The 144179-nt window shown below is 41.3% G+C and overlaps 6 protein-coding genes across 7 annotated transcripts in view; 1 reads left to right on the top strand and 5 right to left on the bottom strand.

The window, feature by feature from the left end:
* The window catches only part of ror1 (receptor tyrosine kinase-like orphan receptor 1), a 140231-nt gene extending 94978 nt beyond the window's left edge, over positions 1-45253 (bottom strand). The window contains exon 1 of the mRNA XM_080431689.1: positions 44809-45253. Coding sequence (XP_080287815.1) covers positions 44809-44920 — 112 coding nt within the window. The 5' untranslated portion in view covers positions 44921-45253. The remainder of the gene's footprint in view (positions 1-44808) is intronic.
* A 10287-nt stretch (positions 45254-55540) lies between these two features.
* On the bottom strand, positions 55541-66865 carry pgm1 (phosphoglucomutase 1). The gene is made up of 11 exons (XM_080431696.1): positions 66481-66865; positions 64192-64354; positions 63382-63525; positions 62829-62954; positions 61832-62022; positions 61198-61352; positions 60967-61082; positions 59997-60132; positions 58766-58949; positions 58127-58261; positions 55541-56095 (listed from the first exon to the last, which is right to left on the bottom strand). Exons 1-11 carry the CDS (start codon positions 66724-66726, stop codon positions 56006-56008), a joined length of 1686 nt encoding a protein of 561 aa, XP_080287822.1. The 5' UTR covers positions 66727-66865; the 3' UTR covers positions 55541-56005.
* Positions 66866-69913: 3048 nt separating this feature from the next.
* efcab7 (EF-hand calcium binding domain 7) lies at positions 69914-89222 on the bottom strand. The gene is made up of 14 exons (XM_080431695.1): positions 89127-89222; positions 87338-87504; positions 86344-86555; positions 85725-85811; positions 85220-85439; positions 81420-81541; positions 78645-78786; positions 77714-77823; positions 77267-77430; positions 76605-76738; positions 74547-74695; positions 73235-73444; positions 71439-71546; positions 69914-70353 (listed from the first exon to the last, which is right to left on the bottom strand). The coding sequence occupies exons 2-14, from the start codon at positions 87501-87503 to the stop codon at positions 70276-70278; spliced, it is 1902 nt and encodes a 633-aa protein (XP_080287821.1). The 5' UTR covers position 87504; positions 89127-89222; the 3' UTR covers positions 69914-70275.
* A 718-nt stretch (positions 89223-89940) lies between these two features.
* itgb3bp (integrin subunit beta 3 binding protein) lies at positions 89941-98690 on the top strand. 2 transcript variants are annotated; one of them, XM_080431704.1, is made up of 8 exons: positions 89941-89995; positions 90896-90938; positions 91608-91677; positions 92500-92551; positions 93580-93658; positions 93997-94090; positions 94341-94400; positions 98371-98690. In XM_080431704.1, the coding sequence occupies exons 1-8, from the start codon at positions 89979-89981 to the stop codon at positions 98421-98423; spliced, it is 468 nt and encodes a 155-aa protein (XP_080287830.1). In that variant the 5' UTR covers positions 89941-89978; the 3' UTR covers positions 98424-98690. The 2 variants fall into 2 exon arrangements, with proteins under 2 accessions (XP_080287830.1, XP_080287829.1); XM_080431703.1 differs by having other exon boundaries at positions 93982-94090.
* Positions 98691-101143: 2453 nt separating this feature from the next.
* Positions 101144-124235, bottom strand: alg6 (ALG6 alpha-1,3-glucosyltransferase). Its single transcript, XM_080431697.1, has 14 exons — positions 124054-124235; positions 122783-122867; positions 122103-122192; positions 121027-121115; positions 120588-120670; positions 120237-120301; positions 118629-118814; positions 117426-117561; positions 113465-113550; positions 108886-108970; positions 107733-107803; positions 106334-106402; positions 104436-104628; positions 101144-102601 (listed from the first exon to the last, which is right to left on the bottom strand). The coding sequence occupies exons 1-14, from the start codon at positions 124133-124135 to the stop codon at positions 102404-102406; spliced, it is 1518 nt and encodes a 505-aa protein (XP_080287823.1). The 5' UTR covers positions 124136-124235; the 3' UTR covers positions 101144-102403.
* An 8939-nt stretch (positions 124236-133174) lies between these two features.
* On the bottom strand, positions 133175-135517 carry foxd3 (forkhead box D3). The gene has a single exon (XM_080431702.1). The coding sequence runs from the start codon at positions 135065-135067 to the stop codon at positions 133850-133852; it is 1218 nt and encodes a 405-aa protein (XP_080287828.1). The 5' UTR covers positions 135068-135517; the 3' UTR covers positions 133175-133849.
* Positions 135518-144179: the final 8662 nt, after the last annotated feature.

The following is a 144179-nucleotide window of genomic DNA, read 5'->3' as shown; positions in this document are numbered from 1 at the left end:
TAACTTAAACGTTCCCTGTTCACATTCACTCACTCTGCCCTGCATTTCACTCATATGATGAACCGTGGTCAAAACTGACTCTGCTATTGCTCTCTCACTCTCAAATGTCATCATTAAACAATTACAAGCCATAATGAGTGCACTGAGTCATCCTAAACATTAACACCCATACCGATGGATCCCAGCCCAGGAAACAGAGCTGGTTTGGAATACTTACATATGTATCATAGATGTAATTCCATCTACTGGTTCCATTCAAATGGAGGTCATTATGAGCTTGTGGGATTGTGACAGCGCTGCAAGTTATTAGCACGCCTACATGCGTGCTTATGAGTTAACATTTGAGGAATTGAGGTCCCACCACGGTGCAACTGAGCATGCAAATCTGAGAATGTGCAGACACACACACTCGCAAACACGCATAGGTCAGTTCATCTCCTCCGTCTACCCACATACGTACACACACTCAATCCACAAGCAGTGCTTGTAGTCCGCTTGACATTTTGTGTGTGTAATGTGTATGCATGTGTGCATGTGTGTGGGGATCGGGGCTTAAATTTCATATAGGGGGATCGTTGTATGCCACCCGCTTTTCACCACCATCAAATCTTACACGCTAACTAGACTCTCTTAACAGCTCAACCAGCTGGCAAGAGGGCTGGGTTACACCTGCCCCACCACCCCACCCCTACACAGCCTGTCACACTGCCAGAATTAGCGTTGTTAATGGCAGTTGTCATCCACTCAATCAACAGAGAGCAAGAGTGAGAGCGAGAGAGAGAGAGATAGAGAGGAGTCAGATAGGGACACAGAGTGATGGCAGAATGAGGTGTGATTAGAAGTGTCTACGCTCATAATGATGTAAGTAAACTATTCCTTGTAATGAAGGCACACCTTTGGTACTTTGATCAGCCCTCACGTGTAAGTGGATAGTTGTAACTAGGGACCTTGTAGATTCTCTGACCCTGGGTCTGACTAATGGCTATTGTGACAGGGAATCAGCGCAAAATACAACATCTGTTAGAATTATACAAATCCCACTTGATTTTAAAAAACAATTCAATAACTTGTCTCAAGTGATTTATGTCAGGAAATTGTAATACCCTGCCCCCATGGAAAACCAGCTTGTAAATTAAAAACGCTAATTGTCGTTGGGCCACAGTGTTTTTGGAGCTGGAACCTAAAGGAAGTGTAGTGGTGTAGGATGTAACAGTCCAGTGCAGAGAGGAGGACAGAAAGCATGAATGAACACTTTGTGGACTGCAGGGTCAGTAATGACATGCAAATAGACGGGCCCAGGCCACAAAATGAGAACACAAATATCCTCCCCGTTCGCCCTCCTCCGCTTTAGCTGTCAGTCAAAGCAAGCTCGTTCTGTTCATTAAAACTGTCATTGGAAGTGTCAGCGTGCAGGCAAAGTGCAACCTGCTGTTGATCTACAATGACTCATACAAGGCAAATAGTGAGGTGTCTACTTCCTTAAGTATTTTCTCTGTCTTTATTAAGATAATAGAAGAGACAGAACTACATAGTAGGGGGGAAACAGAGGTGGTTTTGGTGGATTTTAATCCTAGGCCAGTATAAACATACATGGTTCCGGAGACAGGTTCTTAAACACTACAAAACCTCTGGGCTTCACCAATATTGACATGATCCTGGCTGATCCTCGCAGCAAGGCCGATGCCATACCGTTTTTAAAACAAAAAAACATCTCAAAGCCCATGTTTCGACTTTCTCTCGGAGGACTACCGTCTGCCCCATAAGAAAACAAATGTCTCCAGAAAGGAAAGGAAACTGATCAGTTTCCCGTAAAAAAAATAAACAATGTTTACTACACTGAAAATATAGACAGTGGTCGCGAAAGTCTTTATGGGGCTGCTGTTGGACAACAAACGAGTTGTGTAACCTTCCCAGCCTGCTGCACGAGTGACAACCCCCTGTCAACGCTGGCCACCGCAAACGCCATGAAAAGACCCAGACAACCAATCCTGCGCTCCCACAAACATCCCGTGTTCAGTGTTGGAACATCTGTTGCGTTGTGTGTGTTGGGCAGAGTAACTCCCAAGACAAAGAGATGTGGAAACCATTAAGGACCGCCGACATTGTTTTATTTCCAAAAACACACCAAATTGATCACGTCTCTGGTGTATGATCTCGTATAATCCAATGAGATGAAATTTGTTCCAGAAACCAGCGCCACATGCCTTTGACGTTGCTTATCAAAGAAATTAAAGAGGGGGGGGGGTATACTCTCTCTCTCTCTCTCTGAGGGGTAAGGACTGGTGGATGGATGGACTGTAAGGGCCACTGAGAGGCTCCTGTGGCCGTTTAAGAGCTTAAGACAGATGGATTGAGAGAAAGAGACGAGAGAGAGGGGGAGAGGGACATGACCATATCTCCGCATTCTGAGCATATCCCTTTGATCATTAACGAAATACAATGCATCTGTCCTCAGTTTGCTTTGTCAAGTCAATCATGTTTCCTAGGCTTGCATTTGTGTATGTCTGATTGTGTCTGATTGTGTGTGTGTGTGTGTGTGTGTGTGTGTGTGTGTGTGTGTGTGTGTGTGTGTGTGTGTGTGTGTGTGTGTGTGTGTGTGTGTGTGTGTGTGTGTGTGTGTGTGTGTGTGTGTGTGTGTGTGTGTGTGTGTGTGTGTGTGTGTGTGTGTGTGAGAGAGCCAGGTGCTACTGGCAGCTCTCTGGAGAGAGCAGAGTGGAAAGGAGGAAATGCCGCACTGATTGGGACTCTAGCAGGCTCAGCAGCTCTGGACAGCTTTACTCTGGGGCAGTCACACACAAACACATACACACACACACACACACACACACACTTTCTCCGTCTTCCATAAACTCAAGTCTTTCTCTTGCATACATGTGAACTTTCTGGTCTACAGTGAACATATCACATGATACAGTAGACTCCTCTCTCACACGTGCAAGGATGCTCACCCACACACCAATCATCTCAATGACTTTTGTCAATTTTCAACATATTTATGGAAATGTATCTTTTGAACCTTCACTGATCGTATGGAGACAATATTTAGGAATCGGGTGGCTTTTACTTTGAACCTAAACTCAGCAACACTCAAATATTTCTCTGTTTCTCTTCAACTTTATTAGGTCTTATTTTTGAGCAGCCGGGGGGGAAGGTAATATTTCTAATCCTATGAGAGAGTAGTCGTTACCATTTCCTATCCTTTAATACTATGCCTGTGAAAGGAATCTTTATGGCAAACGACAGAGGATAAGCAGTTAGATCTAAATCTGGCTAATGCCTTTGAGTCCACGCCAGGTTCTCACCATGCTAAAGACATAGCTTATATCCTTTAAATACAAGGGGAGTTCAACTTTTCAGCCACCGACCAAAATGAGAAAGTCAGTCTCTCGTCCCAGGACCAGACACATGAGCACACTCTTGTGCTACTTCTGTGAAGCTGAGGTCTGCAACCAGGTGGGCCTCTGGAAAAATGTTGATGCCAATCCATAGTTTCAGAAGTGACATTTAAATACAATTGCCGTCTTTTTGCCGAGATTTTACATGGTCCATGCCGGGGTTAGGTTAGTAGAATATCTACTGTCTATATAAGGTATATACTGTACATACTGTGTATACATATATTGTACATTCACTATATATACACGCATGTATGCACACTGTACATAGCGTGTGTGTGTGTGTGTGTGTGTGTGTGTGTGTGTGTGTGTGGCCATATGTACGTGGCCATATGTATTCAGTCTATGCCAGGGACTCACCATGCTTCAAATTAAATATGACGTTTTAAAAGAATGGCAGGGAAACAAAGACGGGTGAAATCGCTCAGTTTGGGGGCGATTTGATACTGTAGTTACTCGGAAACAATAATATCTTTTGGATACACAGCAAAATCGCTACTCTGTTTATGTTGGCTTGCGCTTTATAAATCATCTCATTTTCTGTTCCATAATCATCTGGAAATGAACATAACCCTTTTTTCTTTCCCATTTTTCACTTTTAATTCCCAATACCCACCACACTGACATATGTAGGATTCTAGAACGAGGCTAGTCTCTGGATCTTAGTTTTTGGTTCATAGACCATATCTAAAACTTCTGCCATGGTACACACACAATACACTGACAGACACATAGGGGTGGACAATTAATCGAAAATATATCAAAACCAAAATTTAGAACCAATACCGACTTAATCATGCTCATGTAGATTAATTGAATAATCGAGAAGCAAGCTTTTTTTCTGATGTATCAACGAATTGACATGAAAAAGTAGATTAGAGTAAATAGATTTTTTAAATAATCGACTAATTTGAGGAGTCTGGGGGCGCCCGCTGGCCTAGCGGTCCAGGCGCATACCACTTACGCTGGTAATCCAGCTTGGCGGTATGTCATGGGTTCGACTCCCGCTCCCGACGACTTTTGCCGTGTGTCACCCCCCCATCTCTCTCCCCGTTTCCTGTCAGCCAACTTTCCTATAAATAAAGGCAGAAAAAGCCCCCAAAAATCTGATTAACCACTTAAGCCCTGTATCATAAATCATTGTGGCGTGGGATCAGGAATCACAATGCTATGCGTTTTGAGCTTGTGGAGCTGCTATTTTCTTTTATCGTAGTCGAGGTAAATGTTTGAAATAATAAATAATATCATACGTGATATTAATTTGAAGTCATATCGCCCAGCCCTAACACACAAACCCCTGACCCTGGTAGTTGTTCTTTCCCATCTCGCCCCGACATAACTGAGTTGTTCTCTGCGGTATTTTGCTGTGGACTCACAACTATGTTCTGTTGTGGAGTTCTGTGCTTCCCATGTGCCGGGGGCTCTCTAGGCTCTGGTCTGATGCATAATTAGTACTGGATAGGTATATGAAGTCCGAGTTATACATAGTTGCAGAACTGAAAATAACAGATCTGCAAGCTCACAAGCTTCTTGATCGGCTATTTTCAGTGCACGACACCCACATTGCGACAAAGTATAACTCAAGACTTCAGGGCCGGATCGGGCAGCCCATTGCACGTCCTGCTCTCCTCTCATTAACAACACATCCATCAGCCGGCCCGCTGACGGCTGGGCACAGCCACCCTGTCATTTAGTCTCCGGCAGCACACTAAAACACACTCTCACTCTCTTACTTTCATCACCAAATCCACATGCCATTAACAGTGACGCTGGATCCTGAACCGGCTGGGAAAATGTATTGTTACTTGTGTAAAAAAGTTGAAGTTTTAAATTAGGGTATAATTTGTTTTTGTAGTCGACTGTAAAAAGGATTCATGTTGAATTGATGTATATGAGGCATCTACGACACACTCACACTCTCATTAGCGTAGCCTCACACCACTAATTACAACGCTGGGGGCAAACCTGGGAGAAAAAACAGCTTGTTAAAAACAACAGTTTGTGAGTCAAGTAAAAAGTACTACTTTTTAATTTAAGGGGGGTAAAATAGGGGTTTTTGAAGTCGCTGGTGAATGTGGTCACGTGTGGTTTATGTACGTGAGGCTGCTTTCCTCTCGGAAGGTCCTCTGCAGGGCAGGACAGAGAGCTTTCCATGTGCTCATGGCGTTGTGGTTTCAAATCAGGCTCATGACCTATATCATATGGCATCCCCTCTTCACCCTGCAGACCTCCTGTTACTCTCCACTGGATACCATATAATGAAATGCCTTCAAAACAATCTCTCTTCATTGTACTCATTGTATAATGTCCTGCAAAACGCCCCATCATCATTGCTTGATGCTGAATATCATGTGAATGTTGTATATTGGAGCATGTTTGTGTGTGTGTCTTCTGCCGTCTGTAGGACTAGTCTAGAGTGACATAAAGCAGAATGGTGCGATGGTAAATTAATAGTGCAGTAGTTTTCTACAACGATGGCCAATAAGGGAGTAAAGAATGACCTGCCTGTGTTGGAGACCTCTGTATTCTCTCTGACAAGGACAGGACTGGGAATAGGGGACAACACGCACGCACACACACACGCACGCACGCACACACACTCACACACACGCACACACACAGTACACACGGATACAATGCACCTGGTCTCTTTCTCCCCACAGTCTCAGTGACACTCTGCAGGTTTCAGACTCCGGGGTCCAACAAAAACAGCACTGAGAGAAAGCCCTGTATGTGTGTGTAGTGCGTGTGTATGTGTGTGTATGTGTGTCTGTCCAGCTACTGCGCTGTGTAAGTTCTCCACAGCAATGTCAATAAACTGTGAGACGATGCAAAATCAAACAGAGAAAGCTTATGCCTAGTTTATACGTTGGTTGCGCATCGTGTCGCGCGTTGAAAATAGCCAATCTACAAGCTCACAACGGGCCGTGCTGCGACGAGTCGACAGCTTGTAGATCGGCTATTTTTGGTGTGCGACACCGGCTCGCAACCAAGTATAAATCAGTCTTCAGATTGGATCTACAGTCTGGCTTTTCTAGCAGCCTCAGAGAACCGTCTGAGGCCTCTGAATACTTCATCACCTCCTGAGTTACAGCAACCACCGTCGCTACCAAACACTTAAGACCCTTTCAACCAGTGTCCTAAATGAGAACATGAGACCCTGGACTCATTTAAACACAGGTGTGTGTGTGTGTGTGTGTGTGTGTGTGTGTGTGTGTGTGTGTGTGTGTGTGTGTGTGTGTGTGTGTGTGTGTTGGGGGCGGGGGGGTGTGTCCACTCCTGTGTCACATTTTAAGAAACCAGGCTAAACGAATTGTTTTACATAACCTAGCTAATCACTTAATATGTTTTTAATTGCCATTTGAAATGTTTTGCACATGACAAGGATACACAGCTGATTGACAGCTGTTGATGTAGTGCGTGCGCAAACACACACACACACACACACACACACACACACACACACACACACTGCACTGAGATTCCTGAGCGTTAATTTAACTCAGAGTGTGTAGAAATGGAACCACATGGGCCTTTACACTCTGGAGAGTTAAAATAACACTCAAGATTCCGCAGTGTGCACACAGACAGCTCTCTCCCCCCTTGAGGCCACATGCTTGACTGAAAAGCTCTTTGAAAATCACACACGAGAAGCTCCTCCAATTAAACACAGAAACGGCATTCAACTGCGGTGGCCAAGCGCTAGTGTCCAAAATCCTCACTTTCCATCCCTGGATGCACGCCCGCTTCTAACCCGATCCCCTACCTCTGTCTCTCTGTAGCAACCACACACACACATACCCTCTCTTTTCCTTTTGCCCCGATGGTTTCTGTTGGCCAAGGATGCCTGTATTTGATTAGGGCCTCGATGTCAATAACGGCTGTTTTTGGAAAACACCCTCAAAAGTGCACTGACGCAAGCGATCGATCGAGAGAGAGAGACACAAAGAGAGGGATGGAGGGAGGAGAAGAAGAACAAACATAAAAAGTTATTATGACTTGTGTCCCTGAGAAGACAGGAGGAGGCCAGAGCATGTGGCAGCGTTCATGTGCAGCCCACATGTTCCTGCAAAGTTTGTGTTTGGTTCCTTAGCAGGCTGACGCCTGATTTATACTTGGTTGCGCGGCGGTGGCTCGCACCGAAAATAGCCGATCTACAAGCTCACGACACATCGCGGTGTGCCATGTTGTGAGCTTGTAGATCTGCTTTTGTCTGCGCAAGACACGATGCGCAACCAAGTATAAATCAGACTCGAGTGAGACAGCCTCACTTGCTCGGCCCAAAACTGACTACTCCAAGTGTGACGCTCCCAGTCATGGGAATGAGGAAAGTGAGTGAAAGAGGGTTCCAGATGAAAAAGAAGAAAAGAAAGAGAGTTTGAGGCCCACCAAAATAAAATCCTGGGTCCAAGGGTGGACAGGATAAATATACTTTCCACATCCGCGTAGCAGTGAGAGTCTGCTAGGGTCATATGACGTGTATTTTGTCACCAGCTCCCGTCAGCGCAGACATCTGCGTGCCTCCCACATTTTGTGACCGTGGCTCGTACGCTATGTGCATAGAAGTATGCTGACTGCGCATGCGCTGGAAAAGAAAATGGACTCTCTGAGGAGAGTTCTGTCGCTACCCACAGCATATGTCACAATAAAGGACTTGTTGACGTGATGTTTGTTGGCAGGTTTGTTTAGTTTGGTATACAAGCAGAACAGAATGCACATAAATGCACATAAATAATTGACGCAAGGCTGGAAAACTATGACAGAGTAGACCTTTTCTCACAATGGTCTCTTCCTCTCAGTCTGGCACGTCCTTTAGTTGTCTCGAAGAAGGTCAATAGATTGTGCCGTGTATTGAGTGCAGCCATGTTGCTCTTAAAAGTGTGTGCGGCTGCAAATTGTAGAATAATCAGAACCACGTCGTGTTCAATGTAAGGCTTCTTGTGGTTACGCATACGCGGCAAGTATGATTTGGCTTTAAAGTAGGGGGGGAAAAGTAGGGGAGAGGTCTCTCCTCATCTCCCTCTCTCACTCTATCTGGTGTGTGTTTGCCGATGTTGTTGTTATCATTGCATCATATTTCTGCTGGAAAACACACAGGGCAATACTATAGGCCTTGCGGTTGATCTGGCACATTTCTTGATACTGGAAATTTCTTTGTGGCATACGGTGTGTGTGTGTGTGTGTGTGTGTGTGTGTGTGTGTGTGTGTGTGTGTGTGTGTGTGTGTGTGTGTGTGTGTGTGTGTGTGTGTGTGTGTGTGTGTGTGTGTGTGTGTGTGTGTGTGTGTGTGAGAGAGAGACGGGTTTGGAACTATGAACTTGCACTGCCATTTTTTTTGTCTTCCTAAGGGCTGCCAGTTCATGACAAAGCAGAATACTAGACTAAAACCTGAACCGTTATTATGCCTCACATCTTAACCTTTGTTCAAAAGATATGCAATGAACACATAACGAGGTCAGAAGTTAACGAGAAGACCAAACAGGTTATTTAGGTCATTTATATATCAGATGTAGTGTAGCCGCCGGTATGTGTTCCATATCAGACATTCATATGTCTGGGATATTGAATATCATGAGCTATTTGGTTTCTTCTAGAGCATGACCAGGCAAATCAGTGGTGCCTGCTGCTTTGTCATACGAAAGACTTTGAACACTTTATTAACAGGTTTGGGAGGGATGTTGGGTAACAACGCTGCTGCTGATTGGCTGACACCAAGTCAGGAATGTTTGAGTAGTGTGCGTGCAGATGTGGCACTGTACACATTTGGTATGCTACAAGACAGTGAAGATGCTTGCATTGCATATTTTGCACACAGACAAACTTGCATGAATACAGACATGCAGATTTAGACAGGTGTGCTTGCAGGTTCGTTCACACAGGGGGCATGATTTATCAAGCTTTAAATGCATACTATGCTGATCAAGTGACTTAATGACACATCAGCTCAGCACAAATTGGCATTGATATACATATTGCGTCACATTACAATATCATTGGGTCTATTGCCAACAGTAGTAGTAAGCTAGTCAACCCAAAGGTCAGACAGTGTGGGACATAGTAGTATGTGTTTATGGCTTAGTGGGATTGGAGGTGCGAGCATATCGGACATTGTATATTGACCTCATGTATGTGTGAACAGACATGCTGCATGTGTCTCGATACGTAGGAACCCAATTCTCTTATCTGTATATGTATGCATGTGTAAATTCACGCCGCAATGGAAGCGTGCATGTGTACATTCACACCGCAATGGAAGCATGCGTGTGTATATTCACGCCACAAAGAAAATCCTTTGTATGGTCCCATATGAGTGGCTAAGATAGACAAGAATGAGTGTTTATCAAAAGGCTATGGGTGGTCCATTTCTATTCATTCCCTCTGAAAAACAAAAAGAATGTATATCGGTGTTATCTTTCATCCCTGCGGGGGTGCACTGGGTACACCCATCATACCATTCATTTTCTGAGAGTATTCTGATATAAAGCTACTACACATTATTTGCTCAGTGTTGGCAGAGAAACAACAACATAAAGGCAGCACTAGGCAAGTCTTTAACCTCTGCTTAGAGTTCAGCACGCACCATGACAGCCGTTCACCCTCAAACCAAACATCTGCAAACACACAGAGCTCTTATCCAAACCCTCAACCTCCCAATACTCTGCTGGGTCCCTTTGATTTTTTTGGTTCCAACTACTAACAATAAAGTACCCTGACTACAGAGCTAAACAGGGGCCTGGTTTGCATCTGTCCACATCTCAGGACCATGATTAATTGGCAGCTCTGATGCACTGTAAATACAGCTATGACAACCACAATTTTTCCATGATGCATTTCTTCCTAAAAACGCTGCGTTATCTAAGTACATCGGCGTTGCCCCAGTTACCACTGCTGCCCTCCATCAGAAAGATTTCTCCGAAAATGAATGCATCGATCCATTGTCTCTGAATGTATCAATGTGGGCACTGGGCAGGGCCGTGAGAGACTGAAAGGACCCAGGGGTCCGTCTGAGCGTAAGACACCAGAATCTTCAGTCTAGCTCTACTTGGCTACAGATCACCTTTAATCTCCCAGATATGAATAAACAAAGCAGTAAAAAATGCTTTGTAGCCCACTAATGAGCCAGCGACAGCTTGGCTTTATGGAAACCCTCAGCTAACCTGGCCCGGGTTCATAGGCTAATGATGACCTCACCACAAATGCTTTCTTTAATTCCAAGTGATGGCCAAGTCTTCCCAGAGACTAATAAAAGTATTACGTCGGATTTCTACTTTGTTGAACACTGGTGTCGTGCACCAAAAAACAGATCTACAAACTCACAATGCTTTGCATCGCGACACGCTGTGAGCTTGTAGATCGGCTATTTTCGGTGTGCAACACCATGCTCAACAGAGTACAAATCAGGCTTTATTGTGGAGCAATGGACTATGGGACACCAGGGACTGTGGTGTGTGTTAATATGCTCACAGTGCCATGGGTTTGATTCTTTTAGTGGGCAACACCGTGACCCCAGACTTATATTTCATCTTTCTCATCCCACTGCATGAAATCCAAGAAAGTAGAAATGAAAAACCATGTTTGTATAAAAAGTGATAAAATGTAATACAAAAGTATTATAAAAAATTAAATTAAAGCGGCAGTGAGGCTGGTGTCTTAAATCACTCTGTGCTGGTTAGATTGTGTTGAAAAACGATGTGCTGATGGCTTATTAATAGTGAATTAACATTAGGTCATTTTTCAACACGTCTCACGTTGAATACATATCACAACTAGAATTACTTTCTAAACATTTTTTCAAGAGTGTTGGAAGCAGGGGGCAGGCAAAGGCTCCATTTCAGTGTTTAGCGTGAAAGATGGGAAGCTGGGCTCTTTGCACACACACACACACACACACACACACACACACACACACACACACACACACACACACACACACACACACACACACACACACACACACACACACACACACACACACACACACACACACACACACACACACACACACACACACACACACACACACACACACACACACACACACACACACACACACACAGGGGTATGGGTTGGTGTGAAAACACCCAGTGTCTCCCTCAATAACATACCAAATCCATCAAGGTCTCCACAGCCTGAAGCATAGAGCTGCCATCACTGGAAACAGAGCTAGTTTTAAGGACCAGTCTGAGCAGTCCATGACTCTGTGGACTATGACCAGGAGCAGTCTATGACTCTGTGGACTATGACCAGGAGCAGTCCATGACTGTGGACTATGACCAGGAGCAGTCAATGACTCTGTGGACTATATCCAGGAGCAGTCCATGACTCTGTGGACTATGACCAGGAGCAGTCCATGACTCTGTGGACTATATCCAGGAGCAGTCCATGACTCTGTGGACTATGACCAGGAGCAGTCAATGACTCTGTGGACTATGATCAGGAGCAGTCAATGACTCTGTGGACTATGACCAGGAGCAGTCCATGACTCTGTGGACTATGACCAGGAGCAGTCCATGACTCTGTGGACTATGACCAGGAGCAGTCAATGACTGTGGACTATGACCAGGAGCAGTCAATGACTGTGTGGACTATGACCAGGAGCAGTCAATGACTGTGGACTATGACCAGGAGCAGTCAATGACTCTGTGGACTATGACCAGGGCGCAGTACATGACTCTGTGGACCAAAAATGTAAATACAAATACAAAATCTAACATCAACCACACAACAGTGATGTGCAAATTGTGTCATCAGGCTGTTAACCCATTTTGGCGGGAACCCCTATTTGTAACTATACCTTTCAAGACAGGAACCCCTTTTGGGGTTCCTGTTGCTATGTACAGTATATAGCAACATAATTTATTTTGTCATTTTTGGGCGGTGAAACCGCCCCTATAAGTGAGATTTGGAAAAATGTACATTTTCCTGCGCTGTGATCTGGGCCCAGGAAATTTGTACAATTATCCTGCGCTGTGATTGGCCAATCACAGTCTATTCAGGACTGTGATTGGCCAGTGTCACATGACACATGTGCATAGACCTATATAATAAACCATAACTTGAAAAAAACCAAAAAATTGTTTTTTTCAAGTTATGGTTTCGTCCATCATAAAGAGTGTTTCAATAAATGTATTTATCTTTTGTACATGATTGGTTGACTCCATTCAGTATTGTGAATAGCTAGCAAGACACCGCCCACTTCACACAGGGTGTGATTTTTTAATACATATTTGAAGTCAGGATTTAGAAGGTGTTTTAGAATCGGCCTCAGGTCTAAATGGGTACCAAAGCTGGATACAGCACCAATTTATTTCATCAACTGAAAATAGGCTAAACTCTCATACATGAGTGCAAAGACTCCTAAGGTACCACTGACAGCATCATTCGCTGCCGTCAGTGCTCCCATTAAGAGCTCCAATGTTTTTAATACCTTTTTCAGGTGCATAATTTGTTTAGGTTTGACAAAGTTAAATGCATTTCTGTCATTCTTGTAAGTACGAGAAGCTCAGAAATGAGTCGACAAAGTATGATCAGCATGAATTTGGGGCTATATCACCCACCCATATTTAGCGGTGCATTCTGGTGTCAAGCTAAAAAATTACTCAAGTTTTTCAGGACAAAGACACTATGCAGCAATGAGGAGGCTAGCTAGCCACAAAACCGCCACAGGCTAGATGAAAAGCAGACCAGTAACACAATAGGACAGACAGACAGACAGACAGTTAGCTGTCCATGAATGATCTCTCTGTCAATAATTTAGTTCGGTTATTTCCCAACCCATTACACAATCTTGACCCACAATTCCCTAAAATGTCATATAACATAAGGTTTGACATAGGTTGGCTCAGAGAATCAAAATAGCCTTAAATACACGCATACATTATATACACAGGCTATATATTTAGGCTATAGGCCTAAATAGGCCCATTCTTGCATTTAGCAACACATACTATGCTTCAGGCAAAGAGTACGCTGCTGTGGTTTTAAATATACGAGCTGTGCAATTGCCAACTCACTCTCTCCCAGTATTTATCTAACCCACAAATTAATTAAAAGAATATTGCTTTCCTTTCATTAAAAAACAAAGGAGCCTATACAAAGTCAATCACTTCCTGGGTTGTGGTTACGCTCGGCAGGCTCAGGGCCCAGGGGCCTGGACACAGCTGTGTGCTACACTGAGATCGTCAACCAGAGAGGGACAGGCAAAATAAGATGAGAGAAGAGATAGAAGAAGACAAATGGATAGACACCCATGTACAGACAGATAAAGCCAAACAAAGCTGAGACGAAGTCAAGCCCATGGGTCCATAGCTTGTGGTTTAGCCTGCTGAGCCACTGGGATTGTCTGTACTGGAATAAAACCTCAATGAGAATGAAAAAGACAAGGAAATCCACCATGTTCCCTATTAGTTTTAATAACCCCAATCTCCAAAGTAGCTACAGTGCAGCCTATACATCGTTGCTGTTGAGGCGGAAACCGTGTATGTTCAGAACCGTTACTTTTTACAGGAAAAGGAAAAATGAACCTGTGTTCAAATGGAACGAATATAGTTCTTATTTAGTAACAAGCCCTTGTTAATCATTGGTTAAATGCAGTATCTATAAAATCCAAAGACACAGAACAACTTTCAACCTGGCATGGCATGCCTATTTTGGGCATTGGCAAAGGTCTTCAAAAATGCTGAAAGCTTGTAGATCGTCTATTTTAGCTATTTTTGTGCAACACTTCATACAACAAAGTATAACAGGGCATTCATTTGAGCCTAAAACTGGTTTCTTCCCGACAGCAATGATATGAACATCTGTACCTCTGTAGTTTTCAGAGATTTCAATACGTAGTCAAATTTGAACAGGTGCAACAAGGATTTGGCATAAGTGAACTTGAAAATCTGTTCAATTACATTTTTAGACTTAAAGTTCACCCAAAAAGATCTGCCTCAAGCATTTGACACATATTTCGCACTAGCAGAAGTGTGGTCTCCACTGTGTTGCTAGAGAAGAACGTATGGTGGTGTACTGTTAAGTGGTAAGAGATTAAATCTGCAGATAAGACCAGCATATTTGTGGGTATTATAGGGTCGGTGGACCCCAGGGTTTCAATACAGGATTCACCCACCGGCTGTGACTATGAGAAAAATGTGTAATATTATGGCTCAGTCAGTTGTTTTTACTCCACCAGGTATGCAATTCTGATTGAATTTCAGAGTTTGAGATATGGAATTTTAAGGCGTTTTGCCCCTACCAAATATTAAATGCTATGTTGTTTGGTAAATCCATCTCAATAGCAGTCTGAAGTTGGGGTGAACAAGGCTCTGCTGTACCCTGTACAAATCTGTGCAAGTTCAGTCCCTCCATCACTATTATTATTCATACAGCTCTGATGCTCAGTGCTCAGTCACATTTCTCCCTCTCTCTCTCTCATACACACTCACGCACGCACACACGCACAAAATCAGCCAGAATAGAGGCTGGTGAAAGACTGGTTGACACACACACACACACACATACATGCGTTAGCGCGTGCGCACACACATGCACGTACAGGCCTTGCATGTGCGTGTCTGTCAGCACACCAAAAGGCTCCTTTGTCCTTTGATAACCCTTGGCCAGCCTCCTCTACAGGAGGGTGTCTCTCTAACAAGCCTTGCCTATGGCGGGAGCCCCGAGCCAGGCCACAGAGCAGAACAATAACCCCTCTCCTGGAACCGTCCCTGGAGGGGAGGGGGTTCACACAAGGCACTCTAATGAAATCCCATCATCCAACCCCTAATTCTCCCCATCCCCTTTCCTAATATTACATTTCTCCCCATTGTGATCCTTGAAACTTCAAGGAATGCCTTGGTTTTCAACAGCAAAGTCTCCAAGGTTGGAAAAAGAAAAGAAACAACAACCAAAAAGCACATGTTCTCTTTCAGTGTCTGTGTCTGGCGTTCCCGGCCTCCTGGGCACAGATCATGAAAACAGAAATTAAACAAACAATAATATGTTGCTGCAAAGCTTTTCTAATGCATTGCAGTCACTTTTAAGTTGCTGATTGTTTTTCCCAAAAACACATACTGAACTGAAGTGAGATTGCGAGGAACTACATTGTTTTCCCACATATTTTGCCCAAGATCAGTAGAAGGATTTTCACAATTAGTCTTAAATGGAACACATTTGTTCCATTAAAAACATCCCTTTTTCTTCTATAAGGACAATTAACTCTTTCTATCGCCATTAATAACAAAGATATGAGAACGTGAGACTGAACAACTTTTTGTTCGATATCACCTAATCTTCCCTGAGTCCACCAGAGGGGGAGCACAGAGCAGGGTTTGAAGTTTCTCCTCCTGCCCTGTTTGTTTGCCTCTGGCCTGAGAGATGGGGAAGACAGACAGAAACAAACAGTTTATAATATTCAAGCTAACTGGTGTTATGTGTGGGATGACTGAGAAGTGTCTGCACCATAAAAATGTTGTCCCGTTGTTTTTCATCCACGATGGTCATCTGTCTGAACCCAAGTCACCACAACAAATACACAGCTGTCCCTGAGTCAGTTGTCCACTTTGTCTTCTTTATTGCGTCTATCCCCTCAAGCTTCTCAACAGACAGTCAAAAGTGCAAGTGATGGGGAAGATATATGGGGCCAACAACAAAAACAATGAAAATGAATCCAAAAAACTGTCTCTCACCTATGTAATTATCCATGCTGGCTTTATTGTCAGAACATACTTGAACAATGACACTGGGAAAATAACTTAACTCGCAGTCACAGAACATTTGCCTCTTATTCTTCCATGTCTTCGAGTTGATTTAAAGTTCAATCTGATGTTTTTATTCATATTTTTCAATTTTCACCCCTTTTTAAAAAAATAACATGTTTGACTTGTTCAATTCACTTCACATCCATCTGTGTCTTTGAGTGAAAAGAGAGTCCAACATCTCTCGCTGCACAGCGTTACAGGTCCATTTGGTTATGTTTGTTCACTCTCAGAGTTAAATTAACACTCCCAATTTTACCGTGTAGTGACAAATGCCTATGTGTTTAATGTCTTAATGTCAACACTTTAAAGGGTCGTCAGTGTGGTGAAAAATGAGTCGGGCACATAGTGAAGGGAGGTGATTTCCCCCGAGCCGGTTCTAATTGCTTCAAGCTTGGTCCAGACGGGACCAAACCAGGAGGCCTGGTGCAGGAAGTCAGACAGGAAATGGTTCAGATTCAGCCAGTATGGCAACATGGTACAGCCTTTCATAGAACTGGAATGGTTAGAAAGGCCTCTCACAGAACTGGAATGGTTAGAAAGACCTCTTACAGTACAGGAATGGTTAGAAAGGCCTCTCATAGACCTGGAATGGATAGAAAGGCCTAGCTCATAGAACTGGGATGGTTAGAAAAGTCAGCTCCAGGTGTGCCATGGTATCATTTTGAAAGATGGCAATTTTTTGTCATAATCTGTACTGATACTTTGACGCCAAGAATCAATTTTTTTTTATTAATAATTATTCGTTCTCTTATTCGTTCCTTTTCTATTATATTATACAACTTCTAATGGAAACACAGGAGAAACATCTTTCAAAATACCAGTGAATTGCAGAATCGCAACATATTGAAGAACTGATCTTATCAAATCGTGACCCAAGAACCATGATAAATTTGAATCATTACGTCCCTGGTGATTCCCACCCTTAGTATCATTGTCTGCTGTAAAGAACTTCAGATGTCAATAACAGAATGTTGCTACATTTTCATCATGGACAGCGCATCTCCACCACTGTTCAATAATGACTTTTTATGGAGTCATTATGTGCCTACTAAAAATGTAAATGTCCAATGGATCTATGTCAATCCAATCTATGTCAGTCCACATTCCCATAGTCCCTGATGGTCTGCTTCCTATCTGGGGGGTCAATCTAATGCCACAGCCCTCTGCTGCACTCATGCAAAGAGGCTTTGAAGATCTGCTTTGAATCACAGACTGCCCTCTTTCAAACAGGGGTTCAAAACAGAATGCACAGACTATGCATTTATTTAAATGAAAATAAACATAGTATACAGTACATGTGCATTCGCTCTTTTTCACATGTTTCACATAAGTATATGCTCTTCCAATGAGTATTGAAGTTACAGGTGCCTCAGAGGACAAGCAGGTTGTGAACTTGTGACATTCTCACCAGTTGTCAAAGTTTGTGTAGGCCATCTTAATTGTCCATTATCCAAGTCATCAAATCTAATCTGGTAATCTTCATCCTTCCAGCCAAGCTATGCATAATAGCGTTAATTCATAGTTGGTTTTCATTATTGGAGGAGACAATACCATTACTTGTTCCTCCACCAACACCAGAAAGTCTCTGAGACTAAAAAGGACAACTGATTGCTGTCCCCTCCCTAGAAGGAAAGGCTTGGGAAATGCTGATCTAAAGGAGTTCATGATTCACAAACTACACATTACATCCCAATGCCTCATTAACTGAACGGAGCAGCCAGACCACCAGTGTAAAAGATGAATGTCCTAAAGCAACATAGAGGGAAAGGGAACGAGAAGATCATTTTTCTCAAGCAAGCCTCTCCATTTCAGTCCCACGTCCAAACACCCTTCCTTTCTGTACCATCCTTTCTTCTCATTGCTCTCTCCATCTGTCTTTATCTTTCTCCCCACACTCTCACACACACACACACACACACATCTCCTTTCTTCCATCTAGGATTAGCTCAGCAGGACGCCAGCATTCCTTCTCTGCTGGTCCTTTGTCTTGACATTCCCACTCCTCCCAGTGAACTCCACTGCCCGGTGTCCGAGCCAGAAGACTTCACTTTTCCCATCCATCTGCCATACGTTTCAAATTCACCAGCAGACACTTTTCTGCCAGATTCAACTGTTTTCTTAACTATAATTGATTATTTAAACACAAAAAGAAATGGTGATTAAAAAAAAAAAAGAAAAAAGAAATAACATGCAGTGTAGGTCTGTTCCAGGGGGATGGGAAAGTTACATTAAATAAATCGTTTTTTTCTCCGCCAGACCAGACGGCGAGATTATGTTTTCGCCCATGTCTTTATGTTTGTCTGTGTGTCTGTGAACAGGATTTCTTTTTTTTAAGCAACTCCCCATATAAGCCCCACCCATTTCTGCCTGACAAGATTCTCCACCATTTTGCGTTTTCTTCAAAAGACCCTTTTTGCTAAGTACTCCAACAGATTTTGTCACGAACTGATCTGATCTGTCCGAAATTATAATCACACACTGAAGGGCAGAGTTTTGCACTTCTTTCCCTGTAACTTTACCTGGTATGGTTCGGTAGGTGGGTGAGAAAGCTGATACTTCATAAGGCTTTAAAAGCATCTGGAGTTGGGATAGGACACAGTGCTTATAAACTGTTGCCGTCACATGATACCGTAACTGCAGTTTTGGTGCAGATTTTCTTTTCATATTTGACTTGGACTGAAGGTTACATAGTTCATAATGTGCTGGATTCCATCATCCAAGTGACACAAGGATTCTCTCAAAACAAATGGCATGTCATAAATGGTGGCTCAGTTGGGGAAACATTTGACAGTTTGTCACTTCTTAATTTTATTTTTTTAGCCATGTGGTTATCTTATTAGAGCGTGGTATATTTTATCAACAAGAACCTATAACTGTAAAGCCTGATGTATTTGCATTGCGATGAGTTGTGAGCTTGTAAATTGGTTATTTTCGGTGCGTGACACAGCACGCAACCAAGTATAAATCAAGCACAACAGTGGTGGAACAATACCATAAAGGTTTGAGTACAGACACTGTGCCCTCCATCCCCACTCAATCTCTGTCCCTAGCAGTCACCATAGATAGACATACACCAAGAATAATCTTTTAAAAAGTTCCACTGTGGTGAGTAAGTGCCCTGTAAGTCAATGTGTCTTCCACAGGAAGCAACGTGAGGTCAGCAGTATCAAGCTACAGGAAGATGCTAACAGGCAAAAGGCTCATATGAATACATCATTGGACGAGTGTGTCGTATGAAAACACAGCACACAGCTGACACACAACTGAAAATGTGTTTTTGTCATGATACGACACAGCCGTTTGACAAAGTATAAATTAGCCTTAACTGGGTTATTACGGTGTTCTGCGCTGCGGTGGTGTGGGGGGTTAGCATAGCGGTGGCTGTCTGGGATTTACTGCAGCAAAGGGGATAAGGAAACCCCAGGTAAAAAAAGAAAGAAAAGAAAGCCCTCGCTGCTCCCAGGGAAGGGGTTATATTCTAACCATTTGACAGCTGTCAAAAATGATATACTACAGCCTGGACACGTTCGTACACGGCACAGCTCACAGACACACAAACACATCAACACCAAGGCATGGAGAACAGACCAGGTGGAGGCCAAGTGTGTGTCTCTAGAGAGAGGGAGGGAGGGAGGTAAGGGAAGAAGGGAAGGAATGGGTGTCATAGATACTGGGTTTCAGCCTTATATTCTAAGAGGCTCAAGTCTTTAAACTCACTAATAAAACTCACTACAGAGACGTTCAGATAACTGGCTGCCGAATGCTGGAGGAGGAAGAAGACAGAGGCCTCTGAGGTGGTAATGTTCATTGGCAGCACAATTGATGGGTTTGGAAGTTTGACACACAGCAGTGGAATCGGTACAGCTGGCGTTAATGGACTAAAAAGGTGGATACAAAAAGGGACAACCCACCACAAGAACACTGGCTTTTATTGCATTATATTTCACCATCTGCATGCCATAGCCAGTCTACGTGGTTCTCCAAATAAAAGGGGAAGAGGGTGTAATATTTGTTGGCCGGTTAGATATGGCTGTCATTAGTCAAACCTGCACATTGTCAGTGGGATATTGCAAACACACCCACATCAGGAACATTACATGGATACTTACAATACTTGGGAATCTTGGTACTGACCCCAAATTTAATTTGTGCCAGAGTGGAACTCGGCTAAAACCCTGCACTCTGTAGTTATCAGTCAAGTGCGCCAGTTTACCACAAACAGGGAGGAAACAAAACACACTGACGATGCACACAATGGAAATTTTGTTTTATTTTTTCCAAATTCACCATGACATTACACGTACATGTGTGCTATAGTATACTGTATATGTGTGTGTGTGTGTGTGTGTGTGTGTGTGTGTGTGTGTGTGTGTGTGTGTGTGTGTGTGTGTGTGTGTGTGTGTGTGTGTGTGTGTGTGTGTGTGTATTAACCAGAGAGACTTATTCATACAGCGTCAAAGTCCCAAAAGGTCCCCCGTGTGTGCACCCTGCTCTCAACTCGCTAGCTTAGTTTACACAAGAAGGTCATTTTAATCAGGCGAATACCAGGCCGCCTAATCTGTGGGTCTTTGCCTGAGCATAAACAGAGGATATCCCTGGGCTCAGCTGGGATCACATACCTGGAGTCATGGAAAAGTCATTTCTGAAGCTGACCGTAACAATCCAATAACCTCCTGCCCCCTTGCTCCCACTCGGCCTCTCTCCAACTCTCCCAGTCCCACACACTTTCACTCTCTATCTTTCCCAGTCTCACACCCTTTCACTCTCTAACCGCTCTCCACCGCACCACACCACGCTCAAACCCTAGTGGAAAAGCCATCAACGCCCCCCGCACTGTTTACTGTACATATTTTTATTTTCGATTTCTACCCGTTTATATAATGTGTTTTGCATAGTAGTGTATATTTGTCTGTCATTAAATGTTTCGATGAATTGAGTGCAAAGGTCCCCAATGGAAACAAGCCATAGTGCTTTCTTGGGTTTAAAATCCTCTTAACAGACCTCGTATTAAACTGTACTTCCCTGTGCTTGTCTTTGCAAACTGTTAATAAAGTATTCAATCAATCAATCAAACTCTCCCAGTCTTTTACTTTCTCTCTATTCTGTAGTCTATTTTCCCTCTGTGCTCTCTTCCTCCCAGAGTCTCCCTCCCTGTCTGTCTCTTGTGCCATCTCTTATTCCGTTTTTTGGCTTGCTTCCATCATCCACCCACTAGCATCCGTGTCATTTCAATCTTCATAATATTGCAATGAATTACTCCAGGTATAATTGATTCATCCAACTTACACTGCTTATTTGTTTTGACGTTTGTGAACATTTCTTCTGAGATTCTACTTAAAGCAATTATGTCATATAGTGCAAGTCAATGAGCATCATCACGAGTACTTTGTGCCTCTTGATTTCATGACAGTGAGACACACACTCAGCAACTTTTCACTAGACTATGAGTCATAGTGCACCAAGTCAAAACAATTCAACGGTAACATAGATGGACAGAGTCAAGCTATTGTGACACACATATCAGGGGTTACAATGCAACTTAGATCAAAGACCAGTGAGTTAGTCTGACTTACTCATGCTTGGAGAGGGTACACAGTAAAAGCCTCAGAATTAATTTAACTCAGAGTGTAACAATGGATCTATAATGTTGTGTTTCAGCTTGTTGTGTACATGAAGGCCTCGTCAACCCCCCACCCCCTTGTTTCTAGTGCTGCCTGCCCTGGCATGTTGCCCATCTTCCTATGGCTGATATGGTATTGATAAAGTCCCAGTCTTTATCATGCGCACACACACCAGTACAGGAAGAAGTGCAGCCATGGTGTGGCGACCTTGTTATCGCTGTGTCTGATTTGAGTTTAAGTAGACAGTTTGTCGTGTGTGTGTGTGTGTGTGTGTGTGTGTGTGTGTGTGTGTGTGTGTGTGTGTGTGTGTGTGTGTGTGTGTGTGTGTGTGTGTGTGTGTGTGTGTGTGTGTGTGTGTGTGTGTGTGTGTGTGTACATTAAATGTCTCTACTATCACAAAATGACAATAAAGGAGCTTCACATTTGAAAAATTATGCCTTCCGGCACTGAAGCCTAAAAATGTCTCCTTATGTCTTTCAGCATTTTATACTAAATGTTTAACTAAAACCTTCCAGATTCCCATTCCTACTATAGAACTTTTAGGATTTCTACTATAGAACTTTTAGGATAACATATGACGATGTCTGTGGGCCAGACTGAAACCCATAGGGTACAATAAATTATAAACGACCCACCAAAAACACCCCTCATATACAACAAAATGACAAACCAGGCCCAAACCAAAACCCACTCCCAACTGACTGTGCTTCTTGTTTAAGTGGAGGACCGCTTCATCCCTTTAAGTCCTTTTATCTGTGCCAGTGGAGTGGTTACCAGTGCTGGTTACTATTCTAGGTCTGCCTCTTATCTACGGGTGTCTATCACTGCCGCTCTGTTCTGGAGTGGAGTGGCTTTACTGGGCCACTGGAGACTCAAGAGACAGCAGCAGGGTGTTGAGTGGCTGTGCTCATACAGTGGTCACGTGCTTGTGTGTGTGTGTGTGTGAATATACATGTGAGAAAAAGAGAGTGTGCAAGTGAGAAAGAGTATCCAAGTATGGGAGCATAAGTGAGACAAGTTATGTTCATCTATGGATTGGCTGAACACATTGATTGCACTGAAAGTAACAACAAGAATTCATGAGGTTAACTGCTTCAATACAACTGGAGTTGCCGTTGTAACGGCAGAGAGAGAGAGAGGTAAAAGAGAGAGGGGGGAGAAGAGAGAAGAACAAAGATTCTGAGTCAGTCAAAAAAACTCTATACGCTATTGTAAAATAATGAGTGCAATCATAACTTGGGAGGTGAGTGTGGTATGCAGTGACTGTGTGTGATGATGAGTTAGTGATGATTCAGACTTTACCACACAGACAGAGAGAGACATGTTTTCTCTCCAGATGTTTTACTAAAGAAACCTCTAGAGCCTGACTCTGAGGTTGGTCAAGGACACACTAGAGCCCAGCCACTCCAGGGGATCTAAATGGAGCATTCCTCAAAGAAGTATACATCATCCATGCTGTCACAGCAAACAACACACAGATACACACAAAAACAGCACTGCATGTCAAGAGTGCAAGATACCAACACGTCAGTCACAGGAGTTTGCCAGGTAAATAAATAAATAAACACCCACACCCACACACACAGTAAATCAGCCCTAAGAAAGAGGGATCACATGAAAATGTGTTGAAGAAGCATTCCTCTCTAGCCTGATTCATGCTTCGTCGTACAAGGGAGTTTCGGGCCAAAATTAGCAGATCTATAAACTCACAATGTGTCGCAGAAGAGACATGATGTGAGCTTATAGATCTGCTATTTTCGGTCCGCAATGTCGTCATACAATGGAGCATAAATTAGGCATAATTAGGCATAAGTTGTTCTGCAGTGGGCTAGCTGTGGTTCAGAGACTGACTGGTCCAATGCCTACAATACTGTTAAAATAATTAATAAAAATAAAAAGTGGCAGTTAAATTCACATAGCATTTGATGTCAGCCAGAGCTTCTTCACAAGGTCTAGCCCACTTTTTCTTAATGTATTATATTTGAACAAAGTTATAGGATTCATTGAAGTTATTTCCCCTCACCACCAGTGAAAACCCACTCAGCTCCCCTTTCTCTGCACTAAGAATTGAGTAAATGAGGAACTCTAGAGCCTTATTAGAGAACGTTGCAAATTTCTCTTCCATCCAAATCGAAATTAATTTGACATCTGGGACAGGAAGAGAGGGACAGTGGGGGGGGTTTGACTGTCCATCTGTTATAAACAACACGACTTTAAACCACAGACCTAGGTGGTCCTGCAGCAATGAGGAAAACACGCAGAGAGAGACGACCTGGAATGTAAGAAATGGGCAGGGAGGGGTTAGAATGGCCACATCAGAGTAAATTAAATACATGGCAGAAAGACTGACAGGTATTGACGATGTTGTGATGTGAGCATCTCTGCGGCCAGCGTAAGGTGGGGGTGGAAGGTTAGTCAATGAACACCTGCCTCCACTTAACCCCTCTCCCGCTCTTTCTGCTTGAGCTGCCTCTTTCAGCCTCCTCTCCCCCCCTATTCATGCACACAGTGTCCCCACAGGCTCACTGGCTCACAGGCCCAGGGCTCCTTCATTTCCCAAACACTGGAGGCCTCACAGTCTTGAGGGGGGGGCCCCGCACAAACCCAGCCGCCCGTCGAGCCAAGCAGTCGGCGGTTTTGGGGCAGCCGGCGAGCTGCCACGCCGATATGCAAGCGGCCAGCCACCCAGTCAGTCAAGTTGCAGCTATTTAACCGAACGGTCTGTTCGGGAAGCTGGCCAGACCGACAAACCAGCCACCAAGTCAGTCAGTCAGTGGAGACAAGCCGTCAAATACCTGATGAAGGATGCATCTACAAACAAACACTTATAACACTCTTATGCCTGAGCAAATTCACATTAAATATGTATGCCATCTCTCTCGCACACACACACACACACACACACACACACACACACACACACACACACACACACACACACACACACACACACACACACACACACACACACACACACACACACACACACACACACACACACACACACACACACACACACACACACACACACACACACACACACACACACACACACACACACACACACACACACACACACACACACACACACACACACACACCAGGCCAACTGGTGGTTATGCCAATCAAAGGCCTGTGTTAGGTCAGGAGTTATTCACTTGACATTTAAGAGGACATGGGGTTCCTCTATTCAGACCCACCACAGGCATCAACCCCCCCCCCCCCGCCCCCCCTTCTCTCCACGCCTCATAAAAGGCTGGCCCCTCGCCCCCAACGCTACCCCTCACTCTCTCACTTGTTTGCTCATTCTCCTCTTCTTTTTACACTCAACCCATTTACTCATATGCTTTTCCTCTTGCCCTTTCTCTCTTTCTCTCCCTCTACTCTCAGAATCCACCCCCCAGTCCCCCCCTCCCTGCTTCATCTCCTGATATCGCCCCCGAGGCCTGCGTCTAAACTTATCACTTTACACTCATCCACAGTACATCAACACGCACGTATTTCATAATGTGACACTTTCAAATTATTACTGGTAAGTCTCACCAGCACTCCCTCCTCTGGCTGGCTGCTACTCCTCTTTTCATCTGCCCCTCTTCCTTAGCACAGGCCTCTCCTACATTTCTTCCATCCATTTGGTCATGTCAGCTAACAAGTACGCCCATATCATTGTGGAACACATCCCGCCATCCCTATTCACTCACTGTCATTTATTGAACATAGGAGCCCGACAAATGCCAGATTTGTGGGTCTTTTTTTTATTAAAAAAATGAAAATGAAAATGTTCTCCTATAATGACATGACTAAAACAGAGAAGCCAGGTTGAAAATCTGGACACGTTAAATGCATATTTTGCAGATACCAATGTTATCAAAAAGTCAAATAATAAAGTGATCCGGTCCGGCTAGAGTGAATGTGCATAAGCCTGTGTGTGAATACACATTCAAAAACAACATATGTTTGTGGAACAGTAATTGTACAATAGCATTTTTGTTTAATATGGAATGCCAAGAAGATTCAGAAACAAAAGCCAAAATCCTTTCTCCTCCAGCATAAAACGCTGTTAAATGCAAAGTGCTTTGCCACTTTCTAATATATTTACTTTCCCCTCTCTTTCTTTATCTCCGTTTTCCAAAAAGAATGTCGTTTTATAAGTTAGTAGGAGCCAGGGAACTGCATGTGTCAGTTTGTGTCAAAGCACGGGTGCCAAATTCAACAAAGTTGAACAAGATCACACAAATCACTTGTATTTGTGTTGCAAAGCTCTTTCACCTCAAGGAAACAATAAAATCAGTCAAGCAAGCAAACCGTAATGAAGTATTGTTTGTCATTGAGCAGCTCAATTTAGGCTGAAACACAGGCCAAGATGTGGCGCAAAAGACAAAAATTATGACCATTATCATAACTATGTCCACAGCATCAACTCCAGAAACCAATCACTGGAAGTCCTTTCCTTTCCTGTAACCAGACAACCGCAGTCCTCATTTGTTCGGTGCATAAATGCTGGCCGTAAATTCTGATGCTGTGGGGCTTTCTGCAGCAAATCATGTATTCGCATCATTACATGTCCAGTCTATGGCTGCATTACACAGTCGGCACAACAACAAACAATAAGCCATTCTCAAATCAGCCAGGACACAGAATCATGTTGATGTGGTTGCGTATGATCTAAATGCATTGTTAATCATTATGACAATTTTGTTCCATAAATTGTGTCATTGCCCAATGCCCTCATTTACTTAGCTCGTCCCAATTCCTGCTTGTCCATTACTTTAAAATAGTACTTGTTTATATGTTGGCATCCAGTCTTCTGTCTACTTGTAGAATACTTATGCACCGCCTGGCGCCAATGTTTATCTATAAATTAATTAAAACGATAGTCAAAACCTTGGATCCTCAGCTTGAAATGCATGCCATACTGTCCAAACTACTATGACTATTTACGTAGGTATCCAATTTAGAATGTAGGTATTCATCACAGGTAGCCATCGTTGAAGAGGATTTCTGTCACACTCTCACTCACAAGATGCCTGGAATTAGTACTGGTCCAGGAACAACATCAAAAGGTTTCCAGCTTCACTTGCAGTACTGGGAACAACTTTTAACCACCATGTTTCAGCACATGGCCTTCATCGGGTAACTGTTGTAATTTGCAGTGTTCAATCAACATCATACAAACACCAGAGAATCCCAAAACCACTTCACGTGATGAAGTTATTGTCCTGTACTAATAGCATAGTAAATAGAACACTGTTCTCTTGTTTACCCAGTAGCCAATTGGTGTGAAATGAAGCACTGAGTGGGGAAAGGCGGTAAGCCTCCCAAATCTCACCACTGAGCCCTGCTTTGATAGACACGCTGCCTAAAATAACTCCCCCAACTATGGTTCCTGTCGATGCCTGGCAAGCAAGTGAGAGGGTAGGTGGGAAGTAATAAGTAAAAGGCGAGTGGGGGGGGGATGGGAAAGGAAATGAAAATGATGTGGAGAAAAAATAAGTTACAGGATGAAAAAAAAGAAGTCATTAAGAGAAGGAGAGGTTAGGGGGGAAAAAATAATGATTTGAATAAAAAGTACAAAACAAAATACCACTGACGTGTATGAGGCAGAGAGCGGGAATTGGAGAGGTGTTGATGGTTGGCAATGGAGGATGGCAGAGTTAATATAGAACAGATAGCATAATATCACATGAGCTGTACGTGTGTATGTCTGGGTTATAGGCACAGACTTGTTCATTGCTTGTCTGAGACATCACCTTGGGGGTGGATATGGGAACACACACACACACACACACACACCTTTTTTATCACCCATGCATCACTCAAATTGACATTATTTAATATAATATTGAATCTCATGTGCTGGCAGTGCTGTCAGCCATTATCAAAAGTTGTGTAGAAGCCATATGCTTGCTAGAATAAGGCTGCCAAACTGATTTGAATAGGAATGCCATCTCTGTGCCTCTAAATTCTGCAGTCTAAAGTTAACCATTGTGCTGACACCTTCTTAAGAGGAGAGTGGAGGGAAATGGAGACACCAGATAAACATGTGCGATTGTGCATGCACGCATGAGAATATGAGCGGGCATGCATGTATGCACACACAGCTAATATGCACAAAAAAAAACATCTAGTTGGCACATTTTGCCTTGTCTGGATAGAACTTGGAGAATTTAAAACAACTTAATCCAGCCCCCCCCCCCTTCTCTCATTTTGTTTGGCTCATTCTCTTCCTCTCAGTCCATACACAGCCAAAAAGCCCTACAACTTATCAGGCTGACAAGTCAAGGTTATTGCCGTTCTCCATACAAAGCAAGCGTACATAAATACATACATGACGGCCGGCGTTTGATGTGTGGCCCGCAGAATGCCCTCGACATATCTGCTCTGTTTACTTTGCATTTCATGTCTTTCATCTTGTTGACTTTGCACTTTCTGTCTCCTTTTTTCTCTCCTTCTGGGCCTTTTCTTCTCTCTCTCCATCCACTCCTGCGTTTCCAGTTGTGCTGTATAGTTTATGATTTGCTGATAGGCCAGGCAGGCAGAGGTCTCAGAGGGCGGTGGAGACAAAAGCTGCTTTTCAGCTCTCTGGGCTGATATCTCCCTGCTCTGGTCCCTGCAGACAGCTGAAATATGCTGGCTGGGGGGCTGCAGGGAGGGGCTGCTTTTTGGCATCCCTCTTCCGAAAACCCACAAACCCTGAGGTGAAAATGACTTTACCGTGTGAGGAGGCTGCGGTTTCTCTCACTGCGCATGGAGCCCCATCCCGGTCAAACTGTCCTTTTCCTGTTGTCTTTATCGTCATCTGACAGCTAATGTTACGTTATACTCCGCCTGATTCTGTTATTCCTTTGGTTTCCGGTGAATATTATTGGAGGCGGGTTAACAAGTGGGCATCTGTGAATTTGTGCGTGCGCCCTTGGCATACCTATGAAGGCTGTGGATAGCACTGGAGGGGCGAGGAATGTTAACAGCAAAGTAGCCAACTTTAAAGACCCCACTCCAGTATTTTTTGTTGTTTTGCAGCTGTTGACGTTTTCCTATGCCAACATAGTGCTGTACATTGATTCTAGAGGCACCATAGACTGTTATTGATAAGAGCATTTTGAGTATGAAGTACAACATTTTGAGCTCCTCTTGAGACAGTACTAAAAGTTGTACAATGTACAATTATCCCGTTGCCCACTTTCAATCGACCCACTTGTCTGCCTGGATGCTTTAGTCGTTGCTAAGGCGTGACGTACGATTTCAACATACAAACCCATATGGTTGTTGTTCGATGACCCCCTCGAAAACGAGATTATGCATCTCAAGGGGCTTATCCTCTAACTGAAATTTCGAAATAAATGTTGTTTGTTGCGAACGTGGGGGGGGGGGATGCTTTGGTCTAAGATCATTTATTTGTGTCTGCACAGAATAAAGATATGGGTAAAAAAAAGGGAGAGAAAGAAGTAGAGGGGGATAGAGTACAGGCACGTAATGTTGTAGCGCTCGAGTTCAGGTGAATTTTTCTGAGGGCAGCTGGGAGTATTTTCCCCCCTCATTTAGCAGACCATGAAAAAACCACAGGCTGCCAGATGTGACAGAGCGCACGCACCCTGCTCACTCACTGTAAACACACACACACACACACACACACACACACACACACACACACACACACAACTACAGGTGTGTGTATATGTGGCACCCATTTACTTTATGCCTGCATCAGTCAGTGTGCGATCCTTATCGTGGGGAAAGTCCATCCTATTCAGATGGATGCCAGGTGAGGTAAACACCAAAGGCATCCAAGTGGCCTGTAGGTGCCCATGGATAAAGTTGGGTTAAGCACTTAAACCCTATATACTTTGTTGTACGTCAAATAGCAAAAACAGACAATCTACAAGCTCAATGTCTCACCCTACAACCCGTTATGAGCTTGTAGACTGGCTGAATGTTCTCCTATTATGACATGTGGAATAGGGACGCTAGGGTTCATACAATGGTGAGTTTGTTTGTGCTCTTTGCAAATAAGAAATTCCCATTGCATGAAAAAACATGAAATTAATTATGAAAATAATTAGAAACTGAACCCGTCAAGCATTTCCTTGAGATTCTTACACATATGGCTTGGTGTATGATATCCAAAGTTTGATAAATCGTCCAAATATTTGGGAATATTAAAATTAGGTGGTGTGGGAAGATTTAAAGAAGAAACACATAGCCCAAAGCAGGACTGTGGGGGGGGGGGGGGGGGACATGGCTGCCATTGAAACCTGTGAAAGTCTAATTGCGTACCTATGGCTTTGAGCCGAGCTACATTCCCCTTTGTTATTCCCTCTCAGCACTCTGTAAAACCGCTGGCTGCTAATTGCTTTCACATTACAGAACGGGTGAGGCAATTCTGGTGGCTTTCCAAGACCACCTTGGTGACACAGGGTGTATACATACACCACTACCACACACAACCGTGTTGCGTTAGAGAGTGTGACATGACTATGTAATTGGCTATACAGTTAGTAGCAAAACACAAAGTCTCTTCCAGTTTTAGCAATTATTTATGAAACTTAAAATGGCTCGAATAAATAAACCTGCTTATGATCCCTTGTATGACTTTTAAAAAAATAAACAGGGTCGACAATCTTAAAAACAAAAACAAAAGAAGTTTGTTGACTTGAAGGCTTTCATTTGAAAGCTTATTCTATACAGCTGGTTGTTGCAGTTTCACATCTCCGACAGGAAAGTGTGGGCTCACTTTATAAACATGTTTTACAAGCCTGTAGGTACACTTGTTAGAAGCAGCGAGTGATTTGTCCCAGATTCAACAAGAAGCATCCTCGGCATCTAAATTGTTTATGCACCCTATACATTTTCGGTCTCTCTCTCCCTCTCTCCCGCTCTCTCATATGGTCTCTAGCTAACGACATCCTCGTATAACTTCAACTTATCCTCTCATAAATTGTACCCTGGTTGTGTGAAAATGAATGCCATGTGCTTGTGCATTGCTCATAGCTTGCTATCTTGCGAGTCATCTTCCTCATGCCAGCATCATCACTCATCATTCTCAGCGTGTTGCCGTCCAATCCAGCAGGATGGAAAACTGACTGACTTAAACAGACCCAGATTCCCATGATCAGACAACAGTTTAATCCATCGCTACAGTTGCTTAGAAAGAACCATCCTTTCAGAGCTAGAAACCAGGGAACAAAGGCTCTGATCAAGATCATGTGATATCTTCGAGCAAGAGTTCCTGAAGTTTCTCTATTGACGTACCGTATGCAAGATGACGACTTTATGATCTCACGTTTGCTTGAGCAAAATGAGCATCATTTCACACTTCCTAACCAGAAGATTCAATGTTCTCCCCTGAGCGCCGAGCGCGCAACAAATAACAGTACGCAGTAAATTCCTCAGTGTTAGTTTTAACCATTTGTAACTACAAAAGTGTGTGCAAGGGTCCATTTGGTTACATTTATTTTCTACACCCTCAGAGTTAAACTAACACAGGATAGAGCACCGCTTGAATCGTTCATGACAGACACTTTTAGTAATAGGCCAGAGTAGCTGATTGCTTGGTAATATGTTGGTCATCATGGTGAGGCACATGCTGAGGGCTATGCGTACACCCTTAGACACACACTCCAAAAACAGACAAAAACAGACAATGGATAATGTGTATTTTCCCCTCAAGTCTGCTGTGAGCAGTAAGTGAGCATGCCAGTTGGCCAGCGCTAAATCAGGTTTAGCATTAGGGACTAAATGGGTTAACGAGGCCTGGGGTGAATCAGAAGGACAGAGGGGACAGCGGGTCACAGCTGTGTAACACTGGTACTGGTGGAGGATGTAGCAATAACACAGACAGAACAGAACACGCTCCGGGACACAGTGGTGGTAGTTGGGATACAAGCACCGACTTTTCATAACAAACAATCTGCTTTGGTGGAAAAAGAGAAACGGGGGGGGTTAAAAAAAAAAAAGAAAAGGGAAAGACAGGAATGAAAGAGCGAAAGAAAGAGCGAAAGAAAGAAATAAAAGTACGCTCAGACAAACTATCTCACAGGTCATTCTTGCCCTGAGCTGAGACAGGCCCAAACAGTTGAACATCACCAGCGGGGACAGCGTTGTGATGGTCCCCCCGTCTATCACTGTTTGGACTCCCAACTCAAAACAGCCATGAATCACAGCTACAGCACTCGAGCCCTGGCCCAAACGGTCGGCACCGACCCACTTCAAATCAGCGCTCCAACAGAGCATGTCAGAAATAATAAGCCACCATGGCCATAACAGGCAAAGGGGGCTTTTTCCTCGTTGTGGGAGGGCCCTCGAGCGTCATTAGTCTACTGTGACAGGCTGCCATGTTGTTACAAAACACCATTACACAACACATACGTGCGTATAAACAGTTGTTCATCTCACTGAAAACTTCAATAAATATTGTAATGTAGGGCAACTGTGAGCGTACTGTAAGGTCCCATCATGGTAACTGGAGAGTTACTCTGTTATAAGAAGGGAGAATAGAGTGGGGTTTGTCCTACATTTTTACATTAGATTATTAAATATATATAGTATTTTATATATTATATCTCGATTCGATTATCGATTAGTGCACAAATCAATTTTTTAAATACTAATCGGGGGGAAAAAAACACTTTTGTTTTGAGTTTTGAATGGCCTATTCAAAAACATTCTGAAGCGTTACAGTTTTCCAAAATAGTCAATTCAAAATAAAAAACTACAGTAGTTATGGTGTTATCCAAACTGAAGGGGAAACAGCTGCGTCTGTGACGTTACAGGAGTTTTGTTTTCCTCAAGTTGCTGCTGCTGGAAAATTTTGTGATGAGGGACAAAATATGCAGCATAAAGTTTGTACATATCATGTCTATGTCCGTGATGTTAAATAATCATGCAATGAGATGCGTTGATCGTCCCTATCGTATACAAATAAGTCTTTATGAATTTAGTGTCGTTACCCATGACAATAACAATCTGGTGGATAAAATGGCAACTGTGTACGATCAGTGTGCAACACGTATGGATTATGGTAGCGGTAAGGAGGAGAGAGTGTCGGTAGAAATGAAACACCTCCTTCTCCTTCTCGCATTTAAACAGCATCTCAATGCATACGCATGGTTCAGACAGCTCAAACTCCTTAACTAAAACATTGGACGGTTTATAGCAAAATTTGTGCAGCCAATCCATATATAGTCGCAGAGGATGCAGAATTTAAGCATTAAGTGAGCTGTGCCGTCTTCTCTCACACGTTTCATAACACAAACTATGTGACTATGTAATAGACAACACATTATTATTATCATTATTACTATAAACAGACATGACTAGTAATTATCAAGTAAACACACCATTTTTAATATATCCTGTCATTTTTTAAACAAACTCTGAACATGATGGTGGCAAAATAAATAAATAATACAATTCGATAATTTTTCCATTACTGCCGAAGAATTATCGATTTGTAAAAACCATAATCGGTCACATCCCTAATCGGCACATGCCTAATATATAATCCATCATCCACCTCGATAATCCGCTTCATGCTGAAATATGTCAAAGCAAGGAAGACAAAACTGCTCTGAATGCCATTTTATGGGGATTTGAAGCCAGATAATAACTTTAATATTACTCCACAGGGTTTTACTCTCAAGAGCAGTTGGATATCTTATTTCACCATCAAAGGCTTCATACTGTATGCAGTCATGAGTCTTTCAAATCCATGTCCCAAATGCTATCACTGCTAGATTAGACAGTAGTGGATACAGGGGTAAGTGTTATTTGGAGTTAATGAGCTCTTGTAGGCAGAGCTTAGGACTGCAGTGTGGCAGTCACACAGAGGTTAAGCAAACAGACAGTGGGAATGTGGGATCACTCTGCCCTAAGCTTCTAAAGCTTTGCCTTTTTAAAGAGCAGATCATTGACTTGTGATGGAATGAAGATGGTGAGGGGTGTCAAAGATAGTGGGGCTACACACTTCTCCAACACCTCCATCCCCCCTCATGTCTGTAGTGCAGTGGATCCCAAACACTGGTGTGCCATAAGTCCAGGTATTATTGCATTACATTAAAAATATTATGAATATTTTTTTTATTTGTACTATATCACTCATTTTCCAATACAGAGGCAAATTCTATATCCTAAAAAAAATAAAAAAAAATAACCACTTTCAACCTGGCATCCTGTCTCTATTTTTGGCATATCATTATAGGTGACCTTAAAGGGACCCGCATGCTACCAAATGAGGTGGTCACCCTATCACCCTTTAGCTGATAGAGAGAGCGCTCTCTATGATAGAGAGAGCTCTCTCTATCACCACCGCGGTGATAAGGTGATAAGGTGATAAGGTGACCACCAAAAATGGTAGCATGTGCCCCCCTTAAGTGTGCCTTGATATTTAGATTTGCCCATTAGTGTGCTTTGGGCACAAAACGTTTGAAGAACACTGCTGTAGCGTACCTCTCTGGTGCAGTTTTCTTTTGTCTTGTATGTGGTTTGGGTCTCTGTTTTGACTCTTGACTGGTTCCCCTTTCAAATCCTTCAATCCCACTGGTAGCTGCTTCCAAGAGAATGTTTGTTCATTACATGATGTAGACTAGAGTTACTCGACTGTCACCTTTTTATTTTCCAGCCAGGCCTATCCCTGCTCTTACTTCCGCAACCATGATTTGACCTTTCCATGTCTTTTTTAACTCAGTGCCTTTTCCCTCTCACCCTCTCCTCCTGTGTGTTTAGCTCCTGCTGAGCGGTCCGATGCCGTTTCATTTCCGGCTCTGCGGTAATCAATGCTCTTTAATGGGAAATGGGCACAGGGAGAGAGAGAGAGAGAGGGAGAGAGTAATAAGCCAGATTGAAGGGAGGAAAGATGGAGAAAGAGTGTATGAGGGAGAGCGAGAGAGGGCACCGCAGCACCAATAAGTAAACTTAAACTTGGGATCATTCCAAGACACAAAAATGCAACCTTATGTTAGCTTCGATAAACATTCAGGGAAATTAAATAACTCTGGATATGAAAAAAAGAAGAAGAGGGGGAAGCCGTTTAAATGGCTTAACACTCCAGAGAAATAGATTCAGCAGTGGACTGAGAGCGGCACTCTGCATCCCGCAGGATCATAAATGTATGAATTCCTGGTTGGGAAAGTCTCCGTCAACCGGATTCCTTTACGCCTGCCTGGGGTTAAGAACAGACTTCCCCTACATGAGAGAAACTGTTGCTGAGACAGAGAGGGAAAGGGACAGAGAAAAGAGAACAGAGAGATGAGAGTCAGATACAGAGGGAAGAGTAGTATTTCTATGCGAGGAGTTAAAACTTACAGTAGCACAAATACAGAATCCTATCCCATGGCTATTCCATACCCTTCCATTACCACGCCGGCACATTCCGTCACCAAACCCACACAGTCGGTCAGACATCAAACGAACACCACAGGACTCCCTCAAAGACGTCGCTGGCCTCTGGTTAACGCATCGGGACACTCAGTAGTAATATATACCTCCGTCTCCATTTCTGTCTCTCTCACTCACTCTCTACGTCCCTGTGTCTTGCTGTCTGTTTCTCTTTTTGTCCTCCTTTATTCCACTCTCTCACTCCCTTGTTAAAACCTAACCCTCATCTGAACTGTTCAATCGGGCTACAAAAAGAAAGGCAGTTAACTTTCTTAAAGTACTGTAGCTTGCGGTATGGCGAGCCCATCAGAGGGTTTGGAGGCTGTTTAAGGTGTGCTGTGGAATCGGAGGGGTGTAAAATGTCTTTTCCAAAACGGAGAGGTGGCGAATGTATGAATACATTCAAGTGTTTGCCAATAGTCTAGGTGTTGAAGGCATTATAATCCATGGTCTTACAATCCAAGCTCAAAACCTGGCCAGTGGACAGAACTTGGGAGCATTAGAACAGCATGTTCACGCTTACTAAAAGAGACCGACAATTTTTAACTACCTGGTCGGTCTCATTGTATTCCCAAGACACTTATCTATTCCTACATTTTTGTTTTCTTCCCTAGTTTAGAGCAAAGTAATGGCAGTGGTTTCCCTGGTGGGACATAGCTGGGCAGACGATTCATCAGTGGTGGCTTGCAGACTGCATGGCTTGGCTAACAATCAGTCAGAATTAGCTCCAGCGACAAACTTCAGCTCTGTATTCTTCTGTCAGCACAGAATTAGAATAGGACATTTCTATTAAAGTGATTGTCCTTAGCTAGAAAGTTAGTGTTCTTTTCCTGTTCATTCCTTAGTGATTATAGTGTTCTCTCTCTTCTTTGCAGAGTAAAGGTTATACTGAAAAAAGTAAAATTTTCAATGCATAAATTAGGCTTAATGCTAACGGTATGTACAGTAATAAGAGTGAGAAAAGCAAGAGGGTAATGTAGGCGCATGTAGAAGGATGCACAGAATGTATAGGGCTGGGTTACTGGATAAAGATCATTTCATTGTTCAGAACTAAGTGACAAGAGTATTGTTATTGTCACTTGACAACAGTCACACATGACAACAGTCACACCTGACAACAGTCACAGTCAAGTGACAACATAGTGTTGTTTGTTCAACCAGACATGTCAACGCATCAACAAATTCGTATTCTAAATGGCCTCCTTGCAGTAATAGTATGTCCACTTAAGGTGGTGCAACTAACATGGTTCTGTATAAGGCGTTAAGTAGGAAGTACAAGAAAACACACTGATAAGAAACTATGCAATCCCGTTAACTACTCCAGCGTGCCAGAGAAGTGACGACTGAGCCACCAACGCAAGGCAGCCCCCTTTTCAATCTTTTGTGTCTGAATGAAGTGGCTACGCAAACACTAGCCACTGGTTAATGGAGGGCCGGCTGTGGGAACGATCTGAGAAAGCCCCTGGTTAAACAAACAGGCAGAGTCTGGCTCGTGGCAGGAGAGCAGCTCAAAGAATGGATGCTTCAGTCTCTCTCTCTGCATGAGAACAATGGGCCCTGATTCCATAGAAATAGTGGGGGTTAGGGTCAATTCAGTCAATTTGACTTGAAAAGTAAAACTGCAATTCCGGGCGAATTTTCTACACTCGTTTCTATAAAGTAACAGATTAGACATGAGAGACTTGAATGGCTAAACACAGAAATTCAATGTGAACCAACTCCTGCCCTACAAAACAGAGGCCTGCACCCAGGGTAATGGGTAAAATGATGTAGGCCTGTATGCTTGTCACTGAGATATTGACTTGTAAAGGCATACCTATCAAATGTTTCAGCAAAACTTTGCGTACATTAGCATTTTGAATGCCATCAACGTGCCTAAGGTTACTTCAGTTCTACTTTATTTTTGTGGTAATTTTTGCCTGTAGCAAGTTGTTGCCACCAGTGATATCTGGGGCTTGGGTTCCTCCAACACAGGTATATGGTTTACACATTAATTGTAGAGAGTGGCAAGATGTTACAAGCCAGAGCAAATGGAACTGCTGTCATGACAGAGGCTCTCTTGTGTGCGTGTGCGTGTGTGTGTGTGTGTGTGTGTGTGTGTGTGTGTGTGTGTGTGTGTGTGTGTGTGTGTGTGTGTGTGTGTGTGTGTGTGTCTGATTTAGGTGTGCAGTCATACCCAGCTCAGAGTCCAATTACTTTGGACTCAGGCCAGGTGTGGACTGCTTAAATCAGCCATCACCTACCCCAGATTTCTCCTAACGTACAGGTAGTTATTGTGCCATTTCCCGATATCCCCACACACTTGTGTTATTTTATCACTGCTGACCCCTACTGGTTAGTCTTCTGACTGGTTTGTCCTAGGGATGGTACTGAAACCACTGTCTCCTCCGATACAGAATCGTCTGCTGTTTCTTTTCACCCGTCAGTGAGGAGCACCTGTGTGCAGAGGAACAGTTTTCCTCACAGAACACCCCTGCTGACAGGCACCCTGACCCTCCTGTAGCTGTTAGTACAGCGTCAAAGTTCACCCTCCCGGCTCAGCCTCTCTCCTGCGAACACGGCCAATTGTGTTCGCATGGAGGCTAGGCCAAGCCCAAGACACCGGAGCATTCGAAGTCAAATCCCTAGCCTCTGCGGTGGAGGGCAGGAACTCTGCCCTTCAACTTCTGAGGACAAGTATGACATTAGAGAAAAAGCAAAATGGCCCGCTGCCATGTCAATATGGTCAAGATGACAATGACATCAAAAAAGGCTTGAACTTTCACAATCCTGTTACTTCTCTCGTCGATCGTGTTTGGTGAACCAGGCCTGGACTTAAACTTATTTCGAAGTACTAATCTTCAAAAGACTTAATAATTCAGACTACTATAGGGGATTAACATACTATGACAACGGATTATAATTATCAAGCAATAAAGTGCCAAATATTCCTCCGTCTGTGTTAAACAACTACGGAAAGTTCATAAACTACTTATGTAAACCACTAATCAGTCCCATCCTAAGTTCAGTTTAGTAACACACATAGGCATACAGGCACACATACATTTGAGTTGGCAAACCTTTCAACATTTGTCCCTCAATTTGGCCTATGTCACGAGCGCACACACACCCACACCCGTGAGGAAACATTAGGTTAACTTAAACTGAACACAAATCATTGGATGGCTCATAAAATGCAATTTCCTGCAATCCAAACATCTCTGTTTTAACAATTGTTTAAGCAGTGGAAAGCCAGTATGCCAGGCACTCTCCATATATTGGGTAGACCTGTAAGAAGAAAGCGCTACTTACATTATTTAAGAATTGAGGGAAAACAGAGTGAGAGAGGTCAGAGAAAATGAAGGATTTGAAAGAGACCTGCCAAGTGTGTGCGAGTTTTTAAGAAGCAGGATATGGAAAACTAAATATGATGATTTGCTATTTTATAGCTGTCGAGTGATAAGTTTATACAAATATCTCTGTGTGGACAGGATAGGCAGGCACGCCACTTAGCTGGAGGGGGTGGGGGGGGGAGTGAGAGACACAGAGAGAGTGCAGGACAGAGGCAGATAAATATAGTGTATCAGGACATCAATACTTCGCCAATATTTCTCTATCATCATTGGGTATTGCCCATAACACTGATGCGCTTCCACATAATTTATATCTTTATTATTTAAAACAAAGTCAGCACCAGGGAAACCTCTCAGCAGGGTAACTCAAGCTACAATTTGCACAAGAGATGCAATTAAATGACATAACATATAAAAGAAAATTTAAGAATAGATAAATCTTCAATCAATCCTATTGAGGGGGGAGCATCAATACCAATGTTGGACGCAAACTAAATCTGTTGTAGTCTGACCGTAAGCAGAACAGGAGTTGATGGAGTGGCGTCTGCTCCCCTCTCAGTCATAACGCTGTTGAGTAAACACAGCCAGGCCAAGAGTCGCCTGCCAATCAAGTCACAAAAAAGCAGCCAAGTAGAGGAGCTCCTCAGCCAAAATGAACACTCGACAGGAAGGGAGAGACAGAGAGAGAGAGAATTTGTCTGTGAGGGTATGCGTGTGTATTCTGACCAAACAGTGATTCAAGATTTGAAAACTATGACCAAGTGACAAACTAATGGCAACAGAGAGAAAGAGAGACAAAATGCCTGCGCCTGGCAGTCGTTGCGTGCCAGCCAGATGAGAAGGCTGCCTAGGAGCTTGGATTTCCCAGGGCTTTGACGTCATGCTGATGGTGGCGGCAAGAGCTGCGACAGACAATAAGTAGTACTGTTTGACAGCTAACTGTATACTATCCCAAACATAGTGAGTTGGGAAGAGGAATCCACAAACACCGTCAATGTGATTACAATCTGTAACACGAGAGAACACAGCGTACTTGCATATTTCTTGGAATTGCAATTACAGACAGTTAAGGCATTTAGCAGAGCGACTTACAAGTGCGAGATCAGAGTAAGCAGAGTAAGCGTGAACCCTAGTCAACAAACAAGGAAAATAATGACACAAGTAGAGTGCAAAGAGAACAATGTAGTGCCTCAGAGAAACTAGGATACCAGGTAAACATCAAACCTAGCATCATCTGTCTAAACAACACGCAATCTAAAATATTCTCAACGTTTGTGGTCAAGAAAAAGAACTATTAAACAAAGTAACAAAAACATGCGAACAAGTGCATTCCTCTGCAGAATATCCTAAGTTAAAACTGTGAAAATGTCACACCTTTGTGTAAGGCATGAAGTGCGCTGGGGAATCCATTTTAAATTTTGGCCCTTCAGTTTTTCCTTCAATTGACATTCACAAGTTTTGTATCAGAAATACAGCAGAACAGGGAATGCCCAGCCAAAGGATGTAGATGCCCCATGCATCATTAATCATTTGAGAAGTCCCTAGTAAATGATTTCACCGCCGCTACCCTCAGTCTCCAGCTCTGGCTATGTGATGATAGTTTAGTACTTCATTGGGAAAATGTTCCGAGAAGTATGAACATGCGGTAGGAACTAGGAAAAATTATGAATGCATAAAAGACTACTTCTTTTAGACTGAAATCTGACCCTTGACGCATCTCGGTGGGGGAAAAAAATCCCTCTCCATTGACTGATAAGTTGCACACACTTTAAAAAAGAAATATATAAATATTAATCTTTTTGGCTGAGACGCCCATAAAGGTTGTGGTATTTATTAGCTGGGCAGGAGCTCGACATGCACAAAGGGCCAATTGTGGATGGAGAGAGATCTGCCCGTCTGCCTGCAATGGGGGTGTCTGAAGCTCTTAATGCAATGCAAACAGGGTTTCAAAAAGATTTACAGTGACACATACAGGGGAATTTAAAAGGCAATGCTTCATCCCGCCCACTGTTAAATGAAATGTAGCATGGTCTCTCCTTGCATCAAGCCAGGGAGAACGTTGGTAAGGGAGGACCGACAAATGTGGTAATTGGATGAAACTGCAATGAAAAGTGGTCACAATGAAATTAAATTAGGATATTTTTTACACAGCCATTTCCTCATCATGTGGCTTACTCTATTAGAGTCGTTAAAGTGTCACACTGTCATCATTGTCACACCGTTGCAAAATTGTGTCTTTACTGAGAAAATTGTTTCTCAATCCCATAGAGATTTTCCTCTGCCATGGTTTGACCTCTTGTTCAGACAGTAAATTGCAGGAAAAGGGTTTCCATGCTTGGCTTCAGTTTGTAGCGGTGGAGACTTTATCAAAAATCTTCAAACGAGGATCTGAGTGAAGTATATTTAGCCTTCAATGAATCACTGCCTCTCCAGGGAACCCTAACCACCAAAACAAGCATTCTCCAATCTCCATATAGGCACTGGGCAAGCAGAATAAAGACAACAGTCGCCTGCAAAGAGCACAACTTTCAACCTTTTGCCACCTATAAAAAGCACAGAGGTTCACACTGACACAATACTGTACATCCACAAAAGAACAAAACACTAAACTGTTGGGTAACGTTTGAAAATTATTCTCTCAACACTGGCCATATTATTATCAGTACATTCCAGCCCTCAAGTCAATGGAAAACAACTGGGCCATTTACAAGCATCAAACATCAATCTAGAGTTGCTAATACTCTCCACACCTTGCGTTCTCAACTAAATGAGGCTGTTATGCTTTTGGAAAATTCTGTTAGATATCAACTTGTATTATATTATTAAACTTGGAGGAGAAACAGGGAATTGCCTGTTTATCATCCGAGGTGATATATTTAAACATAACCCACTGGCTATAAATCAATTAAGAATTAGCACGCAACATCTTCAAATTAGTTTGCCCTCTGGCAACAATGAACCAAACTGAAGCTTGGCAAGTCTTGTGCTCAATAACAAATGGGAAGTAGGTAATTGCCAATGCATGACATGGTTTACACCAATGTTTTAAATCAGTGACATAAAACAGAGTTCAGAAAACCATGATTTATGGCTTTATGTGTTGATTAAATGAGGGTGCATGGCTTTCGTGCAAATTTCACACGTTCAAAATTGAATCAACCTGTCATAAAACGCAGCTAAAATCCCACACACTCACCCCAAAAAAAGATTATACAAAATAAAAAACATCCATCTGTTTCACACATACAGTTCCTGCCACATTCTTCAGCGTCTGCCAAAAAACGTTTAGGGATGCACACGACTTTGATGCCTTGAGTTAGCAAAGCACGCACTGCACAGAGTTGGAGTTCAGTTTGAAACAGAGCAGATCCGTGTATTTAATAGAGTTGTACCACACAAGCCAGACCTGAACAGTTCCCATTGCCTTTCACAGAATGATGATAAACTACCATGGCCTGTGGCCCACATTTAATGAGGAGAAGAAGTAGCAGATTTATATTTTTCTCACCCTAAATCTATTTTTAACCAAATTTATGATACCAAGACTAGGAGACATGACAGACTTTCTCGACCTCCACGTCAGGAGCACTCAATATCTGACTGTGTTAGAAAGACAGTTTTAAAGCACAAAGAAGGACAAGCTCTTACAGAACCAGCCTAGAGAGCTGAGGGTTTTTTTCCCCCCTCCAGAGGTAAAGTGCCTTTAGTGTCAACAGTGTCTTGATGAAATCTGCACAGAGGCAGCTCCACACAGCATGATTTATGGCCTGCCTGACTGTTATTAAAAGGGAAAATTCTCTCAAAAACAGAATCACATAGCTGGTGTCCTAGTGAAACCCCATATAAAAAAATCTATTTTAGAAGCAAATCTGACAACTAAGTATATTCGATAACACCATCAGTAGTTTTGTACTTGTCCCAGAGTTGACGAAAACGTCAAACAATTTTCAACAACAAACAGGATAACAATGTGTCCAATTACAGTAGAAAGAAAAGGATGACACCAAGGACTGGCCTTTCTATACATATGTTTCTTCAGAGGCCTGTGTCGCTGCCAGAACTGTTTTCCAGACTTGGGAGTGGTGTTGGTGGGTCTACTGTACTTTACTATACATTCCTACTCATTGGCCCCATACGCACCAATGCAAATCTAGCTTTTCTGTCTTTATTGATTGATTAGTGGGGAACTGCACACTTGCCAGGCAGTTCTTGAAAATAAATGTCAAGGAAAAGAGATCATATATCATCATATCAGGGCATATGCTGCTCCATTCACTAGTTAATAAACTGTGTGGACAGTACAGTAGTCACAAGATTCAAGAGGTTTTACTTGTCACATGCTCATACAAGTATACAGTGAAATGTTTGTCACAACGCCTCAGATTATTTTAATGACACAATTTGATCAGCTCCAGATTGTGTAGAGACACAAGAAGACGGGACTTTGGTTTCAAGCATAAGAAGATGGACTGAAAAAAGTTTAGGTTACACAGAGTAAACGTTCTAAGATTGTCAGTGACACACACCCAGCAAATCCCTTTAAACAAAGACTATTTCAAAATGAGGGAGGATGCACACTGTCGTTTCCACACATCATACTCCACATGAAATAGTTACAAGGAGTTGGCATCTCCCCCTTGATGTTCCATCATAAAACCCCATGTTTGAAGAACTTATAACTCATCCAGTCAAGTATCATGGATTAACATTCTTCTTGCCTCAGAGAGGGAGTGAGAGTGAAAGTGAGACAGGAGAGAGAGAGAAAGAGAGAGATGAAGAAAGTGGGGCCATGCCAGAAAGGCTCAGCTTGTACTAGATTCAGTCTGTACAGTATACACCTTCACTGTAAATAACAGCCAAAGCATTTAGGGAGGACCATGATAATCCAAACAGACCCTGACAAATCCTCCGGAAGATAATCCATCACTATCCATCTTGGAATGGAGGGAATCCTTGCCCCCCCCCCCCCCCTGGAAAGGGAGCAAGGATTTATTTCACAAATCAAGACATAAATTTTAAAAAAAGCTGATAAGCCTACATTCAGGCTTGGTGGACAATTTAAACGCTGAAATCAACTAATACACTAATGGGTGACGTGTGTCCTCTTTGGTGTGTCCTACCGCCCAAGTGAAGGGGTGAGAAAGATGTGACAATGACATCACAACATGACAGAACATCATGTAGACAAAAATATAAAATTAAAAGTTGCAATATCATAACTTTTGACGACAATGCGCACGCAAACATACTGAGACAATAAGTCAGCAACTTTCCCTACAATCAAGTCCTAGGCTACTGTATTTATTTTCCATAGTACTGTTGTGCTTATAAGTTTTTATGACCCATTGCGTTACTGTTAAACGGCGATTTGCTGACTTTAAAAATAATGATCCATGCCTCATCAGCTTATAACAGAAGTGAGGAAAGGAATGAATCAATTAAACTCAGTGATGGTTGCTTTAAACTAAATGTGCACAAACCCAACAGTGTGTCTCTTGACTTGTGCATTAAGCGTGCGTTAAGCCTTATGCATGCATTGGTCATCTTTACATTGAGTTGAATTGTTAAGTGGGTCAACACAATTGCCTTCCAGCCCAGGAGGGCTAGTTATCTGCCTCTACTAGTTAAGGCCTCTATTGTCTCTGAATGGAGTCAAGTCTGTGTGAATGGATTCTCTAAACCCTCACAGTGAGGAGGCTTCAGGAGGACAATGGCAAGAGAGCTTAGGAATAAAGATCATTTGCATGTGTCGGTGGTGGAGGGGAGGAGGGGGAATGTTGGAATATAGACCAGTGGTTCCCAAACTTTTTTTTAGCTCGAGACCCAAAAGAGAAATGTGACGTCTGCCCAGGACCCAAGCTAGTGAAGATAGCAGATATACAAGCTCAGATCGGCTATTTTCACTACTTTTTAAACATTTGTTTTCTAATTTATGGGATTTCTAAGAGATTTGTTTTTTGTTTTAATTTATTAAAATAACATTGAATTTATTTTTAATTCATGATTTGTTTTACATTTTTTGGGAGTTTTTTTTAAAAATATTTTTTAAATAATTAAATCAAGATGTGGTTACCAAAAAATAAAGGGGTATTCAACTCGCGACCCATAAAAATGTGTCCGCGACCCACATATGGGTCCCGACACACGGTTTAGACAACAGTGAAATAGAGCACTTTATTATGAAAGTCATAATAAGTGTGGACTTTTGGGGTATTAATCAGACGTTACATGTATGGGATTGATGCGTGTGAAACGCCAGAGGAGGGGCGCAACAATAAATAAACAAATACAGGAACAGAAGAACCACAACAGAAGAAATGTAAAAGCAGATTAAAATTGTGAATTCTTACCAGTTGCGTAGATGTCCAGCAGCACAACGTGGAGCAGCACCAGGGTCCAGAGGACGCTGCCCTCACATCTCTGAAGACAACTTGGATACATTGTTGCCCAAGTTGGATACATTCCTCCTGCTCTGTGCTTTTAACGCGAGTCCCTCTTTTTTTTTTACATCCAACTACCACCGTTAAGCACGTCTGCAAACAAATGCAATTCCGTGTGACCAAGAATAAAAATCAAGTGCAGGATCTGAGATGACCTCTTCTTTCTTCTCTGTTCTGCCACTTCAAATGAAATGGCAAGAAAGTCACGATAAACATGCAGAACAGAAGCAACAAGCCAGGAGGAGTCCTTTCACTCCACTCTCCGTCTCTCTGCTTGTTTCCCTCTCTCTCTCTCACTGACTGAATCCACGGATACTTTACTTTCCCCCTCTGTGAGGCTCTGTGAGCTCCACCACCACGCTTCCAAAATACTGTGTGCCGCTGTGAGCGGTGTTGCCAGGTTAGTGGGAGAAATAAGCAACCAGGTCTATGAAAACAAGCCCAAAAGAAGCGACTAGGCTACAAGCGCTTTAACCCTCTGTACATTGGCTATTTAAGCTCAAGAAAAATCTTGGGATAAGGTGAAAATGTAGGAATATTTTCAAATCCACAAAATCTTGATAGGCCTATATATATGTGTATAGGTCTCTTCGGCACAAACTATTTTCAGAAGGTTGAGTCAACATACAAATATATATACATTTTGGGGTCCTTTACATGAAAATATTTGAGCACCAGTAGTTTAAACAACATGAAGCTTAGGTTAGGTGAGCATTTTTACATGAACATAACATTATCATGATAAACGTTTATGCAACCACTATTATTATTTTAATTCTGCCAAATACCGGGACGATTTTGAAGTAAATGTTGAAAACCGGGACATATTTAGAGATATTTGTTGGGACTCGGAGTCGGGACACCCAGCTTGAAACCGGGGACAATCCCGGGCAAACTGGGACGTCTGTTCACCGTCTATACTTTAGAAACAAGCCCAAAATAACCAACTATACTTTAGAAACAAGCCAAAATAATCAACGACACTTTAGAAACAAGCCCCAAAAAATCGCAACTAACCAAATATACATAACTAACCAATATCTACAACTTAAGAAACTTTACAGAAAAACAAGCCCAAAGTCTCTCATGATAAGCAGACATGGCAACCCTGGGCTGTGAGCGACTCTCTCCACCGTTGGAGCCACCTGGCTCTGATTAGGACGCCATGTGTCGCCACCCCGTGTTGCTTATAGGAACTGTCACGGCTGGCGTCTCAGCTTACCGTGGAAAATCACCTCAGAAATGTAAATAACAACTGCAATTCATTTGCTTGTTATTATATAGATAGGAACATTCATTCTCAATTATTTCTCATTCGGTTGGTTGTGTCGACCTCCTCATATGCCCGACGTTTTCATTTGATTTTGGGAGGGAAAATACACTTCCTCAATTAATCAAAAGGTGAACTGAAGCCAGCTCTTAAATGTATACAGGCCCAGCCCATGGTTTGTCACAGTGGTGGGAAAAGTACTAAATTGTTTTACTTAAGTAAAAGTATCAATACTGCAATGTAGAAGTACTCTGTTACAAGTAAAAGTCAGGAATTACAAATTTACTTGAGTAAAAGTACAAAAGTATTGGTTTAAAGTACCAAAAGTAGAAAGTACTCATTATGCAGAATGTCCTATTTCAAGTTTTCAAATCTTTTGAAAATAGCAGATCTATAAGCTCACAACGCGTGAGCTTGTAGCTATTTTCAAATAGCCGAAATATATAAAGGGCTTAAGTGGTTAATGTATGTTTAGTAATACAAATCTAAATCTAAAAAATAACGAGTAACTAAAGTTTTTAAATAATTGTGGTGGAGTAAAAGTACAATATTTTCCTCAGAAATGCAGTGGAGTAGAAGTAAAAGTATTGAAAATTAGAAATGCTCCACTAAAGTATAAATACCTCAAAATTGTACTTAAGTACAGTACTTGAGTAAATGTACTTAGTTACTTTACACCACTGTCAAAATGTGGACTGAAGCCAGCTCTTAAATGTATACAGCCCCAGCCCATGGTTTGTCAAAGCAAAGACCAGAGGTGGAGCAAAAATGGTTGTTCTAATCTAGTGACTCCACAGCTTGCAAGGGTTGCAGGGTGTTATGTAGGCCAGGCCTGCCACTACTATAGACATACTGTACCCTTTCATCATGCTGCTCCCACTGGGACATGTAGCAGTAGCCTATATGACCCAAGCTTAGAAAAATAAGCCTGTGTCCTACCTGGACAGCACAATTTGGGTTCATTTGGGTTCTGAATAAACTACAGCCCAATTCCAATTATATGTAATGTAATATGTAATGCAACACTAAATGTAATAGGCTATGTAATAAATAAAGATAATTAAAAGCTTATTATAATTTACAATAACCTTTAAATGATCTTAATCGTATTTACGTATTTGTAAATATAGAGTGGACTGTTTGAAAAAGGCCTGGTAGTCAACACTCTATAGGCCTAGCAGAAAGTGAGGAGACTCAGTTTTTCCTTCAAATGAGATATGAGGTGGGGAAAGAGAGAGTATCGATTCATATAACAATCACACAGGCTTCTACATAAGAGGATATATTATATTTGAGAACATTTTAGATTCAGCTTTACGCAAGGCACAATGTGCATTCATATACCCCCACCCCACCCACCCACACACACACACACACACACACACACGCACGCACGCACGCACGCACGCACGCACGCACGCAAGCACGCACACACACACACACACACACACACACACACACACACACACACACCCCTCTTGCATCTTCCACTCCATATCTCCACACCTTGTTTCATTTTACTGCACACTGTTCTGGCTTTTGACACATAGTTTGTCTCTGTATGCGTGTCAGCACACAGCACTATGAAGGCCAATAGAGAGAGAGGAGAGAGAGTAAATCGCAAGTAGAATCAGTGTTAATTTATACATTTGTAACTCTGAGGCAATGTTGATTTCGTCGACTAAAACTATGACTAAATATACTGACAATTTCGTCAAAAAATTCAAACTAGACTAAAATGTTTAGGAGGGACTAGTGGAGAAGAGAACCAGTAGAACTAAACAAGTTATCATTGGTGCGTGTGGGTGTCACAGACCGAAAATAGTTGATTTACAAGCTCACAACGAGTGTGTGAGCTTGTAGGTCGGCTATTTTCGGCATGCAGCTAAGTGAAAATCATTTCGATGCCATCACGACTAAATCAACTGTAGATTTAGACGATTAAAATCTTATGATATTTAGTCAACTAAAACTAGACTAAAAGTAAAACATTTCAGGTGACTAAAATATGACAGAATTTTATTCAAAAGACTAAAATGAAATCAAAATCTGCTGTCAAAATCAACACTGCTCTGAGGGTGGGTCTAATTTGGTTACATTTGTACACTAAAGACTTAAATCAACACTGAGGATTTCACCGTGTGTTGGAGTGCTTGTCCGTTTGTTTGAAGTGATGGTACTGGGAAGGCTCATGACTCACAATAATCAGGGCTTCACCTCTTATTTCCCTGTGCCTCGTCAATCCCCAGACAGATGCCCACAGGCCCCCAGCTGGCTTCTGAAGCCCCTGATCAAAACCTTCCATCCCTGACCCCCCACCCACCCTATGGGCCTATATCATGGTGAGGTGCTTCCCTGGAGAGGTGTGGAGACCAGAGTCTGGAGATAACAAGTGGGCAGTGATGGGAGAGGTATACTCACATGTTTTACTTATTGTAAAAGTATCAATACTGCAATGTACTGTAGATATATACTCTGTTACAAGTAGAAGTCCGGTCCGGACTCATTGTGCACAGTGTCCCATTTCACAAGTTCAAAACATATAAAAAATATTTTGAAAATAGCTGATCTACAAGCTTGCAATGCATCACATCGCGACACATTGTGAGCTTACGGCTGAAGTTGTTAGTGTGTTTTGTAATAATAATCAAAATCTACAAAGTAACTAAAGTTTTCATATAATTGTGTAAAAGTACAATATTTTCCTCTGAGATGTACTTGAAGTAAAAGTATTGAAAATTGCAAATACTGAAGAAAGTAAAAAATATCTCAAAATTGTACTTAAGTACAGTACTAGAGTACATGTACTTAGTTACTTTACACCTCTGCAAGTGAGTATGCGAAGTTGTGGAACTGAAGGTCAGCGTTATGATTGTTACAAGGTGGCAATGGCACCGCCTGATTTTACAACTCCAAACCAGGGGTTCCAACATTTCAGCTAGTTTAAAATGTACACAGACATTTTTATCAAGACGTGGTAATATACAGCAAGAAGAAAATGACATAATATACATACACAACTTGACAGAGGACTATAACAGTACTATAAACAGAAAAGACAAAACTAAAACTAGAACATAATGTATTAATTCACACAAAAAAGAGCCTGTGCTGTCAGTGGGACGAAAGAAAGTGCAAGCAAGGACATGCACATATGTTGGGTATAACAACAAGTACCAAATGTTTGTAATATTTAAAACTTCCAGTATGTACACTTCCTCAATTTACTGAAAGAAAAGTTAACCAAACTCAGGCCTTTAGAAAACCTTCCTTGCCTTCGCTTGTTTGGATCCATCTGAATGTCATTTTCTTTTTGGACTCTTGGCTGATGGACAAAAGCATTTGGGTACAGCCACGTGTTTTTGGCTCAGTTTTAACAGTTTTTATTATTATTATTATTCATCATTAGTAGTTGTTTGGCAATCTAGAAATGTAAGATTATTCTATTACTGTACACATTGTAAATTATTCTGCATAAGAATGCCTAATTTAAAAGTCATTTAGAATTAAAATGAGTGATTCATGTGTTTGAATGAGGAAATTCCAGGGACTTTCCTCTCTACTAGTCTGGCAGACAGTCAGAGATCGATGAGCAAAGCTTTTGGAGACTGACTACTACACACTCTGGAATAAACAGACTTACTGAGCTTCTCTTTAGACCACAGGAAGTGTGTTTGTGTGTGTCTGTGTGTGTGTGTGTGTGTGTGTGTGTGTGTCTGTGTGTGTGTGTGTGTGTGTGTGTGTGTGTGTGTGTGTGTGTGTGTGTGTGTGTGTGTGTGTGTGTGTGTGTGTGTGTGTGTGTGTGTGTGTGTGTGTGTGTGTGTGTGTGTGTGTGTGCGTGCGTGCGTGCGTGCGTGCGTGCGTGCGTGCGTGCGTGCGTGCGTGCGTGCGTGCGTGCGTGCGTGCGTGCGTGCGTGCGTGCGTGTGTGTGTGTGTGGGGGTGTGTGATCTCACATCATCATATTACAACAAAGGGCTTGTGCTCACAAATGATATCACAAAGAAACAGACTGAGAAAGTGAATCTACTTAAATTGCAAATTAAACCGTGCAAGACTACGTGTGAGGTGATGGACATCATATGTCAGCTCAGTGAAATGCCTATTTGTAAATTAAGCGGCACAATAAGCTGCAGTTTTCACTGTTTTCTTTGCAATACAGGCTCTGGATGAGAAGGGGGCTCAATCATCATTGTGTTTCCCTAAAGTAGATTTGAATTGCAGCCATGCACAGAAAAACCCATCTAACCTTAATGAGGCCTCTTTTGAAGAGCCGATCCTTCAAGCTTCCTAGTGTATGATACACATAGCAGATGGCAGCTCCTTGTTTCAGAGTTGACGTAACCTCTGATCACGTCCCAGTTAGTAAAAGAGATGAAGAGATGCGGGTGGTGATGGACTTTCAAATCTGGCTGCCCCACTCACTTGTTATCTCTCTCTCTCTCTCTCTCTCTCTCTCTCTCTCTCTCTCTCTCTCTGTCTCTCTCTCTCTCTCACACACACGCACGCACGCACGCACGCACGCACGCACGCACGCACGCACGCACGCACGCACGCACGCACGCACGCACGCACGCACGCACGCACGCACGCACGCACGCACGCACGCACACACACACACACACACACACACACTATTCTCAGGTCCTCAGATGACTTTAATCACAGTATCCTTCCCGCCATTTATCCTTTCTTATTTCTTGGGAATGTGTTAGCACTTTGTACAATCATCAATCAGCAGATAAAACAAGATAGTTTCCGCCTCAGTTGAGACATCATTAAATGTCTGACAGAGAGCAGTGATCTCACTGCACTGACTTCATTCCCCTGCCCATCCACATGCCCTTCAAACTTGTGAGTTGCATTGGTACTCGTACTCCAAATGTTCATTATGGTGGTAATCAGGTGATTGGTTACCACTATGTAGGCCTAAAACTGTCTTTAAGGCCACAAGGGTTAGGGTTGTAACTATCAATAATTTTTTTGATTAGTTGAATAATCTTGAATAGGTATACTTTGTTGTACCATGGTGTCATAAAATACAGAAAATAGCCGGTCCACGCGTTTTGAGCTTGTACTGTAGATCTGCTATATATGTATAGTATATATATATTTGCACCCTAGCATTCATGTTTCGAGAAGCATCGTATCTCAGAAAAAAAGCAGCCAAAAATATTCATGTAGCCTACCAAAGCATTCTGTTTATCCATGGATGCCTACAGCTACACTGAATTAGTGTTGTCTGCTTCCAGACCCTGAATCGCTAGCAGTCACACCCATGAAGAAAATGTCTATGTTGCAAATGGAAATTCTGGCCGAGTGTCAGGCTAGTATTAGTGATCAACTGGCAAACTAAGGCAGAAGTACCAGACCTCACTGTAACACTGTTATTGTAAACAGTAACAGTGTGTGTCTTACAAGTAGGTCTATTCTATTTTTGTCAAAACTGTGCGAGAAGGGTTTGAAATCGAACTTGAACAAGCAATGTGTCACACTGTGCCTACAGTATGTCTTCAGTTGTACAGCAGGAACTGCAAAGTAACTGTTTTATTAGTTAGCAGTCCAGAGCATTGACCTCCATGTATTCAGAGATTCCAGTCTAATTGTTATGTACTATTTATTTTAAATTGTTAACTGGCAAGTGTGATGTAATAACTTGACACTTTTCATTATAGTATGAGTAATGGCATGCTCCTAATATGCAGCCATTTTATGCATCTGGTCCATAAAAAATTACCTCTTCTGTGTAATTTCATCCAAATCTGTGTGTGTGTGGGGGGGGGGGGGTTACAGGGTTTTGTGGGCCTTTAGATCATAACACTTGCTCAACTTGTAAGTGATAAACCGTTGCTGTTACAATGTTTTTACATAACATCATTGGTAGGGATTCTAGGCAATGAGTCATTGAGAATATGTAGGGCTAGGAAAGGTGCTTAACTCAAGCTCTAGACCAGTGTTTCCCAAACCTTTTCATCTCGTGATCCAAAAGAGAACTTAGAAAACAAAACAAAAAACATGATTAATTATCCAATTAAGCCCTATTTAAAAAAAACTGCTAAAATAGCCAATCTACAAGCTCACAACACGTCGTGACATGTGTTCATGTTGTGTTTCATAGGGACAGGGTGTCCTGGATGTGAGGGGTCAATGTTGTAGTTTTTCTGTTCCATTGGCTCTGGTCACTGGAATACAGCTTATTTGATGCTTTCCACACAGAAAAAATAATGTTTGAGGGATAATAATTATGTTAGAAACGGTTATTGTCAAGCATCCACAACAAACAGAGATTATCTTGTTTAACTTTGCAAAGTGGTTGTTTCCCAAGAGTTTGAAATTGAAGCGTTGTTCTTTTCATTTCCCACATTGTGAAATACAGTCAAAGCACAAGAGGCATTTATTTAATATCAGCAAAGTATTTGTAAACAGAGCTAAAAGACAAGCTGTCGTTGTTACTGCTAAGCCCAATGCCTCTCAACCCCATCGACTGCACATAGTTCTAACTGAAAAGATTCATATGTGCTGAGTATTACTGGCAGAGACTACGTCTTCAGTAACATTACTCTCTCCTCTCTCTTCCATGAAATCCTAAAATAAGAGCCAAAAATTTCCACACCAAAAATACACCCGGGCAGACAATGGGCCTCAGAAGTCTAGTGTCTCCTCAGCGTGCGTTGACTGAGAGCCAGGCGGAAGAAAGGGATGGAGTGGTCTGTGGATGCCGTCCAGGCTCCGCTCTGCTCTGTTCAGTGTGTGGTCAGAAACGCTCCTATTCATCTCCTACTGCCTCCAAACACTTTTATGGCCTCACAGATCATCCCGTACACTTCAACTGCAGGCCCATGCCATGCAGGAAACGGTGAGGGAAAAGGTGGCGGTGATTAATGGTGATGTTCTACAACTTCTACTTCTACAGTTTTGCTTTTCCTGATTATCCGGCACTTTGCTATCCCCACGTGCCCTGTCAAAAACCTTGTCGAACCCCATTCATTTCCCAGAATGCACATCGCTCCACTATAAAAGGCTTTAGGTTAGCATCATTCACGGTCACACGCTTTCAGAGTTCAAAGCACAAGAATAGTGAAGTGTGGCATTGGCTTCAAACAGGGATCTTACAACATGTTGGGAATACTCTTGGAAAGTGTTGCATTTTAGTAGTGTTTTTAAGTGGACATGTCGGGGATCATCAAAGTAACATGAAGAAGCACAGGGCTCTTTGTATGTGTCAAGGTTACAGTGCGGTGTCTTGAGCCCCTCATGGATCCTATAGGCGTGTACCTGTTCAGTGTTACATGGTCCTGCTTTGTTCACATTCTGGCTCCAGTGGTGGCCTCTCTCAAACAACACCACTTAATGAAGCCTAAAGTGTAACTTTTTACTTCCTCATCACCAGTATCTTACCACTTAGATCCTTGTTGCTTTCATTGACATACAATGGAAGAAATCTGAGATTCTATCAATAATATATTCCTACTGATTGAGTGCATTAAATTACAACACAATCACTCTATGAATTCAATTATTCAATTATTTATTCTGGAACAGGCAGATCAAAAGATTTACAGTCCCAGCCAGATGGTGGTGCATCATATTTCACCCATTTCTTGCAAAATTATGTATGACAACATAGAATGAGGATAAACCCATGCTGCATTCAAATAAAATAGGCCTGCAGAACCACAAGAAACACAGAGGTCAAACTTCATTCCACGGTGCGGTGCTGTGCACTTTCCTCAGGCCTTGTTTGAAGCCGTTTAGAATGATGTCTTTGTCAGCTGATGTGTTGCCCTGTTCCTGTGCCGTGTAGGAGAGCAATCTGCAGACTGTTGCAAAAATAAAAGGCTCCCTGCCAGCCCCAGAGAAAGCCATTTAAACATCTAATAGCTGTGGACCGGGCCGGTTTAATGTAAGCCTTATTGTGATTACCTGACGTAATGACAGCCAATCCATATACAACCTGCAAGCCATTACTGTCTGAACAAGGGGAACACATTATGCATCGCAGTGTCAGCATCACAGGGTCTGAACAATACAGGACCCCAGCAGCATGAAAAGGGTCCCACCCAATTATTTATACGCCCATGGGAATACAGAGGAACTGTTTAAAATAGTTACACATCCCACCTGCCACAGCCTGTACCTTTGATGGCTGATGGAAAGCCTTAAAACACAGTCTGCCCAATCTAAACATAAACAAAAGAATGGCCACAGCAGCAATGAACACATTATATTATTATATAATTGTTAACAATAATATGAATAAACCTATTAGGATAACCTATTATCCTATTATAAAACACTTTTTGAAACACATGGTTACAAAGTGCAGTATAAGATAGGGCTTACGTGAACAAGGAGTCAGTAAGAAAAGTTAGTTTCCTGGTTTAGGTTAAGCTGCTTGTGTTCTGGGATGATAGCTCTAACATTTAGAAATGATCGTGTTGGCATGGACAGCATGAACGACATACGTGACAGAAATTGGTGGAAAATGTCCCATCTGTGATTCAGGGCAATTTTCCTTTCCGTGTCCAGGATTGAGCATTCCCTATGCGTGGGTGCACCTGATTTTCCACCCTCACTCACTCCCATTAACTAAATTGTAGGCAATTTAGGTCCAGAGAGATGGGAGTTGTGAGTTGAGGAGAAAAAGAACATTGACATAAATCCACTGGCAGTGAGCGATCAGAAAAGCAGCTACAAGTTTCTCCTCCACTTTGCATTCTTCAGTTCCCGTTGTTCTCCACCTGAATGACTGCATTTCCAACCACTTCCCAAAATCTGTTTCAGCTCTTATACGCTTGGCCAGAGATGCAGCCTTTGGGACTCCAATCCCAGCTCAAAGTTTAAGAAGTCTTATCATTAATCAGGATAATGTTGGCTATCTCATTACACAGGCGTATTTTTTCTCACATTCTCCAAAGCGGGAGGACGAGAATTAATCAGTTTATCCTTCGATGTGAACCTCAAGAATGTCTTCAGAGAGGCATTATCTTGTTGGAGACACTTGGTCTTCCTGATGAGTTTGGATAAGTCTGTAGCTACAGCAGTACAGCATGTTTGTTGCTGGTGGATCGGCTGTTTTTATCTACACGTTTCCCAGCTGCAGGGCCCCATCATTAATATCTCCCCGCTCACTCTTTATTTCGTGTTTTGTGCTCTCTTGCCAATGCTCGCTTTTGTCTGCTGAGAATATCGATGGTTTGAACAATCCCTCCACATACTTCTCTGCATTTGTGAGTGCCGTGCCGTGTGTGTGTGTGTGTGCGCACACACACACACACACACACACACACACACACACACACACATTTTATTGCTTGTCATTAACATGATGTATAACCAGATGCACCACAAAGATCACAGACAATGACAATGTATTTTCTTCTGTGGTTTGTTTTATTTGTGGTTTAAGTGTTAGTTCTCAAGGCTTGGGATGTGGCTTAATGGTACAGGTTCTGAGGTTACAGTATGTGGTGCTTTTGGGGGGGAAGGCACCAGGTCAGTAAAGGACACATGGGACGGAGGAGAGTGGGGTGAAGTTTCCCCCATTTGCTGACAAACGGTCAGTTTATCAATTCCACCACTTAGTGGTAAATAACAGATAACAGATGAAGACAAATATGCTCACACTGACACAGATACATGACACTCATTGTTAGATAAAAATCAAGTGCTTATCACATATTTTCTCACATAAAAAAAATGCATTTAGGGTATTATTTTGCCCAGGTGTGGTTGGCACAGGGGTTGGAGAACTCAAGGGCAACTTCACAACAGCAGTGGATGGAGGTATCCTGTTGGTGTGTGTGTTTGTGTGTGTGTTGGGAGGGTGGTGGAGGAAATCATGTGATCACAGTGGGGCCTGTGCGTCCAGTCTTTTCTTGGAGCTGAGAGGTCTTCAGAGCGATGTCTACCAGGGGAGCAAGCATCACCTGTGCACAGAGATGAAACACAGAATTCCATTTAAGTTACAAGGTCTCTGCTTCCTCGCCTCCAACAAACTGGAGCCACATGTGACTATATCATTTCCTGGCATCACAGAAACACTATTCACCTTAGCTGTTCTAAGTTATTGTCATTGTGTTACTGTTCTGGCAATGCAGTCACACCACATAACAATTATATGGTGTTTTTTGAATATCTACAGTACCTCCAGAAAGGATTCTTTACTACGTATGAAATGTGAGTATTTCAACCTGAGGAATGAGTTCATACCAAGGGGCTCTTTGTATGTACCATGTTACACGTGCACTGTGCCGTAATGAACCTGAATTGAGCAGCATACACTTGAGGTAAAATAAATAAATAAAAATGAGAACTTGAAAATGAAAAGAAGCCTTTCACCACTCAATCTGGCCCCTCTCACATGTAAAAAGAATAAATAAAAAATATGCACGATCCCTCCCGTGTCTGTAAATCTAATCTAGCTGGAGTCAGCCAACTGACTCACTGGTCCATTTCCCATTCATCTCTTAAGATTCTGAAGCAACACTTTCACTTATCTGGTCATGGAAGCTTTGGGAGCACTGGAGAGGATGAAGCAAAGTAAATAGTGCCTGGGCAGAACCTCATCATCGTTCTTTTTTCCTCCACTCCATTCTCTCTTTCTTGCACTCAATTCACTTCCCTCTCTACATCAGTCAAAAGAACTTTATGAAGTGTCAAGTTGGAGCTCTTAATCTTATTTTTCCCTGAGGCTGTTTTTCCCCCACTTCATCCTGGCTCTGATAACCGACCATAAGTCAAATCGCAAGCCAAGCGGCTCCATCTTCTCCACTCTTCAAATACTGTAGGGGTTCTGGAACTCGTGTTTGGAACGCTGCACCCAAAACAAGCTAGTTGGCCCAGAGTTCAGGGGTCCTTCCAGCCCGACTGAAGCCTTTTGAGGCCCATTCTCTTTGACAGCGAGAGGAAAACTTGGAGAGGAGCGGAGGCGGAATTCCTCAGCTCACAGAGTAAACGTGACAAGTAAAACAGCTCCCCTGCTGTGCCCCTCAAACGCAGAAGTCAGCTCCAGTCATAATCCAACTGCTACTCAAGACCTTTTCCTAAATCGGGTAACATTTCTATAAAGTATCTTGGAGCTCTTATAGTCTCCACTATGTTTTTATTTGACTCTAATATCCATTGGTTGAATTCCATGTGGTCAGTATCAGCCTTATGCCCACATTGGTACAGTTTGTCCTTGTGGTGAATCTGTGCAGCGTACGGCTCTTGGCACTGAGCAAACAAATGTCAGTGATTCTGAATTAGAGCTGGACAATATATCAGCATTATAATATTGTGATATGAGACTCGCCCAGGATTTTGGATATCGTAATATCATGATCTGGCACAAGTGTTGTCTTTTCCTGGTTCTAATGACGTCAGCCCTATTTTATACTTCAAAAATAGCTGATCTGCAAGCTCAGAACGTGTCGCAATGTGATGCGCTGTGAACTGTGAATACATATATATATATATGTCTATTATCTTCACAATAGGATATCGTCACAATATCGATGTCGAGATATTTGGTAAAAAGAAAAATCATTATGATTATAATAATATAAAATTTTGCCCATATCGCCCAGCCCTATTCTGAAACATTTATTGCACTTATATGCTACATTTGAAGCACTGGCGAAGAACAGATGAACATTCTAGATTAATCTACGCTGTGTAGTGCTTTCCATAGTGTCCTACTGGCTGGATAACTTTGAGTCACAGAGTCTCTATGACCTCTTGCCTACCTAGTGGCAGCACGTCATTTAAAAAACATCAAACCAGTTTGATTTGTACATTTCTTCGGATGAGTAAAAAAAAAACGGATTGACCAATGAAATAAATCGTATCTGAATGCCATGGCCTTAAGTCTAGTCTTGAGAGAGTCAACAACCAAAAGATTTAATGAACTTTAACTTCAATTTGTTCAGTGCAATGACATCATTGAATTGGCTGAATTCAGTCCTCCTGGCTCTGACCTGAGGATCCTGGTAGATCTTCTGGGGGTCCTTCTCATAGCTGTCAATGTAGAGCCTGATGGTTGCCCCAGCACTGCCTGTCCCACTGAGGCGGAAAATAATCCTTGAGCCGTCAGAGAAGATGATTCTCAAGCCCTGAGAAAGATAGAGAGAGAGTGAGAGAGAAGAAATGTATATGAATGCAGAGGGAAATAATCTAGGAATAATTATGTGGAGGAAGTGATGCATGGTTATTCACTGTATGTAATTTAAAACAAAGATATCATATACTGTAAGTCTTGGTCATTCAGCCACAAAATAAAACGTATAATATTCCAAAATTACGAGGAGAAAATGTTTCAATTTGGTACATCAATTCAAATGACTTACTGCACGGTTGTTTTTTTGTGAAGGTAACAGCTTTTGTAAACGTGAAATGAACAGCTTTAGAAGAGAATTAACCATTTAAACCCAATACAATTTGTTGACCGGGGTCCTATGAGCCCAAAACACGTAGCAACGTGACACAATATGACCTTGTAGATCTGCTATTTTCGCCTAATGTTTGCCTATTATGACATAACCAGAAAAGGGAGAGTTCATGTGGTTAAAAAGAGTATTACATAACACTCCCCTGGCTGTGGCTATGCTGGCTCTCACCTGGTTTTTGGAGACACTTCCGTCCACAGGGTCTGTGTAGGCAAAGTCGTCAGAAATGGCCACCTCGTAGGTTTTGTCACCTGAAGACAACTTCTTTCCCACAAAGGCTGGGTCGAACATGAGAGTCTGAAGATCTTTGATCATCTTGTTGGCAGCATCTGATTCCACTTCCTCATAATCATACCTGGTGAGGGATGGGAAGTTGCACTTTATAGCAGATACCATATCATGTTAGTCAAGTTAGTTTATCCTTTTTAAATCATATCTAGTTTGGACGAACAGAGATGGAAATTAGTAAGATCTAAAAAGATCTATAGGACCCTGACCAAAACATAACCTTTTCTAAGAAGTTAAAGAACATAAGAAACTACTGAAGAGAGTGCGGATAATCCTTTCATTGTACAAAACATAACCTGGCCATCATAGCCCATGTTTGTGCAGCAGTGGCCAGAACTCAGAAGCAGTTTTTTCAGCACGCAAGAGACAAATCTGATTGTAAACAGTCTGCAATGTCTCAAATTATTAAGATATATATACAATACCAGAGCATCCGCAAGTTAACTGAGCACGAGCAGGTATGTGGCTACTGGCTAGAACTGTGATGTGAGGTCAATATTACTGACATGGCCAATCCAGACAGGACTGAAACAATTGAATAGATCATAACAGTAACTGACATCCCTATACAAATAATTCTGAAACGGGGCTTTAAAAGACATACCCATTCAATCTTTTAACAGGTTGCAGTTCTATAACCTGCCACTAGATGGTACCAATACTCCATCATTTAATCAGTGATAGCTATTAGCCCTAGTAATAACCCAAAAGCCTGTGTCAGCATAACAGCGGTTCACACACATCTAGTCTTGGGACCCAGTCTCATTAACGGGGAAAAAAGAAAAGAAAAGAAAAATACACACATTCTTGTGAAACAAGGACCTTCCAGAACCCTAAACCAAACCTATAATTTTTCCAACAGTCTGGTGGTGAGAAGTTCTAACAGGTGTGTTAACGGGTGAGTGTGAATGACATATGCACATATGAGTGGCCGGAAAGACGTCAATTTATTTACAAAGATTAACTTTAATGGAGGGATATTATATTATCCGGGTTCCAGGAGGTAATTATTTGGGTCCAACTGCGAAACCAATTGAGAACCATTGGTTTCCCATTACAAAACCGGTGGTTCTGAATTGTTTCAACAGACACCGTTATGCGGTACTCTGCTGACCTGGTGAAGAAATTCCTGCCAAACTTCTGCCAGTGGTCTTTCATAATTTCCTCCACGCTCTGCTTCCTGGTGGCCAAGATTGACATCCAGGCAAGCACCGCCCACAGGCCGTCCTTCTCACGGATGTGATCAGAGCCTGGTACACAGAGAGGAGAGGGCAAGACGAGAGAGTGTGGGGAAAGGAAGAGAGAGAGAGAGAGTGTGTGGGGGAGAGAGAGAGATAGAGGGGAGAGGAAGGTGGTTTGTATTTACTACAGACGTATGAGAGCAAGCCTCACCACAACCTGGAATGAAGTGCAAGTTCTAACCTCCCTCCCTATGAACAGGCCTGTCTCAGTTAATACATAATCGATAATTGTCTAATGGCAATTATTTTTGCACAATCATTATAATTGTTTCCATGTTGAAAAATGATTTTTTTTTACCCCAAAAAATTCAAAAAGTAAATAGCTCTTCTGCAGGAAATCTACAATCTACAAGCTCACAACGCATCGCGATGCGATGTGGTGTGAGCTTGTAGATCGTCTATTTCCACTATTCATGTTTTTCATGTCAGTCATTTCTTTGTATAATTAGGTGGTTATTATGCGTCATATCTGCCCTGTGCAACTTCAAAGCCTAAAAGCCAAACAGAAATTTCATTTGTATTCATATTATGTTGTGTTCAACACCAAAAACACTTAAATCGTTAATCGCAATTATTTGTAAAATGACACAATCGTGACAGCTCTACCTATGAGTCCAGCAATCATGTCAAGTGTTAGAATATCTTGGAAATGAATGTGATCAGGATATTTATAAAACACCAAAGAGCACAAAGAGTTCTGCTTTCAAACTTTACAAAACACCGTCAAGACTATCGGCATATGGAAACTTGGGCTATAAAATGTAACTTAACTTTTTTTTAGTTAATAAACTTCTAGTTTGTTCTAGAGTGTAGCATTTTGTTCCTACACTTTCACTCACTCACCAGTTCCAAAGCTCTCCTCTCCACACAGGGACAGTTTGCCAGCATCCATCAGATTCCCAAAGAACTTCCAGCCAGTGGGAGTCTCAAACAGCTGCATCTTCAGGGCTTTAGCCACACTATAGCAGACACACACACACACACACACTACATCGGTTTTATGTGATAGACTGAGCGGACCTCCCACCAAACTTGTCATTTCAGAAACATTGGATTAAATGTAGTGTGTTTTACTTGTCCAGGGCTCCGCTGGTGGGCATACTGCGGGCCAGTCCTCTGACACCAGTCTTCTGGAAGTAAGGGATGCTGGTGATGTTGGCTGCGATGACGGCCACAGAGTCTGAAGGGTTGACAAAGAAGCCATGCTTCCCGAGCACCATGTTACGATCCTGGGATGAGAAGAAAGTACAGCCGACATCATAAGTCACTCTGAGCCCAGTTCATGACCTGTCACACTCCACTGTGTTCTAGAGCCAGACCGAGATATCGGCCATTAATTGACTTTTTTGACAACATCACTTATGCAGCCGATGTGTCCCAATTGATTTTTTTTTGTTGTATCTTTCAACCTGGCATCCCATTATAGGCAAAACAGCATTTTCAAAACATTGATTATTTGCGTTTATTTTTTATTAATGTTTTGTATAAATGAAATGCTCTCAATTAGAATCAAAATTAAATCCAACCTTTTCTCAATTATTGCACTTTTTGACAAAATATCTATCAAAACATCAGTAATCGGTAGTTCCAAGACTCAAGTTCAAATCGTGATCGGACCCAAAAATCTGGCATCGGTCGGGCTCTACTGTGTTCGGTCTGCTACAGCAGAGACACCATAAAACTGCCTTATAGAGAAGTGAGAACCTACGCCGTCGCCATCGAAGGCAGCTCCAAGGTCATACTCTCCCCCTTTCATGGCGTTGACCAGGTCAGCAGCGTAGGTCAGGTTGGGGTCAGGGTGGTGGCCCCCAAAGTCCTCCTGGGGGACACAGTTGACGGCTGAGTTAGCAGGAGAACCCAGCTCTTCACAGACAATCTTCTTCACATAGGGACCAACCACTAAGCAAAAAGATTGAGAGATCGTTATTAAAAATGACACTTTGCACTGCAATGCTCGCAGCCATGTGGATTTGGGAGCTGAACTCTGGATCGGAACGGAGGTGTTGAATAAATTATGACATATACCACAATGGAGAGCCAACCAGAGGGCAGATTAGAAAGTAAATTTTGCAGTGTCTGTATTGTCCTGAATTCAATTCAGAACAATAATCTTTTTTTATGGTGGTCTCACAATTTCAACAAATTTCCTGCAGCTAATTAGTTTAGTTTATTAGCTCAATGTATAAAAACAGTATATATCAAAAATAAGAAGCATAGATAATGTGCAAGAAAAGGAAGGAAGCCTGTAGGCTTATTCAGAATCCTTTCCTTTTTGGAAGTGTTCGTTAAAATACAGGCATAAAAAGCCCATTAAAAGTAATTCAGACTACTTTAAATTTCAGTGACTTGGGAAGGCTTTCTTTCGTTGCTCTGCAACTTCCAGGATTCCACAACACAACCCACAATACTACTGGGAGCCATTATAATGTTTGCTCACCGCAACCAGTCTTTCAAAAGCAGTTATTAAAAGCATTTTAATAGACCTGTTTGATAGTCACAAGGACTGAAACTATTATGCAATGTGTGAAGGTTTCCTAACTGAAATATGAGCATGTACTGTCTATGTTGTTTCCGTAATCTGTGTAGCTCATGTGAAGGGCTGGGAGAGAGCTGGCTTGTTTTGACACACAACTGTACAATTCCCATTGTTCATCAGTATATCAGACAATGCGCCTTCAAGGAGTGGCATTTGTGTGTTTCCCTACCTCCGTGCATAGCGTCCAGGCGGACATTAATGTGATTGGCTCCGGACAGAAGCTCCTTCAGTGCAGCAAAGTCAAAGATTTCCCTCAGCATCTCAGCATAGTCTTCCACAGAGTCCACGATCTCCACTGTCATGAGACAAAGATGAAACAGACAAATTTTTAGACCAAGAGGTACAGTAACAGTACGGTTAAAAACTAATTGTATACACTTGCCAATGTGGATTCCTTCATTCATTCTCTAATCCCTTTAATGATTAGAAAGATGGAACATTGTTTTTCTTCTCCGCTCACAGAGCATTTACTTGGTTACTGTCATTTATTTCCCCATCCTGATGCCACTCACCTTGCACATTTTAAGGTGAACCATGCTTCATTGCTTACACAAAAGGTCAACATTGTGTGACAGCCCACAGTGTGTTTGTTATTTAAAAAATGTTGGGGGGAAAATTTAAGTAAACTAAAAAACGAATATATTTCCTGTATGGGCTCATAAAATGTTAAACACTTCTTTGTGGGTTCAGGGGTGTGCCTTCACCCTTACATGTCACTGTACCTGTGAAAGGCTTGAATGTGTCCACTTCAAAGGTCTGTTTGCCTATCTTGGATATGTCCACTTTCAGGTCAGGACAGATGTGATATTCCTGCAGACTTTTGCTGACCTCAAAGATTTTGTTTGTAATGCCTTCTGGGGCAGGTCCTGGGATCAAAGGTAAAGAGCAGTGTCAGAAATGGCCTAGTTTTCACATGCAGCTAATGTAACATACATCTCATACACTTTACAACTCAATCCTGCATTTTACGTATGTGTACACACACACACACACACACACACACACAAACTTGCAACTTGCAGCAAGATGCAACGGTCTGAATTGCCCTGTTGCAGGTTGTAGTTTCGAGATTCTGTTGCAAGTGGTTGCAGTTGCAACTTGTTGTGTCGCGAATCATTGGTGTGGACTGGGCTTAACATTCTGAGCAGTGTACCATCGTCAAGACCTCATCGGTTATGGGTATTTATGCTTAGAAATAGAATGTACAGAATCAGAATCAACACCAATGTGGCAATGTGCCTCAAAGAATAAGAGAGATAACTCTGTCTCCATCTGCCTCTCCTTATGTCTATTCAACTGCTGCCCAGTGTTTGCTGCAGCTAATACAAAATATGCATCGATACGATACATGATGGAGAGTAAGCCCCAAACACAAATAAAACTTTAAATCTTAAAACCAAGTTATGAACTTTCACTTTTAGTTATAATCACGAGTATGTAAGTGTGAGTATGTATGTCATTATGGGTGCTGACATGCACCAACCATCCTTATCCGTCTGTTTTAGTGTTACATCCTTGACCAGAGCACTCACCTCCACTGGCGATATTGTATTTGATGCCAAAGTCTCCATTAGGTCCACCTGGGTTGTGGCTGGCTGTGAGAATGATGCCTCCCACTGCCTTGATTTTGCGGATCACACAGGAAACTGCTGGGGTGGACATGATTCCATTCTGACCAATCACCAGATGGCCAATCTGCATGAAAGGACAGACAAGAGTGCAATTAGTTAATGCAAATATATAGCCATTATGATTTTGTATGCGGTTTTAGTCTGAACGGCGGATATAGATATAATTTTTGTATAAAATATGCTATAAAACAGGCTTTTAATAACAATGTCATTACTGGCAGCACAAATGAAGCGGTTGCTAGGTCATTAAACCACAAACATGGATGCTGTTTTTATTCTATTGTGGATTTTTATTTATTATTTAACATAAGTGTGGATGTGGCGCCCATGACCTCACTAAAACCGTAACTGTATGATATGACACTAACGCTGCATGGTATGATGTCAAAAAGCACATGTTTGTTGTGTAATATATTGTTTCAATTCACTGTAGTGCCATATTGTTGTGGTACTGTATGACTGACACTGTCGCAATGTTATCCTGTTTCTAGTGTAGTAGTAGCAGTACAATGAATAGAGTCTCCACATTTTATTTTATTTGTTTATATAAAAAAAAAGAATAGATTTATTACACTTATCTTTTTTATATAGTGCATTTCCAGAGAAATCAAAGTGTTGACCAAGAAATGGGACACAGACAGACAGACAGACAGACAGACAGACAGACAGACAGACAGAAGGGTACAATGGGTACTGTGACACGGGTACAACGGACATTACATAACCGGGTGGGGAATGCATTTCCAACTTGCATCATTCCTGAGCAGGCAGGTGCCCCATCTAGTAACTTTAATAAAATGTGTCCCCTTTGTAAAATGATCACACTAGATTGAGCTACAGTGAGCATTTTCGCTCTGTGTCTAGTACTGTTTGTCTCTCTCTGTGCTCACTGCTTACATATGAGTATGCACTGCAGTGGCCGTCTGAGACTGGGGTCAATGACTGGGGTTCAAGTTCCGTCTACAACCCATTTTCCTAATGTCAAGCATTTAGTGGAGAAATTGCGGTGCGGGGAAACAGCTCAGTAATCTATGGACAATATAGGTACAACATATTTTATATGAATATATATATATTTTTTTAAAAGCAGTTCCCCTCTATTTGAACATGCAGTTCCCATCTATTCTCTGCAACAGTGTAAGACCACAGTATGCAGGGCAACGTGACTGGCTGCACGTTGCTGCACGTCACGCCCACCATTCAGCCACCAAATGCACAGAGGCAGCATCATCATTATTATGAAACATCACATCACCCCCATGTTACAACAAGGCAAGGCACCACATTAACTGCGAAATGCAGTTTCTTCTGTGAAATTGAGTTGAAAAAAGGGAACCGTTTTGAAACGGAAAACTGTTTTGAAATGAAGAACAAGCTTCTTACATTTAAGCTAGTGGTGTCTAGTCTCTGGCTCTGCAAGGGTCGGCGCGTGAAATGTCAAAGGTAGCCCACCGTTTTACATGCAAACTGACCTCTGTGCAGTTCACTAAAAGATCATAGTGGACATCTGGTATGAGGGACAGTTTGGGAACCTCAACCACACCTATCAGATTAATATTCACAAGCTCTGCATGTCACAAAAACCTGTTTTGTTGCAGGAAAACCATGCACTGTAGTCATGTAAGGCATCTAAATCAGTGTACAGAATGTAACCCATGTTTAACTAAATGTGATTATGACCAAGCTAAAGGTCAGCGAGGGAGAATACTGTAAAGTAACTTTATTTCTAGCAATGGGAGACTGTAACCCTTAGGGCAACATTGCCCCAAAGTTATACCATAGCCATGCTGTGCATCAATTAATGTTGTCACTATTAACTTGTGTTATACAAGTGTTAATACAGGACCCCAATGGAAATAAGCCATAGGCTTTTAGGGGTTCTCCTTTTAGCATTCTTTTGTATAAATCTGTACCTCTGTGCTTTTTTTTTGGGCAAACTATTAATAAAGTATTCAATCAATAAATCAATCAATGTTGACAGCTAGCTTAACGTTAGCTTGTTAGCGCAAAGGCTGTGTTTGAAAGGAGTCGAGGACATGATGAGAGTTAGCCCTGATATACATGACTGTCATATCGTGACAGACACAGTGATGGATGAACTTCAACCTGGTGTTTTACACTTTCTCCACGATGATACGACAGTCATGTTTCAGGACTAGTACAGTACAGTGAGTCTCCTTCACTACTGACCCCGTTGCCAGCAGCGATCTGGATGATGAGCTGAATGGCCTCCTTCATGAAGAAGCGTCCGTCTCCTCCCACCACCACCGTGGCGGCCTGCCGCTCGGCGGGCTCCACCACGGAGAGCACGCTCTGGATGAAGTTCTCCGCGTAGTGCGGGTTCTGCTGGAACACCGTCACCCGCTTCCTCAGGCCGCTGGTGCCAGGCTTTTGGTCCGCGTACGGCTTGGTCTGCACGACTGTCACTTTCACCATTTTGTCCCCCCGGTAGTTGTCCTGACCCTAAACCCGGCCCGTGTGATCCGCAGCTCGGTACTTGTTGTTGTGCTGGCCGCCCGGCACCGTGTGATCCTGGTTCGGTGGAGGTGAATGCAACGCACAGCAGGGACCACAGTCACCACACGTACTACACAACCCATGGACACTTCACGCCGACCCGCCCCCTTCTCTTAAAGGGCACGTACACTTCAACATGGATGAACTTCAACCTGGTGTTTTCATTTTTTCCATTTACGGCCCGTCAGTCTACAAACGTTCAGATTTAAAATATAAAGTGCCTACCCCATGGCTACGGATGTTAAAATTCTGTTCGGGCCCACATAAGTACCCGTATCTTCTGTATTGCTCAATAAAAAGCATTGTAATCTGATTGGTGGCCATTTTCTCATAGAGTTATAATTTATCAGAGTGCAATACACCTTCCAACCGATGGGGTCGCGTGGTTGAAAGCATATGGCGAAAAAAACTGAGAAAATGGCCACCGATCAGATTAAAACGCTTTTTATTGAACAATGCGGAACATACGGGTACTTCCGGGGGCCCGAACAGAATTGTAACATCCGTGGCCATGATATAAGCCCTTTATATTTGAAATCTATACGTTTAAGTAGATGTATGGGCCGTAAATGGAGAACGTGCAAATAGTATGTTGAAGTTCATCCATGACGGTCGTGACAGATGACCGTCGTGTGATCCATGGCTAAAAGGGTACGTACGTACACTGAAACAAATACACTTGGGAGTGGATTGACTTGAAAAACGTTATCACATTGTTATCACCTAAATTAGTTTACTTTGGGTCAGCCCAGTTAGCAATAATACTTATAGGAACGGTAGATGGTAGGTTATTGGTTAGAGCAGTGGTCTCAAACTTTTTAATTTCAAGGACCCCCATAACTCTGATTTATATGAGTGTTATTAAGAGTGTACAAATGGTCCACTAATTTGGAACTCCATCAAGGAACCCTGGACCCCACTTTGAGAACCACTGGGTTAGAGAACACGGCCAGTTGGGTCAGATATCTCACCTGGTTCTTGGTTTGAATCCCAATACCAATTGGAAATGTTTGGGAAAAGTGAGGGAGTCACGTTCTCTCCTCTTCAGCGATTACCCTGTATTGGTGGTAATGTTTTTATTATAACATGTATCTTGATGAAACTTCAGTTATTGTGAAGACAGACAGACAGACAGACAGACAGACAGATTGAGGCAGATAGCTGTCATTCTATGGCGATCAAACATACTGTTGCAATAAGTGTTCAGTATATATAGGATAACATGGAGTGCTGCTGTTTATTGTGAAACAGGCCTGTCCAGGTCACTACTGTTTACCTATTGCAACAGTATGTTTGATCACCATGTAAAGCAGAACAAAGTTCTGCTTTACAGTTACAGAATGACAGCTATCTGCCTCAATCTGTCTGTCTGTCTGTCTGTCTGTCTGTCTGTCTGTCTATGATGATGGTTTGGTTGTATCCCTTAATCCTGTCTCTTTACATCTGGCACTCACATTTCCAGATGTTCTGAGCTGGGATACAGGACTGAATGTGAATGAACTTGGTGTGGCAATGAGCAACAGAGACCATGGAGGCAGCTTGCGTCTCAGATCTCGAGGGCACTCAAAGGATGATGATGATGACATCTGACAAAATGGTTCACTTTCAACTAAATTTACAAAATGTAAGTTTAAAGTCTAATTTACAACATTCAAAAAAGATTGGAGGTTCTGCACTAAAAAGTTGCTTATATCCACATTTTACTCTTCCTACATGGAACAATTACTGCACAGATGCTCCAGCTGCCTAGTTTAATTTACTAACAAATGAATGATAATTCATTCATTCATTCACATTTTTATGCAACTAATTGTTGGATACAAATATTAAGGGATCATTCCTTTCCACTATTGGTATATTATAACATTTTCTTACTAAATAATGTGACGTTGTACAATTAAACAACACATAAATCAAATGTTACAAGAAACTCATTCAAAATACAGGCAAGATTAAAAAAATACTTGACATTTTCTCAACTTATTCACAGTCTCCCAAAGCAGCCATTCAAACTGACCCACAACCCAGGGGCTCAGCTTTTCCAAAACTAATACGTTCCCCAACCAGCTGAGTGTTATCAAACGTCTGTGATGAGAAAGGAAGAGCAGATTAAATACATCTGATCTCACGTGTCATGTGACATTTAGTTAGCCACCTCTACTGTTACAGTAGAGAAAGTCAAAGGGCAACATAATGGCCAGGGAGATATAAATAGAAGGTCAAGACTGCCGTCAGCTGCAAAGGCCAAGGACAAATAAAGTTTAGACCAGAGTGCAATGCAGAGGAATGTGTTTCACTGCCAGACCTATATCTCCCTCTATCCCACACCACACTGCAGCCATATTAAGAATACAGACATGGTGGAAAGACAGAGAGAGGTGGTCAGTGGCACACAGCCAGTAACTGGATCATTAAACACAAACACAATTACAAAGTAGCCCATCTATTGGAATGGATTAACAATAGTGTTTCAACCAGATTGAATGAAATGGGTGTTTTTATAGGGTTTTGAAATTATTTTTTACAAGAGCCGTTTCTTTGGATTAAGAGTATATTGAAAGGATCTAAAGCTGCAATCTGGATCTTATTTGAATGAATACAAAGTTATTTGAACCAGTCTGTACGGTAGTGTGTTAATACAATATAACTACATCTGCAGTGATTGGAGGTGGTCTCCCTACTCTTCCATTGAGATATTTAGACCCTGGTGTTGGACACCTACTGGTTGACAAGTAGTACTACCTGAAGCTCATAAGTTCAATATCTCCTCATACCAAGCAGAAATTCCATGCCAGAAGAGCAGTAGAAGTTTGGTCTTCCACGTGGGAGACTCAGCTTGTACATTTGCTATTTCTGAATTAAAAAAATATATATTGTAAGTTTGAGAACTACTGATTTAGAAGGCATTTGTAGACCAGCCTCAGGTCTTAATGGGTTGTAGCAGCAACCCAATAAGGGCAGCTGTTGAGTACCATTATGGGCCTTCTGAAAGATGTTGAATCCAAAAACAGTTCTGTGCCTACACCATATCTACAATGAAACCACTGAGATTGAATTGCTTGATTTTCAATGAATCCAAAACACGCTCACACTTTGACTGCTTGAATTTAATGTATCTATTGAAATATAATGCCAGTACACATGATGTCATGTATATGCAATGTATTATGTATGTCATTTACATATGGTACATAATAAATGGGTCTACAATGCAAGGCACACAATTAAAATGGTTCACTAGAGAAGTATATTGTTGCCAAATGATTAAATCCCGATCTGATTCACAGCAAAACCATCATATAAAAGTACAAATTATGAATAAAAAAAGTGTCCGATGCACATTCAAATTTCATACCATCTAAAAGTACTTAACACAATTTCTCTACAGTTCAATTGAAAGAAAACAACACATATACAAAGGCACATTAGTGTGAGGATAAACTATGAAACCCTTACAGTATAGGTCTATTAACATGGTAGGATGCTCTCCACACAACAGTAGGTCCAGTCCTCTTTCTCGTTGATGGGCAGGACATGTTGGCAAACCTAGTAGAGTAGACAAACCAGTGAAACAACAACCCATCACTATATTATACTTCTCAATAATAATAAAATCCTTCCACTTCTACCTTCTTTTACCCTCCAATTTGTATGTCAGATTCCTTGATTCTTTATACTGTAAAAGTTCAAGGTATTTTAATGAATGAAGCTATTTAAGAGTACAACAGTTTATACATTCAAATGATTGAATCAATTTATAAAGAAACAAATGATTTTAATGAAATAAACGATTTTCAAAAATAGCAAATTAGCAGATCAGCATTGTATGACGAAGTATAAATTAGGGCTTAAGTGATTAATCAGACTAATCGATCACTTTGATTATAAAAAAAACTGTTAGATTTCCCCCGCCGCGCGCCAATTCATTTATGTAATATTCTTCTCGATAAGTAATTAATTTATAGAATCATCGCTAAGAAAATAATCAATAGTTGTAATGTTAAAGCTATCTCACAAATGTGTTATTCGTGGTTGACTTTGCTGTAATTATGGTTTGTGGTATTTTTGTGTTATTAAGTGCAAAAACTGCCGTGCCACCCTTTGAACACAATAACAGAGCTGGTGGAGAAGTGTATTGAGAGATCATATTATGGATCAGGCATGTGCTTCCGAAATGTCCTGCACTATCCTATTTCGTGCTTACTTCTTCTATTTTGATGTATTTTATTTCAAACATTATGCTGATATTTAATGCCTTCAAAATGCAGCACATCCTTTTTTACAGAACAAGATGTTCTTTTTTTTTTATCACTGACCATTTTCCTATTGAGAATAAAAGATTTACCCTGGAAATTAAATACGTAACAGATGAATATAAGGAATTTAAAAGATTGAATCAGCTATTTGTGGTTCTTTGAGAGTTACCAGAATGCAATTGAAACTAGAAGCATGCCAGCGAACACACACACACACACACACACACACACACACACACACACACACACACACACACACACACACACACACACACACACACACACACACACACACACACACACACACACACACACACACACACACACACACACACACACACACACACACACACACACACACGTATGAACCCTTACCATCTTGGACCTGGCTGGCACCTCCACAGCAAACACATTCATTCCTCTGCTACTGGAGCAGTTCTTACTCTGCTCATTGTTCACATGCACTGTTGCTTTCTGGTTGGTCTGCAACACAATGAAATGAAAAACATGGATTATATCACTGCTTGTTGGAATGATCAACTGATCTTTGACTGATGCCTCTCAAATCCTGACATCCCAGTGGGATTGAGATATCAAAGTTCTGTGTTAAATTAAACAATGTGCATGTAGATTTAAAATGATGATGACCAAATGAAAGCTACAATTTTACAGAAGTCCTTTGAACACTTGTGCACTGAAAAAAATACTGCACTTTCTTAACTATTAAAACATCTCATCGGGCATACATTCTTTACCTCAGCAATGACATTCCACAAAATGGAACTGTTACACCATAGTTAAAACTTGTCCTGATTATTGTTTTTAATATACAGTGTGCAATGGTTATGTCATTGATATGAAAATGCATATGGGCACGTATTAATTTCATATGAATATGAGAATATTTGTGATATTTGTTTCTTCCTTTCTTTTGAACCTTGTTCCTGTAAAAACACATGATACAACCTAATATAGATGTTCTATTTAGTGTTTAGTTAGGAAACTAATTGAATTTTCACTCCTTCTTTAGAGGGAGACATGCTAATACTGTGACCAACAGGCAAATATGAAATAACATAAAACCAGTTTAACATTCTTTAACTGTTTTGGTAAACTAGACTCAAGTCTAAGCTACTCATGTAGCTACTCATGTAGCTTAGCATCCATTCTTCCAGAGGGGCTCCTGTTGCTATGTGAATGAACACAGTGGCTGAATATAAATTACAACTTCAGAGAAAGGTCTCTCCAAAGAGTAGAGTCCCCCATTTATGCTGCTTTTCCACTGCATATTGGGAGTTGACTGCACTGACTTAAACTGCACACATCAAACAGGCCATATGATATTGTGCTATCATGCATAAATCCACACACAATGAAAAGAAACAAACATCCAGTGTTTCAAAACACAAGTTATGTACTCTAATCAAGGCACTATGTCAGTATTACATTATATTAGTTGGAACTTGGGAGAGAATAGTGCAGTCCTTGGGGCAGTCAAATCTCAAGCCCACATGATGGCCTTGCATTATATGATTGGACTCCCAGATTCCTACAGTAAGTGTAGCACTCTCTGTAATATGTCCCTTCTGCATCTGTAGCACTTTTTTTTCCTTCCTCACTAGATGCATACTAAAAACACAGGCAGATATCCAGCAGCTTGCTCTTTAAAAAAAGACCAATAGCATAAATGTAGTGTAATAAATACTGACGACTCGAGTTGTGTTATAAAACTCAATTATGTCTAAGTATATCTTTAAAATGTAAAAGCTTTGGCTACTTTGGAGCCTAGGTGCCTGGACAGCTACGCCAGCGGTCCAGGCACCTAGGCTCCAAAGTAGCCTGACAGCGCGTCGCGTGTTTGAGTCCCGACGGCCTTTGATGCATGTCACTTCCCATCTCTATCCCCATTTCCTGTCAGACTACTATCCTAACAATAAAGGTATAAAAGCCAAAACAAAAATCAAAAATCAAAGCTTCCTATTTGTGAAATCATGGACTTGGACTGTAGGTTCCTCACTTATCCTTAAAAAAAAGTCTCACTTTGGAACACAGCCCTTTGATTACAAAATATTTTACACAACAAAATCCAGAGTGTTTCGACTCTCAGGGTTAAATGTCAGGCTTTTACAGCGTAGCGTAGACTCAATCTGAGCCATTGGTTTGCAGCCCACCTTGTTGGCTATTAGAGAGGAGATCCTGTGCTCTCCTCTGTAGGTGTAGATGAGGATGTTGTCCTGCCCCCTCACTGCCCTGGCCTCAGCCTTGGACATGATGGACTTCTGCAGGGCCTGGTTCTGTAGCCTGGTGCCAGAGTCCAGACTGACCGGCTGAATGGAGGGCTGGGTGCCCTCGCAGTGAACGTCTATCTGAAATGGACAGGCCTGGTGGATGGAGGTGGTAATGTTAACAGTTAGTATCGTGTCAAGCCTATTTCTCCACCCTTCAAACTATTCCGATATACGTACAGGGAGTGGGACTGACCCTCACAGGGGTAGCTCAAAACCACTCAAACACTCTATAGTTAGTAAACTAATACTTAGTTGACCGGGGACGGCTCTGTACTTAGCCTGCTCTTTTTTCTCTCTACACCAAAGTGGTGTAGAGGGAAACCAAATGTCACCAAATGTGCACCAAATGTCTGAACCTGCGGTTCCTCGTATTGAGCGGGATTACTATTGCAACAACACGTCATCAGTAGGGTAAAACTGACCTGTCTCACGACGGTCTAACCCCAGCACACGTTTCCTATTAGTGGGTGAACAATCCAACGCTTGGTGAATTCTGCTTCAAAATGATAGGAAGAGCCGACATCAAGGTCCATTATTTATTCGGCATTTGAGCCACGGACCACTGTTTGATGAGATTTAGACTCCCAGACCCAAGACTAAGAATAATTTGTTAATCGTTGGATTCGATTTTGTCCACAATTCCATGCTGTATTGATGCTGTATTGATGTGGTACCGTAGGAGAGATAAATAGATCAAAATAACTTTAACAAAATAATTCTTTAACAATAATTTAACTCTTGAGAGCGTAAAATGAAACCAAATGGACCCGTAAGCGTCCATTTGGTTTCATTTTACCCTCTCAAGAGTGAAAGATCTATAGGGTCCATTTGGTAACCAACTCTCCATCATTTATCTACCCCCTCAAGGACCACTGGTGGTCCCCGGACCACTGGTTGAGAACCACTGCTTTACACCAAATCTCTTTGCCGAAAATTGTTCTAAAACGAATCTATAAGCTCATAATGTTGTGAGCTATTTTCTGCAAATGTTCCCGCCAGAATAGAGATGCTAGGTTTCAAGTGGTTATGACACATCACCTGTGGTGGCCACTCACTGATTAGATACATGTGGGTATATAAGCACCACGCATGCATGGACACTCGGATTCAACAGTTAATACTGTAGTTATTTTTATGTGCGTGTTTCTGTCTGTATATTTGTGGGGTTATGTATGAACACCTGTGCACACCTCACCTCCACTAACTCCAGGGCACGGTTGTAGCCCATGGCTTCCATGGTAAGCCACAGGTCAGCGGGGTCTCCATCTTTCTCCGTGGCCTCCATCAAGTTGAGCTCCATGAAGCCCTGACGAGTCAGCTGGTTCCTCCTGGTGTCAAAGTTCTCTGTGGATAACCACATACAGGCCAAGATCCGTTGATTTAAAATGTCTCTATATTTATATCTATACTGACCTACGTATTTTACTATTTCAATGTAGCTAGCTACCTTGACTTGTAACTTGTAGTGTAGCTAGCTATTTATTTTGAAAGAGAGCTTTCAGTGTAGCTCAGTTACACTTAGTCTCTGCCAGGCCGAAGGCTATGTTTTCGCCCCCGTCCGTCCATGTGTGTGTGTACTGTATGTGTCCGTTTGTCAGTCCCGATCAACGTGAAACTGTGCACACACGCTCCCTGGCAGAGCCCAGAGCAGAACGAACCTCTGCCCCAAATCTTTCACATCGGCCTGTTAAAGCGCCACCAGGAGGCAGATTTTTGCAAAAAAAAGAAATTGATATTACTCCTACAGATTTTGTCCAAACATCATGCAAATCGTTACACATTATCTCTATAGTCATTTGATCAAGACGGATCTGTCTGATTTTTCATATTCCTGATTGGCTAAGATTGGCTTCTAAAGTTTACAGGCGTGGCCCGTTTTGAACAAAATACCTCAAATCATGTACGCAGTGTCCGATTGCCGTGAAACATTGCTGGTCCCCCCCCCTCGAACTGTTTACTGTACATAACATAGTTTTTGTTTTCAACCTGTTCATTTGATGTTTTGCATAGTAGTGTATATTTGTCTCCGTCGTTAATGTTTTGATGAATTGAGTACAAAGGACCCCAATGGAAACAAGCCATAGGCTTTCTTGGGTTTAAAATCCTCTTAGCAGACCTTGTATTGAACTGTTCTTTCCTGTGCTTTTTTTTTTGCAAACTGCAAATAAAGTATTCAATCAATTAATCAAAACAATTAGCTACCTGCTAAGAGCACATTTTTCTAGTAACTAGTTGCTTAGATACTTTTAAAGTAGCTAGCTTGCCCAACACTGGTGGGAGTAATACGTAAAACAGGTTCAAACCCACATCTCCGAAGTGTGGTAAGTGCTTTAGCCCACTCAGCCAGGCTGCACAAAGACGAGTCTTATTTGTGCCTTTATTTACTCGAGTTGGTATGTTTGCTCTTTTCTGGAACACCCTGTCACATACACAGTTAGATACATTCACACACCCAGAAGTTCTAACTTTTGAGCAGCTCAACTGGAACATCTGGCGCTATTTGCTAAGCCACATATTTGTTTTTAAGGAGAACAGAAGTGTCTGTCTGTTGATGAAATGTGACCAAAGAAAATGAAGAAATTCGGTAAAGCTCCACAAACCACCTTGTAGCTGTGGAGAATAAATGTACTTCTTCTTTTGTTACCCGATCTGATACCAGAAACAATTATGTTTTCTTTCAGCCTTTCATAGCCAAGGATGTCTGGCAAATGAGATCTAAATGATGTGACAGAGTAATAGTGTAATACAATGCCATGCGATGACAGGGCGTCTCCCAAATGTGCTTGGAAATATGTGGTAAATGTATTGAGTTTCATTCTGAATACTTAAACTTGTAATGGGAAATAGTGTAAGGAAATGGATAAAGGCGATATAATCTTCAGCAGGGATGAGCAAATGAGACTAAATGAACCCATTTAGACCTGGAACGCATCTGTATCACTTTAGATTTCTTTGGCTATTCAAAAATAGCAGATACACAAGCTCATAGCGCGGCACCGAGTGCCGCGCTATGAGCTTGTAGATCTGCTATTTTTGAAAAATCTTGAAAGAAATATTTTTTGATAAAAATAAATAAAAAACTGTTAGGATTTAGAAAACATTTTAAAGAATCGCCTCAGGTCTTAAAGGGTTAAGACTGCTGCCAAAGTGGGGAACATGAATACAGTTGGTCATGATTCTTGCCATCTGCACTGCTTACAAGATGTTCAGCGCATAAACTGCAGTTGTGATGACAGGGAGGTGAAATGATTACCTTTGCAGACAGCCCAGGCCTCCTTGTCGCATTTCTCTCCACTGGTCCGCAGCTCAAAGAAGTTATATTCCTCCAGACTAAGCAGTCCATTCCCATCTAGGTCTGCCATATCAAAGACATCAGACAGTGCCTCCCTGTGTCACAAACACAGAGCAGCAACATCACAGGGGAAATGTTACACATGACTCTGCAGCTGTCCAGTACGATCCAACAGATGAACCTAAGACATTAATCACTTCCAACTAGGGGTGTGCCGATACACTAATTTCACGAAACGATACGATACGATATTGGGCACACAATTATTATTATTATTTTTTTCAAAACATTTTTTTCCCCCCAAAACGATACATATCGTCACGAAAACGTATCGCGATATATCGCGGGACGATATATCGGCACACCCCTACTTCCAACCTTAGGTCCCTCTTTAGGCCATGTCATTATAGGCAAAAATCTTCACAAATAGCAAAAATCAACAAACCAAATCTATTTCACACATTGTTTTTGAAAATAGCAGATCTACAATCTCGCAATGATTGTGAACTTGTAGATCAGCTATTTCCGCTATGAAAAACAGATGTGCCTGGAGATTTTGACTTGCCCATTGGTGTTTGAAAACCACTGCCCTAACATATAAGAAATGACGTGCACACAAACACCTGAACTCCCTGCTGAGGTCCAGTTCTCCAGTATCCGTCCTGTACACCAGTTGAGCGGGTTTGTTGGATTGATTCTTCTTGCTCCTCTTCCTCAGCCTGCAGCCGCTGGTGAAGGGCAGGAGGTAGTAGGAGCCGGCATTCAACTCCCCCTTCCACACACATTTCTGTGCACACACACACACAGCAGTTAAAGTCAGCTTTCATACCGTGTAATATCGTTCAAGACCCCCCCCCCCCCACACACACACACACACACACATACACCCTACCCTAACCAATTATAATAATATTGTCCCAAATTAGACAAGTGATGTGTCCCCAATCAACTGGTTTGATGTGAAAAACTAATTTGGCCCTTGTCAGAGGGAACATACACACACGCACGCATACGCGCACGCACGCACACACAAAACCAAATGACATAAGATGTAGAACAATTTAACAAACCTCTTTGTCTTTTGACTCTGTAAAACACACAAAGGTGGAGTCCTCCTTGGTTTCACTTAGTGACACGACAAAAAGAATGGTATCCACATTCATCCAGCATGAGGACTGGTCTGAAAAACAGCAAAAACCAAGAACAACACAGATATTTTATCTGGAGATCTGGGTATCACAGATACTGCATTTCCTCAATTGTGTCTCTCAACCTGTGTAATTCCTGCTCCCCCTTTGCAGCTCACTTTCAAGCCCGAGTTACACTTGGTTGTGCATCGTGCTCACGACACATCACAGCACGACTTATTATGAGCTTGTAGATCAGCTATTTTCGGAGCGAGACGCAACTAAGTATGAATCAGGTGTCAGTGATCAAACAGGCCGGACTGTTTGATCACAATGCAGCAGCACGTCGACTGACAAAGACCAGACGGAGAGAGCACACATTACACCCATTTTAAAGTCCCTCCACTAGTTGCCTGTTAGTTTTAGAATTCGTGGACAGTTTTAAAATAAATCTTAAGACATACGTTTTTAGCATTGCTTTTACCTAAGGTTTCAGCTTTACCCTGGCCTATCTTATTTTTAAACCTTGATTTTAAAATATTTTTTATTGATTGAATTTTATTGACTTTTAATAGTTAAAAAAAAAATGTTTTCTTCTTTTGTCCAGTGAAGCGCATTGGGTTGCACCTGCTGTATGAAATGCTATATAAATAAAGTTTGATTGATTGATTGATTGATTGATTGATTGATTGATTGACTTGAATCCAAAAAATCAACAAATTGCTGGGGAAAAAAATATAAAAGATGATTTTTTTTAAATCATTGATTGGTTTGATTAACTGTTCCAGAATAAGCAGTAGGGGCAAACTGACTGCTGTGGGATATGGTCACCTGTAGTCATATCCCTATATATATACATAGTCATGTCCCTTACCTGGCCTTTGGCTGAGGTTGAGGGGTTGGATGGTGAGGTAGACGCTGGTGGTCTGGGGCAGGTGCAGACAGTACTGCAGAGAGCCGATACTCCCATCATCCTCTAAGAAGAAACATCCCTTCATACAGGTCTGATGCCACTCCTGGAACAGAGAGCAAAACATCCTAGCTCTAGCAGTCTTATGTGTGTGGGCTGGTGGCAATTTGGATTCCAATTCTTAATTTATCAAACTACCGTTGTCAGGAAATTACATGACATCTCTATGAGTACATGTGAGAATATACTAGTTTATTAGTTTGCATAATAAGGGAATTAAGCTAGTTAACGGTAAAAAGGTGCTGACTTGACTATCACAACACTATCACACACAATTTTAAATAATAATGGGTTCCACACAAATACCTGCTATATACATGGGTGTCCACCAGAGGGCTGTGTTACACTACATTTCAACGACAGGCTGACATAAATCAACTACTAGGATCTGATATGGTTAAAACCACATTTAACTTTGATCAGCTTTGATCGGCATTTCAATCTAAGTCCAGTGGCCATTCAAAAATATCAAGAGGCTTCCTAACATCCTCACAAAATTTCTCTCATTTTTAAATGCTGTTACATTTTTGGTGTATAACCGACACAAAATACTAATTAGAAATTGAACAGGCAAAACATGGACATTTTCATTCAAGTCATTGGAGACACATAAAAATAAAAAAAACACAGACACAGCCTGAAATAGGCTATATATATTCATTTAGCGGCCCAGTAAATCAGCAAGTTAAACAAAGAAACAAGGCACCATAAAGACGGAGCTTGTCACATCTTTGGAGGAAAGCTATTTCCTCAAAGTATGTATCTTGGGGTGCGAAAAGCATAAAGGATCAAACCATAACACTTCAGTGGTTTGTCCAGATTATATTAAATGAGAGAAATTGCTGCAGGCTCATGTTCACTCTTTAAAGACCTCAGAAATAATGTCCTCACAGAGACAGGTCAGCCAGAAGACTAATACAGGCCACTGTCACCTACTCTGGCCACAGGGGTGATTGACTGCTCTGCGCACACACGCACGCACGCACGCACGCACGCACACACACACACACACACACACACACACACACACACACACACACACACACACACACACACACACACACACACACACACACACACACACACACACACACACACACACACACACACACACACACACACACACACACACACACACACACACACACACACACACACACACACACACACACACACACACACACACACACACACACTTGTGAGGGCATTCTAATGACTTGCAATTCATTCTGGAACCCATAACCTTAATCCAACTCTAACCGAAACCAAACCTTAGCCCAGAAACCCATAAATAATATGTCACCTAACAAGGTCCAGAAAACCAAAACAGACTTAATGGGCCAGAATATCTTTCCAGATTTTCTATTCTTGGGGACATATTTAGACACCACTAAACACAATGGAAAAAAGTCAAACACACATAGAAACACCCACACATCTCGAACCAAAACACAACCTGCCCCTTCCCACCAATACCCAATTACCAGACTGGGCCTGGCAAAATAAGCAGCGAACAAAGAGAGAGGAACTTCCCACAGAAGTAATCCACACTTTCTGTTACTTCTATGATGTCTGGCCCTTTCCAATCTCTCCACAATATGAGAGATGGAGAGGAGGGCAGCTGTTTTTTATTTATACTAAATTTACTCTTCAAAAAAAATGCTGTTAAGAAAACCACGAGGTTGAAAAAATAGTGCAAACAAAGAGAATGGGATCAATACACTGTATGGCTATCTACCCAGGGCTAAATTCACCCAGAGACAAGCTGTGTGGCCATGACAACTGAGCTGCAAGTCCTTTGTGTTTCCTACAGGCTACAGATAGCTCACTGCCTAAGCACCCATGGTTTGTTATTGGGAGGGAGTCATTTGTCATTTGTTCAGTTCATGATAGAATGTCATTCAACCATGATGTCTGAAGAGGAGACTGAGTACATACAGATGTGCAACTCTCATATTACTAGGTTACTTTAATAAACTGCTTCATTTCATTTAACATCAACTCGAAAACTTGATAACGCAAACATTTGCGCTGAGAGGAGAGTTAACATCATCAAGCGACAGCGTTTTTAAGTCTGAGATGCAAACTGATGCAAACTCCCAATACTGTGAATTATTTATTAATTATAACAAAACATGATAGTAATTCATTAAGTAATTCGTTATATTCTGACATCTTCGTTTGATGTGTCTCTTGGTTCTTTCAATAGCGGTCCCAGCAGTCACCCAGTATTAAAGAGGAATTAGTTCCGTTGCAATATAGTTACACTTGTCAGGTATCAAGGTTCGTGGCTATTCCTATTTGGGCATCTTCTATGTCAGTGATTCTCAACCTGTGGGTCGGGACCCCGCATGATTTTGGGTGGGTCCCCAGATGACAGTAAAGTGACAATTTAAGGATTTTTAAGACCTTTTAATACCAAGAAAAGAGAGAAAAGAAATTAAATGAAAAAAGACCATTACTGCATCAAAAGTCATCAACAAACTATACTATAAAAACTCACTAATTTGTCAAATAATATAAATTGTCAAATAATATAATAAAGAGGCAAAAACTGTGAAAATAGCTGATCTACAAGTCGAGTCAAACTAGAACCACTGTTCTACATGACAAAGTATGAGGATTCCTTCCTGGTGTGTTAACCCTGACAACATGTGGACAGTAACAGAGAGGTTTTACCTGTAGAGTAGAGGGCTCTGGTGTTCTGCTGGCTCTAGTGCTGCTGGCTGTCATAGTGATGACGTTAGACAGTGAGGAGCGTCTGCTGCGAGCGGAGGAGGGACGGGAAGATGAGCGACCGTCTGCGAGACACGCGGAAAAACAAGTAAAACATTCATAACAAACATTCAGCAATGCACCCGTGTGAAAGAACACATGCACAAACACGTACACAACTTTACTCAATCTAATTAAGTTGGAACATTAATGATAACACAGTCATCTGTCTTCAGACGTTCCATTGTTAAGTTCAAGTGAAAACGGCTATCTTGCTTTTGACTTCCAGGAAAGTGTGATCTCAAGCTGAAGCCGGTTAATTAATTATGGAGGCATTTTAAATTACAAATGGCACAAACACAACCCCTCTAATCCATTATCTTGCACCCTCCCTCACCTACACACACACACACACACACACACACACACACACACACACACACACACACACACACACACACACACACACACACACACACACACACACACACACACACACACACACACACACACACACACACACACACACACACCGTGCACTAATTGAAGCCGCAAAATATCAATTCAATAATGAGAGGCCTGATTGTTTCCAAGACCAGGAAGTCAAGATGTAAAGCTATGTGATGCACTACAGCGAATTACCTCCGCGTATAAATAAATAGACCCACTCTACTGGGGTATTTGTCATGGATCTAATTTGTATTGATGACAGTGTTTTAATCTAAGGAACCAAATTGTTTGCTGAATGTGGATAACGATGTAGCAAAATGTGGTATAACAAAGACTTCAATGTGTGTTCAACTGATACCGACAGTGTTCTTTTTGAACAGTTAACCCTGCCTTCATTCAGTATACTGTAGCGCACGATGGCAGGGTAATCCCAGGTCTTAACGTTTACTACACATTAAAATCTTTAATGTTAATTTAACGAAGAGAGTACAAATGGAATCAAATGGGCCCTTTTGGGTCCATTTGGTTCTATTTGTACACTCTTTGAAGTTAATTTAATGGTAATAATTTTACTGTGTAATAATAATAGCAACTTGTACAGTAGATTGGCAATGGCAAGAAAACCTTGAGTGCGTCACAGACCCATAATGACTCTAGCTCACAACCAATACAAAACATTCTTGCTGAAACCCTCCCTTATACTGAGCAATCTGCACCTTCTCCTGACAAATCTAGCACCAAATAAGAGGTCAAAACATTTCTTCTTATCTCAGAGGAAAAGCCTGTTCAACATGTGCGACCATGTAGCAGCACATGTCAGACCCGCGGTTAAAATGTAACGGGTATAAATCAATACGTGGGAGAGGCACAATAATGTGATAATCCCCGCTGCTATCTCAGAGCTCATTTGTTTTTGCAGTAGCGGTCGTCTAGGCCCTCCCCTCCAACGCCATCTAATCCCTCATCATCTCCTCTGTGAGCAGAGGTGGGATCCTCCAAATCAATAATATGAACACGGACTGACCACTTAAGGCAACCCACTCTATCTTCCTATAGCCGCCCGCCCCTGGCTCTTCCTACTGGGACCACCGGTCCTCTCCGCCTCTCCTCCACACACATAGGTCCCATTTCAAGATTCTATAGCACAAAGTGGCCTTTCCTATTATGTTTTAAAAGCACTGCTAGCTAGCTTAAGAAACGTATTTTCTAAACACGTCTATCTCTAAATTCCAGGAATCTCTCTATGTATGTACTGCATGAATGTATGTCTGTTTGTCCTTTGGAGGATGTACAGTATTGTCGAGGACACAACGGAGTGCAGTGTCGAGGGTGAACTCAATTGGATGAGCGGTCCTCCAGAAACGGCCCACTCTGAACGGGCACGAGTTCCGAGCAGTGGCCACGACCCGAATGGGCACTGCATTAGTAGAGTAGGAAGCACTGGGTTTTAACCCATTAAGACCTGAGGCCCAAAATGATATGTATTTGGCCACGGATCCCCCCACCCCCCCCCCCCCCCTCTCTAAAAACATTTTGTGCCAGGGACCCCCAGAAAAGAAGATTCGTTTAAAAAAAAATATATATTTTTCAAAAATGTTCAAAAATAGCAGGCACGAAGAGATGCGCTGTGAGCTTGTAGCTCTGCTATTTTTGAATAGCCAACGTATTAAATCTAAAATGACACAGATGCTTTCCCGGTTTTAATGGGTTAAATCAGAGTTTGGTTCCTCGTCTCTGATGGAAGTGAGATAAAGCATAAGACAAAAGTCACCTTGTTTACAAATAAACATCCCTGTATTTTTCTTTATAGAGCTCTCTCCAAAGCTGGAGTTGAAACGCTGCATTTTTCACTGGCATAGAGATAGGGCATCTGTCGACCTCTTAATGGCAGACATGATTACCCAAATCACAACGCTTTACAGTCTCCACCCTCCAAACACACTGCTCTAATTGTGTGGAAATTATGATGTATGGACTGTGTCTTAATGAGGTGATTTGTCATGGCAGAGTGAAAAATCGATCAATAACAGAGCTATTACTTATTCCTTAGAACTAATTCGTGAGGCGAATGTGGACAGTGTGTGTGCGCGTGTGTGTATACAAATGGGTATTTGGTTTATACATGCAGTCTTCTATAGACTGCTGGTGGGAAATCTGTGGTCGTACTATCAGCAGTAAATATGTTTGCATGTATCTGCAAATCAGTCAAAAGGCTGGAACTCAGTGGGTGGACACATGAAAACAACGGAAGGCAGAGAGAGATGACAAACAAAACATCTGCACGGGATATACAGTAATAGCATTACAGGCCCACTTACAGTATATCGCCGTAAAACATTTGCTGGAACCTACTGCTGCTGAATGTTGCTTTAAACCAGAAACAATTCTATGACATGTTGTCTATATTTGAAAACATTGCTTATAAAGAACATAGAAGCATTGAAATATGATAGTGGACTGCTACCCTGGCAGCCAGATTTCTGTCTCTCTGAATCTGTAATGGACTATTGGCTAGGATTGTGTCTGTAGTCATAACCATTTAAAGACTATACATAGTATAATATATCATGCCCAGAACAGGGACGCTAGGGTTCATGTGGTTAAGGTCTGAAGGTGTTTTGACAACCAACAGCACACTGATTTCACTTTTCATCTAAAAAGTGCCTTTTTTAATGTAAATTCCATTCCTTCATGTAATGAAATAAAAAAGCAAACTGATTGGCGCAGCAGGAGTGCTACACTGGGATACAGTTTGTGAGGAAGGATTAACTGCGTTCTATGTGCCATGGGGGCTTAGTAGTTTAGAGAGTGTTGTTTCTGGACACAGATGTGATCCTGCTAGATCATGAAATGATCAGATGCTAGCGGTGCCTTCATCCTGCGTCATCTCTGCTTTTCTACAGTCTGTCTCCGTAAGGAAAATAAAAAAGAATGATGGGGACTGCCAACTGAACTCTCCTTGAAAACATTTTTTAATCTTCTTCCACATTTCTAGGCATTGGGATCAATAACGAATGTTTGGTAACATAGAATGAACTTGTGGATTACCATAATTAGTTAAAAAAAGCATCACAACTTTGGCTATTGAAAAATAGCGGGTCTACAAGCTCACAGAAGTGACACGCTGTGAGCTTGTAGATCTGATTTTTGAATATTTCTTTTGTATACGTTTTGAACAAAAATCTTTGTTTCTGGGGGTCCCTGGCACAAAATATTTTGACATGGGGGTCCGCGGCCAAATACATATCATTTTGGTGGTCCTTGACATGAAAAGGTTTGAGAACCACTGCTGTAACGTACAGTTAGTCAGGTACCTTTCTTGAGGGCGGGGTCTGATTCTGTCCGCGGTGTCTCTGGAGGCTGGGGTACTGTTGCTGCTGCCGTGGAGGATGACAGATTTGATGATGTAGATCTTTTTGGAGGGCCGTCTGAGTGGTTGCCAAAGTTCTGCCTCTTCAGCTTGGCATCAGCCTCTAGCCTGTCCAAGGCAGCCGTTTGACACTGCTCTGCTGTGGATACCAACAATCTACAGAACTGACAGGGAGACAAAATCACTGGGATATACGACCACCTCTCTGAAGCAAAGGGTGATGGGAAATATTACTTGATGGCATGAGAACAAGGTACACTGTAAAACCCACAGGAAAATGGTAACTGAATGAAACAAGTTCTGTTGTACACCAGTATTTCAAGATAAAACATCTATCCAGAGGATGCTGCTGACCATCTACTGTTGTATACGAGGTTTAGACAGAAAACTATTATGAGAGAGAAAGACTGGTGAAAACCATCAGTTAATATTTGTGATAACTAACTCACCTCTGCATAGTCCAACTTGCCATCTTTGTTGACATCGGCTAAGGAGAAAATGGCATTCACCTCTTCAGTGGTCATCTTCTCCCCACTCTGGAAATTTCGTTTAGCAGTGAAAACAACACATTGAAAGATCTGTCTCATATGATCAGACCAATTTCTGAATTAACTAATGGCCAATGACTGAATTAACCACATTAACCCTGGCGTCCCCGTTTTGGGTATTTATAGACGTATAGTTTCTAAAGATAGCCAACATAAAGTGAAACATCAACTCATATAAAAGTAACCACATGTGTTTTAAGTTGTAACTCATCCTTGCTCTGAATGGCACTGGTTCAATGTATGAATACGCTCACTTTATACATGTTAATAATGGCATTATGAGCTTTGAAAATAAAAATACATTCACTGAAATGTAACATTTCATCAATGATTCTGACTGACTCAGTAACATGCTCAGCTGGATTCACAATATTTTGTTATATAAAGGCAGGAACCACAATACAATAAATATTATAATAAATAACAGAATATTTTAAGTCATTCTTTCTCCATGACCCTATCCGAACATGTAGCTAGTTATTTCCTGGACCCTAACTCGCTGGTTGAGTAGGTTACTTACAGACGTGAGGACCTTCTCCAGCTCACTGTGGGAGATGTAGCCGTCACCGTTTGCATCCATCTTTCTGAAAGCTCTCATGAGCTCATTTTCCTCCATCTGTTTCTCACACTTGAGAATCTCACAGAAATCATCAAAGTTGAGTTTAGAAGTTCTTGAAGTCCAGTATTTGTTAAGAGTTGCCTGGGATGGGTTTCTACCAGCCTGCTGGAGAACTAGAGGATACATGGGGAAACATTGAATCGGTAAGAAACAATCGAACAAATGTTGATGACAATGAACCAGAGAGGCCGTCATAAATGCTGCTGCCCCCTGCTACCACCACCCTCCCACTGGATACAGGATAGGTGGGCACTAGGGGCATCTGGACACCTTTTTTTCCTTCTCTTGTACATATTTTTCACTCTTCATACCAGTAACCTGTAAGCTGATTGTATGACTTTCTGTATAGTAGTGTGTATATCTGTCTGTCACTTATATGTCATCATGATTTGTGTGCATGGGGATCTCATCTTAAACAAGCTCAGTGCTTAATGAGTCTTCCAGTTTAGTAGACCTTGTATTGTGAATTTGTACTTCCATGTACTGTTGTTCTCATGTCTTACTCTTACTAAATAAAGTACATCAATGAATCAATCAATGGGCACCTCGATGTAAAATTGGCTATTTTGTCCAAAATGTAAAAAAATAAAATATTTGAAAAATGGTCTTAAGTAATATAAAGTATACATGATGTGAACATGCCTGGTACATCATTATCAACTTAATTGTATCCATCAACTTCTTGTTTATGCCACAAAATGACTGGATATACAGATTTTGTAGCAATTTCATGTTCTAATCATATACTTTACTTAAAAACATTTTCCAGATATATATATATATTTTTAAATACTTTGGAATAATTAGCCAATTTAACACTGAGATGCCCAGTCTTCTTTGGTGCCCATCTATCCTGTTACCTATTGGACAGAGTGACACTGGTAATATGGCTTACCACGGCATAACTGTTGCTTTGATGCTATATTTGTCAGACTAGATCTGAACACAGCGAGGTATGCGGCTCTACACTGCATGTAAAACGCCTCCTCGTCATCTGTAGCACTAGCAGCGAGACTCTTCTGCAGCCCGAGGGCCTGAGAGGATCCTAGAGGAGATGACATCCTGTGAACATATTAAGAAGAACAACAACAACCTGATCATCATACTGATGTGATGAGGTGATGTTATAGATATGATGACAACAAGACTCTTTTGCAGCCCGAGGGCCTGAAGTAACGCTGGAGGAGATGACATTCTGTGAACATAATAAGAACAACAACAACAACAACAATCTGATCATCATTAGGGCAGTGTTTGTGTTTTTGTCATTGAACACATCAGGAACATATGAATACAAATTATATTTCTGTTTAGCATTTTAGGCTTTGAAGTTGCACAGGGGCAGACATGACAAATAATATCTGTCATATTATTCGATTTTTTAAAGATTTCATATTATATAATAAAGAAATGACAGACAAATGTAATAACTTTATACTTTGTAAAAACATAAATAGTGGAAATAGCAGATCTACAAGCTCACAACGCATTGCGTTGTGAGCTTGTAGATCTGCTATTTCCACTACCACTACATTTTTTTCAACATGGAAATTATCTAGCCCTAGAATGACTGTGATCTTACATACATTTCAAGTATTCCAAATACACAGTCATAGATCTCTCTCGGTCCGCCACTGTGTAGTGCCCATCTGCGCGGCCATAAAAGTGCTCTAAACTCCGTCTGTACTCACCCAATAATTAATTCCTAAGACGTCTAGTCATATTTTGTCCTCTACTTTCATATCCATGTGAAAGTTCTGCCAGAAAACGTGTGTTTAGTCAAATATCTCCACTTTTTCACGAGCTGCACACGGACGAGTTCTGTGCGACGCGAGGGGCCAGGAATGATTGCAGCACTGAATATACGTAACTTCCATAAGGACGCACAAATGTTTGGGACACACAATTGACAGGTGCTTGTGATTGGTGCGGGGTAATGAATCATCACCTGCCAATTGTGTGTCCCAAACATTTGTGCGTCCTTATGGAAGTTACGTATATTCAGTGCTGCAATCATTCCTGGCCCCTCGCGTCGCACAGAACTCGTCCGTGTGCAGCTCGTGAAAAAGTGGAGATATTTGACTAAACACACGTTTTCTGGCAGAACTTTCACATGGATATGAAAGTAGAGGACAAAATATGACTAGACGTCTTAGGAATTAATTATTGGGTGAGTACAGACGGAGTTTAGAGCACTTTTATGGCCGCGCAGATGGGCACTACACAGTGGCGGACCGAGAGAGATCTATGACTGTGTATTTGGAATACTTGAAATGTATGTAAGATCACAGTCATTCTAGGGCTAGAAATTATCATGACGATTATGCAAAATAAATGCGATTATCTCAAATAATTGCGATTAGACGAGTGTGAAATAACTGACAGGCCTAATCATCTCTACAGGTCTACAGGACCCCAATGGAAACAAGCCATAGTGCTTTCTTGGGTTTAATCCTTTTTAACATCCATTTGTAGAGAACTGTACTTTCTGTGTTTTTTTTTTTGCAAACTACTAAATAAAGTATTCAATCAATCATCATACTGATGTGACGAGGTGATGTTATAGATATGATGACAACAGCTAGCTTGGGCTCGCTATCCTCTATAATTCTTATTTACTTAGTTTATGGTTTATTATCACTGAAAAACACAACAAAATAAACACATCAATGCATGCGGTTTACCTTTGCTAATATGAGTAGTTTAGCAACTGTCTACACGGTAATGTGTAAAACATTGATGACTGTCTGACTCTGACACCATCTAACATCTAACCAGAGCTGAGCTGTAGCATCTGACCCATGATACTGTTGCTATGTAAACATCGGTGGCAGCGTTGCCAGATTGTGTGAGAGAAATAAGCAACCAGGTCTATGAAAACAAGCCAAAAAGAAGCGAGCCCTTCGCCCTGCTATTTGAAAATAGCAGATCTACAAGCTCACAACGCGTCACGATGCAACGCGTTGTGAGCTTGTAGATCTGCTATTTTCAAAAAAAATCTAGGAAGAAATTTAGAAAAACTGAGGAATATTTTTTAGAAACAACATAAATCTGTATGGGGTCCCTGGTATAAAATATTTTCAAATGGGGGTCCGGAAACAAGCCTAAAATAAGCAACTACACATTAGAAACAAGCCCAAAAACCCACCAACTAACTAACCAATCTTTACAAGCAACTTTATAGAAAGACAAGCCCAATGTCGCTTATAATAAGTGGACATGGCAACACATTGGTGCACCGTGCACGACCAAAACCAGACTGAAGAAACATATGATTTAGAAAATCCAGCAACTTGTGTTCAAATGACTGACCTGGATGTACACACCACACATAATGTGTAGCAAAATAATAATAGTAGTAATAGGTGTTATTTTAAAGTATCAAACGGTTATTGGTAAATATCTTTTCATTAAAGGAATATATCCGGAACTGTAGTCATGACCAGGTCGTGTTTTAGAGGGACAATTGAATGTTGCACACGCGCCCAGTTTGGATTGTTTTCCTTGAGTTTTTTTGTTTTGTGAAGAAAAGAACAATGTCTAAAAAAACTCAGTGAGTAGATAGTACCCATGTCTCTTTATGGTAGTAATACCCATGTATCTTTATATTTATCAAATTAAAGCCTACATTAAATGCGCTGTCAGTTGTAACTTGTACCCCGCAGGAATGTGTGTTGAGCCTTGCAGAGCTTCTGCTGCAGTATCCATGGTTCACATGACGGTCGTCTGTCACGACGACAGACAGTCATGGATGAACTTCAACCTGGTCAAATATAAAGTACTTACCACATGGCCACGGATGTTACAATTATATACGAGCCCTCAGAAGTACCTGCATCTTCCGTATTGTTAAAAAAAAAGCATTTTAATCCGATTGATGGCCATTTTCTCTGTATTTTCTCCACGCTTTCAACTACGTGACCCTATCGGTTGGGAGGTGTACTGCACTCTGATACATTATAACTCTATGAGAAAATGGCCACCGATTGGATTACATTGCTTTTTATTGAACAATACGGAAGATAACGGGTACTTGTGGCCCCGTACATAATTTTAACATCCGTGGCCATGGGGTAAGAACTTAATATTTGAAATCTGAACGTTTATGTAGATGTGCGGGTGGTAAATGGAGAAAGTAGCATGTTTCAGGGCTACTGCTGCAGTTGTTATCCAAATGTTCAAAACTACATTCACAAAAAACATGGACATCTTTAGCTCTTTTAATACTTTCGCTTTACTTTCATCCCGAAACCACATTGGCCATATTCAGAATATTTACATTTAATATAATCCCATTGTATCTTTTCTTCATTGATAAAGACTGCAATAATGTAATATTGAACAGGAGAGTGATAAGGCAATTGATCCTAAAAGTTGGTTGTTTGTATCTGGCTAATAATGACTCATGTCAATATTGTTAATAATAACAATGTGTCTCTCTGCAATGCATCAGAGCCAGAAGAGCTCTCTGTATGGATTACAGCCGAGCCCGAGATGTGAGTAAAATTCAGATATGTATAACTACTGACAGAATATGCCTTAATATTCCTGACTCTATGTATGCTCCACTCCTTTGCACATTTGACTGTGACATTGAGTCCTGCTATTGATTAGATATACATGCCATTACCTGCACAGTTAGATCTGTATTATGCACATTACCTGCACAGTTAGATCTGTATATGCACATTACCTGCACATTTAGATATGTATATTTAGATATACCCTCCAGAAAAATGTGATTATGCGATCGCATAATTTATTGCATAATCAGCCAAATGGCACAGATTATGTGTGGGTAATTCTTTAACTTCTTTAACTTTAAAATTCACAAACTTCCCGCATGTTTAGCAACTTTTTGCATATTTTGTATTTTTCTGCATATTTGATAAGCTAATGTACCTGTCTAAGACAAGATCCTATAGTTGTTTCTCACTGTATATATTTTTTTATTACATAATTATTTCTTCTCTTACTTAATATATTATTACGTTTAGGATGTTGCAACATTTCGCTGCTTGTACTTGTATAAGTTAGTGACAAATTAAACCTTCTTGATTCCTGTATCCTGTTTATGAACTTATCTTAACAAATGTTATATTCTCAATGAATGTACTATATCATCTAATTAGTTTGTTTTATTTCTGTCTCGTATGCTTAAACAGCGTTCACCTTCCAAAATACCAGCACGTGACCCAAACTATTCTCCCCTGACTGGCACTGCAAATCTACGAGGTGTGTATATGCAACCATCTTTGCAGGCCTATTTGGAAATATATATCCAGTACAACATGGACTAACTGAAAGTATCTTACGTTACCAAGTTACAGACTGGAGACAAAAGGGATGGATATTTTACTTGCCAGTTTGGCTGTGTATAGTTAATTTATGTTCCAAATTGTGAAAAGGAAAGTACTTCCCAAAATCGGAACTGGATCTAATGTTCACTACAATAATGATATTCCCTCTACGATGCTCCTCCTATGTGTCCTATACATACAGAGACTTGATCACTATAATGGAGAAGAAGCGTACAACATATTCATTGTTTACTGAGTAAATTAAGTTACGCAACAATTCCAAACAGCCTGTCTCCTCTATGGATCATGTGTTTAAAAAAAAAAAAAAGGAATATGTAACTGGGTAGAAAGAAAGTCTCTTCATTCAGAGAAGAATGGCATTGTAACCCTCTGGTATTTTTATGTCAGCTAAATTGTGCTGCTGAACAAGTGTACAAAGTCTTCAAGCTCCTCCCTGAGGGGAATCATGACTATTCCATCCACATTCTGCAGCCACTGTCTGTATTAAAATTAAGTACCGTCTGTTCCTGAAAATGGACATTCATTTGGACCCCACTTTGAAAACCACAGATTTAGAGGATTTCATTTTTATTTCGTCAGACTAGTCAGACTAATATGCATTTATGCTGTTGCAAGTACAGCAGTTTCCTTGTTCAAGGCACAAAATAGCAGCAATTTGCTATTAAGTACAGTATCAACCAAACACTGAGGGTTTGGAGATTGATGTACCGGTACTGTATGTAATTTCTGTCAACAGGCCCCACCAAAGCTGCAATGTTTAAAAAGGCCCCAGAGACAGATCTAGAAAAGTGAGTATCCAAGGAGAAGATTTACATCTATTAAGTTCTAATATGTTTTGTTGTGTAAAATGTTAAGCTGTGTGTTAAGATTCTTTCTTAACCTTGAACAGTAGCATTCATGCCAGTAAGTATGAATGCAAAGGGTTACAGAGAACCCTCGCTCTATTAGTTGATATATATTTAAATTGCCACACTTTGCTGATGGTCAAAATGACATATAAGAATTTAATGACAGGAGACATGGAATGAGGGGGATTCATCACTGGCCAAATTATCAGTGATTTACATAGCACTAAAAATAGTTGTATAAGAGCACTTTAACACAAGAGCCATTTCCTTAGCCAAGGCACAGACGTTTGATGTCTGGGCTATCCATCAAGGCCAGCATTTATTTTTTAATTTTATAGTGCAGCCACTAACATTATAGAGGAACTGTAATTTATAATACATTCAGAACACCTGCACAAAAGCTTCTCAACAGCTGCATGTCATGTTCGTGAATACTAAACCCTAGGCTTTCACTGGGTGTTTAGTTGTTATTGTTATTGATAGAAAATAATAAGGATTTAGTCCCAGTACTAGAGGAACATGTCAATATTAAACATTTTCTAAATGGCTAACCAACATCATATCATGTTGTCCCATATCCCCCCCCCCCATGAGTAAGACATAAGAACAAAATGGCTGCCTTATCTGAAAAAATGAAATGTTTGTTTTAGCCATGAAAATATATGTTAGGTTCTTATAGTTTTGTTACACCACCCCTTATGTATTCAAAACCTTTTCATGTGTTTCTGTTACTCTTCTCTAGAACTGTGCTTGCAGTGCCAAGTTCTAATAGGCAGATAGTACTAGATTACTAATACTAGTTAATTGTTAATTTTCCAGTTGTACTTTCAGCTGAGCTGAGCTGTATTAAGTAATTTGATTAAAATTATGATTATATTTATCACATCATCACACTACCACAATCTTGAGTGAGTCTTTACTGCAAAACCTGTGTTATTCACAGTTCTTTCCTTACTCTGTCCAACCAGATTCCACGTCTTGAGATTTAAACTGGAAGCATCAGGGAAGGCATTCATCAGGGCACGGCAACAGCTGGAGGAAATAGTGGTGAGTGACACTTATGCTTTGGTCTCCATCTTCAGAGAATGAGGAAATGTAGTGTCTCCGTGATTTCATCATCAGCGTGAGGGATGATGATAATACTGAAAACTCAGTTTAAATGTGGCTTTATATTTAAAAACAGATGGCAACTCTTAGGTTTATGATGACAATTTATGTTGCTCCCATTTTAGTAACAGTAACGTACAGGGACATGACACCCCCCCCCCCCCCCACACACACACAGAGAGAAGGTTTCAAATCCATCTAATTTCCATTTCCTGCCCCAAATTACTGTTCTGCTTGTTGTATTACTCTACTTGTCTCTGAAGCTGTATTTCCATCAGTCAGCAGAGGGCAGCAATGAGCTAAGGCACTTCTTCACCACACCAGCCCCGTCTGCTGATTTGAGCACTGAACTGGAGAGATACAGTGAGCTGAGTGAGTAGAGGCACAAGCCACTTTAGTTGTGTGTTACACACTGTGTTAACATGGTCAGGTCAAAACTCAGTTTGAAACTGAATTAGACTGTAATTACAAATGTGACAACATCCTTTCAGATTGTGATCTAGATGTAGCTGACATTTCATATTATTTATTTGTAGTAAATAATTGTAAGATAGAAAAAAGCAAGTCGGTGCTCATTATTTCCTTATTTAAAGTGAATTGCAATAGCATTTTGTGCTTTCAGCATCCAGAGCTGCAGAGGCCAGTTTTAATGGAAATGATGCTCGCCAGAACCATGTTCAAGGTAATTGGTCAACTAATTAACCCAATAAACTTTTCACACTGTCAGAGTAAACACACTGTCATATTCTGTTACACTTCTGTAACATTTCTCACCATCAGGAAAAAATACACACACACACACACACACACACACACACACACACACACACACACACACACACACACACACACACACACACACACACACACACACACACACACACACACACACACACACACACACACACACACACACACACACACACACACACACACACACACACACACACACACACACACACACACACTCACTCACTTACTCTCTCTCCCTCTCTCACGCACACGTGCACGCACGCATACACAAAACATTGCTGGGATTTTATTGTGTTAATCAATGAGAAATTTGATGGCTAAAACAATGGAGTTTAAGAAACAAATTTGGAAACTACTTGGAGAACATCTTCAATTCACTTGAAAAGACTGGTGTGGAAAGTATTCACCACGTAGATTTATTTTCTGAATTTGGCCTGAATGGCATCTCTGGTGTCCAAAGGTTTGAGAAATGTTGTACTACATGACCTTTCTTGACTAACAGTGACCAGTAGCAGTTAGTGTCGTATTAGATTGCTGTGATTGTGACTTCTTGACTCCCTTATGTCTCACAATGCCGTGATTATTATAAGAAAAGGTATTTGGTTCCACTTGTTTCTGGAAGTTGATTGATTTCATGCTGAGCCGGAAGAGAGAGTGGTCACAAGGACTGATGTCCAGACTCATCCATCTCTACGGGTTGATTTGATTTACATCCTCCCATTGCTTGGCTATCTTAACGATAATGACTTCGGTGTGCGCTTGTTTTTTAGCTTTCTAGACAATCAGGCAGTCTGTGAACTTCTGGTGAATAACAACATTTTGTTATGGTAACACAAACAAGTCAACGAGCAGATTTCCCAAGGAAAAGAATTAATTTGATTATTTTAAGCACATATTATGCCTCCAGCAAAGCAATTCTTGTGATCCAATCATATAATGGTGACTTGTGGAAACTGAAGGGGGCCCATTGTCCAACGTGAAGCTTGTTTTCCGATAAGGTTGTTAGAAATTGTTTTAATTAGTTCCAGGGAAGGGGTCCGACATACAAGTTGCCTTGTGGATCCGCGCTGCAGGAATGTCACATTTTCTATCACATGGTGGAAGGCATGAAATTTATCAGTTGTGCATAAACCCCCTTGCAACAACAGAGTTCACAACGTCAAAGCGGATAGCTCGGGGAGAGAATTGGCCCTCTGTTTCCCTGAGACACATTTTAAGTAAACAAACTGTTATTCAAAGCTATGGAAGATCTCTGGCCCATATCTGCGGGGAGCATGAAATCCAGACAGATGATGTTGATGGTGTTGTGAAGCATGATTCTTCCATAGTGTAAAATGTTTGTTTAGACTCGCTGCTATGCTATTCAGGCCTTGGCTTTATGTGCTAAATGCATGAAGAGGTGTAAGGAGCCCTACTGGAAAGGGTAAGTGTGTTAGCGCGGCTCCACGACTAACTGACAGCGGTGTTCATTCTCTTGACTCCCGGTGTCAACATTCACGTCCCTCGTTGTTCCAGTATGTTATATCATGGTTATTCTTGTTCATCCAGCCGACATGGCTAACGAATGAATTGTGACCCACCATGAGCGCTAGTGCAGATATACGATTCTAGCTATTTCAATTCACAGTATGCTGTAGCCGTTTGAAATCGATACGTTCTAGAACTGATCGTAAGTGAGAAACAACCCATGGCCAACATGAGACAATTGGTTCAGCACTCTAGAAAAAAAAAGGAGGGGGGGGGCCATCTAGTCGGTTTGTAAGTGAACTTTAGAGGCTTGGGGCGTCTTACTTGATACAAAAAGTACCATGAAAAATTCACATGGCAAAAATTGCTATCTACAGTATGGGGGATACATTTTATGTGAACAGAGCTCTTTCAGAGCTTCGTGAGTCTCTACACTGCTGATCCGAGCAGCACCTCGGGGCTGTTTTGTGACTGCAGAATTATTCCATGTGACTGAAGACACCTTCCAGTTACCTGATGGGCTGCCATAAAACAGACCCACAGCAAAAGAAAATCCCCACACCCAGAATGGGACTTTTTCCTGTCCTTTCTATTTTGTTACACAACCAAGCATCTAGACTGTACGACTCCATGTGACAAGAGACGGTGTTCAGTCACCTGAGTCAGCATGAGAGGGTTAAAAGCCCTCGCCTCGTTCACACAACGATAACATAAGATATCATTTCAGGGATGGTTCAAGATGGCAACCTTTTGGAGTCTGTGTATTGTTTTCACATGAAACCATGTTCATTTCCTTAACAGCCATATATGAAAATCCCACAGCACACGATTCTATCCAGGTTCTGTTCCCTGGGCACCGTACCCCCATCAGCACCCGTATCCTGCCAAGTCAGCTGAGCAAATCCACATGGATGTTTTAACATTGATGACTGATGTCTAATTTACACTCCGTCATATGCGTTATGAGTATGTTTTGAGTATGAGTATGACTATTTTCGGCACGTGACGGTTTTGTACGACAAAGTATAAATCAGGCTTAAACCTGTGATTCCACCTCCCAAACCTCTTCCTCCTTCACCTCGTTCATCTCCTTTGCCTCCTTTCTTTTCTCTGTCCCCCTTTTCTCTAATGCTGTTACAACGCAGTCTCTCTTTCAAATGAGTTTCTTTTCTCGAAGCAAGCAGTGTTGAGAAACGCTTACCGCTGTCCTTTAAGGTTAACTAAAGTTTCAGTAAGCACTCCTCAGAAGTCACTTTTGGTGAGCAAATCAGGCTTGGGGCGAGCATAAATCCACTGGGTATAGTCTAGGCATTACAAATACCCGCGGTGCCTGTATGTGCTGATGACTACAGAATGGAAAAAGAAAGGCCATAATAATTCTGAGGCAAGTTTCCCTCAGCAGCGGGTATTGATTATTTGTGTGTGGTGAGAGATTTGGAAAATTCAATTAAAGGAGTTGTGCAAAGGATTCATAAATTCTGCCCCTCCGACCCGTACCTGAGACATGGTTATGTTCTAAATCAATGTTGCACTTCACAATATATTTTCTTAGGAGCATAAAAATAAATAACATTTAAACAGTTCTGCTTACTACAGAAACAAATTTTATTTTCTCTAAAGCATTTTAGTCGCGGCCAATCACTGACCGGTGCACATCTTCTGGGCGGTAACGGATTTTATTGCAATTTTCCCCATAAGAAAATCCTATATAATATGAATTTTGAGATGACAAAATGAGGAGAAAGGGGACGGCTCAGCAGTATAAAAATTGATCAGGCCATAGATGGGGCCATGTTGAGGAAGATTTGTATGTCAGCAGTAATGGGCTGTATTAAAAGAGAAGATTCCTTAAGATGTGATAAAAGTGATGGGGCAGTGTCTCAGGTCGTGGACTACAGGACCAGGCAACTCCCCGAATCCAGCACATCAATCCTAGGAGGCCACTCGGGACAGATGCCACATACCCGCCAGGAGTTTTATGCTTTTTGATTAAACACACAGTTGCAATTAAAGGGGGGAGTTGTATATTAGGCCGTTTTGGCCCAAAGTGAAGCCAGCAAGCATTCGATCGCCACCATAGGTTGCAGAGTATGCAGTCCTCTCGGGCCATGATTTCTGACTGGGTGAATGTCATTTCGCCGTATGCTTCATATTTAACTGAAATATTAATGCAGCTAATAAATATGCGTTTCAAAATAAAGGAATGTAATTTAGAGTTAAATGAAAATGCAGATTAATATTATTCAAGGATGATACTCTAAGGCTTTTTAGACATCATTGCCCCATTAATTTCTAATGGAAATACATTATTTCTTATTTTTGTATTTGTTTTGTTGTTGTACCCCAATCACACACATTATTTGAACAGACATTCCTGTTTGCTTGAAATGGCACCAACTTGGATTCTGACATTGACTTTAATTCTCTTCTAGGTGGCGTACAGACAGGAAGCTCCTATGCATTCTTGAAGTCCATCATTGGTTAAGGTACAATAATATAGCTCTTCTTTTTAACTTGCATCATCAGATACAAAGACTTGAGATACAATGGCGGCTAGAGGCTGCACTTTGATTTACTTGCAGATATCTAGAGAAAGTGGGGGAAAGGATGCCTCTCATTACCTCTTTAGTATTCCCCCTCGATGTGGACCGGGGCGTACGTATGTAATATCACTGGGTGCCATTGGGGTTATACTCATGTTTTGCCTCGCCTATATTCCCCAGGTTTTGGATGGCAAGGTGTCTCGGCTGTTGACAGCTAATAGAATTGCTCTTCCCTCCCGTGTAGCGTTGTGCGTGCATTCCGGAGGTTGATAAGACAGAAGATGAATGTGGAATCCAAGCTGTCAGTTGTGAGGCAGAGATGTCTGGGAAGCCGTCATTCACAGAAGAGAGAGGGGGGGGGGGGGGGGGGGGGGGGGCGGTGTCAAATACAGCAAAAGCACAGCCTTGGACACATTTACATTGAGCTGCGTCTATCTGGTGGAGCCCCTGCCTCGCAGCTGACAAATGTTGATTCTACAATAAGCACTACGCTGCGACGCTGTGAAAATAATGTTCTTCCTGACGGCAACCCTCATCCCCATTAGGGCTCATACTATGCAATCTTCCCCAGCCGAGTAGTTTCACACCCTTTTTGAAAACTAAGAGAACAAGAGCGGATGTGAGAGCCAGAGAGTCAAATACTCTTTCTCACATACACACTAACACGTACACATCACGGCAGTCTCTTTATTTGGCAGTGCCTGGGAAGGCCGAGGCCCCTTCCCATGCCCAAGTCGACCTAAGCAACAGCTGGTGTTCACGGCAACATTTCCTATTTCTGCCCAAGGTGGATCATATAACTGTCACTTTATCACCCTTAGAGGCCACGTGAAGGACAAAGCCAGTCCAGCCATAAACAAAACTAATATTTTCATACAAGCCCCTCTGGCTACTGGGAGAAGGACCCTTGGTATGTCCCGCTACTACAGCATTCACAAGCCTAATACGCCTAGCCTCAGCCACAGGGAAATCAACATGGGTAGCTTTTATGTCTGAAATACACACATTATTTATTGTGCATGAGTTCCTGGGTGACAGAGATTTTAATTCAGGTTGTAGGTGGAAAAGTCCTTTTAAAATTACCGGTACATAGTACCGGTACTGTATGTACTACATACAGTACTAAGGGTCATTGTGCAAATACTAAGTGTGCAAATGCTCACTGAACTACTGACCCTCAAGTAGACCAATGACCATAGTAAGAGCACCTCCTGGGTCACAATTAAAAAAATTCAATAAAAAAAAACAAAAACAGATTAAACAAACAAAGTGGCATACCAGCCTCACACCCATAATAAATAGGGAATCAGTGGAAACAAGACCAGTGTGGGCAATTTTAGATGATTATCACTTTGCCTACTGTTAGTACAGTATTTCTGAACGTATTTGTGAGAGCTTGACTTATATGTAACTGCTCAAGCATGGTGTAATTTTGCTATTTGCAAAAAATGCTCTTTGCATTACTCACATTATATTTCACAAATTGATAGTTCATTGTGTTTTGTTTTGTGGAAAATAAGAAAAATCTAATAAATTAAATAGATCAAATGTTTTATTTTGATTCCATTCCACATGCTCTAATCGGTCTTTGGTTATTGCAGTATCCAGGGTTCAATTAGTAAATCGGACGGGACATTTTCTTAACCACTTAAAGGGATAGTTCACCACCAAAATGACTTTATTTCTATCGAGTAGTCACCCCATGGAGACTTGAATTCGTGGATATTATAATAGTTTTGTCGCATTCTTAAGCCAATAATTTGATGACCGGCAAGAGTCTCCTTTGTGTCTCCTACCGGAACCGCTGCCTATCGGTCCGCTGGTCATCAAATTATTGGCTTAGGAATACAACAAAAACCAAAAAATATCCATGAATTCAAGTCTCTATGGGGTGACCACTCGATACTCGATAGAAAAAAACGACGATGTGCATAAATATCGACCATATTAGACATTTCCCAAAATGAAATTCAGTTTGACCAGAAGCAGGGATAAAACACACCCACTGACGCTAAAAATGAATAACCGGGGGGGATATCAAAAGCAGAGGCATGGCTTCCCCCCCAGCAAATAGAACCCTGGCTGGTGATATCTGTGTAATAATGTGCATTTGATAGACAGCGTAAGAATGGACAGTCCTTGTCCATATCCTCCTCTAGTAATTGTAATTCTTGGCTGTGTTTCCTTTTCATTCCCTCTGCAGGCAAGGCCCTGCAGCCGCAGATACACATGCAGCCCTCACTGACCTGATAACATTTATAGTTGTAATGGATTTTTTTAATGTCTTGTCATTAACTCGCAGGGAGAGGAGGGAGAGATTGCTTGTACCTTTTTTTCTGTGGTATTTCAACTTTATGGCATTATGTTCAGATGTCACCTTCTGTCATCTCTTTTTTTTTTAAGGCTTGCCCTGGTCGCAGGTTCTGTTTGAAATGCACTGTTCTTCTTCTGTGTAGAACCCTCACACTGTCTGTGGGTTGTAATGAATATTTAATGATGTTGAATAAAAGTCTTGAGGGATACAGTTTGTGTAATTATTACCAGTGTCTCTACCACACTTATGATTTAGCTGACTACATGGCGAAGATGGACAGTTTTATGGAAAGTTCCTTTGAAGCCGATTCAAAACTATTCTACAGTGTAGCAATAAATCTGATGTACATTTCAAGTCTGAACCTTCTTTTTATTTATTTTAGAAAAACACTTAATTTGTACAAAAGGACATTTATTGAAGGTACAAAATATAGGACACATACTAAAAAATAATTGACAATAATATATTGACTTAGCCCTGTTGGTACTTGTGGTAACTAGGCTTAATAATGGATGCATACTACTACTAGACATTGACCGTAATAAGCCCATGTGTAGACTACAATGATAGCTCTCTCACTGGTTCAATCCAGTTCCATCAATTGGTCATTTTAATTAATTTGCAAAGGAGGTAGTTTGGATGTAAAGGGATTTAGAATTTGTTCAATGTTTCATACATGAGTGAAGCAACTCAATGCTATAATGATTGGGACTGTAGCCAGAACGATGTGCGTTAAACATTGGTCCAAGTAAAAGAAAAACTCTCAAAGGCAGTTGTACCTACAGTATGCCATGAATTTAGAATTTCAAGTAGTCACACATTTAATAAATTAATATATGAGGCTGAAAAGGGCTATTCTCAGAACTGGATTCAAAGAGGATGGCTTTGATCTATTATTAAACCCAGTTTTTATTGCCTCAAACCAGACCAGTATAACTATCTGTTGCTTTCAAATGATATCACAGCTTTCATGTCCCATTTGTAAGTGTTAATCTTCGATTTAACAATTCAGGATTTTAGCTGGGGATAGAAAATGGCATGAGTTTAAATCTAATTTATACTTCGTCGCACGACTGTTGCTTGCCAAAAATAACAGATTTTCAAGCGAACAAGCATTGTTTCATCTTATTTTCAGTAATAAGTGCAACTAAGAATAAATTAGGTTTCAAGTATCCCAAAGACCATTCTACACAAAATGAGACCAGAAAACAGAAGACACATAAACTCACTGGTTTCCACAGAGGCTTTTCTGGAGTAAGGGGTCGATCACACCGAGACACATTGCATCACCAGCAAAACCATTGTTTTCCTATGGTCCTCCCTTGTGCCACATTCTCACGGTTTTAGGTGCGCATTAAAAGTGCAAGGTGTGGAGTCGTATCGCTCATCACAATGCCTTGTTAACCAAGAGCACCAAATACGGTGCTCTGAATGCTCGTTACTGGGGAAAGCTCGAGAAGCTCACTTTCTGTGGACGCGGCCACTGTTTGCCAAGACGTTTCTGAAATCATCCATGCCTGTAGCGTGTGTCTCGGTGTGATCACCTTCTAAAACTAGTTCCAAACATCTAGTAGTATTACCACATCCAATCCTTCGGGCACCATGATGTTAGTTAGTCTTCTTCTGGCTCTTTCTGCTGGGTGGACCGCTAAACTGGACAATGTTGAAGTACACGAAAGTTCCCAGGAAGTGTAGAAAGGAGAAGACTGACACCAAGACGGGAAACAAATCGGGAAGCCTGGCTGGAGGGACTAGAGCTACACTCACGTAGCTCAAAGCAACCATGGCACCGATGCTGATGTAGAACTGGAAGAGAGTGAGAGAGAGAGAGACAGACAGACAGAGGGAGAGAGAGTCACTTCACAAGAATGAAGATGTTCCATGGTCGCATCCACAGCTCAGTCTTTCTGCTAAAATGCAGAAAGACTGAGTACCCCCAGGCAATGGCATGGGGTCAAATGGTCACTACAACAAAGCTGATGTTGTGCAACAGAAAACGGAACAGGAAGTCAGTTGTTTTGGTGAGAAATCACAGTATATGGTCAAATGATGGAAACCCATTTGAGGATGCTCCTCTCATCTTCAAGGGAGTGAGCTAAACATAATCATTAGTGCATCCATTGGGAGTGGTACTCTGGTCCCTTAACCGTTATGACAATGAAACCAGTTCATCTTCAATTGGGATATTTGGTTGTTTGAGAATGTTCTGACAAACGAGACCATCCTGGAAGAATGTTATAGTCATGGTACACTAAAAGAATCATGCTCTAGAGATGCTTCACTCAACTCGAGACTGAGGACAATCTCTCAGCCAGAGGCGTCCCTAGGTCTCTACTAGGTTGGGGGCTTAGCCCCCCAGGCAACGGACACATGTGTCCCCTCCCCCGCACGCCGGATTTCGGTTTTCGCGGATTTTTCGTTTTTTGTTTCTTTATTTCGGTTTTAGGGTTGGGGTAGGGTTAGGTTAGAGTTATAGATATATAATAATAAAAAAAAATAAAAAAATTATTGGTGGCTTTGGATAAAACAAAACACGAGACTATTGTCATAAAAAAGATCAAGCGGTTATTCTTTGGTACCATTTGACTTGATATTCTATCCCAGTAATCAAAAGACGGGGAATCCCAGGCAAGAAAGAAACTGTTGGCTTTCTGCATAATTAAATATCAAGTGAAACCATATATATGAGAACAAACTGGCTGATATTATCAACAAGACAGTTGACAAATGACATCACGTGTTTATTCTGTGACTGACACCAAATTTGTCATATGAGGACTGACTGAGTATGACTTGTGAATGTGATACATGTACAACACTGTTGAGCAGATCTGTTATGGGACAAGTTATATCTGCCCGTTCAAAATCTCTTCTCACCCAGCTACAGAGCAGCCATCAGAGAGCTGCTGATGGGAGTGGGATCAACATTCATGTGTCTATTTGGGATCGACGGCCTAGGGATCAGCGAGTGTGCTAGGTGGGAGTAAGCACCTTTTGCAGTGCTGCCCACCCTCCTCGGAGCGAAACCCAATCACCATCACTGGGCGCTCGTTATTTATGCCGCTTGTGTAAATAAATATATCTAGGCAAACCCTATGTTAATGGTACGCGCTATAAAAAGACGCCTTCTCTTAAGTTCTGACACTCTATCGGTGCCCATGTCGCTAAGGAGAGCCGGCGGGTGCAGCACCTTCAGACGTTGCGGAAACCTAAATAAGTGATAAATAATTCTTCTGGCTCTCAGGGGCTTTTATCACCGGACAGCTTACACAGCTTACAGCACCGCATGATCTTTATTTATACAGTTGGATGTATCTTCTCGCACCCATGCAATTTAGGTCAAGTGCCACTCTGACAGTATGTGCCACCTGGAGTCCAGAGAACAGTGCGCGGATGTCAACTCGCAGCTTGAACGAGCTAGCCAAGTCTGTGCTTTGGTTACTGTCATCGGGTCCCAATAAGACTGTGCCCTTTTTTGTTTGTTTTGAAAACAAACCTGCAAAATTATGCAAACCAGCCACTGTGCCCACCATCATGTCATGTACGTTCCTGTGTGCTGTGGTGTCGTGTTTTGATAAACCATCGCACAGCAACTCAGCTACTATATTATCCTATACTTACTACCATGTTTGAGAATTACCTTCCATTTGATTATGAATGCCATATTAAGTGTGGGTAGGAAGAACAGCAGCTTGCGGTAGGCCCCTAGTCTGAGCTCGTCTTCAGAGCAGCGCTGCAGCGCAGACAGCAGATAGGTGCTGAACAGGAGGAAGGCCAGCGATGTCACTATGTATGGTATCAGCAGCCCATCCTTCAGAAGCAGAGGCAGCATGCTATATACACAGAAACAGACAAAATAATAGCATTTATACAGTTTGGCAACACATATGAACCCTGGCGTCCATATTTTGAGCATGTCATTATACCGAAGGTGAAAATTCAAAAAAAAAAATCATGAATAGCATATCTACAAGCTTTCGCAACGCATTCTGAGCTTGTAGATCTGCTATTCCTGCTGCGTGACACCATTATACAACAATGGCTTAAGTGGTTAATACCAAAAAGGGACTAATGATTGATTGAAACACATGAGGCCCTCTAGATTAAGGTCTCACACAGCTTCAATGAACATTATGTGTTGTGGCTTGATTGATCAGATATTGTTGTAGACATCAATACAAATCTGCACAAAAAAAAATGCAATACAAATGAATGTAGTTTTTCAGCTACATTATATACAGTACATTCAGTTTTTTGGCAAAATGAGTAGCAGTAAACCTCAAATGGTAACGTAGTCCAAGTCTTCTCCCTGTTTCCCAGGAAGGGACGGACCTAACACTCATGTTCAGCTTATCTTATTATCGTAGAGGGACTTAGACAAGAACAACAGTTGACTCTTTGCAAATTACATATTTCCTTAGCCCATAAAAACCTAACCGTCCACAATAAAACTAGTGATAGTACGACAAAATCGCCTCCATTCAGGAGATAAATGTTTGACATTTTAGAAATACATACTTCATCAATTCAACAGACTGAGTGCATTCTGTGCACCCTTACAATTACTGTGCATGAGCAGTCATTCGACCAATTACACTAACAAAAGATGTATTTCTTTTAATGATGGAGGGAGTAGTGGATGCAGATTACGGAGCAGTCTTTGTCAGACTGTACCGAGAAGCTGCTACAAAATGACCTGGTGTCCTCATACAACGCATGCATAGAGAAAGCAGGCATGCAGACTATGCTGTGTAATCCACAGATACTTATCTTATATCCTTATACTAAACCACGCGCACAACAATTAGTGCTGCCGGAAGAATTTATCAACAGCTGGTGTATAGAGAGAGGGAGAAAGTGCGTCTTCTGCATGCCACACGCCATTCAAAGCAAGACTGAGGGTGTGTCTACAGTAAGCGTAATCTTATATAATAGTAGTTTAAAAAACTGTTTGACTGGCTAAAGCATTAGGAGAACCTAACTGTCTTTTTGGTGGTAGGGAAAGCTCTTCTCAACAGTAACAAAATGCTTTCATGACCATTTGTCCCACAATGAAACATTACACTTACACTTATGTTTAGTGTTTCTTTACTGGTTTAATGGTCAAGAACACTTTGGAAGAGGTTTGGGTTGTGTTGTTACCTTGCCATGATGTAACTCCAAAGGTGGGCAAGAAATCAAAAATGGTTGCTCCATTGATTAGAAATTGATCAGTCAAAATATGCTCCTCATTACATTATACGGTGAAACAGCTCTCAAAGTAAAAAAAAATATGATGTTCTATATTGTCTGAATTAGCTTTGTTTGCGTTTGTTTACGTGCTAAAATAGTGACTTTGAGAGCTGTTTCACCATACAATGTCAATGTCAATGAGGAGCATATTTTGAATTATCAATTTCTAATCAATGGAGCAATCATTTTTGATTTCTTGTCCACCTTTGGAGTTACATCATGGCAAGGTAACTACACAACCCAAACCTCTACCAAAGCATTCTTGCCCTTTAACCAAATGCTGAAATTTTTGCAGCGCATCCTTACCTGAATGTAGAGACCTGCAGGAACCAAATGGCGACTAAGGGAAGGTCATTCAGCAGGAGGCAGACAGGCCTGAAAAAGTTTGTTTTAACACGGTTACTGTTCATACTAAAGATGATATTTGTAGTAAGATGTGGATATGTGCCAACATGCAGCAATCTGGATTTGAACCCTTTGAATCACCCACAAACTGTTGGGTCCTGTCGTGACAATCCAGAGACAGTTTAATATGGATACTACTGGCATAAATGTTACTGTTAAATATCCAGTAAAGACCCAGACTTTTACCGTGTGCTTCAAGAATGAGATGACTGAATGTTTATTCGTGATAGGCTTTATCTGCACATCAAACTGAGATTTTACTTTAAAGAGACAGATTTATGGTTTCAACATTAAAAGTCAATAACTCATGTGAAAGGTTGAATCGCAGGAAATGTAAATAATTTTTGGGACACGACTAAGAGCCTTTTTTCTATCAATGATGAGGAATTACATGAAGAGTGTTTAAGTGTGTATTTGCGTGCATGCATTGCACATCTACCGTATACTGTACGACTGTAATGCAATGTTAAATAAACCTGGCTCCTTGCATCAGTGCTAGCCACCTCTGCGTTGCAATCCAAGGGGAGCACTTTCCACTGGTCCCTGAGCCCATAATTACAGCCAGTGCTCTTTGGCGATCCTGTTACAGCCCAATAATTGATCCTCCGCAAACAACACCCGGAGCTGCCGCCTGCCATTCTTTCCTAATCCCTGGACATGCATTACTGATTGATTCGGGGGGGGAACAGGTGGGAGATATAACTCAATAGTTAATAACGCAACAATCTAACCCTAATCTAGATTAATAGATGAGCCCAGATCTTGGGAACAAAATCCTGCACTCTCTACTATCAAACTCCACCACGAGCCGCCAAACCCTTTCATCAGGGTTAAGGTGAGGGGAAATGTTTAGGAAACACATACATGTCTGCATGTTCACATGACGTGTAAATAGTGCATTCAGGTTAAAAATGGCCTGGTGAGAGCATGCTTCAAACGTACACGCGCACACACACACACACACACAAACACACGCACACACACACAAGTCAGAACAAATGGAAGCTAAGGGGTTGCACATTGTTGTGTCCATGTGGCTCTCGGCATGTTGACAGAGGGGCATAACCCCTCAGTTAGCAGCTCTCTCTACATAAATACATCTTTACTCGGCAGCTGTGGAAGTACAGCAGCAGAAGTATGATGTCAAGTTGACAAAATGCGGATCTCTTCAAGCCATGAACAAAGTGCCGTGTACATTCACATAACCAGTTCCAGACGTTCTATATACAGTGTCTTCCTAAATGTTTCAGGTGGCAGGGGACAGAATCGACTACTATCGATTTGTCAGCTCTCTACTCACAGGGCAGGCAGCAGGACAGATTTCTCATGGACTTGGTAGGAGAACATGAAGAAAGCCAGGGAAGAATTGACCTGAAAGTAATGCTGAGTTTACTAATACATCAGAAATATCTACTATTAAGTAACTTAATTAGTTCTAATAGCAGTGACAGCATTAACAGTTTTAATATAATAATATAAATAATAATAATTTAAACACTATGATGGTGTGATGTGTGGTATTGTGTCAGAAAGTGACTGTGATAAGCATACAGTTTACAGAAATGTAAAATGGCCTGGATAACATGAAATATCTGAAATTAGATATTCTGTACATATAGTGCGTGCCAGAAATCCTGAAGGGGGCGTCAACAAGTGTCGTTTGGTAGCGGAGGACATCTTGGTGGAGCATAAACAGGTTTCATGACGTTCAGTTTTACCACACATTAAAAGTCTTTGCCATGGTCCTTCAAACGTGTATAGAAAGTTTTAACAAAAAAATCCACTTCATTGATCCATGGCAGGTGTTTTTCTCTCACATTTCTAAAGCCTTTTCAACTGCAATGAAAAAAGAAATCTTTGCCTGCGGGTGTCGCTGGTGAGGGATTTTGCCTGTCAATCATCGCCTCTGCTCCGCCCCCCAAAAGGAAAGGATAGGGGAGGGGAGGGGCGAGGAGGAGAGAGTGGGTGGGATTAATCGGCTGTGACCTCACTGCCAAAGGGCCAAGCTCAGATTACTTTTCAGCCTAATTATTCAGAAAACCCCAGACCACAGAAAATCCACTAAATGTTCAAAGTTCAGATTTTTTGGGTGTAATTGAGGTCATAAAACCCCCAAAAAAATAAAAACAAGTGAAACTGAATGTCATAGAACCTTTAACATTACCCCCCACCAGTATGTCTGCAGCTACTATGCCACACCCCCCGTGGTGACGACACTTGGAAAGCACTATATGCCTGAGAATTATATCATGTATGTCTTGAGGGAAAATCACATTTAACATTATAGTAGCATATAATACATTACTGGTTCTTTTTCTGGCTGCTATCTGCAATGGCGGGGCTGCTGATGAGTAAGTAGCTCATAATTCAAGACAGCGCCTCGTCTTTCTTTTGGCAGGGATCAAAATGTTTTATTGTTTGGATTGGGTTCTAAGCAAGTCAAAGACACTCACCAAGGCCAGTTTGAACTGCAAGAATGTGGGCTTGGTCAACAGTCGGATAGAGGAAGGTAACGCTGCGAGGAGAGTGAGGGCAAAACTGAAAGACAATAATTAGAAAATGTAGGTAAACACTCACATAAGTACTTTGAAGAAACATAAACTTAAATGTATAAGTACCAAGAGCCCATGTAAACATTGATATCTTCAGCCCCGCTAGCAGTGAGGCTCTATAAGGATGGTAATGTTGGGTGGTCAGTCAGCCCATCCACCACTTGGGTCCTAAACAACATATCTAAAAACAACTACAGGCTAAAAACAACTATCATGGAATTTGCTGTGTACAGTACATCCAGGCTCCCTAGACAATCGGTCTGGGGTCCCTGCTGATTTGGTGACCCATTAGGCCAAAAGGTCCATTGGCCGGGGACTCGCTGTCAGGCATTAGACATTGTGCGTATATGCCCTAACCACTCAGCTGTTGGGCTACCCCAGGTTTTTTCAATTACGACCAGTTATGTTTTGTTTAAAGCTTTTACTGTTGTTTACCATAATTGTGTTAATCCTTCAGTGACTGTGCAATTTATACATGGTCCCCCATTCTGTCACTAGTCACTACTGATAGCAATATTAGTTTTGCCTTCTGCACTCAGATCAAATCATCATAAAAAAACCAATGCATTTCGGCTGAGCAAGCAATGATAAAGGCTTTGGTCAACTCAGCCTTGGTTGAGCTGCAGAACTGCGGCGTTTTTTCTCTCCTTACCCATTATTAAAAACTCACAATTAAGAATCTAATGCTGTTTTTGTACCACATATACAGTACTTGCAACACTGTAGACTTGTAAACAACAAAATATTTTGTTTTATTTAACTCACTCTCACAATTGTTAAGGCTTAATTTTACTGCAAGTGTAAACAATCAACCCGGCCCATCCCAGAAACTAAGCCCATACACCACAGAACCCAGCTGTGCACGCTGCCCTTTTTTTTACCCCACACATAAGACCCCAGCTATGTGTGAAATGTATAAATACTGCCCCCACCTACTTAGGGCAGCCCAGCATTAGTTTAACCCTTTCAATTCCAACAATTCCTGTTGTTTTTAAATGTGCTATGTAAATAAAAGTGACTTGGCTTGACTTGACTTCAATTGTCACTGAATGAGGGCTGAGACACTGTTAGACAATATGTGTGAGTGTTTTTGCCGGAAAGTGGGGTGGCAGGTGACTGAGAGGTGTGAGGGCAGCCATGTCACGGGGCTACATTGAGGGATTGATATACCGTCCACTGTTGTTTTCTATGTGCGGCGCACAACTAAGTATAAATTAGGCCTTAAGAGGTCTTCACCCTAGGGGGTCTGCGGAGGTACTGCAGGGGGTCCGCGAAATTGTTGCTTGATTAGACAATATAATATATATGTTTTTAAGTATATATAAAATATATGTTTTATATATGTATTCATTTTTTTCAAAGAAATTCCTTTTGTCTTTAAATATCTTTAAAACATTTATGTTTAAAATAAATCATGATTCTGTCCATTTTGAATAGCTTGTATACATGATTATTGTGCAATTGACAGATTGTTGTTGTTCTCAGTTAATAAGGTACATGTATGTTTATAAATGGCAGTACGGCCACCCTACTCACTGTACCTTGTACATGTATGTTTAAAATAAAAGCACGACTATATTAATCTGTCTATTATTTTTAATAGCTTAGTATTGAATGCACAATGGTATGTTTATAAATATGAAACACAATTTTATACATAATTATACAATATATGTTGTAGCCCCCCCCACCCCCACCCTACGAGGTAGGGGGTCCCTGCTCCATCTCCCCATCAGTTTGGGGTCCCTGGCCTGAAAACGTTGAAGTCTCCCTTGGGAAGGACAGGGCCGGAAACCCCTGCCCTCAGTGAGGGCGAGTGAGTGAGTGAGTGAGTGAGTGTGTGTGTGTGTGTGTGTGTATGTGCGTGCACCGTGCGCGCATCTGTGCGCATGTGCACGCGTGTGCATGTGTGACCAAGTGTTATGCAGAGGGCAGGGTTCTGCAGTCCGGAAGGACACAGATCACACAGCTGATTCGTTCTAAGTACACAGTGCACCCACACCCAAGCATTTAGTAATCCACTCCCCCAGCCAAGAAGACAAGAGTGTTTTTCATTTGTTTGAAATGCGTTGCAGTCAAAGAAGTCCAGCCTAATCCCAGGACTTAACAGTCTGACAGAATCGTGTCCATGCTGTGGACACAGGGCTCCTAATTTTAGCCTGCCAGGTTATTTAAGCACGCCCCACCATGATGACATGACTTGTATCACCACCCCAGCCTTTTCTCCCTCTGATAGATCGGCCTCCAGGGGAAGGAAAACGGCTTCAGCTAAAATAACACATCATATCCAAAAACGTATCCGTGACATGATGGCCTGCAGTGGAATTGTGATGCTCTCAGTTTGCCCTCATGAGAAATATGTATTTTACTTCATCATTTACAAAAATATATTTTGGAATGTAAATAGGTGTCTACAAAAATACATATGTATAATATCTCTGCTGTCCAGCCTGAAACCGCTAACTCCAAAACGCTCATTGTTCAGGAAACGAGAAAACAAAATATATGTTTTTCAGGAAATGAAGAAAACCTTATATTTTTAAAACAAATCAATACTGCCTCATCAAAGTTGGTATAGTGACTTTATATATTGTCAGATACTTGCATGTGTCATTATATTATCAACACTTTACCCAAATCGCGGGTAAATCAACACTTTACCCAGCGCTAGTGGAGTTAGTAGTTTCAGACGAGCAGAAATCAAGCTGAAATTGAGTTGTTGTCCAAACAATAGCTCCACTCGATGCTGAGGGAGAGGTTTCAGCGCGACAGAAATGCTATGAATGCCTTTCTTCTTGTCACATTGCTCTCCTCATTGAACACTTCATAGATTTTAGAAATATAATTACTTGTTTTCATAACATTAGCGTCAGTGCTAAGTTTGATAAACAGGTACACTGCATAGTTTTAACAGACTACGCGGAGTTTGTGTACATGGTACTCCTCCTATCTCACTGCGCAGCGCGCTCTGTTCTGTGTTGAGAAAAGGCTGCTGCAGAGTAGAGAGGGGGAGTTGTTTGTTTCTGACGGACAGTTTGAGGATCCAATGGAGTTGGGAGTTTTCGTCAGAGGCGCTTTTTAATACTTTTCATTGCTTCAAATGTTTCGATTTTTTACACAGACGTAAAGGGTGTTCAATAGCGTTGATTTATGAAAAGAAAAAAAAAAAGCTGAAAATGGAGTTAGCTGGTTCGTCCCGGACACTGACGAATATATATATATATATATATACAGGGTCCCCACACATTTTTAGCAATGAATTTCCAAAACTTTTCCAAAACTTTTCCAGAATATTTAGCCCAATTTCCAGGCCTATAAAACAATCATTCAGCGCAATAATGTGTCTCTTACTCCTATGTACAATGCCCAAAGATAGGCAGTGTAGCAAAAATAAAGCATAGAATATAAGATAGTACAATTTCATTCAACGTTTCGTGCAAAATTAGGGCATAGTGACCCTGCGAGCGAAAATAGGAGGGGTGGACGACGTCGTTGCACGGTTCGTTGTCGCTCGCGGTAGGTCAGGACGGTCTCATTCAAAAACATGTATTTTAATGAGATTTCATCGCCCGCTCACTTCGCGTCACGTCGCATCGCTGGCAGTGCGGATGGGGTGTCACACAGCCCGTTCGGCGAAAAACTACTTATGTTACATATTTTGTGTAATGTTATACATGTTTATGAAAATGTTTTGTATTAAAAAAAATCAATAGCCAAAAACAATGCATAGCCAAATTTTTTTCCAGGACCCTTGATAAATTCCAGGACCTTTGATCAATTCCAAACCTTTTCCAGTACTGGATTTTTTAAAATTTTATTTCAAAATATTTCCAGGAATTTCATGACCGTGGGGACCCTGTATATATATATATTTTCCCCTATATAGGTGTGTTCAAAACATATTTTATTTACTAAAAGATGAATGGAGGTCTGCGAACTGGACATCCATTCATCTTCTTCACCACTGCAACTTCATAGTGTGTGGGGTTTTCTCATCACAAAATGTAGTACGTATTATGTCTTCCCATTACAGTATATACTGAAAAAGAAAACTCTGTCACCTCACAAACACACACACACACAAACGTTATCCAATAAAGGCTGAAATTCCATGAACTTTTATATGATAAAACTTATCTACAGTATCTACATCACACATTTGACTTCTAGCTCTGAATACCAAGCATGGTTCAGTGCTTCCTCGTGCTTTCCAGTTCGACCTCTTGCGAGTGCAGCCCACAGCAGCTGTGACTCTACATTCAGAAGCTCCTCACAAGATATTATTATAAGGGATAAACTTATTTTCTCCCTGCTAGATCATAGTCTTCCCCCTTGGGCAAGCTCCGTGGCATTCTTGTGAGAGAAAAAGAGTGCAAATAAGAGACAGAGAGAAGGATGGAGAAAGACGTAAATAAAGATGGATGTTGTTGGTGAGATTAAGGAGAAGGAAGATGAGGCGGTAAACAGATAGAGGGATTACCTGAGGTAGAGCTGGGAATCAGTGGACAGGATGGTTCTGATCTTTATCAGGAGGTTCAAGGTGCACCATGTGTTGGCCACCTTATCCTGTCAACACACACGCACACGCGCACGCACACGCACACACACACACACACACACACACACACACACACACACACACACAGAGGAACAAATAATTTAACAACATGAACCCTAGCGTCCCTATTGTGGGCAGAATATTTGGTTAAAATAGTATATCTACAATGAGTCACAACGTGTCACAATATCTACAAGCTTGTGAGCTTATAGATCAGCTATTTTCTGCGATGAGATTTGGTGTAGAGGGAAAAAAGGAGGGGGCCCAGTATAGACCACTGGGGATCAAAGTATATAGGGTTTAAAGGGATATTTCACTTTCAAAAAAACTTTCGGTCATTTTATCGTCTACTCAGGCTTTTGTGAGCCCCCCAGACCGTTTTTAAGATGCTTGATTCAGTATTTAGATATTTAATATTCATTTTATCAGACACGCCCCCTTCCTATACAAACCCATTATAACTTCAAACTCCATTTTTAACATGTTAGATTCATCAAAAACACCCGTCCTTGGTTCTGGTGACTCACCCTGCCCTCCTAATACGCGAGGGGGCCGTGTTTTTTCGATTACCTTTTTCATTTATTTTTAATATATTTTTTGGAAAATTAAAATAATTTTATACAATAAAAAAATAAAATAAAATAAATGAAAAAAGTAATCGAAAAAAACACGGACCCAAAGTTTTTTTGAAAGTGAAATATCCCTTTAAGTGGTTAAGGACAATATGGTGACATTTTTGTCCGCTGAATAAATCAGTGCTGGCACAAAACAAAAATCACAGGCCTTTCAAATTTACTGGCACTCCCAAGTATACCGATGACTCCTTTTAAAAAGGATTTCAATTTTGAAGAGAAAGCAAATAAGTGGCATCGCTCTATGTAATCATTTCCCAACTGAAAGTGCAATAAAGATTCCTCAGGGCATTCCAGAGGGCATTTGTACAGGAGTGGATTACCCTTCCCTCATAAATCACCTGTCTGTCAGAGACGCGGGACGTCAAAAAAAGCGATGTACTTATTTGTAAACTTGGGGACACCGGGTTAAGTGCTTAGACAAAGTTGTTCCTGCATAGCCAGCAGATTTAGACCACCCGTATGAGAAGAAAAACTGCTGTCCCGATACCCATACCATAGAAACATGTGTTTTTTGTATATCAAAAACGGATTCATATTTGATATTTTACAATAAATCTTCAATGGTTTGGCTTAAACTGGAGCTCGTGAAATATTCTCGCACCACACTGGACCTGTCAACGGTGAAGAATAAATTGCAGAATCGAAGGTATGTTGGTTATGCATGACACTAACAACAGCTTGGAAGAAAGAAGTCGTATTTTAGTAGCGACGAAGATGTGTCCAGTCGGTTTAGACGCTTAAGCAGTTGTGCAGAGATCAGATGATATTAAGGCCGAAGCCCACTCTGTGGACGTCGAGAAACCATAGAGGTACTGCGCCTTAGATGAGCCTCATCATTCCATTCAGGATCTTAAAGTGGTATGATCCTGTCTAGAAAAGCCAGCTTGTATGGAGTGTCCTTCTCGCTGTTCCTTGACACAGCTGCTCAGAACACAGCTGTGTGGATCTTAGGCAGCCTAGTCAGCACTGGGCCGATCCACGTCGTCTAGCCCCCCATCTCTCTCTGTCTGTCTGTCTGTCTGTCTGTCTCTCTCTCCTCTCTGCCGCCCTACTCCAAATAACCACTACCGGAATGTTCCTGGACGCAGCCTGAGGGCAACACATGAACGGGTCTGGGTGGTGGGGGTTTGCCGCATTGGCAAATGCAAGGGGTTGAGGGGGGGGGGGGGGGGGGCGGCTCCTTCACCTATAAGCTAGCGTGGAATTTCACAGGCAGAAGCATTTGGTGCCATTTTTGTGAGCAGGCAGCAACTTGAGACACCAGAATGTGTCTCAGTGGGTAAACTTACAACTACCCGCCTGCCCCCCCCACACACACACACACACTCTTCTAACCCACCACCATCCTTGATCAGTCACACACCACTCCCCACCCCCACGTTCTCGCGCCCTCTCCCGTCTTCGTAGCTTCTGCTTACAGGCACATTTCACAATAGTTCAGGGCAACCTGCCCCCCCGGAGCCTCTCAAACTGTCGCTATCGTCTCAGGAGGGTATAGTGTCTCTCACACCCTGTGTATTATGTTTGCATCATTTCATTGAACAAATACTGCCTTGGCACATGGTGCCATTCACTCCCCTGGTAGAATTTTCAATTACTTCTCACATCCATGACAGCTTGTGGTGGTTGCAACCTCAGCGAACGGGACAAGAAAGGCAAGCCGTGGACTTTGACTTAGAACTCTCCGTCACCTCTCGCGCGCGCGCACGCACAATTACTTTCCCTCTGTCCCTTCCATGACAGCTTTTCAACAGATCCAGCAAAGAAAATGTTGCAATGATACTCTTTCTCTGACTCTCTCTCTCTCTCTCTCTGACTAAACCCTATCCCATTCAATCATTTCATCCACTACTTCAATCTTCGCATCTCACTGATGAACCAATGAACATGTATGTGTGCGTCCATCTTCTCTAACACACACACAGGCATGTTTTACACCTAAAAGACGCAGCTGCCCGTGGTTGTTGGACGGGCTCTGATATGCAATAAGTGCCGAGCTGGCACCCCTCGTTGCCCCGTACAGCTAGAACTTGGCTCGGCTATGACGCGCTGAAAACACCCCTGGCCATAAATTAGGTAGATTTATCTATATCCTCTGACATCACAACCCCCGGACAGTGAAACCGATCCCCTGACCTTTCACCGTTTTGCTCCTCTGTTTTCTTTGATCCCGCGGGGGATCCATTTCCAATTGGCTAAGCGCTAAGGAATTAACAGCGGGTGGAAGGTTGTTAGCTCCAGTTAAGGTGTGGGACAGAGTGTATGAAACCAGACGCAAAGCAAGAAGAGAGCTTTGGAGATTACGCCTGATTTTCGAGGAAGTTCTTTTAAATTGTTGATGTTCTCAAAACATTGGGGAAGAAAACATATATTATCCTAAAATATCATCATGTCGTTACTCAAGTATCGTGATTACATGACCAGCTGCAAAAATATGGGTGGGGACGGTGATCATGAAATGCTGTTATGGTGGTTATGCCTGATTTAGTTGACTTAGTTGTGCATCGGTACTTCGCACTGAAAATAGCCAATCTACAAGCTCACAACACAACACACTGCGACGCGCTGTGAGCTTGTAAGTCAGCTATTTTCGGTGTGAGACACGCTGCGCAACTAAGTATAAATCGGGCTTTAAGATGTCCTTGAGCAAGACATTTGACCTCCAATTGCTCCAGACTGAGGATCTGCTCACAAGAAGACTGTGGTTCCACTGGGAGCTCCCAGGAATTAATGTGTGTAACTGTATAACTGTGAAGGAATGTTTTGCTATAAACAACATAAATAATCCATCCACATCCACTTTTTAAAGCAATGTGATTGTACATGAAATTCATGGACTATGAGGATTCATGGCCAAGGGCTGATGAAAAACTAACAAAAGATAACAGTGTAATTTCAGCGACCAAAATACCTACAGTACACACACTCAGATAACAGAGAGACTATTTTGTTATTAGCTGCCAAATACTGCCAATGAATGGCTTATGCATTTATTAATAAATCCTCATTTATATTTCGGTGTGAGCGACACCATCTTATTATCAGGCTTATGGCTATTTGTCAGAAGAAATGTCCATGTACGTCTCGAGTTTTCTAAACCAAAGGTTAGAATCTCAAACGGTGTGAAGCATACTCCTGCTATGTTCCCGCATGACGACAGCAATAATGAGTTTTTACAAGCCTGGGTTTCAGGGTGAAACTAAATTTATCCAGGGCTTGGGTAGGGCCTTGAGAAACCTCAGCTGTACCTCAAACAGCCCTCGTGCCACGGGAAAGATCCTGCGGACAACCTGCAAGGCCTGGCCGGGGTCAGACAGGAAGGGCAGCCAGCAGAGGCCAAAAGTCACCAACACTGTCACAGTGATCCTCACCAGCAAGAACAACCTACAAGACAAACAGACAACAGGGACACTAAAGAGAGACACCATGTCTGGGAGAAATATGCATACTAATGTAAATTTAACTCTGTACAGTGTACAAATGTTTTTACACTCTCAGTGTTAAAACATTCATCAAGTGGATGAATGAGCGCTTAGGATTTTACTGTGTAAAACATTGCAGTAAATATAGTGTATTATCTATTCTATTCATTATTTGTTGTGGGAGTTTCTAAAATAAGAAATATATAATAAAATATGAATATCTACGGATAGTACACGGTAAAGTCCTCACTGTTAATTTAACTCAGATCTTATAGGTTAATTTGGGTTCATTTTTACAAGTTAAATTAACACTGAGGATTTTACTTTGTACTTGGAACAATTAAGCAGTGCTACTACTTGCATGTCCAGATTTGACCCCCTGTTCAGGAATGCAGTGAAAGCCATGCATCAGCTGAAAGTCTTTAGTGTAGGTCAGGGTATGTATGTTGTCAGCTGGACCTGTGAAGCTGCTGGTAGAAGTTGCACACACAGGAATAGCAGAGGAGTTTGGGCATGGTGAGAGTGTCATCTGGACATATCTTCCCCCTGGCCCTTCTAATCCAGCTCTCCATTTGCTACCAGATGCCCTTGGTACATTGTTACTAGATAAACAGTCACTGGGAGTTCTAGTATGGCAGCATCCAATCTGATTACCTTGCTAAAAACTGAGCTCACTTTGCATTAATACTTGCTCATAGATAGATTACATTTACGTGTCTTGCATTTAACTGATACTATAAGCCATAATGAGTAACCTTCAATATATATATAAATAACCGAAAATAAATAGACTGCAGTAATTTTGTACCATAGTTATGTATTTATGAAATGATTGCCAATTTGTTAAATTATTGCCAATTTGTTTCTGATTGAGCAATAAAGTTGAGATCATCATTCAGTTTTTTGTGGACGGAAGAAGGCAGGATTGAAAGAAAATGAAGGAAGGTAGAAGACAGAACGAGAGAGAGAGCAAGAGAGAGAGAAGACTGATGGAAGAGGTGTTGACAAAGATCGTCCAAAACAGCTCACCCTCGTCCGGCAAGGCCCTGTTTCACACACTTTCCCAGGAGGTAGCAGAAGAAGGGCAAGGCATGGTAGAGCTCCATCTGTTTATAGTTGATAGCCAGGCAGAAGGCTAGGGACCCCAGCGCGTCCCAGCCCAGACCCAGACCAAGCACCCCCCACAGTGCCAGGCCGAGGCTCACTCCATTGTACCTGACAGTCAAGGTTCATGTCCAATCTTTCCATGTACAAGGTTGAGCAAAGCTTTGTGTAAATCAGCAACTCAGTGTGGGTGGGCATGAGACCAGCGTCCCATAGACCATATTCACACGGCGGCCATGTTGCTATTAAGTCAATGAAGTGCCACCCCGGTTGCCATGGCAACGGGGTGGCACTTTCAATGTTAAATTCCAAAATGCCTGGCGTGTGAATATGGTCTATTGCACAGTGGGTACTCTACCTGACGAGTTCAATTCACATGTGCACGTTTTCTGTCCTGTTTCCATGATAGTGGTAATAGTTTGTAACATAACAATGGTGTTATAATTCAATTAAATGAGTAATGCCATGCCTCTACAATTTGTTAATATAATACCAAAATTGTAAATGTTATTTGCACAAACCCACTTGAATTTAGTTTAGCGATATGTTTTATACTTTGAACAGTGAATAGGTCTTTCTGGGAAAGAAAAATCTAAGCATTAAGTCCCTATACAAAATAAACTACAGACCAAATCACTCTTGGAGAATAAATTACATAAAAGGCTGGGAAATAAATAAATTCATGTGTATTGCATAGGATGGGTGATGCTTCTTTTATCATTGGTGATTTAGTAACAAAAGCAACCTTAAAGTACGCCAACATGTCTTATGCTAAATTCACACCAAACAATGGTAGTGATTTCTATCACTGTGCTTTGACACACCCACAAAGATGATGTTATGGACCTTTGTGTGTATGCCAAGTTCGCTCTTATTTGCACTTCTGGTTGGCTGCCACTCTCTCTACTAGCCATACAGTGGCAAAGTTGAACCATTCTCAACTTTACAGCACTGCTTTTTGTGGGCCCCACCTCCTGCTGCAGTGGAAAAGGCAACGGTCACTCCTTTCCATAGACAATGCATTGATCAGAATACGGAAGCGTTATACTGATCCTGGTGTGAATTCAGCATTACCGTATAATCAAGCAAATGGTGGCTACAGTCAAATGCAGGACTAATCTTCCATAACGAAACAGTGTGATCAAAATCTCTGATGTTACAGGCACATTCCGGAATAAAATCACACTTTTAACTCTCTCAGTGCCAATGAAATAAAAAAATATGTTCATACTGTGCCAGCAATTTTTTTAAAGTAAAAAAAAAGTGCTCAGGTGCCGAGATACAGCCTTTTTCAGTAATAAGTTAAACAAGAAGTGAATGGAGCAGCAAATCTTCGGATCACGATATCTTGGGTTCTGAACATTCTTTCCAAAAAAAAAAGTTTTCTTTATTTATTTATTTATTTTTAAACTCAGGATAACTCGTTCTTGGCACTGAGGCCCAGGGCCTTCAGAAAAAACTCGGGATAACTCGTTTTTGGCACTCAGAGAGTTAACATAAGGAAATTGTACTTGATTGTATATAAAAGGATACTGGAAATGCCCATAGTCAATGAGAATTAGACCAGGGTAGAGCAGAATGCAGAGGAGAGTGCAAACCTGGGACAAATTGGCATATTTTCATTGTCAAGCCCAATTATTTATTCCAGGGTTATCATTACACTCAATCTATAACATATAGAGTTATTATATAGTTATTTCAAAATGCATGTATTTGTTATTTTTTACTCATATATACAAAGTATTATTAAAACATTTTGTAAAAGATGTAAATAATGTATACAAATCTATTACAAGACAAATCTTGTGAGGGTTATACCAGCTTTCATTAGTGTTCCTCACAATTCACTCTTAGTTTGCAGTACTAGGTAGCTACTGGTTTTACCTTTTTCCTGGAGGATCCCTCAGATAAATAAAAACAGTATATAACAACCGCAGGGATGTAAATCAACAGATCTGCAAGTAGGACTGTGATGGAGAGAAAGGAAAAAGAAACAGCATGTCAAATAATGTGTCTTACAGTATGTACAGTATATACAGTAACATGGTAGTACTGTATCTATGACTTCCTTAAGATCCAAATAACAGCCGACTAATCAAAACTAACAATCCACCTGTTAGTCAATTTTCGGAGTTTCTATTCAGTAGCACTAAAAAGCACTATCAAAATGATCGGTCTTATTTTAGTAAGGCTTGTTTAAGTGGTTAAAGGAGGACCAATAGCATTAATTTATGAAAACATATAAAAACATGAAATATGGAAATACAAGGTTTCTGCCCAATAGCGATGGGCAGAAATCTATGCTGTACTGTAGTTGTTGTACCTGTGGCTCTCATGAACACCTTGTGTGCTGGGCTTTCATAACCTCTAGAGGTGTGCAGCTCCACCCATTCAGGGTTTATCACCTTGGCTCTGCAGAAAAGTACAGTGACACCAGAGTCAGTTTTACAGATGCAGATATGCTTTTTAAATCATACAAAAATGTTATAAAAGGTGGAACATTCAACTTGCAAAACACCCTATTCCATCGGTTTGCCTTGTGCACCGACAGTTGAGCATGAGGGCAGAAAGAGATACCACATGTCATACACCAGGATTTCAGTGCGTGCGAATGATATCAGCAGACCAAGCCACACAAATTCTCCCAGGAGGAAAGATGATATCATGATGATATCACCTCATTCGTAAGTTGATGAAACAAAGAGGACCATAGCACTATAACATTCTTTGGGTAGTGCCCCGTGTTTTTATGTATCCACCGGTGTACAGCCATGCTCTATGCTTTAAGGTTGTCCGTCCGTACATACATATGTCCGTCCATCACCAACATTGTGAACGTGATATCTCAGGAACAATTTGAGGGAAAACATCCACTTGGACTCAAGGATGAACTGAATAGTAGCTGGTGGAAGGTCAAGATCACTGTGACCTCAAAAACAAACACTTTCATTGAATTCCTTCAACATATTCATTCACTACATACTATATGAGTCTGGACAGACATAGATGTAAACAGCAACTGGTTGGCAGAGGCATACAACTGTGATGCAATATTTATATTACCGGTGTATATATATTTAGGTGATTTTAATGAAGTTATCATACTAACCATAGCCATCTAAAATATATCAAAACTTAGTCTGAAATGGTTGCATAAATATGCATGCACAGTCTATTCATTTATCTGCAGTAATAACATTGATCCTTCACTTGCCCTATTTGTATGAGGTCAATAACAATTCAATTACAGTTACATTTTTATTTTTGCATGTGTGAGGCTACCGTAACGAGAGTTTGTGCCAAGAACAACAAAGGCTGCCTTTTATTTTGACCCAGGCTCCATTGCATGTGTCTATTAAAGCAGAAATTACAGTGATTATAATTTACTTTCAGACTTACAAATGAGCACAGAGCAGGCTGTGGTAGGCAGTCAAAGGAGGGTAGTCGAGACCCCAGTAGTTCAAGTCGTTGTCAGTAGTGTTGAAGTACCTGTACAAAATGCATATACACTGGATTTGAAACCAAATCTCACAGTGAAATACCTAATTTATATTCTGTTGTACGACACTGTCACATTGTGAGCGGATACAAAAGAGTGGGCACTAAGGAAGAGTGGGCACCTCTATGTTAAATTGGCAGATTTTCCCAAAACTTCTTGAAGTTGTAGCAATTTCAAAACTTCCTTTGGGGAGCACATACGTATGGGGCACACAATTGACAGGTGCGTTGCGATTGGTGTGGGGTAATGAATCACACCTGTTAATTGTGTGCCCCATACATATGTGTTCCCCAATTTGTTCAGTCCAGCAATCGTTTCGGGCCCCGTCGCTGGAGATATTTGACTAAACACGTTTTCTGACAGAACTTTCAAATGGATATAAAACTAGAGGACAATATCTGACTCCAAGTCGCAGCAATTAATTATTGAGTGAGTACACACACAGGCTGAAGCGAAACACACCTACTTTCCAAATGGAGTTCAAATTGGACCCATGGCATAATAAAAGCTAAATCTTAATACCCAATGCTATACTGCAGTAGTTATAGTGAATAATAGTGCATTGACTATTTATACAGACCACTCCTGAACAGGGAGATTGTATGTCACTTCTTGCCAATGCCTTTGAGCTTCATAGTCACCGAACATGGGTGGTTTGCCTGCACCTAAAGGATAGGAAAGACATAATAATAATTCGACTGTTAGGTCTTTGAGTGGAAAATAAACATTTCAAGGATTCATAAGCACCACTAGCTCTCATTACTAGGCCTGTCACAATTATTACATAATCGTTTAATCGCAAGGATTCATAAGCACCACTAGCTCTCATTACTAGGCCTGTCACAATTATTACATAATCGTTTAATCGCAATTATTTGAGATAATGGCAATTATTTTTGCATAATCGTCATAATCATTTCCATGTTGAAAGATTTTCACACATTTTCAAATATAAAAACTAGCAGAAATAGCAGCTACGCCTACTTCTGCTATTTTTACATGTATAAAATTATGAAATGTCAATAATTTCTTTGTCTATTCAAGTTATTTGTCATAATATCTGCCCTGTGCAATTTTTGATTATGAACCCTAAAAAGGCAAACAGAAATCGTTAATCGTGATCATTTGTGTGACAATTAATCTTCAAGCCTTAGATCAAGATTATCCTAGATGTATTTGATCGATTTTTACATTTTTATATCTATGAGAGTCCTGGCGACCACCCCCCAGTGCGCCCTGGACTTTCACCAGTAAAGCCCATACTTCTCCGTACATGTACAAACAAAATATATAAGGTGCTTAACCGGTTGCCCCAAATGTTAACTAGCGGTCCGAAGTCTTTGTGCAATGTATTAGTCCGTATTTTTCAATAAAGAAGTGTTTTAATTCCGTCTGTGGCCGATTCTGTCGGAAGTTCCCAATTGGCGGTAGTGACGGGGCGCATCCGGTGAAAGCCAGAATTACACTCAATCTAAACAGGAAGTAAACGAGGGGGGGGAATGGCGTTCGGCCACAGACGGGATTTAAACCATGAAACACTTCTTTATTGAAACATATGGACTAATACATTGCACAAAGACTCCGGACCGCTAGTTAACATCTGGGGCAACCGGGTAAGCACGTTATATTTTGCATTTATACATGTTTGGCTTTACTGGTGAAAGTCCAGGGCGCACTGGAGGTTGGTCGCTAAGACTCTCGTACATATAAAAGTCAAAATCGATAAAAAATAATAATAATAATAATCTACGATAGTCTTGATCTAAGGCTAATCTTGTATAATCGTGACAGCCCTACAGATATAACCAGAGGCTGAATGGTAACACCATGTGTGCTGCACACATTTCCCACCTGAATAAGAGTTGAGTGAAACCCCCCATCTCGCAGTGAGACAGAGCATAACACAGATGGATATGAGACTCCACGTTTCCATGCTTTCTGACAGCAGACACTGATTGTTTTGGTACACGAAACCCTAGAACAACTGATTGTTTTGGTACACGAAAGGAAACCTAGAATGTGTTCATTTCTCTGTTTACAGCGTTTACTTCCTGATACGTCACCAGTCAAAGCTTCGTAGCGCGCTCTCATTGGACGGCGGGCGTTGACGTTTACGTGTTGCTAGAGGACGCGTTCAATATGCATCGGATAAAAGAATGTCCGCTCTAGAATGAAAACGATCATGAAGCCTGAACTTCGGTGACATAAAGGGATTGAAAGATGGACTTTGAGTGCAACCCTCCTCCCACACACATACATTTCCAATACAAGTGTGTACTGTACAGGAGGGAACCTCTCCCTCCGCTGTATTGCCATTGTCGTCGTCCTTGTGTTAACCGTTTAGATCGGTAGTTGAAATTCCCAGTTTCAGTGAACGCCCTGAGTTTAACTTGTACTTGAAGGCAAATGGTCAGATCCAGATCTACCGGGTAAGTAAATGACATTCAAAGGGTGGAAAGTAACGAAGTACATTTACTCAAGTACTGTACTTAAGTACAATTTTGAGGTACTTTTACTTTACTGGAGTATTTCCCATTTTCAGTACTTTTATTTACTTCTACTCCAGTCTCCACTACATCTCAGAGGCAAATATTATACTTTTACTCCTCCTCAATTATTTGACAACTTTAGTTACTGCTGTAGTTACTTTGTAGATTTGGATTATTATTACAATACATATATATTAACCACTTTAGCCCCATATACATTTCGGCAATTTGAAAATAGCCGATCTACAAGTTCATGCTTGAAATGGTCTATGCAGATATCAATACTTTTGTACTTTTACTCGAGTAAATTTAGAATTCCAGACTTTTACTTTTAACAGAGTAGTTACAATACTACATTGTAGTATTGATACTTTTACTTAAGAAAAAAAAACGGAGTACTTTTTCCACCACTGCTAATTACCCCCCCCCCCCCCCCTGGGAGAGACAAACTTCAGTTCACCCTAAGTTTATTATCGTTTAATAAGAAATCCACAAAGCTGTAAATAAAAATGTTGTTAACAAAGAATTTTAATATTTTCATTATCTTTGAGCCAATTCAGAATGAGATTTATCATCAACTATTACAATTATTCTGAATTGGATATCGTTTTTAAATAATAGGCTAAAGCCAAAGTGCTTGTTAATGAATCCCTTTTGAATTATTTGTTGGTGTGTCCCATTATTAGCAAATGCATATGTGACAGTGAAAAACGATTTAATTTCTAAAACACAAAGGAGATTATAACTACAAAATATATATTTTATATCCAATCGGTTCTAACCCCACCAATGTATGCACTTTATTCCAAAAGTCCCATTCTACCTATGTCCCACATTGTCTGAATTCACCCAAGAAAATAAATATATGAGGGGACATTACTAATTTCATTCAAATAAAAAATATATATTATCGTTTGATGTGGTGATGAAATAAGCTGTGTTTCATCTATTAATTTAAAACATGTTTATCATTAATGTCTCCTTGGCGGCATCCTGATACTGTCACCTTTTCCCTCTGGTCCATTTGAGTCACAGTGATGTGATATTACAGACTTGGACTGCAAGACGATTGAGCCAAACTGTTTTGCTTTACAACAACCAGACCAGTAGTCAATTACCATTCAAGTAGAGCTGTCATGGAGCTTGTATACTGTAATATAATGCACTCCCAATGAATACACTGTTTGGCTGTTTTTAATGAAATTACATTTAATTTGTATTTTCTTACAAATTGTTATTGATATTGCTTTTTGCCCATCTCGATTCTCCCGCAAATAGGCTAAGCCCAGAACTTTATTCTGTGTGCTCATAACATGGTCTGGTATCAACTGTAGTATGTTATGTTATGTATGTTTTGAAGAATAGCCCTTTGGTGTAAAATCACACTTGAGTTGAAATAACCCCTCTTCGCCTCTTGAATCTCTTTATGGTTGTGAACTGTAAAGACATCAATGCATATCATTGCTGTCGGGCAGAAACCTCATATCTCCACATTTTTTCTAAATTAACGCCCTACTTCATCATACAAGTGTGTCCCACAAAAGTAGTGAAAATAGCAGATACGCTCACAATGTGACACACTGTGAACTTATAATAGATCTGCTGTTTTCACTATTTTAATGTGCTTTTAACATAAAAAAGGAATGGTTTTGGTTTCCACCCTACAGCAACGATATTCAACCACATGGGTCATGTGGTTCTGGTGAATGGATTCATGGATGGAAGCAGGCCCGTGGCAAGGTGCTGAATGCGAAATGTCTGCCAATGGTTACACACATTCAGTGTACTTAACATGGGTCAGCTGTTGGGCTATTATTTCAGAAATAATACAAATGTGTAATTTTACAAATGACTATACTACTCCAAAAGGCAGACATTTCTCAAATTCTTTCTGTTAAAAGTTTAACATTCTATAGCTCTTTAGATAAAGCACTGGATGAGCATACAAAATAACCTACCCCACCTTTGCGAAGATGTTTAAATTATGTTCACTTTTGAACCACATGGATTTAGACATATACCAACTTTTACAAAATGTGCATCCAGTTCTATATACTGTATATGGAAAAGAATAGGCTGCAGCCTGCAGTGTCCTCTGCAGTGCTAGATGGGAAAATTGCTGCTATAGAAAAAAGTCACCATGTCCATTACAAAATAGTCCACTATACTGTATACATAGTATACAGTATATATATTCCAGTGGTTCTCAAACTTTTTCATGTCAAGGACCCCCAAAATGATATGTATTTGGCGGACCCCCATCTCAAAATATTTTGTTCCAGGTACCCCCAGAAGCAAAGATTTGAGTTACAAATGTTAGCTTTAAAATATATATTCAAAGATTTGCACAAGTTTTCACGATCGCTATGAGCTTGTACATCTGCTATTTTTGAATAGCCAAACCATAAAATATGGTTAAAGTGGTTACAGTGATTGTGACACTATATTAACACATTTTGCTGGGGACCCCCTGGTATCCCTCCAAGGACCCCTGGGGGTCCCCGGACCCCACTTTGAGAACCAAGGATATATTCAACAAGAGGTCACTAAAGCCCAACTCATTAAAGCTTTGTTGCACAATGATGTCACTTGCTGAAAATAAGTTATTTTCAAAAACAAAAAAAATACATTGGGCTTAAGTTTGTGTATGTATAGCTTGTATAGCATCCTTTATACAGGTGTATAACATCTCTGCTCTCCTTACCATGTAAATCTCAGCTCCTCCTCTCTGTGACCTTTACTTCTGTTGACACCGACAGTCTTTGTTCCCAAGGTGTTGAGAGTTGTTGGGCGAGACACATTCCTCGTTGTTCGGACATCAATTATGTATAAATAATAATAACCTTGGACAACTGCTGATTTGCAATGACACTTTCATTACAATGAGAACGGCCTATAACTCACTGGTGCTGCATTAGTTATTAATGCTCGGGCGCGCCAGCTTTACTTTGTCATTTATTGCTTCATCTCTATGCCTTTTTAAATATTCAGTAACTGCTGTATCTACATTTACTGTCTGTGATCTGTGCCTGGAGAAGGCTTGGGCAATAGCTCGTGGTGGGAGATGACCTAGTTCTAATGGACGTTTGGGCCTTGCTCGCCAATGCCATTCTACTCTGTCACAGCTGCCCACAGGCCAAAGCTTCAGTTTGGGACAACAACAAGCCCAAGCTCTTTACTTTACAGTTTCTCGTATTCTTTTCACACTATCTAACATTAACACAGATGAGGAGGAGTGGCTATTAACCACATTCCTATTCTGGGCATAACGGGTGAACATTTGACAAAAATAGGTGAACATTTAGTGAAAATAAGTGAACATTTACTGAAAATAGCAGATCTACAAGCTTACAATACATCACATTGCAACGTGTCGTGAGCTTGCAGATCTGATCTTTTTTTCGATAAGATGTACAGTGGGGTTTAAGTGGTTAAAAGCGTTTTGGGAAACTAGAAGTATAATCTTAATCTTGAGGTTGATGTAATATAGCTTAATTGTCTTAATCATCATAAAAGCTATGAGCTGCACTTTTCTACCCTGCAACCTCACTGTTATGCATCATGTTTGCTAGACCCTGCCGTACGAATAAAGGATAGATGCATGGGGTGGAAGGACTTCCACGAATGCCATCACTGTAAACAAGCAGAGAGCTGTGAATAGTAAAGCCTTGAATTAGCCCTCTATGAGCTACATACACGTATCCCTTTTGGCAATGGATGTTTATTTCCTGAGTAGCCTAGAGAGGATTGAGACTTAATTTTGCTCTACTACAGTAGCTCTCAACGTGGTGTTGATTTCTCCATGAGGTCAAAGGAAGTAGTGGAATAATACTGTCTGGAATGTGTGAGACTGCATGTGAGCCTAAATGTTTCTGATGTTTCGGCTGTTTCTGCTCCTTTAAAAGCTAGACTCAGACAGATGACGTCTATTGGCATGTCAAGTTATGCCATTGAGATATGAACACAACATATTTCTGTCCCCAGAAATACTTACTCGCACTGACTCTATGCCTATCCTCTACAGTCATCACAGATGCCCTGAAAATTCATTTGAAATAACAGTAAATGGAGTAAACATTAGTGGATTATTTGGCTGAACATAATCCTTGTCAGTAATGCATCCCTTAATAAAAATTAAAAAAAATGTTATGCAAATTGTTCTCTTTATACAACATTCCAAACAAAAATGCCCTCGAAAGATAATAGTTAACTATAGCATTCTGTGGTTTAGGTACCATTAACTGTCTTTAACTATAGGCAAACTTAACAAAGAAGACCTGTGCAAATCCACCCCTACATATCCTGAGCTACTCCTTTGCATGGCAACCATTTAATTGATCTTGAGGCCAGATGATTAAATAAAAGGACCGACATGCAGCAGTCAGTGCCCATGTCAAATAGGAGCTCATTCTTAAACTGAAAACTTAACAGCTGCCTACATGCTCAAGCCTGACTCTTATGAGTTGGGTTGGGCAGAGAGTTCCATTGGTCTTGATCTTCCGATCTTCTTTGGATAGATTACAGATACCATTATTGTTTAATCAATTCAACAATGTAAATACACCCACCATGTAAACTTGCTGTACGCAGATAAAATGGGGAGGTTTTATATTCCCATTCTGTTATCATAGTAATGATAACGTTTCTGTATTAATAACCTTGCCCTGCTGTATCACATGGCAGCGGTTGAAATGTGGCTCATTGGCAGGTCAAGGAAATATTAGTGTGCATAGATTATTTTTAAATGTCACAAGAATTAGCCAGCTATAGGAGCTTTGTGTATGTTGTAAATGGCAAGTAGGCCTAGTTTTTAAATCAAAATTCTAAAAAGTACATCACAGAGGTAATATAGGAAATATGAACTTACAACTGCTTTGTGCCCTAAACCTTGTGCCACCACAAATTTGAGCTATGGCTGCATGCAGTCTCTCTTATAAAATACAAATGTAGATGACATGACATTGAGCAAGTTTTGAGTTCAGTTTCACGGGACAAAGCTTAAGTTTGTGTATGTATAGCTTGTATAGCATGCTTTATACAGGTGTATACTGCCCACGTGCAATTAATACAAAAAAATAAATCCTCTCACAAATAACGAATATGGGAAATTGGGGGCATTTATAGTGCTTTTCTTCATCAATGCACTAAAGTAGCTTTATACAAATGTGTTTTGAATGGTATGGCGTTGTAGCGATGACGTGGTTTCTGTGATTTATCTATATTGAAAAACAAAATTCAGCAGATAGACCATTTTGCGCTCAACATTATGCACGCGGACACACGCGTTTACACAGGAGCGCCGCGCGCGTGCACGATAATGATGCAGCCGCACCTGCTGTTGCACAGGTGTGGAGAGGCCTCCACAGAGACAGAACATTCTGGATATTGGTTTTAAATGACAGCTTTTACCAGCAATGCTAAAACAGCCATTTATAAATACCGATGGTGCATCTCACAAATAAATGAGCATTTGTGTGTGGGAGGGAAAAAAATATATATATCAATTAATTAACTAATTTAATCATATTAAATACACACATTGATCATGTAGATCATTAGATATAAGCATTTTTACCATATGGCCACTTTAAATACATTTGACTTCTGCATGGCAGGGTCATCAAGACAAAAGATTACTGCGTGGCAGTGGCTGTCAGAGACTGCACACAATAATTGTTTAATTTGCTAAATAGATTTTTCAAAATTGGGAAACAATTTGGGTTGCTTGCAAAGGCAAGGTGTAAAAAATGAAAAAGAAAAAAGGCTCCTTATTAATTTCCATCAGTGGCAATAATCACCGAAATGGGCATAATTCAGTAACTATGCACCCATTTATAAATTATAATGAAACCTAGAACCACCACAGGCCATTCACATCCTGGTTATATAGGCCTACACTTCTTCAACTCTATGTAGCCTACTCTAAAAAATAAAATAAATCACAAAAAAACAACAAATGCAATCTCACAACTTAGTGTCAAATTGTTCATGGGAAATTATTATTATTATATTTTTTTCAAATGCAAAAAAAAGAGGGGAATTCCAACAGAAACCTAAGAATGCTTGATTTTAGTATCATGGCATCAGAGGAACTCCATGCATGGAGCGTTTATTTGTCCATTTGACGTCAAGTGTGTGTGTGTGTGTGTGTGTGTGTGTATATATAAAGCAGGGATCTATTGTAACCTTGCACTTGTTAGAGTCAAGTCTTTCCCACCCGTCACTATATACTAAAATAGGTCCGCCATTAAAACCCGATGAATCTCAGCAATTTCACAGTGTCCACGTGCCAATATAAATTATGTATAAGCTTACATAACTGCTAGCTGCTTATTTGTTTTAAGATGCAGCACCATTCGATAAGCGATGCTCCTTAAACCAGTGGTTCTCAACCTGGTGGTCCCCACATGATTTTGGGGGGTGGGTCCCCAGATGACGGTGAAGTGACAATTTAAGGACTTTATACCTCAAGAAAAAGAAAAAGACCAAATACTGCATCAGAAGTATAATCAACAAACTATACTATAAAACATTGGTCAAATGATATAAGAAAGAGGACAAAATTGTGGAAAATAGCCGATCTACAAGCTCACAACACCTGGCAACGCCAGGTGTTGTGAGCTTGTAGATCTGCTATTTTCACATATGTATCTGTGGAACGAAGTCAAACAAAATGGGGGGTCCCCAGTTCAAATATGATTATTTTGGGGGGTCACGGCCTGAAAAGGTTGAGAACCACTGGTGTAATAAAGATCAAGGTGTCAATAAACGCCCTCTAGCGGCCCGTTCCTCGGCTCTTATGGTTTTGTCTGTCAGCCTCCAACGGTACGCGCAAATTAGCTTATCAAATATAGGGGGGGGGGGATAATTAGAATGTCATGAACTCTTTCAAATACTCACAATATATTATGTTGTGTTTCTCTTCTTTCAAGTCACTATGAACCTTATTTTTTATTTTAGGCATCATAAACAATCTGTCATCCATCCTAATAAATTAATCGTTTGAATTGTCGCAGTATAGGCCTAATGCACGAATATAATCTTGGTCTCCCCATCTTTCTTAATTGAAATTTGATATAGCCGCATACCCAGGCTTATAAAAAAATGAGATATAGGGGAAAATATAAAGACGGGGAAAAAAGGCAAATCTCCTTTCTTCAATAGATTACGACAATCTGCAGTGCGGTCGTTATTATAATGCTCGTAAAATGGTCTCAATCATAATAATAATAATAATTACAATGTAACAAGGAGTCTGTCGCGGAATGGCCACCCGCGTGACAACTGCTGCCTCAGCACCTCCTTCGGTGTCTGAAAGTGAAAAGAGAGAGAGACCCTTTCTCTTTTCCCATGGGTATCAGATAAATATAGCCCCCCCTATAACCCCCTGTTCGCTGTGTGCACCATTTGCTGTTTATGTAAAAGTGATTAGCCAGACACAACTGCGAAACTAAGTGTTACTTTTATAGTAGCAGGTTCTTGTTAGACCAGTGGTTCTCAACCTGTGGGTTGGGACCCCCACATGATTTTTTATTATTATTTTTAAAAAATGGGGGTGGGGGGGATGATAGTGAAGTGAGACTTTTTAATACCTCAAGAAAAGAAAAAGACCAAATACTGCATCAAAAGTATCATCAACAAACTATACTATAAAACGTTGGCCAAATTGTCAAATGATATAAGAAAGAGGCCGAAATTGTGGAAATATACGATCTACAAGCTCACAACGCCTTGCAACGCCAGGCCTTGTGAGCTTTGTAGATCTGCAATTTATCACAATATGTATCTGTGTAACCGAGTCAAACAAGATGGGGGGGTCCCCAGTTCAAATATGATTATTTTGGGGGTCACGGCCTGAAAAGGTTGAGAACCCCCCCCCCCCCTCCTGCGCTTTCTTTGTCGGCGTTGGAATGAAAATGTAAACAGTCTAACATTGTTGCTATTGTTCCCTGGGATTATTCGCATTATTAATTTCTAAATTGGCCTATATTTAAAAAAACAAATGCGTGAACCTATTAGCAAGATATTTGAATCGAATTCACACTGTGGTTAACGAGTTTGTAATTATTGCATGTTAGAATGTGAATTTATGTATTTATTCGTGACCCAAAAATACTAAAGGTTATTATACAGCAACAATTTTAAAAGAAATGTCCTGACAATGTTATATTAATTGTTTTGATAGTTTGAATTGGCCTAATAATATTTGTTTAACCTTATCCAATAGTATTTAGATTAGAAGTAAGTATTAATGACAAGCAGCCTAAAAAATAATATAACGTTAGGTGTATTCATATAAATAAATGTCTGTCTAAATAAATTTCCCTCGCGTTCCTCGTATTTATGTTAGAATGTGGTTAATGTAGTTACAGTTTGAATCATTCTCATGAACTCGGCTATAGTATTAGTAATAATTTAAGAAACTTGATAAAAAATAGATGTTAATCCTTTCTTAGGTTTATTTACAAATGAATCCAGTTTACAACACAGTATAGCTACATAGAATTACATATATTTGATCTTTTATAAACAGGCTATTTCTTCGGAGCTTTTTGTGTCTTGTATGAAAAGGAAGCAAACATTGTGCCGATTATTATTAGTCCATTTGTAATGAGCTTCCAATACAAAAAAGAAAGTTTAAAATAGGCTGATGGTCACAAAAAGCCCCTCTAACAGATATTACATTTCAAACAACAAGGATCAACGAAAGAAACGGGTAAAAGTCAAACAAGTAAAATCATTTTTCTTTACAAATATTTACAAATATTACCTGTACAGAAAGCTTTCCTTTTCGGTTTTCTCTCTTTCTTTCTTTTTTAAAGTCTTTACATGGCTACAGAGTCCAGTGCTGCCTATTATTCGTGCTGTTCGGTTCATCTTCCCAATAATAATGTCTCTATACAAAAATAAGAGTTTATGTTTATATTGTCTTAAAGGAGTATAGTTCACCCAAAAAAACATACTTATTTTCTATCAATTACACACCCCACGAAGCCTTTAATTCATGGAGATTTTGGGGGTTTTCAACCGGCCAGATTATTGGCTTAGGAATGCGATAAAAAACAAATAAAAACGAAATGAATTCAAGGCTCCATGGGATGAGTAATCGATAGGGAAAAAAAGGTCATTTTGGGGGGGTGAACTATCCCTAAAAAAAGTTACTGAGAAGGCCATTTGGCTAGTTGTGCTGCTGTGGCCGACGGTAAAAACTGTCCAGACATCAGATTCGACGGCACGCTGAGCATCGGCGCTATCGCGGCCGACCTGCTCAGGGAGAGGGACTGGGCGCTCAGCAGCGCCGACTGAACGGTCACCGGGGGCCGCAGGAAAGTCTGTGCGGCGCCGGAGCTGGTCACTCCTATGATGTTCTCTATGCTAAACGACGGCCGACTCGAGGGCTCGGACTTGATCATATTCATCGACGAGCTGAGGCTGTTGAGCTGGAGCTGCAGGCTCGGGCTGAGCTGCGCGTTGAAGGCTTTTCTGTTCAACTCCGCGGAGGGCAAGAGGGGGACGGACGGCGGGAGCATGTGACCACCCATACCACCCATACCACCCATGGGCGGCATGTAGGAATACTGCAACGCCGGGTGGTGGGAATAGGCGGCCGGGTGGATTCCGTAGTGGCGGCCGTAGGGGTTCCCGATGCTGTACGCGCCGAAACTCTGCATCATGAGCGCCGTCTGGTCCCTGAGGATGTCCGGCTGGTGCCTCTTGAACCGTTTCCTCCGCCGGAGAAAACTTCCGTTGTCGAACATGTCTTCCGACTGCGGGTCCAGCGTCCAGTAGTTGCCCTTGCCCGGGTTGCCCGGCTCCCGGGGGATCTTCACGAAGCAGTCGTTGAGAGACAAATTGTGACGGATGGAGTTTTGCCAGGCGGGGAACTTCTCTCTGTAGTACGGGAAGCGGCTGCTGATGAACTCACAGATCCCACTGAGGGTGAGCTTCTTCTGCGGGCTCTGGAGGATGGACATGGTGATGAGGGCGATGTAGGAGTAAGGCGGCTTTACCAGGCTGTTCTTTGCCTTCATGATGGAACCTCCTCCCGAGGCTGCGCTCCCGTCCTGGCCGTCTCCCTTCGCGGTGCCCGTCTCTCCCTCGCCAGAGCTCTCGCAGCTCGGGCTCCCCCCGCCGGACCGCGTCTCTTTCTCCACTTCGATCTCCTCTTCCACCTCATCCTCCTCGTCCCCTCGGAGGTCGTGTATGATGCCGCCTCCTCCTCCTCCTCCTGCCGGGCTGTCGCATGAGTCGCTGTCCCTCTCCATTCCCTCGTCGTCGCCCTCTCCGACCACGTCGATATCCACGTCTTCGGCTGCAGTGAGCACGGTTTGGCCGGACATGTCGCTGGCTCTGTCGCTGCCTCCAGACAGGGTCATCTCACAGTTGACACTTTTTTACCGGAGCCTAAACAAGCGACCGACTGGGTAAGTGAGTGAGTGTGCACACACACACATACACACACACACACACACGGTGTGTGTAATTCGCCCGTCTGGAGATCGGATGTCGCCCAAAATCTAAATGCAGGTCAGAGTGTGCCAGCCAGCCAGCCAGCCAGTCAGCCGGAGAAACTTACACTTCTGGAGATATGTCCCCACCGTGTCGCTGGTGTGGGCCTGCCTGTGAGGGTGGACTTGATGGGTGGACTGGTGTGGTGTGTGGGCCTGTAGGGTGGACTTGTCTCGGAGTTTTGTAGAGTTCGCGTCCACTGCCTGCCGTGGCTTCGCGTTTCTGCCGTTCCTTTGCAGTCCGTATATTCCTGCGAGTGATTTCTGAGATGACAGATGCTTGTAAAGGAGCCCGGCTTTTTAAAGGACCGTCTCTGATAGATTACTACTTTACCCACTTTAAGATGTAGCTATCGGCGCGCGTCACGTGGAGAGTGACGTCACACGCCCCCCTCTCGCTGTTAAACCATGCAAACTGAAGTTGTTTCATGGATTTGTCAACAAAGGGACAACAGCAATGCTGCTTTCCGCTGCTTTGTGCCTGTGTTCGTCCGTCATACACCATTTAACGGTGGCAGAGGGAGGAGGAGGAGGAGGAGGAGGAGGAGAAGGAGGGGGGGATGCATGATTGAAAGATCTGATGCGCATTAACTCCGCTGCGTAAAAATCCAAATCTTAACTTTGCTTATGCAAACTGTGTTGAAAGCCGCTGAATGACAACGACAACAGCTAAGTTAATTGCATTTCTTTTTAGTTGTCTTATTTGCTGTTTTTACATTTTCCATGTGTGGGTATATGGGGGGATTTTTTATTAGTTTGATTACTCTGGGTCTGCATGTTACAGCATGCGTAATTCAGAGACGCGCGCGCATGGGGATTATTCGTTTTTATATGTTTTTCCTGACGCGGGTAACAGGATAGGGCACTAGGGACATCTGGGCACCTCGATGTAAAATTGGCTATTTTGTTCAAAATGTTAAAAAAAATATATATATATTCGAAAAATGGTCTACGTAAAGTATATGATTAGAACATGCTTAAACATTCGACAATTATAAGTGCTACTACAAACCCTGTATATCCAGTCATTTTGGGCCATAAACAAGAAGTTGAATGATACAATTAAGTCTAATGATGCACCGTGCATGTTCACATCATACTTTACTTGACTTTACTAGACACTTTTACATCGAGGTGCCCAGATGTCCCTAGTGCCCACCTATCCTCCTGTATATCCCTGACGTGTTAGTCTAGCTCCAGTCTGCTCTTGTGAAAATTGAAGTTGCGACTTCAATGATGAACTGAGTCTATCCTCTATATTTAATCCTGCAGGATTAGCCGAAAGTGATAGGAATATTGAGCAGTAACAACAATAAAGGAAGAACTGAGTTCGGAAGAGGTGTTAACGACCCCGATCATTGCATGTATTAGCATGTGAAAAAGTAGGAAATGCGGAATGCAAAGAGACCCATTCATTTACAAGCATGAAGGTGAGACGTGTGGGCAGTACTCAAGAAAAGGATGTCCAATCCAATGGCCAATGACCGTGTGTTGCGCGCGTCCTGGAAAAACAATACTCATTCATGTTTTGCATAACATTCTACAAATCAATTAATATGTCCTGAGAGAAGCGTAAAAAGGCAATTAAAAAGTTGTTGTTTTTTATGTTACCATGTGCCACAACAATTCATTTTCCCCCCAGTTGATTTGATCGTGAAATGACCCATGAAAATCATCATCAATTATTTCAGGTGAATAAATAACTATATAGGCCTCAATTATTTTCTGTTTACCACGAAATACAGTTCAAGTTGAAAAACAAAACTGTGTATAGTGTAAAATAGTGTTTTTGTCATTTCTCTCATTATAAAACTGTGTTGGTACACAGGTAAAATTTTGCTATTCCCTACAATTGTATTGTTATTATAGGCCTATTATTGTTCATATATATTTCTGGTTTAGAAAATATGTATATTTTAGACGAGACACACAGAGATTTTTGGGGTTCATTTGTTTAATCCTTGAACTGCCTCTGGCTCTTATAGGCCACCTTTGATATATCTGCTCCTTTTTTTTCTGTGATAAAAGTCGAATTAATCTACTGGTATCATTAATAACGGTGTGTCTTATAGTGGACGGTGGGAAGCAAGGCTTCCGATTAGACGTGCGTTGTGCTAATCTTTTGCTCAGGCGAGCACTCGGTGACCTGCAGTGATCTAGTCTGTCAATATGGACTTCATTTAGCTCAAGACCCAAAAGAGAAATTTGTTGTCTCCCCAGGACCCAAGCTAGTGAAAATAGCAGATCTACAAGCTCACGACTCCTTGTAGATTGGCTATTTTCACTATACTTCTTAAACCATTGTTTTCTAATTTATGGAATTTCTTTGATTTTTTTTATTTTCATTCATGAAATTATTTTGAAAACATTTTTTGAGTGTTTTTTTTACCCATACAAATGTGTCCGCGACCCAAAGATGGGTACCGACCCAGTGTTTGGGAAACAGTGGACTAGACTACTAGCAGATGAAATCAGAGAGTCCATATCAAATGACACTTAATCTGAAGTTATCTTCCTTTTCATGTGTATTTTAAATGTAGTGATCTATTTATGCGCATAACGGAATAATTTGCTCTGTTTTTAGCTGTTGCTGTCCACACGTCAAACGCTGTGAAAGGCAAAGGCACTGCAGGCTCCATGAAGACAGGTGCAACGACCGTCCTTCGGAGAGTCGCGCTGTTGTGTGAAAGACGGCGTATAACTGCTGATATAACCTACTACACACCAAGAGGGCTTTCAAAGCCGTCCTTCCTGTGATCTTTTGAAGCCCCATAAATCCGCTTTTATACCTCCGCGGTTTGTTAATGAAATGTACGTTTAAGCACACATGCACGGCTTAGCCCGACAAAACCTTTTAGAATAATAAGCTAACTCTCTCCAGCATGAAACCATTAGGAGAACGCATGTATAGCGACAGCAGGACTGGGTGACGGAGCGAATACAGTCACCAAGCAGCAAGGTCACGAGACAAATATCTACCCAAATTGATTGATTGATTGATTGAATACTTTATTTAGCAGATTGCAAAAAAAAGCACAGAAAAGTACAGTTCTATACAAAGGGATGCTAAATAAACCCAAGAAAGCACTATATGGCTTGTTTCCATTGGGGTCTTGTGTATTCAATTCATCGAGAAAGAGCAAAACAATATGGAATAACTGCCTGATTAAATTTGCAAAACAAAGTGGAAGAAACGGAAGAGAACGGATAGAGAAAATACAGAGAGAAAACGGAGGCGAGAGAAGGTAAAGGGCAAAGAGCTTCAAGTGTAAAACGCGAGGGGTTGGAGGAGAGATGGATGCGCTGTGCGTAATGGTGCGCATATTAATACACATCCAGCATGCTGAAGCAATTCCTGATGCCTCTTCGGAAGGAAAATGGTCAAATCAAGCGAAACAGTTGAGCAGAGACTGTCGAACAGCAAAGCAAAATTTGCATCGCATCGAATTGTTTCTCCTTTGCATCGAAAGAAGCCATTTGTAAATGTGGATGAGCTTTTAAGAACAGAAGCTCATGAGTCATGGATGGCGCCCAAGTGCAAACATCTAATCGCATTAATTAATTGCCGCATGAACCCTCGTGTTAATATGAGATCTTTCATTTCAGTAAGTAGGCCTAACCTATGTCAAACTGTAGCCTACTACTACACAGCTGATTGGGGGAAATGTCACCGCGCTCAAAACGAGTTTGGACATTCCCCGTTTGACCTTTGAGAGAATCAGTTCATTCTGCTCTGCGAATATGAATGAACAGTGACACTCTACAAGAAAGAATCCCAAAGTTATAGCCCTGAATAGAAACCTGAAAGTGTTGGCATTTTCATGTTAAAATGAACGAATTGTAACGTCAAAATAATAATAATAATAATAATAATAATAGCCTAGTACAGGCCCATATAACTTATTCTAATTACTATTATTATTAGTAGTAGTATTAGTTATTATTAATAATAATAATAATAATAACAAATAAAATTGGGTGTTAGTGTCAGTTGCCTCTCTAAAAGGACAAATATATAGCCTATATATTGCTCCCATGCAACACATAAGGATGACTTCCGATTTTGCACAAAAGCAAAGCACACATATAGGCCCAGTCTCTGAGCCACTGATACTGTCCCAAATGCCAAAAGTCCTGGACTGGCAAGCCTATTACTATAACATGCCCTTATATTCGGCCATTCGGCCAACTTGAAGGTATAGCTACAACCTTATACTTTATTATATTATTTTCACTGGCTTACAGCACTACATGCTGTCATTTCCTATTTTGTATGCCTAAGCAATTATGTCGTTATATGCAGGCGCATCCAATGGAAGAGACAACACGTGCGCGCGCGCGGCACAGACACCACACACACACACACACACACACACACACACACACACACACACACACACACACACACACACACACACACACACACACACACACACACACACAGTGTGGTGTCTTCTATTTTGCCCCCTTTTGTGTATTGTTGTGACGGCCAGAGCTTTGCTCCTGGAATGATTCTACAAAAGAGACGGTTAAAAATGAGCTCCATCATATTGTTTGACAGAAACTCGCAGGTTGATAGAGTGGATTCTTCGAGGGGGTGAAAATGGCGATTTCCAAAAAGAAAAAAAAAAACAGCTGGGATCTTCGATGCCTGCCTTCTGGTGGGGTCTATAGCCTTAAGGGGATAACAGTGCTGACCATGAAAAATCCATATAGCATTTCAATAAAAAAAAGAAAAAATACAAAAAAAAAGAAAAGAAAAAAGGAATTGTATGAAGAGCAGCCTCTGATGATGGGGGCAAACAGTTTCGTTTTTATTAAATCTGACGTGCGGATCATTCGGCTGCTGATGTAAAATAATTAACATAATAGCCATAATTAAAAGCGTGCTAACAATGCCATTAATTTATCATACCGCTTTACTAGCCGCTGCCCTCAACTGCTCTCTGCACCCATAATTACTTAAATGAGTTGCCTTTCAAAACATCTGATTTTCAAAAAACTGAAAGGTCGCTGTAAAAAAAAGTCTGCCTTTCCCGCATGCAAATTATTTTGCATTTTCATGACATCTGATTTAGGTTACCATTGTGCACCTGCCATTCATATGAGTTATTGTGTGTATATATATATATATATATATATATATATATATATATATATATAGTTTAACGCTCTACTCTTTAGCAGAAATAATTACAGAAATAGTCAAATAAGCACCAAAATAATGCAACCAATTTAGCAATTGGACCCTCCTTGATCAATGAAACAAAAAATGGATGCTCCAACATTCAGTTTTCTCCCCTTTTTTCTTTCACGCACTAATTGATTGACAGATTTCTGTCAATAGGCTACACAAAATAGCAGTTAGTTACAGTAGTATATGCATTGTGAAACTGTCAGGTGTGTTCTCATTGCTTGTAAATCAAACGAATCAAACAGAAAACGTTGTCTTTAAAAACAGAATGATGCTTTTGAGAGGCTATAGTCAACGTGTTATTGACTTGCTGATTTCTCATGTTCAACAAATCTCAGATTAGGATTTTAAAATGCTACTTAATTGGTCTATTTTTAGCCAGTGTTTGATTTCATGCCATTTCCTACGATTTGTAGCCATATATTATTCTTTTTAATGGGATAGTTTCTTTCTTTCTTTCATTCAATTTAACACTGACTCCTAAAAGCATCATAATCCAAAAACTATTGTAGTTTCCATGATCATACCTAACTAACAAACCTTGTGTCTCTGCCTATATTTGGCCGTGTTTTTGCAATGGTTTTCAATGGGAACAGAGCGTTTTCACACGGAAAGCCAATAAGTAGCCTCATCTCATCTGCAGGACAAAATCTGTTCGTCCATGTAATCCACTGTTGGAACTGGAAAGTCATCGGTGCAGAGTCTCACTAGAGCAGTGGTTCTCAACCTGTGGGTCGAGACCCCCAGGGGGTCCCCACATCATTTGGGGGGGGTCCTCAGATGACAGTGAAGTGAAAATTTGAGGACTTTTAAGACCTTTTTAATACCGAAGAAAAAGAAGACCATTACTGCATCAAAAGTAATCATCAGGTCTACTATAAAAACGGGTCAAACATTGGCCAAATTATCAATTAATATAAGAAAGAGGCAAAAAAAATGAAAATAGGTAGAACTGCTATTTTCAAAATATTTATCTGTGGAACCGAGTCAAACAAAATGTAATCCCTCAAATCCTGCATTCCAAGTGCTTATCAGGGTGGGGGGGTCCCCAGTTCAAATATGATTATTTGGGTGGGTCACGGCCTGAAAAGGTTGAGAACCACTGCAGAGAGACCGTAGCTATGTACTCGTTGCGGGATGGTGGCGAATCTGGCGATACAAGGGTGGGAAAGTGACACCTCCGCTCCATGCAGCTAAATGGTGAGCTGGATTACCATGCCAATGTGTCTTGTTAAGTACGTGCAATGTTACCCAGTTTGTACTCGATATTGTCATTTAGATTAGGGCTGAAAGCGACGGGAAAGTGTTATTTGAGCACGGTGATTTAGGTTGTTAACAGTACGTTACAAATGAGCCTAGAAGCCTGTCCATCAAACGTGTATACAGTCTCTGCGGGGAACATTGCCAACTCAAGTGTCAATCGACTGTAAAGCACAACATTAAAACCGCATGATGTGACAGTTTTCGATGTTTATAAAACGAGAGAACCCCCTGCCTTGTAGAACAGGGGTCTTCGATGTTTTTCAGGACAAGGACCCCCTTGGCTGAGCGAGAGATAAAGCAGGGACCCCCATTATGTTGTATACAATATTCCCCCCCCCCATATATTTCATAGGCAGCTTCATAGACCTGTTTGACAGCACTGTCATCAGTGTTGTGTTGGATTCATGTTAATGTGTGTTTTTTAACCACTTAAACCGTCAATACCGAGTAAGCTTGACCTTTCACTCTGTACTTGGTCTGCTCTTTTTCCCCCACCACTACACCAAACCTCTTTGCCGAAAATAGCAGATCTACAAGCGCACAATGCCTTGCTTGCAAGGCATTGTGTGCTTGTGCATCTGCTATTTTTGGCGAAAGTTCTCCTCAGAATAGGGATGCTTCGTTGAAGTGGTTAAAAATGACACAACGATTTTGCGGACCCCTGTAGTAACTCTGAGGACCCCCTAGGGGTCCCGGACTCCCCGTTGAAGACCTCTGCTGTAGAATATAGGCTATACTGGGTAATTTATCCAAAATGCAATTTGACTTTCAGACAGTTGAGCATGGGTTCACATGTTGTGAAACATGCAGTTTAGGCCACATGTCTTGTAAATTATATGAAAGGAAACGGCAATTCGTTAACTAATGTATTGTAGCCTGGTACCTGCCATGACCCCTGAACCCAATCTCCTCGTGCCCATTGATGCATACATTTGATTTTTATCTATAACATCACCTTAAATTACATCCAGTCTCTTGTCATGCCTATATGATAATCTGTCAGGTTCCTTCTTGCACTTGAAACCAACCATTTCCCCCATGAACCCCAGTTATACAAATTATGGATGATAATGAACATCTTTGAACTTGGAGAGAGATGGGTTTTTGATCCAATCACTGTCTGTGAAGAAATAAGGAAATTAAATGTATTCAAGTGACAATATTGTTAAAACAGGAGTTATAACCACAGCTGTCCACACAAGTGTTAGCCTTTGAGATTTGATCTTTTGAGATATGTTATTTTATAAATAAAATTGCAAATGATTATAATTATAAAAGTCTACTGCTCCCACATGTCCAATGTTTACAACCTAATAATTCTTAACTTATAATGTTGTGAACCAATATTTCATCATTTCTTGCATCACTTGCATCTTATTTGACTGTTATTCCAAAGGGATCCCACTGCCCAATCAAAGCGCCTGAGATGTCTCTGGAAATTAAGGAATGGACCTTTAAATTGTCAATTACCATGAGGTTAAGTGGTCAGAATAGGCCTACTGATTCAAATAAGGTGTTATAATTTCATGCTGATAGCTCTTTGACTTGATCTCATTTTGGATTATATCCCCCACAAGAAATGGTGTGAAGTCTATTATAAAAAACAGTAATAGGTAACACTCCAAATTACCTTTCATTATTTTCTAGATCACATTCATATCACAAGATTGATAAGCTAAGTATTAAGAACACATATTGGACATAAAAGGTATATATCATATTTTTACTTCAAATTGGATTTAATTAAATACATTTCCCACATTATCTTGTTTACTTATACATGTACCTGCAGGATAAAATATCCATGAGCAATAAAGTTAATAACACCCAAACAGTTTAACACATGGTCAGAGTCCAAAGTCATGTAAAAGAACATCAATATTTTACATCCCCCAAGAATTCCTTTTAGAGATGCAATCAATGCCACCTCTTCATTATCCGTGTGTATGTCTTCTAGGTATGGCCTTTGTCATTAACCAATAATTCTCTCTGCCACAGTCCCACATAACTTCGCTGCTCCGCACTTTTACAAATGCCTCCAGGCTATAAATACTAATGAAATCTCTTTGCTTAATTTGATTTTGCTGGTACACTTGCAGTTATGGCTGAACTTTCCCACGAGAGAGGCTGATTGAACGCTCTCAAGTCCGTATGGAAGCGGGAAAACATTCCAAAGAGCCGGGGAGATCATTTCCATAATTACCACGATTGGCAGCCTAATGACCTTCTGTGACAATAAAAAGATCTCTTGTTAATTCCATTTCTGTCGCTGACATTCAAGAGATTCCTATCTTACATGTTGGAGGGTTCACAAGATAACAAGTGTACTCTTTTCCACTCCCTTTCAGCTCCCAAAGAGCAGTCCATTCAATTAGCCCCCCTAACACACTGCAGTGTGGCTCTGCGCTGCTTCTGAAAGGGATCTGCTTTTGCGTGCATGCCCCATCCAACCCTGCCCCAAAGTTGGATAATTTATGGGCCTGAGGGAGATTATAAAGATGGATCTTCAAGGCAATCAATTCT

The sequence above is a fragment of the Gymnoscopelus braueri genome, assembly GCF_963280865.1.
Source record: "Gymnoscopelus braueri genome assembly, chromosome: 6".
NCBI lineage: Eukaryota > Metazoa > Chordata > Actinopteri > Myctophiformes > Myctophidae > Gymnoscopelus > Gymnoscopelus braueri.
This window is presented reverse-complemented; position numbering and strand designations above follow the sequence as displayed.

Excerpts from the sequence above, each read along its gene's own strand:
- efcab7 (XM_080431695.1), bottom strand. The coding sequence starts at position 87,503 with ATGTCATCTCCTCTAGGATCCTCTCAGGCCCTCGGGCTGCAGAAGAGT. Across the intron at positions 77,824-78,644 it reads CAACCTCAGCCAAAGGCCAG|ACCAGTCCTCATGCTGGATG; the intron begins GTAAGGGACATG and ends GCTGTTTTTCAG. Across the intron at positions 76,739-77,266 it reads GACCTCAGCAGGGAGTTCAG|GGAGGCACTGTCTGATGTCT; the intron begins GTGTTTGTGTGC and ends TTTGTGACACAG.
- alg6 (XM_080431697.1), bottom strand. The coding sequence starts at position 124,135 with ATGGAAACGTGGAGTCTCATATCCATCTGTGTTATGCTCTGTCTCACT. Across the intron at positions 120,671-121,026 it reads GGTGTTCATGAGAGCCACAG|TCCTACTTGCAGATCTGTTG; the intron begins GTACAACAACTA and ends TCTCCATCACAG. Across the intron at positions 102,602-104,435 it reads CATTCATAATCAAATGGAAG|TTCTACATCAGCATCGGTGC; the intron begins GTAATTCTCAAA and ends ACTCTCTTCCAG.
- foxd3 (XM_080431702.1), bottom strand. The coding sequence starts at position 135,067 with ATGACCCTGTCTGGAGGCAGCGACAGAGCCAGCGACATGTCCGGCCAA.
- pgm1 (XM_080431696.1), bottom strand. The coding sequence starts at position 66,726 with ATGGTGAAAGTGACAGTCGTGCAGACCAAGCCGTACGCGGACCAAAAG. Across the intron at positions 64,355-66,480 it reads AGATCGCTGCTGGCAACGGG|ATTGGCCATCTGGTGATTGG; the intron begins GTCAGTAGTGAA and ends CCTTTCATGCAG. Across the intron at positions 63,526-64,191 it reads ATACAATATCGCCAGTGGAG|GACCTGCCCCAGAAGGCATT; the intron begins GTGAGTGCTCTG and ends CTTTGATCCCAG.
- itgb3bp (XM_080431703.1), top strand. Across the intron at positions 93,659-93,981 it reads AACAGCTGGAGGAAATAGTG|CTGTATTTCCATCAGTCAGC; the intron begins GTGAGTGACACT and ends TTGTCTCTGAAG. Across the intron at positions 94,401-98,370 it reads TCGCCAGAACCATGTTCAAG|GTGGCGTACAGACAGGAAGC; the intron begins GTAATTGGTCAA and ends ATTCTCTTCTAG.